This window comes from Pseudorca crassidens, chromosome 20, assembly GCF_039906515.1.
Source record: "Pseudorca crassidens isolate mPseCra1 chromosome 20, mPseCra1.hap1, whole genome shotgun sequence".
In the NCBI taxonomy this organism is placed as follows: domain Eukaryota; kingdom Metazoa; phylum Chordata; class Mammalia; order Artiodactyla; family Delphinidae; genus Pseudorca; species Pseudorca crassidens.
In genome coordinates this window covers 1,892,959-2,028,543 of record NC_090315.1, presented here as the reverse complement: position 1 = coordinate 2,028,543, position 135,585 = coordinate 1,892,959, and the positions used below count along the sequence as shown (strand labels likewise).

At 53.4% G+C, this 135,585-nt stretch overlaps 11 protein-coding genes, 1 long non-coding RNA gene and 2 other non-coding genes across 32 annotated transcripts; 7 read left to right on the top strand and 7 right to left on the bottom strand.

Moving 5' to 3' along the window:
• Positions 1–1,969: 1,969 nt before the first annotated feature.
• Positions 1,970–5,944, bottom strand: A1BG (alpha-1-B glycoprotein). The gene is given in 8 exon segments (XM_067720659.1): positions 1,970–2,179; positions 2,181–2,368; positions 3,155–3,451; positions 4,066–4,362; positions 4,640–4,912; positions 5,385–5,582; positions 5,585–5,662; positions 5,748–5,944. Coding segments are annotated over 8 exon segments (1,608 nt in total). The 5' UTR covers positions 5,815–5,944.
• A 5,779-nt stretch (positions 5,945–11,723) lies between these two features.
• LOC137215652 (zinc finger protein 837-like) lies at positions 11,724–13,581 on the bottom strand. The gene is given in 3 exon segments (XM_067721180.1): positions 11,724–12,676; positions 12,678–12,723; positions 12,725–13,581. Coding segments are annotated over 3 exon segments (969 nt in total). The 5' UTR covers positions 12,997–13,581; the 3' UTR covers positions 11,724–12,025.
• Positions 13,582–35,530: 21,949 nt separating this feature from the next.
• Positions 35,531–41,676, top strand: RPS5 (ribosomal protein S5). 2 transcript variants are annotated; one of them, XM_067721183.1, is made up of 6 exons: positions 35,531–35,690; positions 36,434–36,542; positions 40,108–40,317; positions 40,474–40,602; positions 41,373–41,471; positions 41,556–41,676. In XM_067721183.1, exons 2-6 carry the CDS (start codon positions 36,435–36,437, stop codon positions 41,622–41,624), a joined length of 615 nt encoding a protein of 204 aa, XP_067577284.1. In that variant the 5' UTR covers positions 35,531–35,690; position 36,434; the 3' UTR covers positions 41,625–41,676. The 2 variants fall into 2 exon arrangements, with proteins under 2 accessions (XP_067577284.1, XP_067577285.1); XM_067721184.1 differs by having other exon boundaries at positions 35,566–35,690; positions 36,421–36,542.
• An 8-nt stretch (positions 41,677–41,684) lies between these two features.
• Positions 41,685–46,270, top strand: RNF225 (ring finger protein 225). Of its 2 annotated transcripts, XM_067721178.1 has the most exons (2): positions 41,824–43,989; positions 45,059–46,270. In XM_067721178.1, the coding sequence occupies exons 1-2, from the start codon at positions 43,088–43,090 to the stop codon at positions 45,105–45,107; spliced, it is 951 nt and encodes a 316-aa protein (XP_067577279.1). In that variant the 5' UTR covers positions 41,824–43,087; the 3' UTR covers positions 45,108–46,270. The 2 variants fall into 2 exon arrangements, with proteins under 2 accessions (XP_067577278.1, XP_067577279.1); XM_067721177.1 differs by having other exon boundaries at positions 41,685–46,270.
• An 8,039-nt stretch (positions 46,271–54,309) lies between these two features.
• Positions 54,310–63,032, top strand: ZNF584 (zinc finger protein 584). Of its 3 annotated transcripts, XR_010939358.1 has the most exons (4): positions 54,310–54,673; positions 55,553–55,679; positions 60,649–62,646; positions 62,891–62,949. XR_010939358.1 is itself a non-coding variant. In XM_067721175.1 (3 exons), exons 1-3 carry the CDS (start codon positions 54,656–54,658, stop codon positions 61,650–61,652), a joined length of 1,149 nt encoding a protein of 382 aa, XP_067577276.1. In that variant the 5' UTR covers positions 54,310–54,655; the 3' UTR covers positions 61,653–63,032. The 3 variants fall into 3 exon arrangements, 2 of the variants coding, with proteins under 2 accessions (XP_067577276.1, XP_067577277.1); XM_067721175.1 differs by having other exon boundaries at positions 60,649–63,032; XM_067721176.1 differs by having other exon boundaries at positions 54,310–54,753; positions 60,649–63,032.
• A 1,789-nt stretch (positions 63,033–64,821) lies between these two features.
• ZNF132 (zinc finger protein 132) lies at positions 64,822–73,667 on the bottom strand. The gene is made up of 3 exons (XM_067721115.1): positions 73,419–73,667; positions 71,084–71,210; positions 64,822–67,727 (listed from the first exon to the last, which is right to left on the bottom strand). Exons 1-3 carry the CDS (start codon positions 73,515–73,517, stop codon positions 65,797–65,799), a joined length of 2,157 nt encoding a protein of 718 aa, XP_067577216.1. The 5' UTR covers positions 73,518–73,667; the 3' UTR covers positions 64,822–65,796.
• Positions 73,617–78,968, top strand: LOC137215666 (uncharacterized). Its single transcript, XR_010939368.1, has 2 exons — positions 73,617–74,573; positions 76,356–78,968. It is a non-coding gene; the product is annotated as an uncharacterized lncRNA (long non-coding RNA).
• A 4,539-nt stretch (positions 78,969–83,507) lies between these two features.
• LOC137215637 (zinc finger protein 304-like) lies at positions 83,508–89,418 on the bottom strand. The gene is given in 4 exon segments (XM_067721149.1): positions 83,508–84,157; positions 84,160–85,737; positions 86,928–87,054; positions 89,061–89,418. Coding segments are annotated over 4 exon segments (1,773 nt in total). The 5' UTR covers positions 89,091–89,418; the 3' UTR covers positions 83,508–84,119.
• Positions 89,419–91,828: 2,410 nt separating this feature from the next.
• TRNAV-CAC (transfer RNA valine (anticodon CAC)) lies at positions 91,829–91,901 on the bottom strand. The gene has a single exon. It is a non-coding gene; the product is annotated as a tRNA-Val (tRNA).
• Positions 91,902–94,874: 2,973 nt separating this feature from the next.
• Positions 94,875–100,847, top strand: ZNF324 (zinc finger protein 324). Of its 6 annotated transcripts, XM_067721119.1 has the most exons (5): positions 95,070–95,240; positions 96,852–96,978; positions 97,305–97,421; positions 97,509–97,838; positions 98,042–100,847. In XM_067721119.1, exons 1-5 carry the CDS (start codon positions 95,211–95,213, stop codon positions 99,439–99,441), a joined length of 2,004 nt encoding a protein of 667 aa, XP_067577220.1. In that variant the 5' UTR covers positions 95,070–95,210; the 3' UTR covers positions 99,442–100,847. The 6 variants fall into 6 exon arrangements, with proteins under 6 accessions (XP_067577221.1, XP_067577223.1, XP_067577220.1 ...); XM_067721121.1 differs by lacking the exon at positions 97,509–97,838; XM_067721117.1 differs by having other exon boundaries at positions 97,305–97,838.
• On the top strand, positions 95,834–95,964 carry LOC137215768 (small nucleolar RNA SNORA30/SNORA37 family). Its single transcript, XR_010939404.1, has one exon. It is a non-coding gene; the product is annotated as a small nucleolar RNA SNORA30/SNORA37 family (small nucleolar RNA).
• A 2,293-nt stretch (positions 100,848–103,140) lies between the features above and the next one.
• On the top strand, positions 103,141–111,544 carry ZNF446 (zinc finger protein 446). 5 transcript variants are annotated; one of them, XM_067721174.1, is made up of 8 exons: positions 103,141–103,197; positions 104,412–104,792; positions 104,866–105,067; positions 105,412–105,506; positions 106,628–106,712; positions 106,875–106,967; positions 108,041–108,147; positions 111,316–111,544. In XM_067721174.1, exons 1-8 carry the CDS (start codon positions 103,159–103,161, stop codon positions 111,403–111,405), a joined length of 1,092 nt encoding a protein of 363 aa, XP_067577275.1. In that variant the 5' UTR covers positions 103,141–103,158; the 3' UTR covers positions 111,406–111,544. The 5 variants fall into 5 exon arrangements, with proteins under 5 accessions (XP_067577275.1, XP_067577273.1, XP_067577272.1 ...); XM_067721172.1 differs by having other exon boundaries at positions 108,041–111,544; XM_067721171.1 differs by lacking the exon at positions 111,316–111,544 and having other exon boundaries at positions 106,878–106,967; positions 107,097–108,179.
• A 7,422-nt stretch (positions 111,545–118,966) lies between these two features.
• Positions 118,967–126,576, bottom strand: SLC27A5 (solute carrier family 27 member 5). 3 transcript variants are annotated; one of them, XM_067721148.1, is made up of 10 exons: positions 125,710–126,454; positions 125,110–125,319; positions 124,551–124,709; positions 122,553–122,677; positions 121,464–121,658; positions 121,290–121,380; positions 120,069–120,267; positions 119,702–119,799; positions 119,422–119,552; positions 118,967–119,338 (listed from the first exon to the last, which is right to left on the bottom strand). In XM_067721148.1, the coding sequence occupies exons 1-10, from the start codon at positions 126,395–126,397 to the stop codon at positions 119,162–119,164; spliced, it is 2,073 nt and encodes a 690-aa protein (XP_067577249.1). In that variant the 5' UTR covers positions 126,398–126,454; the 3' UTR covers positions 118,967–119,161. The 3 variants fall into 3 exon arrangements, with proteins under 3 accessions (XP_067577249.1, XP_067577245.1, XP_067577248.1); XM_067721144.1 differs by lacking the exon at positions 119,422–119,552 and having other exon boundaries at positions 125,710–126,576; XM_067721147.1 differs by lacking the exons at positions 124,551–124,709; positions 125,110–125,319 and having other exon boundaries at positions 125,710–126,456.
• A 1,203-nt stretch (positions 126,577–127,779) lies between these two features.
• ZBTB45 (zinc finger and BTB domain containing 45) lies at positions 127,780–132,670 on the bottom strand. Of its 4 annotated transcripts, none has more exons than XM_067721157.1 (3): positions 132,523–132,670; positions 129,184–130,468; positions 127,780–128,559 (listed from the first exon to the last, which is right to left on the bottom strand). In XM_067721157.1, the coding sequence occupies exons 2-3, from the start codon at positions 130,466–130,468 to the stop codon at positions 128,303–128,305; spliced, it is 1,542 nt and encodes a 513-aa protein (XP_067577258.1). In that variant the 5' UTR covers positions 132,523–132,670; the 3' UTR covers positions 127,780–128,302. The 4 variants fall into 4 exon arrangements, with proteins under 4 accessions (XP_067577258.1, XP_067577261.1, XP_067577259.1 ...); XM_067721160.1 differs by having other exon boundaries at positions 132,574–132,638; XM_067721158.1 differs by lacking the exon at positions 132,523–132,670 and adding an exon at positions 131,977–132,383.
• Between the last annotated feature and the right edge of the window lie 2,915 nt (positions 132,671–135,585).

Genomic DNA, 135,585 nt, shown 5'->3' with positions numbered 1-135,585 from the left:
AGGAACAAACAGAAAAGAAAAAGGTGGACCAAAACCCAAGCATATCCATTGTTACATGTAAATAGTCTAAACATACCAATTAAAAGGAATTTTTTAAAAAATAAAATAAAAAACCTACTTTAAATATAATGATATAGGTAAGCTTAAGGTAAAAGAGTGGGGGAAGGTATATAATGTGAAAACTCCATCAAAGAATGCTGCAGTGACTATGTTAATATCAAACCAAGTAGACTTCAGAACAAGGAAAATTACCAGGAATAAAGAGAGAAATTACATAGTAATAAAGGGCCAATTCACCAAGAACACAAAACAATTCCAAATATGTATGCATCTAACAACAAAGCCTTAAAATACAGGAAACAAAAACTGGTAGATCTGAAAGAAAATAACAGGCAAATTCACAATTATACTTGGAGACTTCAACACCCCTCTCTCTAGAATCAGCAGAACAAGAAGACAGAAAATCAATAAGGATACAAAAGAACTGAACAACATATCAACCAACTGGATGTAATGGATGAACTGCCAATAGTCGATCTTTTTTTTATCCACAAAGAAGTAATGTCCCATGATTTAAAGTAACACAAACCTATTTTTAAGCCTAACATTAGGCTGTTACTAATGCTTAACCCCAAAAGTCAATGACCTAAGTTTCCACCTGAAGAAAAGGAAAAAGAAGAAATTAATTCAGAAGTAAGTAGAAGGAAGGGACTAGTAATGATACAAGAAGAGATTCACAAAGTAGAAAAGAGACAATACAAAAATAAGCAAAGCCAAAATGTAGTAAGTTCTTTGAAAAGATTAATGCAGTTGATGAGCCCCTAGCTAAACTGACAGAGAGAGAGGGAGAAGGGACACCACATCAGTCATGAAAGAGGTGACAGCACTACAGACCCTGCAGGCACTAAAAGAATGCAGGAGTGTTACGAGCAACTCCATGCCAGTAAATCAGACCTCTCAGAAGAAATAGGCAAAAACCCAGTTTATCAAGTATTAGTTGATAATGCCAGCCTAATACACAACTGCTGTATGCCAGCATCTCGAGGGCCAAGCTCCAGGCAGGAGCTGGGCAATAGTCCAGGAGGGCGTCGGGTGGGGCAAAGGGGGCTCAGAATCGAGGGACAGTGGGGAAGGACAGGACTCCCACTCCTCCCACAGCTCCAAGTTCTGATGTGGGAGACCTGGCCTCTGGTTGGAGACACAGTCTGGCACCACCACATGGTGGCCACTCAGACTGGGAAGACAGAACTACACAATGCAGCCTCTGAACTGCCTCCCAGTTCAGTCAAGTTCTGTTTGGAGCCTCAAGCTGCCCACCCACACCTGCTGGCGACTGGGCAGAGGTGACTGGGGAGTAGCTTAACGGAAGAAGGCAGAAGAAGGCAGTCTTGAAAGTGGGGGCCCAGAAGCACCCCTACCCTCGGCACCCCTACCCTCAGGATCCAACGCGGAGCCCATCCACCTTCAAGACCCAGGATCCCAGCCCACTTCCCTCGGCTCTGGGACTCCAGCCCCCCTGCATCAGGGCTGCCATTGGCCAAAGACACATTTTTAAAGTCTGTCTTCACGTTTATTGTTTCCTGGCATGGTTGAGGAAGAGCCATCCCTGCCCTCTCCCCCCAGGGGAAGTCCAGCTTCCAGCTGCAGGAAGAGGGATCAGAGCCAGACTGGAGAAAGGACTTCCCAAGGATACCATCAGCAGCCTGGGTCTGCAGCCGAATCAGCTTCCTAGACAAATTTGACAGAAGAGAAATGCTAGGGAAAGGAGGCTCCCTGGTGAGTCAGAGCAGACCTCACTGAGACCCCCCAGGAAGGAAGTGGCTTGGTCAGCTGCCAGCTAAGACCCCCCCACCACACACACACACCTGGGCCTCCCTACAGGTGCTCCAGCTGGCCAGGCCACTCTCTGCTTTAGGGCCTTTGCCTATGTGGTTCCCTGCCTGCAATTCCCCCCCACGCACCCAGCAGACTAGGCCAGCGTTAGTGCTGGGAGGAGGTGCGGGAAAGGGCACCCCTGTAGGAGGGTAGAATCCGGGCAAAGGCCGGGAGCCTCGATGCGCCCACGGAACCGAGCTCCACCTGCCACCTGGAGCTCCACCGGGTCGCTGAGCTGGGACAGCAGGGAGTGGGCCCAGTTGGAGCGGTAGCCGCAGCTGTAGTTGCCGGCGTGTTGGGGCCCCCACGTAGGTCAGCACGAGGTCCGCGGAGGGGTCGGTGGTCCAGGCCACCGCCGAGGGCTCCTCTTCGCCGGACCGTAGCAGCAGGAAGGAGACGTCGGGCACGTGGCCCTCGCAGCGTAGGACAGCATCGCGGCCCGGAGTCACGGCCCCCGTCCACAGGGCCCGGAGCCGCGGCTTGGGCAGGGGTCCTGGGAGAGCAGCGGGTCGGTCAAGTGAAGCCCCTTGCCCCAGGCAGCAGCGGCCCAGCCCCGCTCCGTTGCCAGCCCCCTTCTCCAGCCAAGGTTGCTGGCCTCACACCGTGGTCACTGCGCTGTAACCGTAGTGTCTCCCTGTACACGTCCCCGCACCCCCCAGGCCCGGGCCTTCTCTGAGACTCCCTGGGGTCCCCAGCGAACGGCACTCAGGGCTTCAAGACAGGTGAGGAGAAGGAAGACAGGAGCCAGGGGAACGGGTTCCCGCAGAGGGCACAGCGCAGTCAGTGGTCTGGTGGTGGACCCTGTGCGGGGGGCTCTGCCTGACCTCCGACCCCAGGAGATCCGGATGAGGAAATCAGAGGAACACACAGACCCCAGGGCCGGCGGGGGCTCGGGGAGAATTACAGCTCAGCCCTCCGCCGTGGGCGCCTGGGAGCAGGCAGGGGTGGGGTCATAATCTGACCACAGCCGACAGGCCTGTCGCACAGGGAACCTAAGGCGTGAGCCAGTGCAAAGCCGTTAGCACTCTGAACCCTAAGTTCCGGGTCCTCTCTCCACGACCTCCACCAAAGCGCTACACGTAGCCCCGGTTGGAAACAGGCCAAAAGGCTGGGCGTCCCAGGGCCCTGGCGGCCGACCTCGCGCTCCCCTAAGGAGCCGCCGACTCTGCGGGCAGGACGGAGGCCCAGAGCGCTTCCCTTCGGCGTCCTGGGACAGGCGGGCACCCTCGTTTTGCGCACGGGCAGAAGGAGGCTCCGGACCAATGTGCCCGCCTCTCACCGTCCACGCGCAGCTCCACGGGCGCGCTGGGCGCGGAGTCCGCGAAGGGCGGCGCCGTGTCTGTGTAGACGCAGCTGTAGTTGGCCGAGTCGACCGCCGAGACGTCGCGCAGCTCAAAGTGGGCCTCCGTCCCCGCGGGGCTCAAGAGACCGTGCACCCGGCGCTGGCCCGCGCCCTCGCGCACCAGGAAGAAGCGCACGCCGGCGCGGGGGGCCCGGCACCGCAGCTGCACCAGCGTCCCCGGCTCGGGACTCAGAGTCGCGGGCTCGGCCGACAGCTCCGGCGCCGGGAGCGTCCCTGCGGGGAGGACGCGGCAAGGCTGACGCCCAACGCCGCATCTTTCCGCCGGAAAGAGTGCGCCCCGCTCCCTCTGCTCCTTCCCGGGAGGCCCGCCTGCACCGCCCTGCGTAAAACCGCACCATCCGCCCGACGTCCCGGCCCTCGTCCTCCTTGGACGCTCACGCACGCTCCTACACTGTTCCTAACTAATTTGTGTGCCCACAAAAATAGACGGGTGTGGGGTCGTGTTTTGTTGGAGGAGCATCCGCGCCCGCCTCCCCCGCCGGCGTCCACTCCTGGGGTTTACGCCCCTGGTCCTTGGCGGGTCCTGCAGCCCCAAACTGGCCACCCTCAACAGAGAGGCCTCGGCGCCCACCCGGACCCCGGAGGCTGGGGGCCCCCGTGCATGTAGCGCCTGCATGGCCAGACTTGCGCGTGGACCCAATTATTCTTCGCGGGGCCACGAGGCTGGGCTCATTTTTCTGTCCTCAGCTGGGGAAACTGAGGCCGGGCAGATGAGTCGGGATTGAGCCCTGGCAGTTACCGGGACCCTTCCCTGGGTCTCTCCTCCCGCTGCCCCGAGGGCAGAGCGCCCCGTCCTCCCTCCCCGCTGCCACATCCCCCAGGCTCACCATCGCTCAGCACCAGCTCGGCGGGCGCGCTGTCCAAGGACCAGAGCGCTAGCTCCTCTGGCAGCCGGTAGCGGCACGTGTAGACACCGCCGTCTCCTGGGGCCAGCGTGTTCAGCTGGAAGAAGACGCGGTCTGGGCTGGTACTGGCCATGGGTACCTGCAGCAAGTCCTCGCCCCGCCGCAGCTGGAAGTGCACCCCGCTCAGGGGCGCCACGCAGGTGAGAGTCGCGCTCGAGCCGGGGCGTAGGAGCCCGGCAAACCCGCCATTCAGAGTCAGCGTGGGTGGCGGCGGCGTGGCTGCAAGGCAGGGACAGTCACTGGGGCGGCCAGAGTCCCAACCATCCCCGCTGTGGGAGCGTTCCTTGGAGCCCAGCCTCCAGACCTCTTGCCCCGGGAACAGCCTTCCTTGTGGCAAATTCCCACGCCACTATCAAGGCAGGGCAACTGCGTGGCCACTGTTTCCCAGACCCAGTCCTGGACAGGGGTATTCAGGGCCGAGGGTCAGGGTAAAAGCTACTCTGTCTCCAGGAGCCTTCTCCCCCAGGAAGCCCTCTGGGATGGTCCACCCACTCACCCAGCTCCTCTATGGTCACAGTGGCACTGGGCTCCGAGGGGGCGCCTGATGCGTGGGTCCGGTAGCTGCAGCTGTAGATGCCAGCCCGGTGGACTGGGAAGGTGGCCTGCCTGTCCTTTGGGGCCTCAGCCACCTCCAGAAACTTGTCATCACCTTCCCGCCTCAGCAGGAAGGTCACACCGCGAAGTCCCCCGAGGCACAGCAGTCTCGTGTTCAGGCCCGGTGTGATCCAGGGCACGGGTTTGGTTGAGAGCAAGGGTGGGGGCAGGGGCTCTGCGGCGGGGGCGGGGGGTGGGGTGCAGGGGTCATGGGTGGTTCTGCCTGACTTGGAAGTACGGGGCCCCAGCCGGACCTGGACCTCCACACTCATGGAAATGTGAGGGAGCCAGGAGATGGAAGGCATTGGTGGGGGTGGAGGGGTGGAGGGGTGGCGGGACAGGCCGAGACAGGGACAGGGGACTACAAGAGGAAGACGCGTTCAGGGCCCAACTGTGGCCAGGCCTGCCCTAACCGCTTCCTGAGGATTCAGTCATTTATTCCTCACAGCCTTCTAGGGTTGGTACAAACATCACCCTCATTTTACCAATGGGGAAACTGAGGCTCAGAGATGTTACCTGACTTACCCAAGGCCACCAGCCAGTCGGGAAGGGGGCCGGAAGAGAACAGGGAGAGTGAGGAGTGGAGGAAGGGAGGCCTCTCCAGCAGCCTCTCTTCCTGCCTCGAGGCCCGTGAGCCCTCCACTCACCTGCTCCAGTCACCTCCACGAGGTTGCTCAGGCTGCTCCTCCCACTGTCCATGCTGTAGTGGCAGCGGTAGAGGCCCCGGGTGTCACCGGTCACTGCTCCCAGCGGGAATCTGTACTCGGTGGCGGGTGAATGCAGGTGCACCAGTCCCTGGGCCACTCCATCCTTGAAGAGCTGGAACTCCAGGGTCCACAGGGGCTCTGGCATGTCAGCGTCACGTTGGCCCAGGGTTCCGGCAGCGATTCGGCCTCTGCGCACAGGGTTGGCCTTGTGTCGATGTCTGTGTGGGGATGGGTGTCAGATCTGGGGGCCCAGGCAGGGGTTCACCCCACAGCGCCCACCATGCCCAGGCCCGGCCCACTCACATTGGGCCTCCTCGGTCACTGGGTTCAGGGCGAGACCTGCGGAGACGCACCACCTGTGAGGCCCCATGGCTGTTCATTCCCGCCCCTTATCTGGCCCCGGGGACCCCAGGCAGGACGCCTCACCCCAGAGCAGCAGGAGGGCCACCCGTGCAGACATGGTCAGCCTCACTGCAGCCACAGGAGTGTCTGCCGGGTGATAAGGCGCAGCCAGGGCGGCCGGGAGGGTGGGGTGGGGGGGAGGGCGTGGGGCACTGACCTCGCAGCTCATTCGTATTTCCAGGAAAGCAGGGCTCCAGGGGGTCGGGACAAAGGGCAGATGTGGCCTCAGGAGTCTCAGCTATAGCAACAATCAATAACTGCAGAATGAATAAACTAAATTAATAATAAAGAGTAAAGATAACAAAATAAATGATATAATAACAGCAAAGAATAACAAATGAAGAAAATTAATAATAAATAGTAAATGGAAAAATAATAAGAACATTTTTTAAATAAAAATAAAATTGTGAATTTCCTGCTGGTCCAGTGGTTAGGACTCCACTGCGGGGGGCAAGGGTTCGATCCCTGGTCAGGGAACTAAGACCCTACATGCCAGGCAGTGTGGCAAAAGAAAAAAAAAAGAGAGAGAGAGAAAAGAAATACATTAAAATAAAATAAATACTAAACCAAGTAATGTAATAAATAATAACAAATACATTTAAATAATAGTATGGAATCATAGTTAGCAAACAAAATTACCAATAAGTAATAAAATGATTAAAGTGAAAATAATTAATTAATGATGAGAGAAAGGATAAAACACTAAGTATTAAAAACAGATAATGCAATAAATGACAACGAATTAATAAAAGTAATAAAATAATGTTAGAAATAGATAGTATAATAAATAAGAAATACATTAAAGTAATAAACGAATATTTAAATTGATGGTTTGTTTATAAGTAAAATAATTGATAATAAAATAAAAATAAGTAATAAAATTATGAGGCACCTACTGTTGTGGTTCACAGCATTCTGCACATGGACTTGGGCAGTAGGTGGTGTTACTATCAGTTCCATGTTAGGCGTGAAGGAAATGAGGCAGGTGGGGGCCTGTCCTTCTGGCACATTCCCCTCTGCAAGGCCTCTCATCTCCTCCCCCCAACAGCTGAGCAGTACTGGGATCCCCACTCACCCTGGGGCAGGTGAAGGCAGTGGGCAGGGCCCAGGGCAACCCCAAGCCCCACGTGGGCCCACCCGACATGCAGTATTGGAGGTGTGCCGGCCAAGGTGGGATTCGCCTGTGTCTGGATTTTCTACGCTTTGCATCATGCAGGCCTCCTGCAGGCGCATCCTGGCTCTTGCCTGGAGCTGTGGTTCCTTCTCCCTCGCTGGTTAATTCCGCAATGTGTGACCCACCATGGATTTGGAGACACATTTGCACCCAGGCCATTCAGTTCAGACCTGTGCTTCCACCCTGGTCCTGTCCCTGTGCTCAGGTTGTGGACAGTTTTCTGAGCTGCCTTTGTCATTTATTGCATTATCCATTTTTAATCGGCAGGCGGACTCCCAACCACTGCGCCACCAGGGAAGCCCTTTACTTATTTTTTAATTTTTGGCTGTGTTGGGTCTTCATTGCTACGTGTGGGCCCTCTCTAGTTGCGGTGAGTGGGAGCTACTCTCTGTTGCAGTTCACGGGCTTCTCATTGCAGTGGCTTCGCTTGTTGAAGAGCACAGGCTCTTAAGTGCGTGGGCTTCCGTATTTGTGGCACCTGGGCTCAGTAGTTGTGGCTCACGGGCTTTAGAGCGCAGACTCAGTAGTTGTGGCTCAAGGGCTTCGTTGCTCCACGGCATGTGGGATCCTCTCAGACCAGGGCTCAAACCTGTGTCACCTGCATTGGCAGGCGGATTCCTAACCACTGCGCCACCAGGGAAGCCCTGTGTTACTTTAAATCATGGGAAATTACTTCTTTGTGGATTAAAAAATCGACTATTGGCAAGTTCATCCATTACATCCAGTTGGTTGATGATGTTGTTCAGTTCTTTTGTAACCTTACTAATTTTCTGTCTTCTTGTTTTGTTGATTCTAGAGAGAAGGGTGTTGACGTCTCCAAGTATTATTGTGAATTTGTCTATTATTTTCTTTCAGCTCTATCAGTTTTTGTTTCCTGTATTTTAAGGCTTTGTTGTTAGATGCATACATATTTGGAATTATGTCTTCTTGGTGAATTGGCCCTCTATCACTGTATAATTTCTCTCTTTATTCCCGATAATTTTCCTTGTTCTGAAGTCTACTTGGTTTGATATTAATATAGTCACTGCAGCATTCTTTGACGGAGTTTTCATATTATATACCTTTTCCCACTCTTTTATTTAAGCTTACCTATATTATATTTAAGGGCGGTTTCTTATTTTCTTTTTAAAATATTCATTCTGGCAAATTCTTTTACTTGGTATATTAGACCATTTACATGTAACAATGGATATGCTTGGGTTTTGGTCCACCTTTTTCTTTTCTGTTTGTTCTTTCTGTTGTCCGTCTGTTTCCCCTTTCCTACCTTCTTTTGGGTTATTTCTTTCTCGGGTTCCATTTCAGTTCATCTACTGAGCTTTTGATCATGTCTTTTTATGGTCTTTTTTTAGGGGGTTATCCAGGGATTACAGCATTCATAACTCTTCACAGTGTACTTAAGAGTTAATATTCTACCACTTAAAGTGGATGTAGAAACTTTAGCACTATATAAACCTCTTTGCCCTCTGCTCTTCAATTTTTTTTAACTTGTACTCTAATGGTTTTCTTTGAGATATTTATACAGTAAAATGTTCAAATGTCAAATATGTCACTGAATGAATTTTGATACCCTCCTCTCTTTATGCTGTAGTTGTCATTTATACCACATTAAAACCCTGTGGTATAAATGACATCTCATTGTCAAGGAAACTCTGCCAGACAATGTTATAAATTTTTCTTTCAACAATCATACATATATTAAAGATCGAACATACGCAATCTGTTACTCTTCCTTCATTCCCAAGGTTCAGATTTTCCTTCTGCTATCATTTCCCTTCTGACAAATGCTAAACTCCCTATTTAGCATTGCTTTTAGAACAAGTGTGCTTGCAACAAATTGTCTTAGTTTTGCTTCATTTGAGGATGTCTTTATTTTGTTTTTATTCTTTTTTTTGAAATATATTTTTTATTTACTTATTTGGTTGCACTGGGTCTTAGTTGCAGCACGCAGCCTCCTTAGTTGCAACACGTGGGCTCCTTAGTGGTGGCATGCCAACTCTTAGTTGCAGCATGCATGTGGGATCTAGTTCCCTGACCAGGGATCTAAACCGGTGCCCTGCATTGGGAGCGCAGAGTCTTAACCACTGCGCCACCAGGGTAGCCCCTATTTTGCTTTCTTTCTTGAAGTGTATTTTCATTGTATATTGAATTTGGACTGACAGTTCTTTTCTTCAGCACTTTTTTTCCCCCCCTTCGGTACGCGGACCTCTCACTGTTGTGGCCTCTCTCGTTGCGGAGCAACAGGCTCCGGACGCGCAGGCCCAGCGGCCATGGCTCACGGGCCCACCCGCTCCGCAGCATGTGGGATCCTCCCGGACCGGGGCACGAACCCGTGTCCCCTGCATCGGCAGGCGGACTCTCAACCACTGCGCCACCAGGGAAGCCCTCTTCAACACTTTAAAAATGTTGTTTCCCTGCCTTCTGGCCTTCATGATATCTGATAAGAAATCTATGGTCTTTTGTATCAATCTTTATGTGAGGCATAGTTTTTCTCAAGCTGCTTTCAAAAAATTTAAATTTTAGTTTTCAGCTTTGCTTATGATGTGTCTGGGCATGGACTTCTTTATGATTATGCTGTTTTGGGTTCACTGAGCCTCCTCATGCCCCCTACATCCACAAGGGTTCTCCCCAGCAGGAAGCTAGAGAGAGAGGGGTTTTGACTGGGCTCACAGCCCTCCTTGCCCATATGGACTGTCTGGTGCTTGATGAAGTTGGACCACCAGCAGAAGCTTTTCCACATGCTTCTCACTCAGTGTCGTAACCAGCCTTCAAGACAGCTGCTAATGACCCTCATCTCCTAGCTTCCACACCCTTGCTTGCATATTCTTCTCTGCATTGAATCAGGGATGGTCTGTGGCACGAATATTATATGGCATGAGTGACAGTGAGCGACCTGGACTCAACTCACTCGCTCTGGGGAAAGTCAACTGCTATGTCATTGGGACACTCAAGCAGACTTGCACAGCGGTCCGCATAGAGAGGGACCACCTGCCAACCACACTAGCAGCCAGCCATGTTTGACATAGTGGCTGCTCTGTTGTCAGGGGCCCTGGTGAGTGAGTGGGGGTGAGTGTTGCCCTTGCCAACCCACAATGTATGGTGGAAGTGGGGGGTTAGTTTTAGTGTTTTCAGTCGGTAGGGCATCAGCGTTGTCACTGCAGTGGAGCTGAGCCCACCTGGTCACATTCCTAGGCTCTCTCCAGAAAGACTCCCCTTGTGTTCAGGCTTGATGGAAACTGTTATTACACTTGCATATCAACCGGGTTTCTCTTTGGTTTTAATGTTTTTAGGTCTATCAAGACGACTGATGGGTGTGCATCATCCATGACACACTGACCACACTGGGAGTTTGCCTCCCTCATCAGCCCCCTCGTGTCCACCAAGGATTGAGTTCTCAACAACAGAACTCTTCAGAATAAATGTCCTGGTTGTCTGTAAAAGGTTGAGCTGTCCTTGGCGATACCACTTTAGCTGGGTTTCTCCTCAGGATGAATTGTGTGGATGGTAAAAAGAAAAAACCCAAGTTCCACTTTTGCCTGAGGTGCTCCACTAGCCGCAGGGGTGGGGAGACTTCCAGGTCTCCTGAATGGCCTCTTCCGCTTGCCCCACCGCACTGCTCTCTGGAATGAGCTCTCAGGTGTGCCATGTGGGTGGCAACTGCAGCCTTCCTCACATTCTTGCACTACCCAGGGTATCTGTCCAGCACGACTTTGCTGGTGTTTAGTAAGTATACAAGGAAGTGTAAACATGCCCCTAAAATGCTGAGAATAGAACGGCAGGGGCATGTGTTTTCATTTCTGCTGGACTTGCAAAGAGACCAGCTTTGCGAATTTTAGCCTCTACTCCAGGGTGGAATGTGACGTGGCCAGGATAGCTGCAACTTGGGAGAAACCTCTGGAAAGAGTACTGGGTGACTGGCTTGCCGCAGAGCAGGGGAACTCAGGCCCTCGGGAGGTGAGTCCTGAATTAAGCAAGACACAATAAAGGGCTGGATGGTGTCCTGCAAGCCAGGCCTGGGAATGGAGAGCCAACAGCTTCCTTACCCCAGGGGACCCACACATCCTCCTCTTCCCAGGCGACAGGATTTCGGGACAGGAGACAGAAAGTGAAGGGTGATTCACCAGGGCTTTGCTGCAGGGGCCACGCCACATTCAGGGAACCCCTTTGGAAGCATGGAGGCCCAGACGGTGAGGGACTCGGTGCTGAGCCCACCTCTGCCCTCCCTCCAGGAGGCTCTGGCTGGGCCCCCCGCCCGTGGCCTCTCCGGGCACCCTGATATGGTTGAGAGTCTTCCCTGCCCCCCACCCTCAGTTAAGGTGAGGATCAAAAGGGGTGATTAAGGGCAGAGTGCCCAGCACGGTGCCCGGCCTGTAATGAGTGTGTGCAAATGTTGGCTTCTGGAGTGGAGAGTCCTTGGAGTTTCACTTTGGAAAGAGTGTGGAGGATGGGGTGGGGAATAAATTAGAATCATATACAAACATAACCCTACATACAGCTAGGAAAGAAACATGCTGCTCCAGGTCTCGGCTGGACTCCACCTAAGTGGTGGCCTCGGGCAGGTGTAGCCACACCTTCAAGTCTCCCTCCTTGATTGCGCCCACGCCGCAGGGGCTTCTGGGAGACGTAGTCCATCCTGGCGTCCGGACAGGAGGGGACGAGCGCTCGGGGTGGGAAGGACCACCTGGCTTTGATGTAACGTGACATCCCCACCTGCCAATCACAGACCAGCCCAAAGTTGCCAGGGAATCCCGCCCCTCCCCCAACAGAGCCCTCTCCACAGCGACCACTGAACCGCCGGGCGGTGGGCAGGCAGAGTCCCAGCCCCAGAAGCCCCCGGCCAGCGGCCTCGGGTAGGTGCACGAGATGCGCAGGGGCCCACTCCCGAGGCCAGGGAGGTCAGAGGCGGAGGCCTCGCCAGATCTAAGAGAGGGGGGGGGGCCCAGCTACGCCAGAGGGTGTGCAGACACCCCCAAGGCGACCGAGGGCTACTGAAGTCCCCTAGGAAGCTTCAGGTGGGGGACGCCTGTGGACGCCGTGTGCGCGAGGCGAGGTTTAACGCGCCGCCCGCGGGCCGCTGCTGGTGCTCGTGGAGGTTGGATCGCTGGCTGAAGGCGCGGCCGCAGCGGCCGCACGCGTAGGGCTACTCGCCGGTGTGTGCGCGCGCTGGGCGCGGGAGGCTGCAGTTGCGCACGAAGGCCTGGCCGCAGTCCGCACAGATGCAGGGCTTCTCCCCCGAGTGCAGGCGCTCGTGCTGGTGCAGCTCGGAGCAGCCCCGGAAGGTCTTCCCGCACTTGGGACAGCCGTAGGTCTGCTCACCGGTGTGTGCAAGCCGGTGCTGCACCAGGCCGGAGCGGCCCTTGAAGGCCTTGTCGCACAGCCGGCACGCGTAGGGCCTGGCGCTGCTGTGCGTGCGCCAGTGCCGGCTCAGGTTCGAGCGCTGGTTGAAGGCTTGGCTGCACTCTGAGCAGGCGTAGGGCTTCTCGCCGGTGTGCACACGCCACCGGTGCTCCGCCAGGTGCGAGAGCAGGCCGAATGCCTTGGTACGCTCGGCGCACTCATGGGGCTTCTCCCCGCGCGGCGAGCACCTCGGCCGGAAGGCCCGCGGAGCCAGGGCCGTGGCGCAGTTGCGGTGCTCGGCCGAGTGCGTATTCTGGTGGCCCCTGGAGGCCGGAGCAGCGCATGAAGGCCTGGCCGCAGTCGGTGCACATAGGGCCGCTCACCCGTGTGGATGCCCTCAGGCTGCAGCAGTCTTGAGGTGCACGTGAAGGCCTTGCCGCACTCGACGCTGGCGTACAGCTGCTGAACCGGGCGGCCGGGCTCACGGGGGAGAGGACCCAAGGCCTGGTCGCACCTAGGACACATCCGAGGGCCCTCGTCCATCCGCTGCTGCTCGTTGGGGCTCAAGCGCTTTCCGCACCGGGCGCACGGAAGGGGCTCCTCTGCCGCCTGCATCAGCTCCTGCAGGGCCAGCGGGGACATCCGGGTACAAGCCTCGCTGTGCCGGCCCGCGGCAGGAAGCTCCACGAAGGGACTCGGCTGGAGAGAGGCCGGCGGCAGGGTCCTGGGACAGGGATGTGCACGCAGGCGGCAGTCCGAGTGGACCTTGAACAGCGCAGTGTGGGGGCAGCTCCAATGCAGCACCTGGACCCCACGGTGGTCACACGCAGGGGTCTTCTTCCCAGGGGGTGTCCTGGGATGCTGCACCAGGAAGGAGTTCTGGCTGGAGGCCCTGGCACCCGCTGGGCACGGACAGAGGCCCTGCCTGGCATGCGGCCCCTGGGGATGACCAGGTCAGGGTCTGGAGAGGAGGTGGGGCCACGTGACTCTTGCACCAGGCGTCCAGCTCCTGCACTGACAGTCCCTGCAGTGGGGCTCACACCCAGGGGAGTTGTCCTGCTGACCACGTTCCCTCCACGCAGGTCTACCCCGAGAGGGGTGTCCTTCGGCTGGGTCCTCCTCCAGGGGCCTCAGCTCTGTCTTGTGCCTCTCTGCCTGGCCCCTGTGGGCTCCCTGGGGATCTACCTTGGGGCTGCCTTCCTGCCGAGAGCTCTGGGCCCAAGGCTGCATCCCAAGGCCAGCCCACAACACGGTGTCCAGGCTGTGGGATCTGGAAGAGCAGAAGAGAATGAAGGTTTGCAGATCCCTAAGAATGCTGACCCCAGGATGGATGCCTACTGAGTGGCCCCCACTCGGCAATCCAGGGAAAGGGGCAGGAGGAATGACACCCGGCCATGAGAACACTGGAGCCTCCTGTCCCTACTCTCAGGACCCATGACACTCCAGAGACCTGCTTCCCTGCCTCTCTCTGCTCCCCGGCACCCTCCCTCCTCCTTGCCACTGCTGGAGTACTTTCACCCCTGGCTTGGGACCTCAGTGGCCCCTCCCTCAAGCCACAGGGACACCCCAGTTGCTCAGCTGCCCACTCCCCAGTTTCCCTCCTCCACTCTGACTACCAGGCCCCCGGAGCCATGCCCTGATGGCTCCCTGCCTCGGCCTGGCCCAGCTCTGTCCACCTGCCATTAGCTAGCTCTTCTGTAAGGTGTGAGATGTGACTCACCTGGCAGCAGGGCTGGAGGCCCAGTGTGCCCCTCTCCACTTCTACCAGGCAAGCTTGGTTCTCAGGACTGCCAGCCTCATCTACAAAATGGGTATGATAACTGTAAATATAAACAGCTGAGCAAGGGGGCCCTGCTCATTCCAGTGACAGCCAACACCAGAAAGGGGCTGATGTCTGCAATTACTATTTCCAAATTCATCTGTGGCCATTGTTGGTTTCCTACTGCTGCTGCTGCTGTAACAAATTACCACAAGTTTAGTGGCTTAAAGCCATGCAAATTTGTTATCTCAGTTCTGGAGGTCAGAACTCCTCAATCAAGGTTTCGGCAGCATTGCTTCCTTCTGGAGGCTCTAAGGCTCGGTTTGCTTGCCTTATCCAGCTTCTAGACACCACCTCCTTCCCTGTCTTGTGACCCTGTCTTCCATCTTCAAAGCCAGCAGTGAAACATCACTTTCTGTGTATGTCATCATATATCCTGCATATACACTCTGACCCTCCTGCCTTTTCTTGTACAAAGACACCTTGGGCCCACCACAAATCTCACATATCAAGATCCTTAATCACACTTCATAGTCCTTTTTGCCACATGAAGTAAATTCCCAAGTTCTGGGTACTAGGACGTGCATATCTTTTGGAGAAGCGGGGAGCATTATTCTGCCTACACAGTGGCCTTTTCTGAGCTTTTTATATGATTTACTGGGGAAAAACAGTAAATGCATCAAGATGCCATTTCGGTGAAACAAAACTATAAATACCTATCCTGGAATCTTGACAGATACTCAGAACCATCCCATCTGCGGAGGGGCTTGCTAGGTGGGGCGTGGCTGCAACATGCAGCTGCACCCCGCAAGGAGGGGCAGGACGGAGGAAAAGGCTCACCCGGTGGGGAGGAAGATGGAAAGAAGGGGAAGAAGAGGACATGCATGTCAATCAGGTTCCTGGCCAGTGACAGTCACTGATGACCAGAAAACTGACCTATTAAAGAGCCCATGGGTAAGGATGAGAATTTTCTCTAGGTTCTTGTTCCTTCCAGAACAAAGACAGATCTGTCCAGTGCAGCCTCTGCGTTATGAATGTGTGACCACAGTAAATCACCATCTCACTGAGCACCAGGGCTCAGGCTCGCCTCCTTTTGCTGTGTGGAAGGCAGATATTCCTCTATCAAACATTCCAGAACTCCGAGTTTATTTAGGGAAATTGCTTGTTCCAACCTTCTCCTTCAACCCACTGTTGCTTTCCCATCAGTTTTGCAAATTTATAACAAGCAGTTGCCCAGGAACTGAAAGCAATCAGGACGCATTTAAACAGGACGCTACACATTTTCAGCCAAGGACACATCAGAATGGCTGGATGTGGGTTCATTTCAGGATTCTGCTGCCAGCCATCACTGGTGGGTTGTTTTGCCTTGGATATCTCAACCACAACAGCAGAGATGCATCAATGGTCTGCGCTCTGGGGGGAAATGTTTTGAGTGGAAATTGGACACACTGAATTGGTTAAAGGTGAAAATGCAGAGGAAGGCACGTCCCGCAGATGGCGAGGGGCCATCTCACTGGCCGGTGCCACTGCTCTGCTCGTCAGGGGGCTGCTTGCTGGAGCCCGGGAAGCTGAAGGCCCAAGGTAGGGGTGTCTTGTCTGGTCCTGTGTTCAGCAAGTAACTGCTCTGGGGCATTCTCCAAAGAAACAAGGATGGACTTCCCTGGTGGTGCAGTGGTTAAGAATCTGCCTGCCAATGCAGGGGACACGGGTTCGATCCCTGGTCCAGGAAGATCCCACATGCCGTGGAGCAACAAAGGCTGTGTGCCACAACTACAGAGCCTGCCCTCTAGGGCCCGTGCACCACAACTACTGAGCCTGCACTGTAGGACCCGTGCACTACAACTACTGAGCCTGTGCTCTAGAGCCCGCGAGCCACAACTACTGAAGCCTGCGTGCTTGGAGCCCGCATTCCACAAGAAAGAGAAGCCACCACAATGAGAAGCCCGCACACCGCAATGAAGACTAGCCCCCACTAGCTGCAACTAGAGAAAGCCCATACACAGCAACAAAGACCCAAGGCAGCCAAAAAATAAAATAAAAAGTAAATTGAAAAAGAGGGCTTCCCTGGTGGTGCAGTGGTTGAGAGTCCACCTGCCAATGCAGGGGACATGGGTTCCTGCCCCGGTCCGGGAAGATCCCACATGCCACGGAGTGGCTAGGCCCATGAGCCATGGCCACTGAGCCTGTGCGTCTGGAGCCTGTGCTCCGCAACGGGAGAGGCCACAACAGTGAGAGGCCCGTGTACCGCAAAAAAAAAAGAATAAAAAAGAAACAAGGATGACAGGAAGGACATTCACAGAAAGATAGACAAAATGAAAAGGCAGAAGACTTTGTACCAGATGAAGGAACAAGATAAAACCCCAGAAAAACAAGTAAATAAATTGGAGATAGGCAACCTTCCAGAAAAAGAATTCAGAATAATGATAGTGAAGATGATCCAGAACCTCGGAAAAAGAATGGAGGCAAAGATCAAGAAGATGCAAGAAATGTTTAACAAAGACCTAGAAGAATTAAAGTACAAACACCTAGAAGAATTAAAGAACAAACAAACAGAGATGAACAATACAATAACTGAAATGAAAAATACACTAGAAGGAATCAATAGCAGAATAACTGAGGCAGAAGAACGGATAAGTGACCTGGAAGACAGAATGGTGGAATTCACTGTCATGGAACAGAATAAAGAAAAAGGAATGAAAAGAAATGAAGACAGCCTAAAAGACCTCTGGGACAACATTAAACGCAACAACATTCACATTATAGGGGTCCCAGAAGGAGAAGAGAGAGAGAAAGGACCCAAGAAAATATTTGAAGAGATTATAGTCGAAAAATTCCCTAACATGGGAAAGGAAATAGCCACCCAAGTCTAGGAAGCGCAGAGAGTCCCAGGCAGGATAAACCCAAGGAGAAACATACCGAGACACATAGTAGTCAAACTGACAAAAATTAAAGACAAAAAAATTATTGATAGCAACAAGGGAAAAACGACAAATAACATACAAGGGAACTCCCATAAGGTTAACAGCTGATTTCTCAGCAGAAACTCTACAAGTCAGAAGGGAGCTGCATGATATATTGAAACTGATGAAAGGGAGGAAATTACAACCAAGATTACTCTACCAGGCAAGGATCTCATTCAGATTCGACGGAGAAATCAAAAGCTTTACAGACAAGCAAAAGCTAAGTGAATTCAGCACCACCAAACCAGCTCTACAACAAATGCTAAAGGAACTTCTCTAAGTGGGAAACACATGAGAAGAAAAGGACCTACAAAAACAAACCCATAACAATTAAGAAAATGGTAATAGGAACACACATATCGATAATTACCTTAAACATGAATGGATTAAATGCTCCAACCAAAAGACACAGGATCGCTGAATGGATACAAAAACAAGACCCATATATATGCTGTCTATAAGAGACCCACTTCAGACCTAGGGATACATACAGAATGAAAGTGAGGGGATGGAAAAAGATATTCCATGCAAATGGAAATCAAAAGAAAGCTGGAGTAGCAATACTCATATCAGATAAAATAGACTTTAAAATAAAGAATGTTACAAGAGACAAGGAAGGACACTATATAATGATCAAGGGATCAATCCAAGAAGAAGATATAACAATTATAAATATATATGCACCCAACATAGGAGCACCTCAATACATAAGGCAACTGCTAACAGCTATAAAAGAGGAAATTGACAGTAACACAATAATAGTGGGCGATTTTAACACCCCACTTACACCAATGGACAGATCATCCAGACAGAAAATTAAAAAGGAAACACAAGCTTTAAATGACACAAGACCAGATAGATTTAATTGATATTTATAGAACACTCCATCCAAAAACATCAGATTACACTTTCTTCTCAAGTGCACACGGAACATTCTCCAGGATAGATCACATCTTGGGTCACAAATCAAGCCTCGTTAAATTTAAGAAAACTGAAATCATATCAAACATCTTTTCCAACCACAGCACTATGAGATTAGAAATCAATTACAGGGAAAAAAACGTAAAAAACACAAACACATGGAGGCTAAACTACGTTACTAAAAAACCAAGAGATCACTGAAGAAATCAAAGAGGAAATCAAAGAATACCTACAGACAAATTACAATGGAAACACAACGATCCAAAACCTATGGGATGCAGCAAAAGCATTTCTAAGAGGGAAGTTTATAGCAGCCTACCTCAAGAAACAAGAAAAATCTCAAATAAACAATCTAACCTTACACCTAAAGGAACTAGAGAGAGAAGAACAAGCAAAACCCAGAGTTAGTAGAAGGAAAGAAATCATAAAGATCAGAGCAAAAATAAATGAAATAGAAACAAAGAAAACAATAGCAAAGATCAATAAAACTAAAAGCTGGTACTTTGAGAAGATAAACAAAATTGATAAACCTTTTGCCAGACTCATCAAGAAAAAGAGGGAGAGCACTCAAATCAATAAAATTAGAAATGAAAACGGAGAACTTACAACGGACACCACAGAAATACAAAGCATCATAAGAGCTACTACAAGCAACTCTATGCCAGTAAAATGGACAACCTGGAAGAAGTGGACAAATTCTTTGACAGGTATAACCTTCCAAGACTGAACCAGGAAGAAATAGAAAATATGAACAGACCAATCACAAGTAATGAAATTGAAACTGTGATTAAAAATCTTCCAACAAACCAAAGTCCAGGACCAGATGGCTTCACAGGTGAATTCTATCAAACATTTAGAGAATAACTAACACCCATCCTTCTCAAACTCTCCCAAAAAGTTGCAGGGGAAGGAACACTCCCAAACTCGTTCTATGAGGCCACGATCACCCTGATACCAAAACCAGACAAAGATACTGCAAAGAAAGAAAATTACAGACCAATATCACTGATGAATATAGATGCAAAAATCCTCAACAAAATACTAGCAAACAGAATCCAACAACACATTAAAAGGGTCACACACCATGATCAAATGGGATTTATCCCAGGGATGCAAGGATTCTTCAATATACACAAATCAATCAATGTGATACACCATATTAACAAACTAAGGAATAAAAACCATATGAAAACCATATGATCATCTCAATAGATGCAGAAAAAGCTTTTGACAAAATTCAACACCCATTTATGATATAAAAAAAAAAGCTCTCCAGAAAGTGGGCATAGAGGGGACCTACCTCAACATAATAAAGGCCATATACGACAAACCCACAGCAAACATCATTCTCAATGGTGAAAACCTGAAAGCATTTCCTCTAAGATCAGGAAGGAGATAAGGATGTCCACTCTCACCACTATTACTCAACATAGTTTTGGAAGTCCTAGCCATAGCAATCAGAAAAGAAAAAGAAATAAAAGGAATACAAATTGGAAGAGAAGAAGTAAAACTGTCACTGTTTGCAGATGACATGATACTGTACATAGAGAATCCTAAAGATGCCACCAGAAAACTACTAGAGCTAATCAATGAATTTGGTAAAGCTGCAGCATACAAAATTAATGCACAGAAATCTCTTGCATTCCTATACACTAACAATGAAAGATCAGAAAGAGAAATTAAGGAAACAATCCCATTCACCATTTCAACAAAAAGAATAAAATACCTAGGAATAAACCTACCTAAGGAGGTAAAAGACCTGTACTCAGAAAACTATAAGACACTGATGAAAGAAATCAAAGATGACACTAACAGATGGAGAGATATACCATGTTCTTGGATTGGAAGAATCAATGTTGTGAAGATGACTATACTACCCAAAGCAATCTACAGATTTAATGCAATCCCTATCAAATTACCCGTGGCATTTTTTTTTACAGAACTAGAACAAAAAATCTTAAAATTTGTATGGAGACACACAGAAGACCCCGAATAGCCAAAGCACTCTTGAGGGAAAAAAATGGAGCTGGAGGAATCAGACTCCCTGAGTTCAGACTATGCTACAAAGCTTCAGTAATCAAGACAATATGCTACTGGCACAAAAACAGAAATATAGATCAATGGAACAGGATAGAAAGCCCAGAGATAAACCCACGCACTAATGATCAACTAATCTATGACAAAGGAGCCAAGGATATACAATGGAGAAAAGATAGTCTCTTCAATAAGTGGTGCTGGGAAAACTGGATAGGTACATGTAAAAGAATGAAATTAGAACACTCCCTAACACCATACACAAAAATAAACTCAAAATGGATTAAAGACCTAAATGTAAGACCGGACACTATAAAACTCTTAGACGAAAACATAGGAAGAACACTCTTTGACATAAATCACAGCAAGATCTTTTTTGATCCACCTCCTAGAGTAATGGAAATAAAAACAAAAATAAACAAATGGGATCTAATGAAACTTAAAAGCTTTTGCAGACCAAAGGAAACTACATACAAGACAAAAAGACAACCCTCAGAATGGGAGAAAATATTTGCAAATGAATCAATGGACAAAGGATTAATCTCCAAAAGATATAAACAGCTCATGCAGCTCAATATTAAAAAAACAAACAACCCAATCAAAAAAATGGGCAGAAGACTTAAATAGACATTTCTCCAAGGAAGACCTACAGATGGCCAAGAAGCACATGAAAAGCTGCTCAACATCACTAATTATTAGAGAAATGAAAATCAAAACTACAATGAGGTATCACCTCACACCAGTTAGAACGGGCATCGTCAGAAAATCTACAAACAACAAATGCTGGAGAGGGTATGGAGAAAAGGGAACCCTCTTGTACTGTTGGTGGGAATGTAAATTGATACAGCCACTATGGAGAATAGTATGGAGGTTCCTTAAAAAACTAAAAATAGAATTACCATATGAGCCAGCAATCCCACTACTGGACATATACCCAGAGAAAACCATAATTCAAAAAGACACATGCACCCCAATGTTCATTGCAGCACTATTTACAATAGCCAGGTCATGGAAGGAACCTAAGTGTCCATCAACAGACGAATGGATAAAGAAGATGTGGTATATATATACAATGGAATATTACTCAGCCATAAAAGGGAACAAAATTGGGTCATTTGTGGAGATGTGGATGGATCTAGAGACTGTCATACAGAGAGAAGTAAGTCAGAAAGAGAAAAACAAATATTGTGTATTAACGCATATATGTGGAACCTAGAAAAATGGTACAGTTGAACTGGTTTGCAGGGCAGAAACAGAGACACAGATGTAGAGAGCAAACGTATGGACACCAAGGGGGGAAAGTGGCAGGGGGGGTGGGGGGGATGAATTGGGAGATTGGGATTCACATACATACACTAATATGTATAAAATAGATAACTAATAAGAACCTGCTGTATAAAAAATAAATAAAATTAAATTTTAAAATTAAATAAATAAAAATTTTAAAAAAGACTCTGTGCTTCCACTGCAGGGGGTGCGGGTTTGATCCTTAGTTGGGCAACACAGAAAATACATAAACTAAAAAATATACCAAAAACCAACCTGAATTGTATACTTTAAAATGGTTCATTTATGTCATGTGAATTGTATCCCCCCCCAAAAAAATGGAATGTACTCATGCCACAAGGTGTTCCTGCCTTTGGCGTGCCAGTGTGTCTGCCGGAGGCCGCCTGGGCCAGACCACCCTGCCACATCCAGGATGTCATCTGAGCCCCGGCCACAGGGACAATACTGCATGGAAAGGAAGTGTGTGTGTGTGTGTGTGTGTGTGTGTGTGTGTGTGTGTGTGTGTTTAAACAATACTCTTGTAGCAAGAAAAACAAGGTCTTCAAAATTGTTAGGTAAAAATAAAACATCAACTTCTTGCCCATGGCCAAGCTAACTGCACACCAAGCAGTTTTCACATCAGAAGCTTAATGCCAGGTTGACAGCATTCTCCCACAGGGCACAGACTTTTCTTCAATTGGGTGTCTCTTAATCCACTCGTTTCGAGAAGAAAACACTTTGTGGGAAGCTGGACATACCTGCTGGGAATAATGGGTAGCATGCTGGGCACAGGGCGATGCATTATGGTGTCCCCAGCCCCAGGGCACTGCTGTCACCAATTCACAGATGGCAAGCTGTGATTCAGCGAGAGCGAGACTTGGGCAGGACATGGAGCACGTGCGCTCATGCCGAGCCTGTCTGACCCTGGAGCCCTGTCTCCGCACCCAGGGGGCCCACTGGCTCCTACCACCACCCACGGCTTTCAGCATCTGCTTCTCACAGGTGTGGGCTTCACCCCCTGGCAGGTGTCTGCCAGTCAGAGAGCTGTGCAGGGCAGGCTCATGCCGCCATCACCCCAGCTTTCCCTGTACCCCTGAGTCTCTGCCTCTGGGCGCTGCAGGTTTTGCGGATTTCCTTGGTCTGCCTCCGAGAAGCCAGGCTGACCCTGCAGGAAGACCAACTGCAGAGCTGCTGGCGCTGCCACCAGGACCCTCTACTAATGGGGATCAGTCCAGGGACACCACCAGGCTAGGATCTGAGGTCCCCCCACACAAGGGAGGGGGGGCTCCCCAGCCACGAGTGCTTATGTGGGGACCCTGCCACCCCTTCTCCTTGTACAACTATAACCGCAGGGTGAACTCCAGCCCCTCACACAGAGGAGGGGACGCCACATGAGTGCAGAGCAGCAGGAGGGCAGGCGCCCAGGTTTCTGTGCATAAGCTCAGGAGAGGGACCAGACTTCTACAATGTGTATCCTGGAAGCCCCAGAGCCGGGTTCCAGGTCCCTCTGACACAACACCAGGTCACCTGTGTGAAGGACACTGGGACCTGCCCCAAGGCTTCCAGTGAATGCTGCCCCCGTGGGGTCATGACTGCTGGCCTCACATCCCGTTTTGCACAACAGCTGGCAGCCAGAGCAGGGCCTCAGGCCACCCCGAGTATGACTTCCTGGACCCCCAGGGACCCAGAGGCCAAGGACCCACAGGATGAGAGAAGACGCCAGGGCAGCCTGGCCAACCCAGGACAACCAATCACCGTGGAATCAGTGGGCATGAGGTCACCTAGGACTGAGCAGGTTCCACTGAAGGAGGCTGTAGTGGATTGAATGGCACCGCCACCCCCAAAAGATATGTCCACACCCTAATCCCTGGAACCTGTGAATGTGACCTTATTTGGGGAAAGGGTATTTGCAGGTGTACTTAAGAATCTTGAGGACTTCCCTGGTGGTCCAGTGGTTAAGACTCTGTGCTTCCCTGTTTACAATAGCCAGGTCATGGAAGCAACCTAAATGCCCATCAACAGACGAATGGATAAAGAAGATGTGATATATATATACAATGGAATATTACTCAGCCATAAAAAGGAACAAAATTGGGTCATTTGTAGAGACGTGGATGGATCCAGAGACTGTCATACAGAGTGAAGTAAGTCAGAAAGAGAAAAACAAATATCGTATATTAACGCATATATGAGGTACCTAGAAAAATGGTACAGATGAACCAGTTTGCAGGGCAGAAATAGAGACACAGATGTAGAGAACAAACGTATGGACACCAAGGAGGGAAAGTGGCGGGGTGGTGGTGTTGACGGGATTCATTGGGAGATTGGGATTGACATATATACACTAATATGTATAAAATAGATAACTAATAAGAACCTGCTGTATAAAAAATAAATAAAATTAAATTTTAAAATTAAATAAATAAAAATTTTAAAAAAGACTCTGTGCTTCCACTGCAGGGGGTGCGGGTTTGATCCTTAGTTGGGCAAGTTCCACATGCCGCTGGGTGCGGCCAGAAAAAAAAAAAAAAAAAAAAGGATCTTGAGATGAGATCATCTTGAATTCCTGGGTGGTCCCTAAATCCAATGACAGAATCTTTATAAGAGGGAGGCAGACAGAGAAGACCAAGATTGGAGTGAGGCAGCCACAAGCCAAGGAACACCAGAAGCCACGACAGATGTACAGGATGATTTCTGCCTCAGAGCCTGCCGAGGGTATGGCCCTGCCAACACCTTGATTTCAGACTTCTGGCCTTTAGAACTGAGAGAATAAAGTTCTGTTGTTTTAAGATGCCCAGTAGGTTGTAACTTGTAGTAGCTACAGGAAACCAATTCAGAGACCGGCCCAGCACCCTGTACAGGATGGGTGGGTTGCACAGGGGGCTCTCCTGATCCCTGGTGATGCAGAGTCAGATGACTGCTCAGTGCCTAGACAGACGGTCAGGAAGACTGGGTGGTCCCAGGAAGCAGCAGCCCCCGTCTTACAGGAAGGGACCCTGAACTCACAGGAGGCAGGGGCTGAGGGCACCCATTAGCCATGTGCACAGGGCACCTCCAGAACTGTCCCCAGACACCCTGCTCCCATCGTGGCCCCTCTGCCCAACTGCTTCCCAGCACTGGACTCAGCAGAAGGAAGCTGCAGACCATGGCTGCGTCTCTCTGCCTCTCCTGCCCTGCTCCTAGCCTGCACCATCGAACTCCCTTACCTGTAGCTGGATGACTTTCCAGCCATGGACCCAGGATCTGTGACTGAGCTCGGCAAGGGCTGCCAGGAGCCTGTCCCTGGCCCTGAACTGCAGCTGCTTCAGGTGTTCTACCAGTAACCTCCCGTCTGCCCTGGGTAACCATGACCTCCACTCTGAGTGCTCGCCCAGCTTTTCTAACTGTCCCCGGGGCTGCTGGTGTATGGGAATAGGACACGAGGCAGCCACCTTTGGGCAGGGAGGTGGGGTGCTGAGAGGTTAATATGACCCAGGCTGAGTCCTGCAGAACCGCATGGCAACAGCCCATGGAAAGGAGGTTAGTGAGGTTGAACGTTCTCGGAACCTGGACGTGGCCCACTGAGGCTAATAAGAGGGTTTTCAGGGAAATCAAGAGAGGCAGCTTTGAGGTGAGGAGGGCACAGATTCCGTGCCGAGGCCAGGTCGGCTCCACCACCCTGAATCACAAGCCAAGCTCACCCCCACTGACAGCCCCAGAGGACGCAAATCCTAGCGCGCCTGTCCTATTCTACACCGTACACCCAATGGGAAGGCAGAGCGTGACACACAGTAGGGCGAAAGGAGTAACCCTCTGAGTGCGGGCTAAACTCCCTTCTATGCCTGTCCTCCCGGTGGTGCCTCCGCTCGTGGGCCTCAGCCTCCACGATCGGGATGCGGGACGCGGGAGCCACATCTACAGAAGACAGACCCGCCCGGACCTGAAGGACGGACTTGCGGCGGCCAGCCGGGGCCCGGAGCATGCGGACCGGAAGTGCTCATGTCAGGCCTCCGCCGGGGACCGCGCGTGCGGGGGTGGCGGCCGCGCCGAGCGCCCCGAGGCCCCGCCTTGCTGGCTGGGGTCGTGGGTACGCGCAGGATGCCACTTACTCGCTGAGGGCTGCCGGCACGGGTCGCCTGCTCTCCGTCCGCCCCAGGACTCCGGTTGTCGTGGTAACCGAGGCCAGCGAAGCGTGAGCCTGCGTCGTCGCCAAGGAGATGGCGTCCCGGACGGGGCAGTCCAGCCCACCCGGCCGGGGAAAACCCGGTGAGTGGCCAGGACGGTGGTTGATAGCCCTTGCCCCAAGTCAGACTTCTGGGAGATCTGGACAGGGAAAGGCGTGGGAGGGTCGCGGGTGGGAAACACCTGGGCGGCTCTGAAACGTCCCGGTGAGCGGGTCGCTCGCCAGAGCTGAAATCAGAATCTCTGCGAGTGGGGCTCGAGCATCTGGGTTTGAAAGCTTCAGGGCAGATTCCGAGGCCCCCGGGGCCCCAAAGGTGACGCTGAGCCTGCTTGCTCTCCTGGGAGGGAAGCGCTGGTTAGACCCCGCCCCCCCCGCCCCCTATGTCAATCCGCATCTTTTGCCCACCTATCCCGTGGCCCCTGCACCACAACCATACAGACACATCTGATGTTAGCCGATGCGGCCCCCGTACGGCACTCAGCAGCCGGCTGTGACGGCCCCAACGGTCTGCTCCCACTGTGTGTCCCTTTCTCCATCCTATGGGTGTTTGCACATCAAACGCCCTGGCTCGGTGAGGTCTGTCTTCCTGCCCAGGGGCAGTGGTAGGGCTTGGTTGAAGCTGTCGGTGGGGCTTACCACGCTCAATGAGGTTGGAGCGGTGGCTGAAGGGCACTCGGAGGGCCGCTCGCCTGCATGCCTACCCTGATGGAACACGGAGGCTTGGCCAGGTTGCTGCAGAGGAAAAAGTGTGGGTGCGCGGGTGTGCCGGCGTGTGGGCAGCTTCCACCTCTGGCAGAAGGCCCTTGTGCACTCCCTGGGGCTTCTCACTGCTGGCTCTCCCAGGGCTCAAGGGGCTTACAAAATTGGGACCTCTCATGTCTGTGGGTGCACTGCTGGGAGAGCGTGGAGCTCTTGTGAAAGGACCTCGCAATCTGGGTGCACAGAAAGGGCCACTCCCTCTCGAGTGAATTATCTGGCGCTGCCACAGGCCCGCCTACCAAAGGCCTTATTGCTGTCAGGCAGGCCTGGAGGTTGGAACTCCGACTGAAGGCGGGCACCAGTGAGCAGGGCTCGTCTGGACGGGGGCCGCCTGCAGCGTCTGCTTTTACAGAAGCTTGTTGCCTAAGATGCTCTCCCCCTCCCCCAGCCCCCTGCCCCCTAGGGCTTATGCTGGGAGCAGCACGAGAAAAGCACCTCAGTACACTCACGGGGTGCGGGGGGGTTAGGAGCAAGACCCCTGGTCACACAGGACGCTGGAGAGGAAGTGGGGTTCCCACACGAGGCTCCTTGAAATGTCAGGTCCTGGACTGGGGCTCATAGCAAGGCCACAGCCCTGCGAGCCTGCGCCCTGGGGTAGCTGTCCTGCTGCCCACCACCCCTCCATGCAGGCTCCCCTCCTGAGAGGGGGGCCTCTCCGCACTGTCCTCTGCCGGGGTCCTAGGCTCCACCTCAGCCGCTCCTGACATCCCAGGGCAGCTCACTGGGAATCAGCCTGCTCAGTGTACTGGCCCGAAGAGCCGAGAAATGGAGAGGCTGGAAGTTTCCAAGAGGGGAAAAGGTGCCAGGAGCCATGAAAGCAAACCCCCATGGCTGAGGCATCCTGGAGCTTGGCCAAATTTCCTCAAGAGTCTTGAAAGCTGTAAAAAGGGGAGAACATAAAGAAAGGCGTTTCAGCAGGAGCTTAAGCAGCCAGCTCAGTGGCTGAGGTGGTCAGGGGTAACTCTGTGCGTCTCCAGGCTTGCTTCTGCCCCGCCCCTCCACTGTCCTCTCTCACCTGTCTGACCACTGGCCCCCGGCTGACCTCTGCTTCCCTCGGACCCATCCCCTTCACCAGCTGCCCTGCATGTACTTCCGGACTCACCCAGTGCTGGCCATCTGGTGGCTGCGCCAGCCCCACGATGGAAAGTGCTGCCGACCAGGGATTAGAGTGCAATGTATATGTGTGCTCCATGGAATAACAGACTCCGAAGAGGTCCACATCCCAATCCCCAGAGCCTGCGGACGTGCCACCTCGTATGGCAAAAGGGACTTTGTGGATGTGATGAGAGCCCAGGAGATAGGGAGAGTGTCCTGGATCATCCAGGTGGGCCCTAAATGTGGTCACGATGCTCCTTATAAGAGGGAGAGCCAGAGTCAGGGGAGGAGGAGGTGTGATGACAGAAACAGAGGTGAGAGTGGTGCAGCCACAGAAATGAGGAATTTGAGCCGCCTCTGGAAGCTGGAAAAGGCAAGGAGCCTTCAGGAGGAACGCGGCCCTGCCCACACCTTGATTTTAGCCCCTACGACTCACTTTGGACTTCTGACCTCCAGAACTTTAAGATAATAAACATGTGTTAAGTTTGTAGTAACTTGCTGCTGTAGCAGCAAGCAGGAAACCTGCATGAGGCACTGGGAGGCACTGGGAGGCACTGGGAGGTCTCTGACATTTCCACTCTGGCCCCTCTCTCTCTCGTCAGAGCAAAGGCAGGCCTCAAGCCCGGGGCCTCTGCTTTCAGCATTATCAAGCACAGTTTAACCGAAGGAGTCTGTCCAGGAATTTACACTTCGAGTTCCCTTCTTTTTCTGGCTGTTTCTATGTTTTGGTGGATGCCGTCAGGTTTCCTTCTAAGCAAAAACAAGCGAGTTGATGTAAGTCAGCAGTTCTCCACCAGGGAGAGTTTTGCCCCCCAGGAGGACCCTTGGCAATGTCTGAAGACAATTTTGGTTGTCACAACTGGGGTTGAGGGTGCTGTGACATCCACTGGGCGGAGGCCAGAGACTCTGTAACGCTCAGCACAGCCCACCCCCAACCCCAGGACAACATGTCAGTAGTGCTGAGGTGAAGAAACCCTGGTGTAAAGAAAACCGTGAAGCACAAGAGGCACGTGCAGGAGGAAAGGGTCGCTTGGACAAAGTGGAACTGGGCTTGGAGCTAAGTGAAAAAAGCCACACATGAAAGGGCATGTATTCCATGATTCCACTTTTATACGATGTCTAGAATAGGAAGATCCATACGGAAAGTAAGCTAGTGGCTGCCAGGGGCTGGAGGGTGGGGGGAATGGGAGTGACTGCTAATGGATATGGGGTTTCTTTTTGGGGTCATGAAAATGTTCTGGAATTACAAAAGTGGTGATGGTTGCATGACTTTGTGAAGATACTAAAAACACTCAATTGTACACTTTGAAATAGTTTTATGGTACATGACTAATATCTCAAAAAAAATTACAGTAAGTAGAGTAGTCAGTGAAGGCCTCATGGAGAAGGTGGGATTCAAAACAATACCTGGGGGGACTTCCCTGGCGGTCCAGCGGTTAAGACTCCGTGCTTCCACTGCAGGGGGCATGGGTTCAATCCCTGGCCGGGGAACTAAGATCCCACATGCCATGTGGTGTGGCCAAAATATAAAAATAAATAAGTAAAAGACATGTGAAAGTCATTAAAAAAATTTTTTTTTAAAAAAAGAAAAAAAAAGCAAGACCTGGGGGCAGGGGCAGAGTGAGCCATGAGGCTCCCTGGGGAAGAGCATGTTCAGTGAGGGAACAGCAAGTGCAAAGGCCCTGAGGAGGCCCGTGTGACTGGAACAGAGCTGAGAGGGAAAAGAGAGTGGAGGGTGACAGGGGCCATATCCTCTGGGCCTAGCAGGCCACTGTGCGGATTGTTTTTTCCCGTGAGTGACACAGGGAGGATTTTGAGCAGGGGAGGGATGAAATCTGACTTGGGTTTTCAGAGGCTCCCTCTGGTTGCCATGTGAGAATGGATGTTTTCCTCTTTGGGGCCTAGCCCAAACCTCTAACTTTCTGCAGGGTTGAGGAGTGTCTGAGGCCCCATGGCTACGCCTGACTCCCAGACACAAGGAGCCTCACATGTCCCAACCCATGTCAGAGCCCCATTCCCCCGCTTCCCTGGAAACCCAGGAGATGGCCTTGCCCCTGGCGCCACCCAACCTGAATCAGGGGGCCACTCACTTGGCAGGGTCTGCTATCTGTCTGCCCCATGTCTTCATACTAATAACCTGGTGGTGGAGCCTCTGGTCTTTCCCTCACCATTCAGCCTCCTTGCAGACACCTGAGGGACCTAAGACTCCACACTGAAGTTGCTAAGTGGAAACAGGATGCAAAAGCGACCTCACAGGGAAAGTATTTCTGGCATTCAACTCACGGTGGCTGCCTCTGGGTGGATCTGGGACTGTGAGCCATCTCTATATACCTCTGTGATCATACCTTTCCTGTATTTTGTCCAGTAAGTAGGTATTATGTAATCGGAAGGCATCACGTTTTTGCTGTTACAACATTTCAGCGGCCCACTTGTCCTGACACCTGGGCTGAGTTATCTACTGTTGAGTAACAAACCATCCCAATATATGCATCCCCCACTTTTCAAAAGTTTGCTTTATGCCCCTTTGCTGTTATGAAAGACCTACATTAGTACCTATTTTATCTTAGTGAAAGAAATTTTCACTTTTAAGAAAAAAGTGAAAAAGCGAAAACAGCGTTCAGCATTTGTTTTGCAGTGAGCTGAGTGATAGAGGAAGCACACACCCCAATCGGGGCGAGGCATCGCCGAAGGAGCTCCTTCCCCAGAACTACTCTCACCACCTCAGCATCAAGCTGCCATAGTTTCGAACTGTGTCTGTGAGCATCTGTGCTTTATTTCTATTTATTTTGCGCATCTATTAGCAAGATGTGTCCTAAGGTAATTGACTCTTCGCTGTACACCATTTTGACTTAGGAAAGGTTTCATAGAAGCGCTCCACTTTCGGCCAGCAGGGAAAACCTGTGCTTTATTAGGCTGTGTGTGGAGATGGAGATTCCGGCAAAACTCCACTCTAACCAGATCCTCAGGGGATGTAGCTCCAAAAGCTGGAGCATCGGGAGCCTGTAGCACAGCAGAGTTTCATAAATGTCTGCTGAATGGATAACCCATTTCTATTTACTTTTTGGCCGTGCAGCGAGGCTTGCAGGATCTTGGTTCCCTGGCCAGGGATCGAACCCAGGCCCTCAGCAGTGAACGCACGCAGTCCTAACCACTAGACCGCCAGAGAAGTCCCTGGATCATCCATTTTATTACTAAGCTAAAAGCGGCCACAATTCTGAGTGCCCGCTAGGCACCACCTGGCCCTGTGCTAGGAGTGTTATACACACTGATTCTTTAGTCCTCATGTCAAGTCTAGAAAGGCGGTGGCAGTACCCCACCCATTTTACAGATGGGGAAATAGGGGCTCAGACAGAGGAAGCCAGGCCTGGGCCAAATTCTTAGCCTTCAGATTTCCAGGAATCTCCAAACTTTAGCGCCCAGTGCAGGGCGTTAAATGCAGCTCTGGGGCCACCTGGAAAGACTGGCGCTCACACACCTCTCCATGAGATGGTTGCATGTGTCATCCCCACTTTACAGATGGGGAAACTGAGGCCCAGATAGGCAAGCCGCGCATCCCGGGCAGAACCCATGCAGCCGGACTCGCAGCCACCGTCCACGATACAGTCCCGGGCTCGACCTGCACCAACGCTTCACCTCAGCCCCGCGAGCCGCGGGAGCATCGTGCCCGCCTCCACCCTCGAAGGGCGGAAGGGAGGGCCCTGGGAGCGGTATCCAGGCGCTCCCACCCTCACGGAAAATGGGTGGCTCCTCGGGAGCCCTAGCCGGCCCTCTACTCGGACCTGAGCCTCCGACAGAGCAGGAGGCTCGGGCCGGTCGCCCCTCTAGGCCGCGGACTCCCGCACAAGCCCGAGTTAGACCCCGAACCGCCTCAGCTCCGGAACCAACTAGCCGACCCCGCCGGGGCCCCGCCCGGACCGGAAGTGCAGGAGTCCTGGCGTTCGTCCTTCGGGGTGCCCTGAGCTGTCGGCTCTTGGCGCCCGGAAGACTGCCATCTCCGTGGTTCTCCGGACCGGCGCGGCGTCAGGAGTGACCAGAGGAGGCCGGGACGGAGAGGCTTGAGAAAATGAGGTTCTGCCCGGGGTCCGCCCCAGGCTCTGCCGGGTAGTTCAGCGGCGGAGAACCTGGCGGGAGGGGAACCGGCGATCTTGTCCAGGCTTGACTGGGCCTTGGGGTTACCATGGCGACCCCCCCATTTCCCCCGCCTCCGCAGGGGGCGGTGGGAACTCCAGCTTCCGGGTGAAGCTGGAGCCTTCCTGCGATTCGCCATCGCCTTGGAGACGCATTACGTCATCCAGCAGGCAATCACTTGGATTCTGGTGATTGGTCGTTCCCAGGGAAGGGCGGGGCTTCCCGTCTAGGTCCAAGCTGTCAGTCGGTTCCAAGTGCAGGACTGAGGTAGGCCGGAGCGTCCCCCCAAAGGTTTAGGCCGTGTCCTTAGACCCCCTCAAGATCCCCATGGCCGGGTCCTCCCGCTCCGTGACCAGTAACTTCTTAAGTTCCCGCCTCTACTTCCGCCCAATCCGGATGCCTGGTTCTCCCCCCAATTCCTGCCTCTGAGTCCCCCCCAAATCCAGGTCTCTGTTTCTCCTGCAGGTAAGGCCTTGGATTCCCCTTCAAGTCCAGGTCCCCGTTTCTCTCCCAGTTTGTGCCTCGCACCTCCAAATCGCAGCCACCATAATCTGTATCTGTGAGACATCTGAATTCATATATCTGGTCTCCAAGATTTGAGATCCTGTACCCACTAATTCTGGATATTTGGATGTTCAAAATGTGTTTCTGGATTTATCCTTAACCCAAGCCTCTGAGACCCCTATTAATACCCTGTCCTAAGGTTTCCAAATCCAGCCCAGTTCCTCCTCCCCACTATTCTTTACCCCAAGTGCTGCAAGTGAGAAGACAGGTCCGGATTTGATCCAGCGTTGGCACCCCCGTCCTGCACATTCTGCCCTGTTGCCTCACTCCTGACCCCAATTCCAAAGAGCCACCGTGAACACGTGGTCCTAATTTACAGCTAAGCAAATTGAGAATGGGGAAGGGGCTTAGGCTGGCCCACCTAGCAGGTGAACTGGCCCAGGCACCTCCCTTGCTTTGAGGTCTAGACCTTCCGCTCCTGTAGCACGCACCCAGACCAAGCCAACCACCCCTGTGAGCCCAGGTTTAGACTCATGGTCAGTGGCCAAGGCAGTGAGAGGCCCAGGATAGTGGGAAAGATCAACTTGTTCTCTTCCAAGCAGCTGTGGGGGTGGGGGGGGAGACACAGTCCTGCAGGAGTTAGAGGAACAATAAATATGCTTGCTTGTTCACATTCACTTGTTACTTTGTTTGAGCAGGTTTGGAACCAAAGAGACCATCTTTCCTCAGTAATTACATGGTTACTGGCTCAGCAGTCTTTTCTTTAAAAAGGGAGAAGCCGGGCTTCCCTGGTGGCGCAGTGGTTGAGAGTCCGCCTGCCGATGCAGGGGACACGGGTTCGTGCCCCGGTCCGGAAAGATACCACATGCCGCGGAGCGGCTGGGCCCGTGAGCCATGGCCGCTGAGCCTGCGCGTCCAGAGCCTGTGCTCTGCAACGGGAGAGGCCACAACAGTGAGAGGCCCACGTACCGCAAATAAATTAATTAATTAAATAAATTAAATAAAAAGGGAGAAGCCTAAGGCGCAGGGAGAGCCCCTCTCTGGATCATGCTAGATCCAGTGGAAAGGCCCAGAGTTGACTGAACTCATTTGTTTACTGGGCACTTTGTATGTTCAGAGATCGGCGGCACTGGGGGAGACATGATGCAGAGATGGTGGAGAGGCCAGCGGAGGAGGGAGAGGTCAGGCTCCGGGGCCAACCACCTTACAATCCCAGCTCTGCCCCATTTTGCTATGTGACCCTGGGCAAGTTACTGCACCTCTCTGGGCCTCCCTGACTGCCTAATCAAGTTGTTCTGAAGATTAGGTCTGAAATGGTCTGATTCCCAGACTCCTAATGCCTACGTGGCATTAGGAAGGGGTTTCCCCAGACTGTGGCCAGGAAGAGGGGCAGACTCAGGTAAGGAGGTGTTCTGAACAGGAGACAGCAGGACTCTGGGTCTGGAATTGGTGTCTGGTGGAGAAGCGAGGCCTAGCCGCTTGGTGTCTGCCTGAAGCCCAGAGAGGGAGCAGCAAGACTAGGGAGAACTGCCCCATCCATCTTTCCATCCATCGTTTTTTCAGCAGTTACTTGTGAGCAGATACTGTGTGCCAGACTCAGTACTTCCAGCTGGGGACACAGTGGAGAAGAAACCAAACAGCCTCTACCCTCATGGAGCAGTTAGAAAATCAGGGCAGAGGAGATGGCCAGAGCTGGTCAGCCCAGAGTGAACATGATGCACCAGGAATGCAAAGGGGCTTCTGCAGAGACTTTCCCCCTCCAGCCTGAAGAACACAGCACCAACATCCCTAGACTTATGGGATCAGACTCCAGATTTTGTGCCTGTGTCCTGGGGACCTGAGGAGGCTGGACTGTCTTAGGCCTGGCAAGTAGTGTGTGATCATCAGCTATGCAAGGTGACCCCCTACCCCGCACCACATAGGGCTTTACTGCAGGACCTCTCTCCTGCCCTCCCATGCATGGTGGGTCATTCCTGTCAGGTCTATAAAGATGCCCATTATCGAGTGACCACTGACAGTCAGGCCACAGGCTCCAAACTCACCTTGTCTGATTTAGTTCTCACTTCCACACTGACAGGGGAAACTGAGGTTCAGAGGGGGTGGGCCCCTGTCCACTTTGGAGGAGAAAGAGGCAGGGTTGGGGGGCCCCCTGGATCCTGCTGAGTGTGAGGGTGCCTGGTACCTACTCCCAGCCTCCCTGTTTTCCCCCAGTCAGCACCTCCCCAGCTGTTTCCCCCAGGACCGGGGAGGGCCCCCCAATGATCAGAGAGGGTCTCTCCAGGACCAGGAAGGAACCTACTTAGCTCCTCCCCAACCCCAGTAAAAGGTCCGAGGCTGCTGCTCTGTACATACCAAGGCAGAGGCCAGGGATAAGGCCACAGGCTGCAGTGGCTGGGGGCCTTGGCCTCTCTGGGTGCGGCTCCCAGACTTCAATCCACCCGAGCCTGAGGTCTAACCCGCTGCCCAGACCAGCTTCAAGGCTTGTGTCCCCCTGAGCAGTGGCATGAGCTGTGACTGACGACGACAGTCCAAGGGGGCCCAGAGTTTCTGGTCTGAAACGCTCCTGGAATTGGGATAGGGATAGCCGCGACGTTTGCTGGGCTTCAGCAAACGTCGCGGCTGCTGAGCACCTGTAATGCGCATGCCCCGAAGGTGGGCAATTGGGGTTGGTGCGGACAAATGAAGGACCGCCTGGGTCACGTGGCTGGGGCCCTTCGGGTCTGAGAAGGGCAACTCCCATCCTTAGACGATGAGGTGGGCACCTGGAGGTGAGGAGCCTCAGGCGCCTTGGAGACCAAGCTCTGCCAGATGCCGCTCCCTGCCATCTGCAGCCAGCATGGGTGTGCAGCTACAGTGGTCGCTGCCTCTGCGAAGCCCGCCGAGGAGGCGTCCACAACCCAGTTCGGCTCCAGAGTCTAGGCGGGGGATGTGAAGTCTTGGCACGTGCTCTCCACGCAGACCGCCGGTGTCACTGGGTGCGGCTGCAGAGTGCGCAGGGCACGCACCACCGTGCCTGCCCTGCACTCGATCAGTGACCTCGGCAGCACAGGCCCCAGCTGGATCAAAAAGGGCGGGGGCTGTCCCTCAGGCTCCTCCTCCAGGGCACCTCCCCGACCACCTCCCGCACGCGGTAACGGGGCAGGAGAGGCGGGGGCCAAAGAGAGACAATAGTCGGTCGCGGGGGGACCCCGGCATGGGGTGAAGGGAAGGGTCCCCTTTCGGAGGCTCAGGCCCCAAGCAGCCCAGAGCGCGCGAGTGTGGGGGAGGGGGGCCCGCGAGTGGTGCCCGCCCACGCGCGCGGAGCCCGGACCACAGCGGACAGCAGTCGCGACGCCCTGGCCTCACTGAGTCGCCGGGGCAGCGACGAGCGCGGGCCAGACTTCTGCCCTCATCAAACATGGCGGCGTTGACCTCATACAGACCTCTGCGCCTGTGCAGGGGACTCCTACGAACTGGCAAGTGCTGGAAGTTGGACATCCGCCAGGCACAACCTTTGGGCCCGCTTCTGCAAGTACGCATGCGCCGGGGGTTTACGGTTTCCGTTTGGCCCAGAGGGCGCCTTTACATGCTCGCTCCGAATTGGTCCGTAAATACGCCTTGTTCTTCTGCGCACGCGCGGCCTTCGGTGACCCGGAAGTTCTCGCCTCCCTTAAAAGCGTCCGCCCGCGGAGTGCGGCCTTTTCTCGTCTGTGCCAGGGCGGCGCGTGGTCTATGCTAAGCGACCGAGACGCCTCAGGTGCTGCTTAAGGTGAGGCTGCCTCGGAGTCGGAGGTCTGAAGGCCGATTCAGGGTCTTCCGGGAGCCGTGGGTTGGACCCGAGACCGGGGGCTTCCCTCGAGCAGGGGACAAGGATGGAGGCGGGGGGAAGGTTACTCTCGCCCCTTTGCTGATGCCCCGCCGCCGCCGTAGCCTTGCCCCCAGCGGACTGGGGAATGTTGGCCTGGTCTCTGCAGTTGTACTTTATTTATTATAAGAAGTTCCCGTTATCTTTACATGCACGATGCACAGTTTGGTCTGGGCACGCTTTCTCCTAAGTAGCAGCCCCTAATCCCCCCGTCGGGGTCGGACACCAGACTCGACCTTTGCACTGGTAAAGCGCAGAATTCATACCATCGCTCCTTCTGTTTTACTGATGAGGAAGCTGAGTCCACAGCGGCTTGTAGACTCTCCTAGGGTCGCAGAGCTCTTGAAGAACACGGTTGGGGTTTGACTTCGAGCGGATGCAGCATCAGGGCATTTGGCATCCCCTGCCCGTGTCTGGGCCGCCTTGCAACCGTTGAGGGGGTGCCTGCCAGCTGTTAGCCTCAGGGTTCCTGGGTGAGAGACAGGTGTTTCTTGCTGACAGATGAGTGGATTTTTTAAGGTTCCACAAGGTGGACTCAGATGTTAACAGCCTTTCTCAGTTCCTGCTAACTTCCCAGTTCTCAGGTTGTGCGCTAACCTCAGAGTCTGTGGTGAGTGTGCCTGGGCTTTGACAGTTTCTGTCCCTAGGATGACGGAGTGGGAGACAGCGGCACCTGCAGTAGCAGAGACCCCCGACATCAAGCTCTTTGGGAAGTGGAGCACCGATGATGTGCAGATCAATGACATTTCCCTGCAGGTGAGGAGGGTGTAATGATTGTGCTTCCCAGCTGGGGGTGGGGTCGCTTGAAACTTGTAGCTGTCCCACTAAGTAGAGTTGAAGATGGGACAGGTAAAGAAGGGATCCCTGGGCTTCCCTGGTGGCGCAGTGGTTGAGAGTCCGCCTGCCGATGCAGGGGACACGGGTTCGTGCCCCGGTCCGGGAAGATCCCACATGCCGCGGAGCGGCTGGGCCTGTGAGCCGTGGCCGCTGAGCCTGCTCGTCTGGAGCCTGTGCTCCGCAACGGGAGAGGCCACAACAGTGAGAGGCCCACAAACAGCAAAAAAAAAAAAAAAAAAAAAAGAAGGGATCCCTGGATCACCACACCCATCGTGTCTGTTTTTCCTTGTATCCTGTTAGAGGTTGCTACAGTTTTTGTCAGGAGATGGTTCCTTCCTCAGAGGGAGTATCACATCCCACAAGTTGTTTAGTTAATTGTTTTGTAGTGAAATACACAATTTATTTATCTTTTTAGTTTCATATATTTTATTTTTTAAAGGTCATCTATAAGTTTTGAGTGTTCTTATTTTCCTCAAGTATTGAAGATGACAAGGACAATACTTCATTCAGGCTATAAAATTTTATTTAAATTATATGTTTTAGAATTAAATAAAAATAGACAATATTTTTCAAGTTCAGAAGTTGTGCCTTGGAGGGAAGAGTCAAATTATAAAGATTCAAATGCCTAAAAATCTAAATGCCTTACCGTCATCCCTCAGTATCTGAGGAGTGTTCTTTCCAAGAGCCCCCAAGTTTACCAAAATCTGCAGATGCTCAAGTCCCGTAAAGTGTAAGGGCCCAACGTTATCATTTTGTGTGGGGAAATCCAGTTGTCCCAGCAGCTTTTGTTTTTGTCTCTTGGAGTTTTCTGTATCGTACTTAAATTTAGGCAATAAAATGTAACTTCAATCTCATTTATACATTATATGTATATGTCCTAGCACCATTTTTTGTTTGTTTGTTTTTGCAAGAAAATGAACCCTTTTATTATGATTAAAGGGTCAGTACACCAAGATGACATAGCAATCCTATATGTGTATGCACCAAACAACAGAACTTTGAAATACATGAAGCAGAAACTTACAGAACTTGTAAGAGGAATAGACAGTTTCTCAATTATACTTCAGGACTTCATCATCCCTCTCCCTGCAACTGACAGAAATACTAGACAGAAAGTCAGCAAGGATGTAAAAAGTCTGAGTAATAACCCCAACCAAGAGGATTGTGAAAACATTTATAGAAACTTCACCCAGTGACAGCAAAATACACATTCATTTCAAGAAGCCTTACAGAACATTCAGCAAGATATACCACACCGTGGGTCATAAAACAAACTTGAACAAATTTAAACGATCAAACCAAACGCGAAACAAATAAGAAATCAGTAACAAAAAGATACCAGAAAATGCCCCAAACAGTAGGAAATGAAACAATATACTTCTAAATAATACAGGGGTGATAGAGGAAGTCTCTAAGGGAATCAAGGGGTATTTAGAACTGAATAAATTGTAATGAAAACTTGTGGGATAAAGCTGGAACAGTACTGAAGGAACTTTCTATAATAATGATTTGTTAGAAAAGAAAAAAAGTTTCAAATCAATAATCTCAGCACCCCTCAAAAAATAAAAAGAGCAAAATACAACTAAAGCAAAGTAGAATATAGGATATCATAAAGATCAGAACAGAAATCAGTGAAATTAAGAACAGAAAGGTAAAGGGGCTTCCCTGGCGGTACAGTGGTTAAGACTTTGTGTTCTCAATGCAGGGGGCATAGGTTCGATCCCTGGTTGGGGAACTAAGATCCCCCATGCGCAGCACCATTTGTTGAAGAGAGTATTTATCCCATTGAATGGTCTTGGCACCCTTGTTGAAAATCAGTTGAGCAAGGATGTAAGGGTTTGTTTCTGAACTCTGAACTCTATTTCATTGGTCTCTATGCCTATCCTTTTGCCAGTACCACACTGTCTTGTAATAGGGGTTTTTTTTTGTTTTTCTTGGCGGTACACGGGCCTCTCACTGTTGTGGCCTCTCCCATTGCAGAGCACAGGGTCCGGACGCGCAGGCCCAGTGGCCACGGCTCACGGGCCCAGCCACTCTGCGGCACGCGGGATCCTCCCGGACCAGGGCACGAACCCGCGTCCCCTGCATCGGCAGGCGGACTCTCAACCACTGCGCCACCAGGGAAGCCCTGTGATAGGTTTTGAAATTGGGAAATGGGAGTTCTCCCACTGTATGTTGCCCCCATACTGTTTTACACTTGGCCTCATTAGGACTTTTGTGGGGCCTTCATAAAAAGAAATTTGTTTTGTGACTGCATTGGTATAATGACGAATAAAATTCAGGTTTGATCATATTTTTCCCTTTCTTCTTTTAAAAGAAATTAAAACTTTTTGTTGCCTCTAAATATATCATGGTACCTAGGTACTGAGCCTAACAGAATTCAAACCTGTTTTTCACTCAATGTCTTGTAGAACTGTTTTCCTTCATGGGTTTGTTGGGGGAGAGGTCTGCAAACTTAAAAGGGCCAGTTAGTAAATGTTTTATAAAGTCTTTGTAGGTCACATGTGGTCTGTCACATGCGTGTTTGCTTCTTTGTTTTCTTTTTCTTGCTTTTTTTTGTACAACCCTTTAATAATGTAGAAACGATTTTTCACTTTCGCCTGGTCCTCTCCTAGGGGCTGGGAAAGCAGAAGTCAGCTGGTATCAGAGTTCTCACTCTGTTGAAAGCTGTGCTGGGCTCTACCATGGGCCCAACAGCTTGACCAAACACTTGCTGGGGCATTTGGTATTCGCAGTTTTTTTTCGGCACAGTGTGAGTCCCTGCATGGACACCTGTCTGTCTACTTGCCTGTTTGTGCAAGTGGTCCTCTCCCGGCTAGACACCAGACTGTTGTGCCTACATCAGAATCCTCTGTGTTCTTTTCCTGTTAATCCTTGTATTTGTAGAAACTCATTGTTTGTACATGTTCTCATGTGTGTGTGGTAGAATGACTTTGTGTAGGTTTCGTACTGGAAATAGCAAAAGTGGTCCTCACATAGACAGTTCTCTGACTCAACCCCCTCGAATGGTTTAGTGTTTCTAGACACTATCTTGGAATATGTATGTATATATAGGCAAGATTGTTGAATGATTGTTTTGAAACACTGGTTCTCTGGGTTAGTTCCCCCCACCCCTACCCCTTTAGGGGTACATTTTTGGGGGTCAGTAATAAGAAGTGCTACTGGCATACTACAGTGCACGGGACAGCCCCTCCAGAACAAAGAGTTATTTGACATAAAACGTCAGTGCAGAGTGAAGAACACTTTTAAAGCAAGACTGGTATCGTGGGTGGTTGTCTACTTAGTTTTCCATACCCTTCCTCCCATTAGAAAGGAAGTACTCTTTTTAGTGTCCTGGTAAAGTCACTTGCTTCGGTTTTACTTTTCTGTGGCAGGCAGGTGGGTGGGAGCTACCCTGAGTGGGTGTTCAGTCTCTCTGGTCCCCTGCCAAGATCCGTCCTGCTCCTGACCGTGGTCCCTTCACCCCCTCTTCCTGCTGCCCCAGGATTACATCGCAGTGAAGGAGAAGTATGCCAAGTACCTGCCCCACAGTGCAGGGCGCTACGCGGCCAAGCGCTTCCGCAAGGCGCAGTGCCCCATCGTGGAGCGCCTCACCAACTCCATGATGATGCATGGCCGCAACAATGGCAAGAAGCTCATGACTGTGCGCATCGTCAAGCATGCCTTTGAGATCATCCATCTGCTCACAGGCGAGGTAGGGCCCTGAGGCCAGGTGGGGCAGAGTGCCCTTAGTACACCCTAAAGCCAATGGCCGCCCCACGATATGCATGCCAGGGCGCTCCAGTTTTAGGCGTGAAGGGTCGGGGAGGGATGCTTGCCCGGTATCTGGCTCATGGCCCCCTTCTTTTAGAACCCCCTGCAGGTCCTGGTGAATGCCATCATCAACAGCGGCCCCCGGGAGGACTCGACCCGCATTGGGCGAGCTGGAACAGTGAGGCGGCAGGCCGTGGACGTGTCCCCGCTGCGCCGTGTGAATCAGGTGGGCTTGGGGCTTTGGGGCACACGTGGGTGGCCAGGAACAGCCACCAGGCTCTGGCAGAATCCTGCCTGGGGCAGCAGAGGCTGGCAAGTGGGAATGTTCATCTCTGTCTGCATGTTTACCTGAGTGTCAGGTAATGAAGGCTTCCTGGATTCCCACCCCACGCAGAGCACGTCCTAGCTCTGGGCCCTCTCCTGGGCAGCATTAGATTGAAGGGCCCGTTTCATTTGGGTATATGTTTTTACACTGTTTTTTTTTATTTTCTTGGACCATTTGAGAATCAGTTGCAGGTGTTTTGACCATTTCCCTTTTAACACTTCAGTGGGTGTCCCCCTAGAATAAAGATGTTCTGTCCCCACCCTCACCCCCAAGAAGTGTAACAGCAATCTAACATTTGACATTACATCACTGTTCCAGTTTATGGAGCTGTCTCCAAGCATACCCTTTCTAGCTGTTCGTTTTCAGTCAAGGGTTCCAGGCCAGGAACACATTGCATTTCCCTGTCATGGCTAGTTTTAAGTCACCTGTCATCAGGGACCCAGCTTCAGCCTTTGTGTCCGCACACTTTTTTGTGCCCCTCAGTCTGATCCCAGATCTAGCAGCATGGCACCTGGGCAGCGCTGTGGGCTCCCACTGTGTCTTGCCTCAGTTGGCCTGCGGATGGCAATGTGGTAGGCAGCATTTGTTGGGTCCCAGGGTACTGGAGAGCCGTGTCCCTGCGTGGTGTAGGGGCAACCCCTACTTAGCACAGGAACCCCTGTGCTCCCTAGGCCATCTGGCTGCTGTGCACAGGTGCTCGTGAGGCCGCCTTCCGGAACATCAAGACCATTGCCGAGTGCCTGGCAGACGAGCTCATCAACGCTGCCAAGGTGGGTGAGGACACCTGGGGGGGGGGGGCGCGAGTCTCAAGGGGAGGGTCCTCCGACATTGGAACTAACCATCCCTTCTTGCAGGGCTCCTCCAACTCCTACGCTATCAAGAAGAAGGATGAGCTGGAACGTGTGGCCAAGTCCAACCGCTGATTGCTTGGCCACAGCTGCAATAAACTTGTTTGCCCTTTGGGGTGGCCCCACCCACCTGTGCCACTGTCTGTGCTCAATGGGGAAGGGTATCTGGGAGCAGGGGGTGAGGGGCAGGATGACTGGTGTTTCTGAGGAGCTGCCCATGTTCCTGGCATGTCTTCTGGTCTGTTGGGACCTGGACCCACCAGGGAAGTGCTCGGCTCAGGAAGCACCACTGACTCAGAACCATGGCACCCTGGGCTGCAGGCCTGGCTGCCTGGACCATTCCAGCAGGTGTTGGAAAATGAGGGGTGGGGTTGTCCTGGCAGAGATGTCACTGGTCTGGGGAGGGGCTTGGTGGCTGCAGCCCACTGCCCTGAGAGGTGTGTTGCCAGGAAGCAGCCCCAGGGTGAGGAAGCCAAGGCCTGGGCTCTGGACCAAGACAGTTTCTAGCCCCTCGTCATTGGCTGGAGAGGGCTGGTCCGGTCCAGTCTACTGTGGGGTCAGCCTGCCCAGGACTCTAGAAGTCCCACTCTTCTTCCTGGACACGCTGCCCCTGCCCAGAGCCATTGATACCCCAGGTTGCACTCACCCCACCAGTGGCTCTAGGTGGAGGATTCATGAGGTGTTGAAGACTGGGAGTGGTGGTGGGGACCCCCCCTCCTGATGAGCCTGGACTGTCAACGTCCTGTCAGCCTGTGCCTCCTTCCTTGCACCCCCGACATCTGGCCGATGTCGGGCTTGGTGTTCCCTGTCCTGGTGGCCACCTCCGTAGGGGCGGGGAGGGCAGTGTGACAGGTGTGGTGGGAACCTGGCATCTGGAGGGAGTGGCCCCACCACAGGCACCCTCCCATGGGGAGGAGCATTAGTATCCAGCGGCAGGTAGGCCGAGGGTTGCGGGCAGAACAGGCAAGGAGGCGCCAGCCAGAGGGAGGAGGCACCAGCAGGTGGGAAGAGCCTGCTGGCCCGCTGGGGTCTGTCACTGGGGAGTCTGACTCCTGGGCTGCTGGCCACTTATCTTGAAGCTTCCATCCTCCTTCATCTGCTTTTCCCGTTCGTCTTCTGTGGTCTCCCAGGGTCTGTCTCTGCCCAGCTTTCCTGGGAGTCCCTGTCTCCTCTCCACGCCTGTCTGGGATCCTTCCTGGAGTCACCCAGGTCCACCTGGCTCTTGGCTGGGGCATCCCCCAAGTGTAGCTCAGAATCTGCGGTGCTCCCTTTGTCTGTCCCTGTCCCTAATCCTCTTCGGAACCCCTCTGGGTCTCACCTGCCTGTGTGCCTCCAGTCCAGATCTCTACCTGCACACTCCTCTGTCCCAACTCCCAGTCTCCTTGCCTACTGGGCTCTGCTTCCCCTTCTCTGGACGCCCCTGCCCCGTGTGGGGTGATCCTTCCAGAGCCCAGCCCCTGACCCTCCCCAGTTCCCCTCTGCCGTCTCCCCCCGGCCCCTTCGCTGCCTGACCGCCTGTCCCCGCAGGCCGGGTCCAGATGCCTTGCCCTCGGCCGCCCTGGATCCGCCGCCCCCGGGTCCCCCTGGGCTCGGAGCCTAGCATCCCGGGCTCGCCGTCCACACTCCGGCCCCCCAGCAGGGGAGAGGACGAAGACGAGGGTGATGAGGAGGAAGGGGACGGCAGCCAGGGACCCATCCTGCCGCCCGCGTCCCCAGTGGAATGCCTCATCTGCGTGTCGCCCTTCGACAGCGTATTCAAGCTGCCCAAGTGCCTGGACTGCAGCCACGTCTTCTGCCTCGAGTGCCTGGCTCGTCTGTCTCTGGCCACGGCGGGCGGCGGCGACGCGGTGGCCTGTCCCGTGTGCCGCGCGCCCACGCGGCTGGCCCCACGCCGCGGGCTCCCCGCGCTGCCCACGCAGTTCGACCTGCTGCCCGGCTCCGCACGCGCCCCGCCGCCGCTCCAGGGCTCCGTGCGCTTCGACCGCCGGCGCGGCCTGCTCTACGTGCGGCAGCCGCCGCCCGCGCCCGGACCGCGCAAGGCCCGCCCCCCGCCGCCGCCGCCGCCGCCGCTGCGCCTCGGCCGCCCGCTGTCGCGCCGCCTGACGCTGGCCAGCTCGGCCCGGGTCTTCCACGCGGCCGTCGCCCTGGCAGTGCTTGTGGCCGCGGGCCTCGTGGTCACGGGCCTCTACATCTTCTTCCTCATCCCGCGCGCCACCACTTCCAGCCCCGCTCGGCCCCAGCTCGTGGCGCTCGCCCCGAAGCCCGGCTTCTCCTGGTTCCTGCCTCGGCCCACGCCGGCGGCGCCCTGGATCCCCGGCTGGATGCCGCGCCCCGTGGGCCATGACCTGAACGCCGCCCCACCGGGGGCTGCAGAGGACGCGCTGGAGCCCGAGGGGGTTCCCGAAGAGATAGAGACGCCGGACGGGTCCTTGGACCGCAGGTGGGGGGCGGAGGCTTGGCCTGACTGGGCCCCGCGAGCACGCGGCGGGTGGAGGCGGTGGGGGGCGCAGTAAAAGCATCCGCGCCGCAGGCCCTGCCTCAGGCCTGGGGACCCCAGTGTCATCCTGATGCTCGCCATGATCCCCGTGGAGGCCTTAGAGGGCGCATGGCAAGCACCCATTTCTCTAGAGAGGCCTGGCATCATTAGCACGGAGCAGGGACCCTCTCAAGGAGCACCCCTGACACCAATCTCTGTGGGCATCCAGCTGTGGGACCCCCATGTCTGTAAACGTCCTGCTGGGAGGCACTCATAAACCAGCTGGGGGTACACTCGATCCTCAGCTCTTGTGGGAGTCCAGCTGCAGGGTCCCTCTGACCAACATCGTGCAGTGGCCCTGCTAGGGGTACCCCATCCCTGATCCTCGTAAGTGTCCTACTGAATACACCCCAATCATCAGAACTCCAGGAGAACGCTCATCCTTGGCTGGCACCAGAGCTTAAGTCTCTGATTTACTCATCCTTTGGGCTTTCTGCAGGTGCTGGGGGCCCCCATCTTTGGATGGCAGACTATTCCCTGGCCACACCTGTGAGTGGCCCACTGCAGGACCAACCACCCCACTCCACCCCAGGCTGTGGAGTTGCTGCCTGCAGGCTGAGCCTGGGTGGGATCCAGCCATCTCCATGTTGGTCCTGCATTTGCTGCCTTACAGATCTGGCTGGGGCTTGGGCTTGAAGGGGGAGGTGTGGCCTGGCCAGGACTGGGGAGAGACAGACAGGGCCTGAGCCTCAAAAACTGGCTTCCACTTGGGTCCTGAATATCAACTTGCAATGGGACCTCGATTTCCCCTATGGCTAGTGGCTTCTGAGATTCTCCTAATATGCTGAGGGGCAGCTGCGGTCACTGAGCCTCAAAGAGGCCAAGGTTGCCCTCTGGGTCAGACAGTGTCATGTGATTTGGGGTGAGGGATCGCTCCTGGACATCCCTGGCCCCTCTCCTTAGCCACTAGAGCCCTCATCACCCCCATCTCCACTCATTAAATACTCAGTGTCGGTTACTTCACCTCCTCCAGGGCTCCATCAGCATTTTGTGGCAAGCCTGCTGTACACCAGGGTGAATGAAGCCTCAGCCCTCCTTCAGCAGGGAGAGTGGTCCTCCTCTCAGAAGCCTTCCTGGGTTAGTCACAGTGGTGTAGATAGCAGCCACCTTCTGCACAAACTAAACATGGACTTTCTGTCTCCCCCCCAGGCCCTGGAGCCCCGAGTCTGCCTCACTTCACCCCAGGTTGGGATCCAATATGCCCCTCCTCATGCCTTCCCTCCTAACCCCCAGGCTGGGAGAGTTACGGTGAGGGAGTAGAACTGGCAGGGATGGGCCCAGCCAGGGGGGTCAGAAGGGGCCCTTGTCTGGTGGTGCACGGAAGAGAAAGATGATGCTTTCTGCCTGAGGGTGTTCAAGGAAGGCTGCCTGGAGGAAGAGGCCTCGGGGCTGTATCTTTTTTTTTTTTTTTTTTTTTTTTTTTGCGGTACGCGGGCCTCTCACTGTTGTGGCCTCTCCCATTGCGGAGCACAGGCTCTGGACGCGCAGGCTCAGCGGCCATGGCTGATGGGCCCAGCCGCTCCGCGGCGCGTGATATCTTCCCGGACCGGTGCAAGAACCCGTGTCCCCCGCATCGGCAGGCGGACTCTCAACCACTGCGCCACCAGGGAAGCCCGGGGCTGTATCTTTAAGGATGCTAAGGGGTAACGCCAGCTGGCATTGAGGCGGGGGGGGGGGCCCTAAGCGGGGAGCTGGTGGCTGAGGGCAGTGGGCAGAGCTGGCTCCTCCCTGTCCTAACGTGCTTCCTCCTCGGGACTGTGGGGAAGGGTTGCTTCTCCACCCTCCCAGCTGGGAGCCTGAGACCTCAGTCTCTCTTCCCGTAAAATGAAGCTGACTTCGATGTCTGCCCGCCCACTGCCCACGAACAAAGGGGCTGCCTGAAACCACCCCGGGGCTAGGATCAGAGGGGACTCCTCCCGACACTTGCCTGCCAGCCACTGTGGCCACCTGGAGCTGTGCTCTCCCGGCCCTCCCAATGCCCATTCCATCCCTGCCGGACGCACCCCCCCCCCAACGTATCTGCCCCAGGCTTGCTCCTCCTTCCACTGGTCCCAATGCCTGTGAACACCCAGAGAGTGGGGGTTAGCCTCAGTGCCTGGCATGGGTGCCCAGGGACGCCTTTACCGGCCAGACTTTGGTTCTCGCTTCTGTAAAACGGGAGACAATAAACTACTTGCAGGAAGAATTCGTTCATCCACAAGTATTTATTGAGCGCCTGCTGTGTACCAAGGGGGGACTCGGGGCACCTTGTGAACGAGGGACTTCGCATGGCAGATGGTGTCCAGAGGGCTGAGGAGAGGAGCCATCATCTTGGCGACACTGCCTCCCCCTCCACGCTCGTGGGGCCCTCAACTCCCCAAACCTTTTCCAGGCCCTCCGCCAGGTCTCCTGCGTTTGCCCCCGAGGGGCGCCGAGTGCTCCACTCTACCGGGATCCAGCCAGCCTTTCTCCTCACGAGGGTCGGGGAGGCCTCTGCCCACACCACACTCGTCTCCTGTCATTGGGGCCTCTTCTGTTCAGGCCGAGGGAATAAGGCCCACGGGGGGCCCTCGCTGGACCCTGAGAGCGGAAGTGTCCAGCTTACAGATGGGGAAACTGAGGCTGGGGGCGGGGCAGGGCGTGGATTCGAACAGGGACCAGAGAGCTTTCTGCAAAACACCTCCCCTCAACTCCACACCCTGACAGGGCAGCCTCGCTTTTCCTTCCTCCCCGGGCCCCGAAACCGCAGCTCTCCTCCGTCCTCCGAGTTTGCCATCCTCTGAGTCTTTCCCGCTCACAAACCTAAGCGGTGTTCGAGGCGGGGAAAGCTAGGAGGTTGTCAGCAACGCGGACCAATCGGAGGCCGCATTCTGGGATGGGGGCGTGACGTTAATTGCCATAGCAACCTGGCCCGCCTTCGCCCCGCCACTCTGTTAGGCTGCGCGCGCATCTTGCCCCTCCCGGAGCCTGGTGGGAGGAGCAGAGAAGGCGCGCCAGTGCTGACAGCCAATCGAAAGCTTGAGACTGTCGTTGCTATGGCGATTTTGCCCGCCTTCGGCCTGTCGAGCGCATCGTCCGTGTGTGTGTGCGTGTGCGTGTGTGTGTGTGTGTGTGTGTGTGTGTGTGTGTGTGGAATTGGGGGAGGCGTGTGTGTGTGTGGCATTGGGGGAGGCGTGTGTGTGTGTGTGGAACTGGGGGAGGCGTGTGTGTGGAACTGGGAGAGGCGTGTGTGTGTGTGTGTGTGTGTGTGTGTGTGTGTGTGTGTGTGTGTGTCCGACCAAACAGGAGCCCGAAGCTGAAGCGAGGGCCGACCTGGGAAGTGCTGGGATCCTCCGTCCCAAGGGGGAAACAGGCTGGAATGGGGAGCGTCTCCCCTAGGGGCACACACCTTGGCGGGGCAGAGCTGGGCCTGTCCTCCTGAGCTGCGACTTCCTCTGCCCTGTCAGTCTCTGCAGAGGCTTGGGCCAGAGGGGCCAGGAGAGACCTATGACCTGCGTCCCTCCTTCTGGGGCATGTATGTTTCCACTCTAATGGCCGTGGAAAACTCCACATTGGGTATGGGACTTCTCCCAGGAATCTTCCAGAAATCTACTCGTTTTTATTTTTAATAATAGCTTTCTTGAAATGTAATTCACACACCATACAATTTGCCCATTTAGAGTGTACAATTCATCGGGTTGTTAGTATGATCACACAGTTTATGCAGCCATCACCACTATCGAATTCCAGAACATTTACAAAAGAAGCCCCATACCCTTTTGAGTCATGTCCCATTTCTCCTTTTCCTCAACCCCTGGCAACCGTTAGTCTACTTTTTGTCTCTATGGATTTACCTATTCAGGACATTTCGTACCAATAGAATCATACAGTTTGTAGAAATCCACTCTTAAAAACAGCAGTGTGTGGATGTTCTTCCCAACTGGTGGGGCCAGCTCAGCCATGGGTGTGGACTCTGGAGCCAGAGAGATGTGGGTGTGAGTCCTACTCCTATTATGGCCTTGTTCTTAGCCCTTCTGAAACTCTCTCTCCACTTGGGGAGTGGTGGGGTGTACACTTGGCCTTGGGCTCTCCTGGCTTCACTCAGGCCGTGCTCCCTGCTCTCAGGTACTGGTGGACAGTGACAGGGCTGAGGCTCTCTGCTGGATCTTGAGGAGCCACAAGAGGCCAGACACAACAGGAGCAGATGGGCCGTGGGGGCTTGTCCTCTGGCCAGCCTTGTTTCAGGCCAAGCATTTGTCCCAGTGAGCCATGGACCTACTCAATATCTGTCGCATGCTGAAATTTCATCTCATAGTTCTTTCCTTATCTCAAGGGGCCCCTGTGATATTTGCCAGAGTCTGGGCTGGCTGCTGAGGTTGTAGCAGTGAACAAGAAGGTCACAGATGTTCTTATTTCTCTCTTCCTTAGAAGTCACGTTCCAGGGCAGAGCTGGACAGTCCACAGCCAGACAAACCATTCATAGTATTCTTTAGGTCAAAGCTAAGTGTTCTGTAGAAGACAAAGCAAAATGATGTCACAGAGACTGGCGGGGGCCCAACTTCGACGGGGGGCTCAGGGAGTAGGAGCACAGATGCCCAAACAAGGCAAGCAGAGGCCAGGGAACCGCCTGCAAGGCTGAGAAAATGGCAAGAGCAAAGGCCCTGATGCAGTGACAGGCTTACTGGCACCGTGAGAAGCAGAGGGCCATTGGAGGAGGGGTGGCCAAGACGGACAGGAGTGTGGGAGGGTTGATGTTGGTAAAGAGCACTTAGTGATACGTGGGTTCTTTTGTTTCTCTTTCTTTCTTAAGGTATTAATTTAGGAAGCCAGTCTGGGTACTTTATGAGCTTCATGTTCTCATACTTGAGGTATCCCCAAGATAAGGAGGCAGCTTATTCTTGAGAGATGCTGCCTGTTTTCCAGGGGGTTTAAAGCCTCATCGTGTTTTGTGCTAAGAAGTAGGCTACAGTTGGGACTTCCCAGGTGATCCAGTGGGTAAGACTCCGCGCTCCCAATGCAGGGGGTCCTGGTTCAATCCCTGGTCAGGGAACTAGATCCCACATACATGCCGCAACTAAGACCTGGAGCAGCCAAAATAATTTTTTTTAAAAAAAGTGGGGGCAGGAATAGAGACACAGACGTAGAGGACATGGTTGGGGGGGGGAAGGGAAGCTGGAACAAAGTGAGAGAGTGGCATGGACATATATACACTACCAAATGTAAAATGGAGAGCTAGTGGGAAGCGGCCATGTAGCACAGGGAGATCAGCTCGGTGCTTTGTGACCACCTAGAGGAGTGGGATAGGGAGGGTGGGAGGGAGATGCAAGAGGGAGGCGCTACGGGGATATATGTATATGTATAGCTGATTCACTTTGTTATAAAGCAAAAACTAACACCATTGTAAAGCAATTATACTACAATAAAGATATTAAAAAAAAAGAATTAGGCTACAGTCTTGAAGAAGACATTGATCTTTCTGCCTGTATTATTTTCTGTCTCAGCTTTTTCTATTGTCAAATATCGTTGCTGGGAGAATCCGGCACTGCACTGGGAGGGGACACCTGGAAGCTTGTGCCTGGTCTCTCCTAGAACCTGCCCTGTATGCCTCTTTCCTTTGCCAATTTTAATTTGTACCTTTTCATTGTAATAAACTGTAACTAAGAGTTTGACAGATTTTCTGAGTTCAATGTGTCCTTTTAGTCAGTCTTCAGAACCGACGGCTCTGAGGTAGCTCCTAGCCGTCTGGCAGGGCTTGGCACGGCCGCCTCCTGCCAGCTGCTGACTTGTGATGGGAGGGCGCCCTCGCGATCTTCGATCTTCACCTGCAGGCAGTGCTGGAGTCAGTCGCACTGCAACTGCTGAGTGTGGCCATCCCCATCCTCTCCTCCTCCAGCAAATTCCTTCCAGCCACCTTTGTTTTACACGCCGCTCCTCTGGTTAAATTCTTCAGCTCTATGACTTCTTAATCAGGGGTCAGCAAACTTTTTCTGTAAAGAGCCAGATAGTAAATATTTTCTCCTTTGCAGGATGTGAAGTTTCTGGTCACTGCTCAACCCTGCCACCATAGAGTCAAAGTATCATAAACAATATGTAAATGCACGGCATGGCTGTGTTCCAATAAACCTCTATTTATGGACGTGGAAATCTGAATTTCATGTAATTTTCATGTCATGAAATAGTATTCTTTTGATTTTTTTTTCAATCACTAAAAAAATGTAAGAACTGTTCTCATTTTGGGGACGAGACAAAAATAGAAAATGGCCTGTATTTGGCCCACAGGCTGTAGTCTGCTGAGCCCTGGCTTAAATTACTCACGACTCTCGACTTTGATTTCCAGGGATCCCTAGAAGCGAGTGTCCTTTCCTGACTGGTTGTGTGCATGTGGTCTGAGAAGCATCATTCACGTCTGCACCAGGCTGGAGTATGGCTCTTCTGATCCAGCCCACTCTGGGTGGTCCCCCCAACCCCCCATGGGATACAGACTTGGCTCATCAACACAGGTGGCCCCTCCCTTGCCAAGAGGCCAGTCCAGAGCTTGATGCTCCCAGCAGTTCTGGACTTCCCCCTTAAGCAGAGTGAAGGGCTCTGTAGTGGGAAGAATAATGGCCCCCAAAGATATCCATGTCCTTATCCCTAGAATGTGTGAATGTTAGTTACCTTATATGGCTGAAGAAACTGCAGATGTGATAGAGGATCTTAAAATGGGGAGATTATCCTGGATTCTTTGGGTAGGCCCTCAGTGTAATCACAGGTACCCTTCAAGAGGGAGACAGAGGAGACAGAGAAAGAGATGTGACGACGGAGGCAGAGATTGGAGTAATGTGGCCACGAGCCAAGGAAGGCTGGCAGCCACCAGGAGATGGAAGGGGCAAGGAACAGATTCTCCTCTGGACACTATGGAAGGCACGTGATCCTGCTGACACCTTGATTCTGGACTTCTAGCCCCCACAACTGTCAGACAATAAACGTCTGGATTTTTTGGTTTTGTTTGTTTATTTATTTATTGGCTGCGTTGGGTCTTCGTGGCTGCACACGGGCTTTCTGTAGTTGCGGCGAGCGGGGGCTAATCTTCATTGCAGTGTGCGGGTGGCCTTCAGTAGTTGTGGCACGCAGGCTCAGTAGTTGTGGCTCTCGGGCTCTAGAGCACAGGCTCAGTAGTTGTGGCACACGGGCTTAGCTGCTCCGTGGCATGTGAGATCTTCCCGGACCAGGGCTCGAACCTGTGTCCCCTGCATTGGCAGGCGGATTCTTAACAACTGAGCCACCAGGGAAGACCTGTCTGTTGTTTTAACTCACCCAGTTCCTGGTCCTTTGTTATGGCAGCCTAAGAAATGAATACGCCTATTGTTCCTTCCCCTTTCTGGACATTCCACCCTCTTGCCATTTCTTTTTTCTTTTTTTGGCCACGCCACACGGCTTGCAGGATCTTAGTTCCCCGACCAGGGATCGAACCCAGGCCCCCAGCATTGGAAGCGCAGCGTCATAACCACTGGACCAACAGGGAACTCCCAGGATTGCCATTTCTAGTCTGACTTCCTCCCCTGCCTGTTTCCCACCTATCTGTTCTCTGTCCTCTGCCTCTTATCTGCTCCTCTCTGCAGTGCTCCTTCACTCTTCACTGCTCCTTCTGCAGTGCTCTCCGAGTCGGCCTTCACTTAGTGTATCATGAGGTGTGCACGTATGCTTGAATAGTCCTTGAACACCAGCTACTCAGTTACAGCTGGATTTTCCTGGGCCTGAACACATCCTTCTACACAATGTTCACAGATGAAACCCATTTACAGAGGAGTGTGTTTGAGGGTCTTCCTCCAAGCAGACTCTCCATCTTCTGTACTTCATCCGTGTCTCCTTGCCCTTCATGAGGAATCTTCCACTCTGTGATCTTGCACAATAGCCCATTAACCTGACTCAAGCCTCCTCAATGGACATATTCTGGGTGTCAGACACACATGCGTGATGGGGCTGTCCTCTCCTATCAAAGTCAAGATGCACTTTTGCCAGCATTTCTTGGCTTTCCCGTTGTTGACTTGGAGTGCGGGATGAGGAGGCACCTTTCAAGCAGGGTGCTTCTGTAAGAGTGTCACAAGTCCTCAAGGGAGGTCCTTCCACCCAGAAGACCACCCCTGTGACATATGTAGTCCAGTCTTTTTTTTTAAATCTAAAATGTGTTTCTTAGGATGGTTTCCCATTCATCTTGATTCAGTGTGCTTTTAGTGCCTTTTTTTTTCAACATGTGGTTCAGTCTTAAAGACTCACACTTAGCTGAGCATTAAGAAATAATCCTTGGCGCTTCCCTGGTGGCACAGTGGTTGAGAGTCTGCCTGCCGATGCAGGGGACACGGGTTCATGCCCCGGTCCAGGAAGATCCCACATGCCGCGGAGCGGCTGGGCCCGTGAGCCATGGCCGCTGAGCCTGCGCGTCCGGAGCCTGTGCTCCGCAACGGGAGAGGCCGCGCCAGTGAGAGGCCTGCGTACCGCAAAAAAAAAAAAAAAAAAAAAAAAAAAATCATAGAGTTAAATGTGTACAACTGTACAACTTCTAGAAGATAACATGGGGAAAAAAATCTAGGTGACTTTGAGTTTGGCATTGAGATGACTTTTGGATACAACACAAAAAGCATGATCCATGAAGAAAAAAATTCAGTTGGACTTATCTAAAATTAAAAGTTCTGCTCTGTGAAAGATACCATGAAAGAGAATGAAAAGACAAGCCATAGACTAGGGGAAAATATTTGCAAAACATAAATCTGATAAAGGACTTTTATCCAAAATGTACCAAAAAAAACCCCCACAAATAAACAAAGCCTTTTAAAATTCAAGAATACGAAGTCAGTTTTAAAAGGATAATGCGGACTTCCTTGGCAGTCCAGTGGTTAAGACTCTGCACTTCCACTGCAGGGGGCATGGGTTCGATCCCTGGTAGGGGAACTAAGATCCCGTATGCCACGTGGCACGGCCAAAAAAAAAAAGCAAAAGATCTGAACAGACACCTCACCAAAGAAGATACACAGATGGCAGATGAAAATACTCTCAACATCATATGTCTTTAAGGAATTGCAAACTTAAACAGTATCACTACATACCTATTAGAATGGCTAAAATCCAAAATACTGACAACAGGAGGAACCAGAACTCTCACTCACTGCTGGTGAGAATGCAAAATGATATAACCACTTAGGAAGACAATTGGCAGTTTCATACAAACTTAAATACAGTCCTAGCATATGATCCATCAGTCACACTCCTAGGTATTTATATAAATGCGTTGAAAACATGTCCATACAGACACTAGAACAGGAATGTTTATAACAGGTTTATTCATAATTGCTTAGAGCTGGAATCAAACTGAGATCCCTTTCGATAGGTAAATGAATAAAGAAACTGGTACATTCATACAATGGAATATTATTTAGCAATAAAAAGAACTGAGCTATCTAGCCACAAAGAGGCATGGAGGAATCTTAAATGTGTATTCCTAAGTCAAAAAGTCAGTCTGAAAAAGGTACATACTGTATGATTCCAACTTTATGACTTTCTGGGAAAGGCCAGACTATAGAGACAGTAAAATAGTGATTGCCAGGGACTCAGGGGGAGAGAGGGGTAGATGGAGCAGAGGGGATTTTTCATGCAGCAAAACTATTCTGTATGATACTGTAATGATTGACATGTGTATAAAAGAAACCGTAAATTCATATTTCTTATTTTAAAAGCAACTGTATAAAACCAGTATAATTGTACTGTTTGGCCTATAACAAACAAATATATTTGCCAATAACAGCATAATGGAGGTGGGTGGGACAAAGCTGTATTGGGCTAAGGAGATTACTCCAGAGAGTGACTCGAATCTAATTAATGGGTGTATTTATTTTTCCAACCTCATCAAACTTTGCACTTGAAATGAGTGCATTTCAGTTGCACCTCTCCACGGCCGGGGTCACCTCGGCTCGGTCACCGCGGGTACAGGGCGTGGTGGGACCTCCCCGACTCTCGCACCTCGCCCGCTCCGCTGGCCGCGGGCCCGGGGAGCCTCCTGGACGCCATGCCCCGCTGCCGCAGCCCTTTCTCTCCGCCCCGGCGCGGGTCCAAAGGAACTAAAGCCGACACTGGAAGTCCCTGCCCCGCCCACGAGGCTCTCCCGGAAACGCCCCTCTCCTAGGCTGTCATTGGCTCCGTCGGTACGGACGCAGTCTGCGACGTCACTTATGGGAAACGTAGTTCGCGCCCTCCCCGAACGAGGTCGCGGGTAACGCGGGCGCAGACTTAACGGAGGCGCACGGGCGGGGCGGGGCGGGACTTCCGGCGTTTCCCTGTGGTACTCGTTTTACCGCCGCTGGTGGTCGGTGCGAGCACTTTTGAGGGCAGCGCTCGCACCGCAGAGACCACCCCGTCTGAGAGAAGCGCAGGGACCCTCGCCACGCCTTTGCTTGCTCCGTGACCCCCGGGCATGACTTGCTTTTCCTGAGACTCGCTGTCGTACCCTGAGAACGTCCCGAGGCTGCTCCCAGTCCTCGGGCACATTTTTCTCGGTCGGCCGGAGGCTCCAGCGCGCTGGACGGGGTGGCGGGTGCGGATCTCAGCTGCGTCCGCTGAAACTCTCCGCCCACAGGTTCCAATGGCAGAGGAGGCGCAGGTGAGTGGGAGGTGCGCCCCAGGCTCTCACCACCCGGATCCCCACCCAGCGGGTCCGGACTCTGAATGAGCCCGTGACAGGTGAGGAAGGCTATGACAGGTGAAGGAACAGTCTATGCAGAGATAGAGAAGAGGAGGGCTGGGGGTCTCGGAGCTCCGTGTGTGGATCCCGGCGGCTGAGGGTTGAAGGATAAGTAGGTCCTCTGTGCAGAGCTGGGGGTTGTCCTTGGCTGTGGGCCATGGGAGGTGTGGGGTGGACGAGGCAGGATGGGATTGAAGATGCTCTCTGTGGTAGCGCACTGGAGACACACACCACTGTGCACAGTGGAACGCGGGAGTTGCCAGTGGGGTGGACTGGCGAGGCTGTGGTGAGGGTGTGGAGTTGTACCATGCTGCGGTACAGTTATGTGTCTGCATGCAGGAGGACAGACTGGAGGGCCCTTGGATGATGTACTCAGGCCTAAGAGAGAGAGAGGAGAACATAGTCTTTTTTCCTTATGAAAGGTGACCTCTGGGACACGGAGAGAATTGGCTGGCAGGAAATAGGGTGGGGCCTGAGTGCTTGGTGGGGTACATAGATGGCATCTCTCTGGTCACCAGCCTGTTGTTGTGGGCTGGATGCAGAATTTAGTAGCAGCATGAAGGGAGAGGCACCAATGGTACTGGGGGCCTTGGGAGTCCTCTGAGATTGAGGTGTTAGGAGGAAGGAGGTATGAGGGTATGTGAGGGGTGCGGGCTCAAAGGGAAAGATGATGTCAGTGAGAGCTGTGGCAGGACCTTGAGACACAGCTCAAGGGCATGGATGTGTTTCTCTGTTCATATTTTGGTTGGCTTTCTGCCCACTATTGACCCTAAGGCTCAGTTGAATTCATCATTACAGGCCCCTGTGACCTTTGAGGATGTGGCTGTGTATTTCTCCCGAGAGGAGTGGGGGATCCTTAATTTGACCCAGAGGAGCCTGTACCGTGATGTTATGCTGGAGAACTTTGCACTCATTGGCTCACTGGGTAAGTCTCTCACACTTTCCCTCAGCAAACTGACCACCTCTGCCTTTAATCCATGGGAAGTTCTGTGTATCTTAAAGCCCACAGAGGCTGTGTGCTCGTCCCCTGCCTCTCTCTGAGCAGCCCTGTTGGCAGCCTCAACACCTGTTGCCCTACAGGCTCCTGGAGTAAGGCTTGGGGTTCAGATGTCTACAGTTTGCCTAACAAATCCTATCCAGCTCTTCCTCTTTCTGGCTTCGTGACTTTGCTGAAGCTGTGGGCCCTCTCTGTTCTGGTTTTGGCCTTCTTCCTCCAAAAGAAGTTTTATAGGGGCCTCTCTGGGCCAGGTGTGAGCCATGAATTTAAATCAGTAGATCAATTTGGGCAGGATTGCCGTTTTTTTTTTTTGGTTTGTTTTTTGTCCGTTGAGTGGCTTGTGGGATCTTAGTTACCCGACTAGGGGTTGAACCCGCGCCCTTGGCAGTGGAAGCGTGGAGTCCTAACCACTGGACCGCCAGGGAATTCCCAGGATTGCCACCTTAATGTATTTCAATCCATGAACATGGTTGTCTTTCTATTTATTTAGCTCTGTAATTTTTTAAAGTGTTTTCAGTTTACAAGGCTAAATTTATTTCTAAATATTCATTTTAATGCTCTTTTAAGTGGAATTACTTTCTTAATTTTATTTTAGATTGTACATTGCTAGTGTATAGAAATATAATTGATTTTTGTATACTGATCTTGTATCCTGAAACCTTGCTAAACTCATTTATTTGTTCTAATGGTTATTCTTTTCGGTGGATTCCTTGGTATTTTCTCTCTATATAATGTCATGTCATCTGTGAGTAGAGATATTTTTACTTCTTTCTTTGCTTAACTGACTTGGTTGGCTAGAACCTCAGTACTTTATTGAATATAAGTTGTAAGAGTAGACATCCTTGTCTTGTTCCAGATCTTACGGGAAAAGCGTTCAGTCTTTCACTAATAAGTATGATGTTAGCCATAGGTTTGTTGCATATGCCCTTTTCAGGTGAGGAAGTTCCCTTCTCTTGTTTGTTGAGGGCATTTATAGAGAAAAGTCGTTAGATTTTGTGCAGTGCTTTTCCATGTCTATTGAAATGACCATGTGATTTTTGTCCTTTATTCTGTTAACGTGGTATATTACAGTAATTGATTTTCTGTATTCATGAGTTATCAATGGTGTAGTTTTCTTTTCTGGTTATGTCTTTATTTGGATTGAGTATGAGGATAATTTTGGCTTCAGTGGATGAGTTGGGAAATGTTCCCTTCTCTTCTTTTTCTGGCACAGTTTGTGAAATATTGGTGTTAATTCTTTTCTTAAAAAAATATATTTATTTATTTATTTTGGGGTGCGTCGGGTCTTAGTTGTGGCACACGGGATCTTTTGTTGCGGCACGTGAGCTGCTTTCTAGTTGTGGCACATGGGCTCAGTAGTTGCTGCATGTGGGCTCTGTAGTTGTGGCACCTGGGCTTAGATGCCCTGCATGTGGCATCTTAGTTCCCCAACGAGGGATCCAACCCGAGTCCCCTGCATTGGAAGGTGGATTCTTAACCACTGGACCACCAGGAAGTCCCCTGGTGTTAATTCTTATTCCTGTGTTATTATTAATCTGTGAAGCCATCTCGGCCTAGGTTTTTTTTTTTCCTGTGAGGGAAGTTTTTTATTTTGTTTTTAAGTCTATTCAGCTGTTCTGTTTCTTCTTCAGTCAGTTTATCTCTGCTCTTTTTTATTGCCTTCCTTCTTCTAGTTTTGGATTGCTTTTTGTTGTTGTTGTTCCTTGAAGTATAAAGTTGGGATATTGAAGATTCTTCTTTAAATTTTTTAAATTTATTTTTAATTGAAGTGTAGTTGATTTACAATGTTTCAGGGGTACAACAAAGTGATTCAGTTACACATATAGAGATCTTTTTTCAATATGTGTGTTGTGACATAAGAAATATATACTTTGTCTTTGTTCCCAGTTCCTTGGCATGCAGCTTCTAAAACCTTTGGAATCTCTGGAGTGATAAGAGAGTCTTTTGTATGCTAATGGGTTGACGGTGGCTGGGAACCCCTAGATGGTTTCAGGATGGGGGATGGTCACCAGAAAGACCAAGGCATGATTGTAAGGTGGGGTGTTCAGCTACTCCCAACCTCTCCTCTCCACCTCGCTACCCTGACCTTTGGGGAAGGGAAAGGGGCTGGAGATTGGGCCAGTCATCAATGGCCAGTGATTTAATCAGTCATGCCTATGTGATAAAACATCCATAAAAACTCCTAAATGACTAGTTTGGAGAGTTTCTGGGTTAGTGGACACAGCGAGATGCTGGGAGAATGGTGCCATCAAGAGCATGGACACTTCTTACCCCCTATGTCCTCAATCCCCACCCCTGGCATACCTTGGCCTTTTCATCTCTTCCATTGGGCTGTTCCTTAGTTGTATCCTTTAAAATAAATTGGTAATAGTAAGCAAACTCTTTTCCCGAGTTCTCTGATCTGTTCTAACAAATTATTGAACCTGAGGAGGAATCAATAATTGTGAGAATCCCAGATTTATAGTCAGTTGGTCAGAAAGTACAGGAGCCCTGGGACTTTCCGTTGATGTCTGAAGTGGGGGCAGTCTTGTGGGACTGCATCCATAACCTGTGGAATCTGATGCTAATTCCAGGTAGTTGGTGTCAGAATTGGATTGAATCCTTGAACACCCAGTTGGTGTCAGAGAGCTGGAGAAATGGTGTGGGAAAGCCCCCATGCATGTGGTGTCAGAAGTGTTGTGAATAAGACAGCTCAGAGATGTTTTTGTAATTTTCCCTCTAAGCAATACTTTTCCTGATAACTTTTGGTATGTTGTGTTCTCTTTTTCTTTCATCTCAAAATGTTTTGTAACTTTCCTTGTGGTTATTTAGGAGTACTTCATTTAAATTCCATGAATTTCTGAGTTTCCCAGACTCACTGACATAGAGAATAGACTTGTGGTTGCCAAGGGAAAGTGGGGGGCAGGGGAGGGATGGATTGGGAGTTTGTGACTAGCAGATGCAAACTATTATATATAGAATGGATAAACAACAAGATCCTATTGTATAGCACAGGGAACTATATTCAATATCCTGTAATAAACCATAATGGGAACGAATTTTTAAAAATTTGTGAGTTTCCCAAATTTCTTTCTGTTGTTGATTTCTGTTTTTTGTTTTGTTTTGTTTTTTGTTTTTTTTGCGGTACGCGGGCCTCTCACTGTTGTGGCCTCTCCCATTGCGGAGCACAGGCCCCGGATGCGCAGGCTCAGCGGCCATGGCTCACGGGCCCAGCCGCTCCGTGGCATGTGGGATCTTGGCTCACGGGCCCAGCCGCTCTGCGGCATGTGGGATCTTCCCAGACCGGGGCACAAACCCATGTCCCCTGCATCAGCAGGCGGACTCTCAACCACTGTGCCACCAGGGAAGCCCTGATTTCTGTTTTAATTCCTTTGTAGTTAGAGAACATTCTTTGTATGATTTCAATTGTCTGAAGTCTACTGAGTCTTGTTTTATATCCTAGCAAATGGTCTATTCTGGAGAATGTTCCATGTGCATGTGAGAATGGAGGAGAATATGTATTCTGCTGTTGTTAGGTGGCATGTTCCATAGATATCTTGGAGGTCTAGTTGATTTTTATTGTTATTCATGTGTTATATCCTTGTTCATTTTCTGCCTAGTCGTTCTATCCATATATGAAAGTTAGAAATTGAAGTCTCTAAATATTATTGTTTGTCTGTTTCTTTCTTTAGTTATGTCAGTTTTGCTTCACAGGAGGGTCTTTTTTAAAAAATTGTGGTAAAGCAAATAAACCATGAGATCTACCTTCTTAACAAATTTTTAAATGTACAGAAGAGGTTCCAACAAGGATCTACTGTATAGCACAGGGAACTATATTCAGTATCTTGTAATAATCTATAATGGAAAAGAATATATATGTATATTTATATAACTGAATCACTTTGCTGAACACCGGAAACTAATACAACATTGTAAATCAACTGTATTTCAACTTAAAAAATAAATTTAAAAAAATGAACATTACAATTGCTTCTCTGACAATTTTTTTTTTAAATGTACAGAAGAGGTTCATGTTCTAATACTTGGTTTCCTACTTGGTTGCCATGGTGACATGAGCTTCCTGTGGTACGTGTAGGGATGGGTCAGCCTTGATTTGGGCTGGCATCTTATTACCTTTCTACCTCCTAGGCTTTGCACCTTTGAGGTCCCTATGAAGGGTGAGGTGGCCCAAATGAAGGATGAGGAAGAGCCCTGGGTGCCCAACATGGTGGATATGACTGTGGTCAGCAGAGCAGAGGCCAGGATGGGTCCTGGTCTTGGTGAATGGGGCTAGGGGGTGCCTTGGTTTCAGTAATGGGTATCTGAGTACACTGACATTTTGGTGCTGGGGCCAGTGACCACACCTTATTCCCACCTTTCCTCTCCCCTCTTGTGGACTCACTGTGTGGTCTTGCTATCTCTACCATGGCTCTGGACGACCCACCTCTCTGGCCTCTGTGTCTTGTCATTTCCTCTCCTCTGTGCCAGTGCAGAACTGTCAACTGTGACCTCCTGTATTTGTGATTTGAGGTGCGTACATATCCTTCAGTAATACTTGAGTACCAGCTACTGTGTCACAGTCATGTTTTCGTTGGAGTAGACACAGCCTCTTCACAGTGCTTGCTGTCTCCAGTAGCTAGGGCCCTGTCGATACCCTTTGCACAGGAGTGACTTAGAGGCCCTGAATCCCTTCCCTGCACTGTTCCCATCTTTGTGTCCTGGTCCCTGTTGAGGTCTCCCCTATTCTGGGCTCTGGCAGAGCCCTCCTCCACTGGGCCAGCCCTTTCTCATCCAGACCTTTCCTTACAACCTCCTGGCAATTCTGTGGACTCCTTTCTGGGTGTGTCCGACATGCACTGGTGATGAAGGTGCCTCTTCCGTCTAAGCCAGCTCTCAGTGACTGACTCTTCTGTCTCAGGTTTTCTGTGTAGACTGCAGGATGAGGAAGCCCCTCCCGAGCAGGTGAAGAGCCACAGAGTCCGCCTGTCAGAGAACCCCTTTCTGTGCAGGGTGTCTGGGAAGGACATCCCTGCCGCCTTAGGCTTCCTCCAGCCCCAGGCCACCCACAGAGAGGGGACACCACGCAGAAGCACCGAGCGCAAGGCCTTCCCACCCAGCTCCACTTGCCAGCAACGGCAGGGAGCCCACGCCACACAGAAGCCCTTCAAGTGCAGCAACTGCGGGCAAGCATTCCTGAAGGCCTTCGCGCTCCTCGACCATCTGATCACTCACGCCAAAGAGAGACCCTTCAGGTGCCCAGCAGGTGGAAATGCCCCCATGGAGAGCTCAACCCTGGTTCATCACCGAAAAACTCACACTGGAGAAACATCCCATGTGTGTAGTGAGTGTGGGAAGGCCTTCAGTTACCCATCTAAACTGAGGAAGCACCAGAAGGTTCATACTGGCATAAAACCTTTCAAGTGTGGTGAGTGCGGGAAAACCTTCAACCGCAAAGATGCACTTGTTCTGCACCAGAGAATTCACACTGGAGAGAGGCCTTACCAGTGCAGCGAGTGTGGGAAGTCCTTCAGCGTTCTGTCTACCCTCATTCGGCACCGGAAAGTTCACATTGGAGAAAGGCCCTATGAGTGCAGGGAATGTGGGAAATTCTTCAAATACAACCATAGCTTCATTCTTCACCAAAGAGTTCACACTGGAGAGAGGCCCTATGAGTGCAGTGAATGTGGGAAAACTTATGTGACCCGCTCTGGGCTGTATCAGCACTGGAAAGTCCACACTGGAGAACGTCCCTACGAGTGCAGCCTGTGTGGGAAAACCTTCACTACCAGGTCCTACCGAAATCGGCACCAGCAGTTCCACACTGAAGAGAGGGCTTATGAATGTACAGAATGTGGGAAAGCCTTTAAACATAGTTCTACCCTCCTTCAGCACAAGAAAGTCCACACTGGAGAAAGGCCATAGGAGGACGGGGATGTGGGAAAACCTTTAGACATGGCTGGCACCTTGTTCAACATGAAAGGTCTCACTCCAGAAAGGAGATTGAGGAGAGTAGCCATTTGAAAGCTAAACATGTCACACCCCAGCACCCACACTGGGCTGGTGCCAGGTACATGGGAAGCGTTCAGGAGCTGTGTTGCACTCTCACCTGCCCAGGCTGTTGGCAGTGTTGAGTCACTGCCAGTTTCTGTGACAGAAGCCATCCCACTTCTACCACCTGGCAGGTCCCCGTGGTGTGCATCAGTCACTGTGTGTGCTCAGGGAAGCTGACCTCTGTGTTCCCCACTTGATAAAGGAGAGAATCATGAGTGGTGGAGCCCATAATGGGTCTTATTCTCTCCCCCTCCAACTGGTTTAGGTGTGGACATGACCTAGTTCTGGCCAAGAGTAGCTGAGCAGTGTCTGCTGGGGCCTTCCAGGGAAGGTTAACCATTTTCATGGACACTGTTGACACTACATTGGGTCCCTGTCGTGCATTTATCCAACCCTGGAACTGGCTCACACTGCTCTGGAATGTCTGGTAATCTTTAGGCCTTTTTGTTTAAACCACCCTTAATCTTTGGGATCTGTGTGGAAGGATTGAGAACAAAATTGGGCTCATGGATAGAGGGAACGGTTTCTGTGGGGGTCCCTGACTTTTGTCTGCCTCAGTGGGGCCAGCAGGATGGCAGAGGACAGCTCCAGTCAAGGTTGGCGTAACTTGCACTGGTGCCTGAGACCTCCAGGGAAAGATTGAAGGGCTTTGTGGATAAATCTTCAGCCTGGATGTCAGGTTTACTTGAGGATCCAGAGCTCACCTGAAGAATGGGGTGGTTGGTATAAGATCCCCGGGTGACTAGGGACAAGCACCTGGGTTCCTTGTTCCCAGGGAATGTTCTGCAATCTCCAGCATTGGTCAGAAGAAGTTGTTTCCAGAATCAGCTCAGAAGACATGCCCCCTGAAATCGAGAATGTGGAGGTAAGTTCTAGACTGGCCGTAAGTGCTACAGGGGCCTGTTGGAAAGAGTAAGTGGACACAGAAGCACTGAGTGAGGTCATGTGGAGTGGGGAATCTGGTAAACGAGAGGGTTTGAGCTGGTTCTAAAGAGGCACCCACAAATGTTCCAGGAACCATGGTTTCACAGGGTGTGGCATGCAGAATTTCTCAGGAATTGCAAACCTGTTCCCTGTGTCTAAGGTCACTGTCAGCAAATAATCTACAGGTTTCCTGGATTCTCAGAGCCTTTCCGGGCATGTTCACCTCATGGCCATCACCCTGGGACTGAAAGAAGATCCTGTAGTCCTAGGATGTGGCTTTTGTGACCCAGCTAGTGTTCCTGATGTCTCTGCACACCATGGCTTTGGCTGTTTTTGCTGCCGCTCTCCCAGGGCTCCAGGGAAAGAAGTGGTTGAATCAACATATGGATCCAGATCTATGTTTAAAATTTTGGAAACTGTTCTTTCAAAAGGTAAATAAAATGTCAGTTCAGCGAAACTTGTTATGTGGTTGTAGCTGTGTCCCTGGTCTAGAAATCATGCTTCTCTAGAAATCATGCTTCATGTCAAGAAGGAAACGCTAGCTGGGAGGTATGTTTGGGGAGAGAGCCACCAACCCTGGACTTGAGGGGCTTTGGGCCATGGTGCTTAGCCAGTACTGTGGGTTGGGGTTGGAAACCACTGCTTCCTTCAGCTTCAGTGATTACTCTCACCCACCCCCTGATGGCAGGAGGGGTGGTGGCCACGTGGGGTAGGACCCTACAGAGTTCTCGGCCAGTCTGCTCAATGTCTCTCCAACACCGTAAGGCATACGCCCACCACCAGGCCTGCTCAGGCCCTTCTCCCTGTGTGTAATAATTGTCTGCCCCTGGCATGGCAGTCTGTGTGGAAGCAGAGTTAGAGTCCAGCTGAGCCGAGTAGGGCTCAGATGACAAACAAGTGGGGGTAGGGTAGACTAAACCAAACTCCTCACCCCAGCCAAAAGGGCCGGCATGACCTGTTTCCTGACCTCTTGGCCTTCTTCTCCTCTTCATGGGCCACTGGGTCTCCTCATTGTTCATTCCTGCCTGGGGCCTCTGCACTGTGGCCCTCTGGCTGGAATACCCTTCCCCTGGAGTCACCTCCTCAGCTCTCCCCAACCAATCTGCAGTAGCAGCCATCACTTTTGTCACCTCTGCTTCATTTCCTTCATAGCTCCAGCCACCCTACAATGACGCTGCTTTAGTCTGTTTGCACGTTAAATCTCTGTACTGCACATCAGATGGAGATGAAATGTATCTACCACAGAGCTCAGGCAAGAGCTTGGCACACAGTAGGACTCCAGGGAATGTTTGGCTGCTCTGAAGGACTGTGCTGGGCCCAGACCACAGCCCTGTCATCAGAGCTGACTCAGGAGGGAGAAGGTAGGAGAGCACAGGGAAATAGTAGTACATCCCCCTTCCTGCACTCCCTGAGTGCTTACACACCTACCCCAGGCTGGGTAAACTGCTGCTGTGCTCTGGAGACTGAACTCACCCAGCAGAGACAAAACCCATAGGGGCCCTCCTGCATGAAACAGACATTCTAGTAGGTGATGTAGACCGAATGTTGTGTCCCCCCAAAATACATAGGTTAAAACCTAACCCTCCATGTTTGGTATTTGGAGGTGGGGGCCTTTGGGAGATGATTAGGTCATGGGGGAGGAACCCTCATGAATGGGATTAGCGCCCTCATAAAAGAGACCCTCTGAGAACTCCCTCTCTCCTTCCACTGTGTGAAGACACAGAAGACAGCTATTATCCAGTATCCTCACCAGACACCAAATCTGCTGGCACCATGATCTTGGATTTTCCAGCCTCCAGAACTGTGAGAAATTTCTATTATTTATTAGCCACCCAGTTTATGGTATTTTTGTTCTGTCAGTTGGAATGGACTAAGACACAGGGGGACAGACATCCCTTAAGAAACCACACAACTGGCAACTGTGAGCAGGGTTGTGGAGGGGCCCCGAGTGTGTCAATGACGCCCCTCCTGACGTTCTGCATTTCTGTCTCCTGGGGGCTCAGGTGACCTCTGCAATTGGCTTTTACCTTTTAGTGAAGGGAAGAAGTTATTATGGCTTGTATTTGTCATGGTTGCTTCTTTTGTTGTAACTTTTAAAAAATTGAGCATTTAATGATTCTTTTTTACACTCCATAGGGCTTATTCTTATTTCACTAGTATACATGGAGACACACACACAAATATTTCTCCCCTGGTACTGTTTTAGGTACATTCCACATGTTGTGATAGCCTCTGTTTTCATTTTCATTCAAAATACTTTCTAATTTTTCTTTTGATTTCATCTTTGACCATGGATTATTTACAAGTGTGCTATTTAGTTTCCAAGTGAGGGTTTTCCACACATCATACTATCCTTGACTTCTTATTGAATTCTCTCATAGTCAGGGTCCATACTTCGTATTATTTCAATTCTTTTCCATTTATCAAGCCTTGTTTTGTGGCCCAGAAGATTCTCCATTTTGGTAAATGTTCTATGTGCCTGTGAAAAGAATGTGTATTCTGCCTTTATTGGACAGAATGTTCTATAAATGTCAATTAGGTCAAGTTGGTTGGCAGTGTTGTTCGTCTTCTCTGTCCTTACCGATTATCTGGGATGGATGTGGACATCTCCAACTATAATTGTGGATTTGTCTATTTCTCCTTGCAGTTCTATCAGTTTTTGCTTCATGTACCTTGAAGCACTGTTAGGTATATTAACATTTAGGACTGTCATGTGTCTTGATTAACCTCTCAACCGGCATGGGGTCAGTTCATTCCTTAACCCTCTCAGAGGCAATGGGAATGAAGCCATTCCAGTGAGCCTAGGACAATCCCAACACCCTCCAGGAAAGGAGAAGGGAGGCAAAGGGAGGTGTTCTCTCCATGTATATGTAGGTGACTGCTGCAAATATTTGGATCCAGGCAGCTAGAAAGAGGTTTATGCTCCAGAGGCAAGACAGTGCTGCCTGAGCTGCTCAAAAAGGGCAGAGTAGCTTCTGAAGGCTCTTCCACATTAGTGACACATTAGGTAATTTCTCTGTGGGTATTCTGCTGCATGAAGTTGGATGTAGCTGAAGATTTTCTCACGAAGATCATTTCTACAAGGCTCCACTCAGGTATGAATCCTCTTATGCTGAGCAAGGTTGCAGAGGCGGCTGAAGATTTTCCCACAGTGGCCACACTCATAAGTCCTTTCTCTGGTGTGAACTATCTGGTGTCGAACAAGTGTTGATCTTTCACTAAAGGCTTTCCCACATTGGCTGCATTCATAGGGCCTTTCTTGTGTGTGAACTCTCTGGTGACGAACCAGGTGAGAGTTATTGCTGAAGGCTCTCCCACATTCACTGCACTCATAAGGCCTTTCCCCAGTGTGAACTCTCCAGTGATAAATGAGGCTGGACTTGCGGCTAAAGAACTTCCCACATTCAGTGCACTCATAAGGCCTTTCTCCAGTGTGAACTTTCTGATGTTTAATAAGAATGGAGTTTTGGCTAAAGAATTTTCCACATTCACTACACTCATAAGGCCTTTCTCTTGTGTGAACTCTCCAGTGCTCAATGAGACTGGAACTGTGAGCAAAGGCTTTCCCACATTCGTTGCACTCGTAAGGCCTTTCTCCAGTGTGAATTCTCCAGTGCTGAATCAGGCTGGAGTTGCGACTGAAGGCTTTTCTACATTCACTGCACTCATAAGGCCTTTGACCAGTATGTACTTTCTGGTGCTGAATGAGGGTGGAGCTATTGCTGAAGGCTTTCCCACATTCACTGCATCCAAAAGGCCGTTCTCCGGTGTGAACTTTCTGATGTCGAAGGAGGTGAGAGCTTTGGTTGAAGTCTCTTCCACATTCAGTGCATTCAAAAGGCCGTTCTCCAGTGTGGACCTTCTGATGCTGAGCAAGGTTGGAGTTATTGTTAAAAGCTCTCCCACACTCACTGCACTCATAAGGCCTTTCTCCAGTGTGAACCCTCCAGTGCTGAATGAGAGCAGAGCTGCGGCTGAAGGCTTTGCTACACTGATTGCACTCATAAGGTCTTACTTGGGTGTGGACTTTCTGGTGCCGAAGGAAATTGGAGCTTTGGCTGAAGGCTCTGCCACATTTGCTGCACTCAAAAGGTCTTTCTCCAGTGTGAACTTTCTCATGCCGAGTGAGGTGTGACCTGTTATTGAAGGCTTTCCCACATTCACTGCATTCATAAGGCCTTTCTCCTGTATGGATTCTCTGGTGATGAACAAGTGTGAGTTTGTGGCTGAAAGTTTTCCCACAGTCACTGCACTCATAGTATTTTACTCCAGTATGGAATTTCTGGTGCTTCCTCAGCTTAGACGGATGACTAAAGGCCTTGCCACACTCCTTACATACGTGAGATGTTTCTCCAGTGTGAAACTTTTGGTCATTAACAAGAGTTAATTTCTCCTCTAAGGAATTTTCAACTCTTAGGCATCTAAATGGTATCTCTTCAGAGTGAGTTCTCAGGTGGTTGAGGAGGACAGAACTCTTCTGGAAGGCTTTTCCACAGTCACTGCACTTGAAGGGCTTCTGTGAGGCATGGACTTCTGGGAGCTGCCCAAGACTGGAAGGGTGTGGTAAGGCCTCCCTGCACTTTGTGCTGCTGTGTGGCTTCCCACTGCCATCTGTGTTTGGGTGCTGGAGGAGGTCATGGCTGTCCGAGACATCCTTACCACCTAACCCACATGTAAAGGGCTTCTCTGATAGACAGACTATTGAGCTCTGCACAAACAAGTCCCTGTCCTTGTCCCATTTGAAGGGCTTTTCTCCACTGCACTCCTTCTGATGCTGGTGAAAGTTTGCACCAAACCAAAACTCTCTGCCACATGCTACACACGTGTAGGGAGTCTCCTCAGCATGTGTTCCTTGATGTACATCCAGGTGCAAAATGTCTTTCAAGAATGGGTCACACATGTCACAACTGTCAGCCTTCTGGGTGGAAGGATGTGCACTGAAAATCCTGACCTGTGACACCACATCTACAGAAGCATCCTGCTTGGAACATACCTCCTCATCTTCCGCTCCATGCCAACAACCTGAAAGCCAAGAAATTTCTGGTTAACTGAGTGTTCCACTTAGTGGAAAGGGTGATTTCATTAGAAATGTGTGACTGACACATACAGAAATGGGCCCAAGGGTTTGTTGATAGGCCAAGGGGGCCAGAGTAAGAGTGAAAGGCTCACTGTGCAGGACAGGGCCCAGCAAGCCACAGAGTAAAGGGGCCTTACCAGAGGCATGGACACAGAGGCAAAGAACTTGAAAATACATTTCTCAAAGAAAGATAAATATACACAAATGGCCAGTAAGTACATGAAAAAATGCTCAACAGCATTAGTCATTAGAGAAATGCAAACTCAAACCACAATGAGATACCACCCCACCAGGATAGCTATAAGAAAAAAGATAGTAACAAGTTGTTTATGAGGAAGTAGAGAACTCAGAACACTCATACACTGCAATGGGAATGTAAAATGGTGCTGCTAGTTTGGGAAACAGTTTGTGAATTCCACTGCTATGTATCTACCCAAGAGCAATGAAACATATCTACACAAAAACTTGTACATGAACGTTCATAACAGCCATAATTTTTGTAACAGTCGAAAAGTGGAAACAAGCCAAATGCCCATCAACTGATGAATGGATAAAAAAACGGGTATATTGATACAATGGAATATTATTCAGCCATAAAAATGAACAACATATAACTGATATGTGCTGCAACATGGATGAACCTCAAAAACATTATGCTAAGTGAAAGCCAGTCACAGAAAAATGTATATTGTATGATTCCATTTGTATAAAATACCTAGAATGAGCAAATCTACATAGTCAGAAAGTAGATTAGTGGTTGCCTAAGACTCAGGAGGAAGGGATGAGGGGGGATGTAGAGTGACTGCTAAAGGCTACAGAGTTTTTCTTTAGGTAATGAAAATGTTCTAAAATTAGAGTATGGTGATATTTATTACCTCTAATTTTTAAAAATTTTAATTGAAGTATGTTGTGTTAATTTATGCTGTACAGCATAGTGATTCAATTACACATATATGTACAATTTTTTTTCATATTCTTTTGCATTATGGTTTATCACAGGATATTGAATACAGTTCCTTGTTCTATACAGTAGGACCTTGTTTATCCATCCAGTATGTACTAGGGTGCATCTGCTAATCCCAAACTCCCAATCCATCCCTCCTCCAACTCCCACCCTTGGCAACCACAAGTCTGTTCTCTGTATCTGTGAGTCTGTTTCTGCTTCATAGATATGTTCATGTGTCGTATTTTAGATTCCACATGTAAGATCTCACGTGGTACTTGTCTTTCTCCTTATGACTTACTCCATTTAGTATGATAATCTCTGGTCTATCCACGTTGCTGCTAATGGCATTATTTCATTCTTTTCTAAGGCTGAGTAATATTCCATTGTATATATACACCACATCTTCTTTATCATCTGTTGAGGGACATTTAGACAAATGGAGACATTTGTCTCCATGCCTTGGCTATTGTAAATAGTGCTGCTGTGAACATTGGGGTGCATGTATCTTTTCAAGTTTTCTCTGGATATGTGCTCAGGAATGGGATTGTTGAATCATATGGCAACTCTATTTTTAGTGTTTTAAGGAACCTCCATACTGTTTTCCATAGTGGCCGCACCAATTTACATTCCCCCCAACAGCGTAGGAGGGTTCCCTTTTCTCTACACCCTCTCCAGCATCTGTTATTTGTAGACTTTTTAATGATGGCCATCCTGCTCAGTGTGAGGTGGTACCACATTGTAGTTTTCATTTGCACGTCTCTAATAATTAGTAATGATGAGCATCTTTTAATGTGCCTATTGCCCATCTGTATGTCTTCTTTGGAGAAATGTCTATTTAGGTCTTCTGCCCATTTTTATTTTTCTTTTTCTTTCTTTCTTTATTTTATTTTTGGCTGTGCTGGGTCCTTGCCACTGCACATGGCCTTCTCTCTGGCCACAGCAAGGGGGGGGGCCACTCCTCGCTGTGGTTTGCAGGCCTCTCGTTGCAGTGGCCTCTCCAGCTGCAGAGCATGGGCTCCAGGCGTGCGGGCCCTAGCATTTGTGGCACACAGGCCCAGCAGGTGTCTGCCCATTTTTCAATTGGATTTTTTGTTGTTGTTACTGAATTGTATGGGCTGTTTGTATACTTTGTAAATTAAACCCTTGTCAGTTGTATCATTTGCAAATATTTTCTCCCAGTCCGTAGGTTGTCTTTTTGTTTTGTTTATGGTTTCGTTTGCTGTGCAGAAACTTGTAAGTTTGATTAGGTCCCATTTCTTTATTTTTGTTTTTATTTCTATTGCCTTGGGAGACTGACTTAAGAAAACTGGTATGATTTATGTCAGAGAACATACTGCCTATGTTCTTTTCTAGGAGTTTTATGGACTATGGTGATATTTATACAGTGAGAACATATGAAAAACCACTAAACTGTACACATTAAAAAAGTGAACGTTGGGGCTTCCCCGGTGGCACAGTGGTTGGGAGTCCACCTGCCAATGGGGGGGACACAGGTTCATGCCCCGGTCTGGGAGGGTCCCACATGCCGCAGAGCGGCTGGACCCGTGAGCCATGGCCGCTGAGCCTGCGCGTCTGGAGCCTGTGCTCCACAACGGGAGAGGCCACAGCGGTGAGGGGCCCGCGTACCGCAAAAAAAAAAAAAAAAAAAAAGTTGAACGTGGGACTTCTCTGGTGGTCCAGTGGTAACGAATCCACCTTCCAATGCAGGTGAGACGGGTTTGATCCCTGGTCAGGGAACTAAGATCCCACATGCTGCGTTGCAACTAAGCCTGTGTGCCACAACTACTGAGCCTGTGAGCCTTAACAAGGCAGCGCGTGTCCCACAAACTACAGAGCCCATGTGCTCTGGAGCCTGCGTGCCACAACTAGAGAGAAGCCTGTGTGTACTGCAACAAAGAGCCTGCATGCTGCATCAAAGATCCCACTCGCCTCAACTAAAATCCGACACAGCCGAAAAAAAAGGTGAATGTTATATGTATCAGTAAAGCCATTTAAAAAAAAATGTCTCTGGGAGAAGGGGCAGAACCTAGGCATGGCCCCACACTAGGTCACCCTGCCAGGAACTGGTCAAGCTCAGTGGGATCCTTTAGGCAGACCAGAATGCCTGATCCCCAACCTCTTCTCCCACAAGGCCTCTGTGGGACCTAACAGCTATTAGGATTGCTCATCAGGCTGCTCAGGGAGAAACAGGGCGAGTGCATACAGCTCAGTCCCAGCACTCACAGCACCTACAACAGGAAACCTGGGAAGGAAGCAGTGTCCATGGTCCAGCTTTGGGATGAACAGAGCTTTCTGTGGGGAGAAGGCAGAAGGCAGATGCTGGCCACCAGGCTGGGCAGGGCATAAGGGCCTTACCAAGTGAGGTCATGAGCTCCAAGTTCTCCAGCATCACACTGTGGTACAGCTGCCTTTGGGCTGCATCAAGGAGCCCCCACTCCTCCTTGGAAAAGTGCACGGCCACATCCTCAAAGGTCACCAGACTCTGCAATGATGAGACAGCTAAGCCAGGGGGCCAATAGGTGGGGTGAATAACAAACAAATAGTCAAATGGGCACATCCAGGCCCTTGACCTGTGACTCAGAGTTCTGCCACATCTACCACTGTCATCTCCTCTTCTCATGACCCCCTCAGTCCATCCTCCCCTCACCTACCTGCAGCTCACCCCCCTCTCCAGGCCCTCACCTCAGAGAAGACAACAGGTGCTGGCACCACTGGTGTCCTTCTCTCCTCGTACTCCCACTGGCCACTGTATCCAGACCAAACCAAACAAGAGGAACAAATGGAAGGTGGATAGATGGATGCTGTTTTAGCTCTAGGTTGGCACACAGCCCACTTCCCCCATTGGACAATTTCCCTTGTGTCCTCCAGGTCACACCTCCCAAATATAAGAAAATTTGGGCTCTGTTTTCTTCCTTAAGCCTCTAGTACCAGGGCTCATTCCCTTACCTTGTACACAGAGGACCATACCTTCCTCATATCTCCACTCCCCACAGCCCGCAATACCATCGCCCCTCTCCCTGGCCACACCACAAGCATCTCCCTAGTGTACCCATATACCACTATGTACATAGCTTGCCGACAAAGGCAAGCAAAATCCAATACTAACCTTGGACTGCCCTTGATTGCCAAAACTTCCCACTGACAGAGACAGCCCTCACCCCTCTATTTAATGCCTCCCTTCTTTGCTCTGCTGCTTCAACCTTGCCCCCCAGAACCATGAGTAAGATCTCAAACACCCTTATTCTCTTCCAGCTCTAACCTTGTGCATGCTGTCCCTTCATCAGTCATAGCTGTCCTTGCCCTTCCTAATACACGAATCCCAGACCCGCTGGCCCCCACTCTTGGCTTAGGAACTCTTAGCTTGGGCTGACCCTTTATGTCCCTGCTACTCCAATAGCCTGACAAAAACCCCTGGACCCAAGGATGATAGCCACAAAAACCTGGTGAGCTGTAGAGAGGTAAAACAATGTAACCTCGGGCCCGTCTGTTATCCTACCTCAGTTACTTCCATGCTTCATTTTTCATCCCAAGTCTACACTCTACTCAGAGGCTTGGTCATCATCCTGTACCCAGCTCACAGCTGCACACAGTATCTAAGCACAAGCCTCCACCCCTTAGATGTCTCCAGCCTGGACCCAGCAGAAAGCACACTTGGCACCTCAATTTGGCAGTCTCTGGGACATTGTTTTTTAATATTTATTTATTATTTATTTAGGCTGTGCTGGGTCTTAGTTGCGGCATGCGGGATCTTTAGTCGTGGCATTTGGACTCTTAGTTGTGGCATGCGGAATTCTTAGTTGCGGCATGCGGACTTCTTAGTTGCGGCATGAGGACTCTTAGTTGCGGCACACATGTGGGATCTAGTTTCCCGACCAGGGATCAAACCTGGGCCCCCTGCATTGGGAGCACAGAGTCTTACCCACTGGACTACAAGGGAAGTCCCTCTGGGCCATTTCAAATACAAAAAGGCCAAAACCCAACTCTTTATCTTCCCTCTGAAATCTACTCCTCGCACCAACTTCCACATCCGGAAAACCTATCAGGGTCAACCATGATACCTCATTGCCACACATCGGGAAATCTAGTCCGTCCTACTTAAAAAGCACATCCAGGAGCCAACCACTTCTCCTACCTCACAGGCACCTCTCTGCTCCAGCCACAAAGAGCACACACCTGGACTACTGCAGTCTCCTCCTCAATGGTCTTCCTGCCTGCAACAGCACCCCACCTGCCAGTCTCTTCTCCACCCAGCATCCAGAGGGAGCTTGTTAAGATCTGAGTCAGAACACCTCCCTCCTCTGCTCTACACTTGCCGTGACTCGCATCACACTGCAAACAGAGGCCCAGCACCTCACTCTGCTATTCCAGGCCTGCTTCCAGTTCCCCTGCTTGTTATTTCCACCTGACGAAATGGAGACCTGTGGTTTCCCTGAACACTTCCACCTTATACTCACCTCCAAGCAACTGGCACATGCTGATCCCTGTGCTAGGGGCACCTTTCCAGACCTTATCCCACGTGATCCGCTCCATTTAACCTCTGGCCTAGGCTCCGGATGCTAGGGGAAAGTGACTCTCAGGGCCCCAGACTCATGTGCAGGTGAAGAATTCGGGACACGACCATTCTCTAACGGGCTCCAGGCACAGGAGGGGGGCATCCCAGCGGGTGAGGACTTGTGCACCCGCCACTCACCTGCGCCGGGTCCATCTGCGACGCTGCAGGCCCGGTCACAACCTGTGGGCTGGGCGGGGCCCTGCCAGGCGGCGACGGGGAAGAGCCCAGCGGGCTCATCCGAACCCCTACACCCACTGGGTGGAGTGACCGCAGGCTGACGGTCGCACTCAAGGCCTTTGTCTTCCCCAGTATGATATAGGAGCTGTCTCCCGGGAATGTGGGACGAAGGCGGGGCGCGGAGACTCTCTGCGTCCGTTCCACTTCCGGGAAAACCGAGGCTCAGGAAGGAAGGGCCGTCAGCCGAGGGTAAAAGTGACTGCCATGGTGCGATGACGGTTCCAGCACGAGCCCCCCGGCCCCCTTCGCCGCACGTCCCAGCAACTGTTTGCGCACAGCCCAACCCGCCGCAAAACGAAGACTGCAATGGCCGTGCCGGAAGTCCCGCCCCACCCCCTGAGGCCCACGCGAAAACGCCCAAATCCTGACCCTTCACTGGTTCAAGGCTCGCGGCTGACTATGACGCTTTTCCCGGAGCCAATCGCGGTGCCGCCTAGTCGTTGCCTAGGTGATCAGGAAGGACGCACGTTGCGTCACGTCTCACGAGACACGAACTACATTACCCAGAAACACCCTCGCCGTGCGACAGCACAAAGTGTTGACCAATGAGAGCCCAGGATAGGGACCAATGATCACCTAAGGGAGGGGGCGTTTCCGAAATGGCCGCGCTGGCGGGGGCGGGACTTCCGGGGTCGGACCATTGCTTCTTTGTCCCGCCTTTATATCGGCACTTCGTGGAGGGACGTAGCTGCTGGGCTGTGGACAGCATCCAGGAGGCTCCCCGGTCCCGCGGAAACGGGAGTAGGGTAGGTACGAGAGCCTTGGTGGTCCACTCGCTGTGCCTTGTACGCCCCATGACCGCAGCGAACGTCCCGCCTCCCCGAGCTCGTGTGTCCTCGGCTGTCGGGGGACCGCCTGGCGCCGGGGTGCCCTGCGGATACCTCCGTCAAGGCCCGTCTGTGTCCGTGGCCGCCCCGGAGTCGTCGCCCTGTGCGTTGTGTCCAGTTTACGGAGAAGAAGACCCAGGCTCGAAAACCAGCCATTCCGAGGTCTTGACCCATTATGTAGCTGGACTGCGGGCGTGATAAGCGAGCCGATCGACTAGGCACGGATGAGGTAGAGTCTCCTGGCCTCCACCTGGCTGGACTCCGAACCCCAGTGCCCCAAGTCCCTGACTCAGCCTCAGGCCTGGGTGTTCAGGACAGTGGAACGTTCACAGGTCGGGGGGTCTCCCTTTCAGAATCCAGTATGATAAAATGTGGAGGGTGCAGGCGGAGGAATGTGCATGTGCGAAGACTTGGAGGTGAGACTGACCCGAGCATTCAGGAAAGTTTTCCAGTCTCCGTTGCGGGTAACCGAGAGCGTGAGGATAGGAGTCCTAACTCTGTTGACGGGCTGAGGATGCTGGGAGCCACAGAAATTTTTCATTAGAAGATGTATGGCTATGATCTGAGTTAGGATTTTGAAACTATCCCAGTGGATCCCGCGTAAACACACTGAGCAGCCTTGTGGGAGAGGGGTTGTGGTGGGGCTGAAAGCAGGCAGCTTCATCAGGTTGCTGCTGCAGGTATATGTTGGGTGGCCTGCTCAGAATAGAAGCAGGAGAGGTGGGAGAGATACTCAGATTCTGGATGCGTCTTTCAAAGTGGAGTCGATGGGACCTCCAGTTACACGTGGAGAGTGAACGTAGTGGAGAGTAAAGGACCACCGTAAGTGTTCAGATAAAGAATGAGATGGAGATCAGAGGTTGGCAGGAGGAGTACATTTGGGGGAAGATTAGCAGTTGGATTTTGTACGGGTAGAGACTGAGTTGTCTGGAGGCCTCTAGGTGGAGGTGATACATGTGCCCGTGACAGATAGGGGATTTTGATTTGGCCTCCTGATGTCCAGACTGCAGTGCACTGGTGGCCTGGACCAGGGAAGATGCTGAGAATGGGATTTTGGAAGGAAACTCTTAGGTTGTTACAGATAGGCCTTGAGGTGAGTGTGGGGTGTCCAGACTAAGGACCAATAGCTGAGTAGATGAGGTGGGTGCAGAAAAAGAGAAGCATTGTCCAAACACCAATGGACATGGGGAGAGTGCATACCCAGGAGGACAGCCCATGCTCTCAGATACGAAAGGGTGGGCAGGTGTGTCAGGGGACAGGGTTTGGGAGACATAAGGGGAAGTGTGTGGCAGGACAGAGACTGGCGTGTCAGGTCCAGTGCCCGATGCTTAGAACACATTCATGTGCCCCTTGCCTGCTGTTGCAGGACCCAGTGACCTTTGAGGACAAGGTCGTGTGCCTTTCTTTCGGAAGAAGTGGGTCTCCTTAGTGAGGCCCAGTGGGGCTTCTGCTGTGATATGGTGCTGTCTTCACCAGGTCAGGCTGCCAGTTTCCCCGTGAGAGGTGCTGCTGGCCCTAGTGCTGTCCAATGTTCTGCTACCTCTCCTCCCAGACTACAGTATAAACAACCCCCAACACCTTTTGCCTTGGGACCTTGACAACTGTGGTCCAAGGTCAAAAATATCACAACAGGAGTAGCCGGTTATTTTCTTGTTATATTATATATATATATTTCTTGGTTATTTTCTGGTTTGATGAACCAGTTAGGGTCTGTGACTTTTCGGTCCCTCTATCACACCTCCTCCAGTGGAAGTTTCCTTCCAGCTGCCCCTTGTCAGTGCCTTTACTGGCTTTATGGGCACTAACATGGTCATTGATTCAGGGGCCACTGAGCTTTTCTAGTGAGGCCTTCCCGGGGTGTTCATTTTGTGAGGTTCAGTTCTCCCAGATGCATAAGTAATCCTCATCCACCTTGGTCTGTCATGGAGTGAATCACCCCTGACCTGGGGCTGGCTGACCTCGCACAAACGCCTTGATCTCCCTTAAGAATTACTGTCTCCACCCACCCCAGTGCGGTCACCCAACTTGAACATCGAAAGGGGACCTAGCTGGTGGATCGGGTGGCTCGAATCAGTTCATGACCAGAGAGACCCATGGAAGACCAGTCCTGGTGAGTGCAAGACAGGTGTGGAAGGGCCTGTGGCAGTGGGCTGATCTCTTACCTGGTACCTGACCTGTGTCTTCTGTTGCCCTGGCATCAATGTGAGTACCCATGCCTCTTTTCTATCTTTCTGACACCCCATCCTAATTTACCCTGACTTCCTGTCCCCTGGCTAAACCCTCTTGGTCCTTTGCCTCTCAGCCTCTCTCTTTCTCCCCTCTTATGGCCAGGTCCTCCATCATTGGCCTCCTCTTCACATATCCTTAAATAGTTCTTGAAAACCTGTTCTTCCATGAGCCTGACTTGTCCCTCTGAGGAAGGTGGGCACAGTGTCAGGGGTCCCAGGCCTGGACTCCCCTCACTGCACAGCACCTGTCTGTCACCAGACACTGAGGCCCTGCCAGCTCCACATTCTGCAGAATCCACAGAGAACTGACACTGAAAGAGACACCTGATCAATGCACAGCAAATGGAGAGGTGTTCGAGGAGAGGTGTTCCCTTTTCTACCACCAAAAAAAACTTAAGAATGGGGAAAAAAATCCCAAGTGCATTTTGAAGGCCTTCACCTTTGTCTCCATCCTGAGAAAGCAGGAGTACGTTCACACCTTTGAATGTTACATGAGAAAGCCTCCAGCCAGTCCTCTATTTCCATTGAGCACCAAAATATTTGCCCCATAGAAAGCCCTTATGAGGGCAGGGAGTGTGGCCCAAAATTTTGAGCAAAATTTTGCACTTCCCCCTGTACCAAATCATTCACACTGATAAAGGACTCACAAATGTGGAGAACGGGCATCTCCATTCAGAGCTCCACTCTTGTTAGCACTAGAAAATTCACACCAGGCAACAGTTGTGCAAATGCAGTAACTACGTGAAAACTTCCAGGAAAATATGAAACCTGTTTCATGCAGTCCCCATCAGAGAAAGGCATGAGTACAGCTAGTGTTGGAAAGCCTCCTCTCAGAGTTAATCCTGTTTTGCAGCAGCAAGTTACCACGTTGTGAGTGAGGTAAGTAGGAGGGCAAAAAGCTGCAGCTCCTGCCTGTTCCGCGTAGAACGCTTCACACTGGAGAAGGATCCTGTGTGTACAACTGACCTGGGAGAGGTGTCAGCCACACTTCCTTCTTCCCAATGCCAGAAACCTCACTCTGGAGAGAAGCCTTCTGAGGGCAGGGAATACAGTAAAGTCTTCAGCTCTCCACCCCCCTTTTTTAACATTTTATTTTAAAAATAAGCCTCTTTTTTTTAACCTTATCAATGTAAGAGAATTAACACTCAAGAAGGAGCCTACATGAGTAGCCTTCAGGCAGAAGCTGGACCTTGTATAGAAGGACCGCCACCAGAGGAGACACTCCAGGACTGCCCTGCGCATGGGGAAGCCTGAAGGGGCAGTGTTGTACTTGTTGGGGGACTTTGGGAGAGTTGTCGCACCACTGGCTCTTAGGGAAGAAGCCCTTCTGTGTTTGATGGTCACCTCACAATTGCTCAGCATAAAGCAGCCTCTGTTCCCTGTTTGCAGTGCCCTGGAGAGTGATGGCCCTGCACCCATTGGCATGACGTCATGCTGCTCTCCCATGACTGAGTAGGGCATGGACTTCACTCCTGCTCTGAGCAAGGGGCCTGATGGGATGGCTTCTGGGGGCCTTCTGGGTAAGGTTCCCATTATTCATGGACATTGTGAAGTCTGCATTTGATATCAGTGATGCCTTCATAGAGCTGCTTCAAGTACTCATAACATGATGGTTTTGTGCATTCCTGTCATTCAGCCCTGCTACTGTTTGACAGTGACTACATCACTAATTTACCTTTGATATTGGAGTCCTATTTAGTGGATGGAGTGAATTGAGAACATTGAATTGAGAGGTGCTCCCAAATTAGCCATTGGGCTGAAAAAAGGCACAGCAGCAAGGCATGGAGCATGTGTCCAGCTGTGACTCAGTTTGCATTTCTTCCCCATGTCCCTGTGAAATGAAAGGATGGAAGCCTCTGTTCTGAAGCTTCTGACCTGGAGTTCTCCTGCGGAAGACAGTGTTTGGTCTGGAAGAAGCAAGATGATGGTCTCTCTTCCAGGGAATACCTCCCTCCAACAATACACCCAGTATAAGTATACAATTTAATGATTTTTAATTAATGTAAAGAGTTCTGCAGCCATTATCTTACCCCATTCCCATTGCCCCAAAAAGCTCCTTATATCATGTATCAGTATTTTATTCCATTTTATTGCTGAATGATATTCTCTTGTGCAGATATACCAAAATGTGTCCATCACCAATTGATGGACTTTTAAATTTTTTTCAGTTCTTGGCAATTAGAAATAATGCTTCTAGGAATATTTGCTTACAAATCTTTGTGTAGACATATGTTTTCGTTTCTGTTGGGTAAATGCCTAGGAGTGGAATTGCTGAGTCATATGATACTTTTATGTTTAACTCTTTAGAAACTCCAAAGCCATTTTCCAAAGTGACTGTGCCATTAACTGTACAGTACAGTGGCATTAAATAAATTCACACAGTTGTGCAACTGTCACTCCTACACATCTTCAGAAATTTTTCATTATCCTAAACTGAAACTCTACCCATTAAGCAGTCATCTTACTGGTGTTTTAATCTACATTTTTTGTGTGTGAGTAATGATGTTGGGCATCTTTTCATGTACTTATTAACCATCTCTTTATCTTTTGTGATGATAATTGGGTTGTCTTCTTATCATTGAATCGTAAAGTTCTTAATAGATTTTATATTCAGAATCCGTATATATATACACAAGCACTTTCTCTCAGTCTGTGGCTCATCTTTTAATTTTCTTTTCTTTTTATTTATTTATTTACTTGGTTGCACCACGTCTTAGTTGCAGAAGGTGGGCTCCTTAGTCGCGGCTCATGAGCTCCTCAGTTACAGCACGGGGGCTCCTTAGTTGCGGCATGCGAACTCATAGTTGTGGCATGCATGTGGGATCTAGTTCCCAGACCAGGGATCGAACCCGAGCCCCCTGCATTGGGAGCGCAGAGTCTTTAACCACTGTGCCACCAGGGAAGTCCCTTAGTTTTCTTAATGGTGTGTCTTGAAGAGCAAAATTTTACATTTGAAGTATAATTTATTAGTTTTTCCTTTTATGTATTGTCATAATGTCATACCTAAAAAATTCTTTGCCTAACCAAAAGTCAAAAATTTTCTCTGTTTTCTTCTGTAAACTTTATAGTTTTACCTCATATATTTATGGTCTTTTTCGTGGTAATGTTTACATATGGTGTGAGATAAGGATCTAAATTCATCTTTTTGCATGTGAATATCTAATTTTCCCAGAACCACTTGCTGAAAAGGCATCTTTCCACATTGTACCTTTGTTGGAAATCAATTAAGGGCATTTTGGTACTCTCAAATCTATTCTATTGATCTGTATGTTTGGCCTTATGCCAGTACCACATTGTCTTGATTACCTTAGCTTTATAGAAACTTTTTTTTTTTAATTGGCCTTGCTTTGGCTTGTGAGATCTTAGTTCCCTGACCAGGGATCGAATCTGTGACCCCTGCAGTGGAAGTGGGGAGTCCTAACCACTGAACTACCAGGGAATTCCCAGCTTTATAGAAACTTTTGAAATTAGGTAAGGTAAATCCAACTTTGATCCTTGTCAAAATTCTTTTGTCTGTTGTCTTTTGCGTATCTATGAGTTTAGGATGAGCATGTTAGTTTCTACCAAAAAAGTCAGCTGTGGTTTTGATAAGGATTGCATGGGATCTATGCATCAATTTGGGAGTATTGTCATTTTAACACATTGAGTCTTTTTTTTGTTTTGTTTTTTGGCTGCGTTGGGTCTTAGTTGCCCCATGTGGGCTTTTTTTCCCTCTAGTTGCGGTGAGTGGGGGCTATTCTTCGTTGTGGTGCACGGGCTTCTCATTGCAGTGGCTTCTCTTGTTGTGGATCATGGGCTTCAGTACTTGTGGTGTGTGGGCTGAGTAGTTGTGGCTCACGGGCTTAGTTGCTCTGCGGCATGTGAGATCTTCCTGGACCAGGGCTCAAACCCGTGTGCCCTGCATTGGCAGGCAGATTCTTAACCACTGTACCACCAGCGAAGTCCCACACATTGAGTCTTCTAATCCATGAACATGGAATGTCTCTCAGCAGTTTCTCTTAGCACTGTTTTATAGTTTTCAGAGTACAAGTATTGCACTTCTTTTGTTAAATTTATTACCATTTTAATCTTTTTTAAGGTACTGTGAATGGAGTTGTTTCATGAATTTCATTTTCAGATTGTTGCTAATATATTTTGGGTTTTATCCTGCCCCTTGCTAAACTTATTTACTATAGAGGTTTTCTTTTTAAAATGGATTCCTTGGGATTTTTTTACATACAGGATCACGTCATCTGCAAATAAAGACACTTTTACTTCTTCCTTTCCAGTGTGTATCCTACTTTGCATATCTGCTCTCCTGGGAAAGGCTGAAAGATTCTATGTTCCAAATCTTTTGATTTGGCTGCTAAGAGCTCACCCAGGGAAGGGAGAGGGCACTCTGAAAACATACCAGTGATCCAGGAGGCGAGGCTGCTGCTTTCTTGTTCTAGACGATATTTCACATCACACCTCCAGCCGCAATGACAGGAAGCTCTTCTCCTGGGCTAGAAGTCATGTCCTCCGGACACCAGACCCTGAAAGGCAGGGTCACCTTCTTGTATTCCTGTAAGAGCCAGGTGGGTATATTAAGTGGTAAAGGAACACTGGGTATGAGGAAATAGAGAGTGGGGGAGACTGGCAGCCTGGAGTGACTCTGCCCTTTCTGTCAAGCAGTCATGAGTCTTTTTTTTTTTTTGCGGTACGCGGGCCTCTCACTGTTGTGGCCTCTCCAGTTGCGGAGCACAGGCTCCGGACGCGCAGGCTCAGCAGCCATGGCTCACGGGCCCAGCCGCTCTGCGGCACGTGGGATCTTCCTGGACCGGGGCACGAACCCATGTCCCCCGCATCGGCAGGTGGACTCCCAACCACTGCGCCACCAGGGAAGCCCATGAGTCTGCTTTGATGACTGAGTCCATGTGGGGTGAGAGTATGCAGACTTTCTGAGGATCTGCACACCTGCACCTCTGCCAAAGCCATCAATTCAATATAGGGGAATCGGGACTTCCCGAGAAAGCCCGTGCACAGCAACAAAGACACAACACAGCCAATAAATAAATAAATAAATAATCTATTACATAGAGGGGGAACTGAGACTTTGTAATATGTCCAGTGGCACACAGCTAATTATCAGCTGTGATGTGTAGCTCAGATTTTGTGTCCTTTACCGGCTCAGTATCTCTAGAACGCCTATGGGGGTGCCATGAGCTTTAAATAAATAACACATTTTACAGGGAAGCCACGTGCTTATTTGCCATCCAGATATCTTCTTTAGTGAAGTGAGTGTTCAAGTCACTTTTGCCCATTTTTAAAAATTAGGCTGTGGGAGGTCCCTGGTGGTCTAGTGGTTAGGGTTTGTCGCTTTCACTGCCAACTGAATGTAACTCTGATCCCAAGCCTCCCAAGTTGGTGGAAGACAATCATTACACTCAGAAGGGATGGTCTGAGTTCAGGGATTCCCTGACACCTTGGGATGCTGGGGAGAGCTCAGGCACATCTGCCACGTGCTCGGCTGACCACAAGCCTGCCAGGAATGCCATCCCTCATATGGTCAGTTTCAGGGAACTGGCAGAGGATTGGGGGTGGGGGGTACAGAGAGTCATCCTGAGTGGAGTAGTAGCAGTGCCACTGTCCCTGCTACGTGCTGTGCAGTAAACACTGGGCCAAAAGCCTTCGTGTCTGGGGACCCCCAGGGACTCTTGGGCTCCCTGAAGCCTGGTTTGCTTATTTTCTAAGAGTCACAAGTGTTGGTCCAGGAACACATATGGAACCCATATATATAGTTTGCATTTGTACCTATAAACTTTGAAGTTTGGGGGAAATAGTTTTCAACCTTTATAAAACCTAAAGGCTCCACATAAAAACATGGATCTCTCACTCCTCTTGGAAAACCAGAAAATGGGGCAACCATATGTTGATTCCACCGTCTCTGACCCCTGTACCTGGGGACAGCTGTGCCTCAGTGGCAGCAGAAAACAGGAGATGATAAGGCCAATGGCCACCACACTCGCCTGGAATACTGACTGGGCCACTAAAATCCTGGACTGCAGGACCTCCCTTCTCAGTCCCAGGGTTCCTGCCTTTGCAGTGTTGGCCTTGAAGTGAGCAGCTCTGGGAGGCTGTAGGAATCCAAACCACCTCAAGATTATTGTCTGGCAGTGAGCACCTCACCCCTGGTTACACCCCTCAAGTGGCATTGCACTTGTTCTGGAGGACAAGGCAAGAGCATGCAGGACTTCCCTGTACAGCTGAGTCTCTCTTGTGGCCAAGGTCACTGTCAGCAAGTTTGGCAAACACTACAAATCAGGTTTTCTCAGGTGTGTTATTTTTTCCCCGAGAGCTATTGTTTGCTAATTTCTGTGGTATAAATTCCACCATGGCTATTTCAAGCTGCCCACTTGATGTTGAACACACTCAGCTCTTGTGAGTGGGTATGATGTGCATGGCCCAGGCACAGCATCGGCCACATCTCCGTTTGTCACAGTCTTCCTGAGCTCAAACCCAGTGTGTCCACACCCACTTATGCTTCTACCTGGCCCCTGTAGATCTTAAATCCAGAGATACCTACCTACAGATTCTGGACATCAGGGGCCTTACTGGACCCATGGGCAGGTCCCAGGAGACATCCTCCCCTCAACACTTTTGAGGGATGTGGGACATTCCCAGGAATGCTGTGCAGGAATTGCTGGAGATTCCCACACCAGTACTTAAACCCCAAAGCTCTGGGCCCAACAAATAGTCCTGGCACCCAGGATATAAGATTTGGCCCAGAGACCTTCAGTCTGTCCCAGGAGGCCTTGGGCTACAAGGCAAATTAGATTAAACTAGACTGCACGCTATTCCTTGCCATCCTACTATCAAAGTCTGGGCCCCCACAAAAGCCCTTCCCTCTCTTGGCACCATTAGAGCCCAATTCTGTTCTCCATCTCTCCCCATACACAATGGACGGAGTCTCAGGATTAAAGATGGCTTCAGCAATAAGGTCTTTATTATCACACTCTGCAGGCAGGCAGTTCCAAGGCTGGGTGATATGGAGGCTGGACCAGTTCACTGCAGGCATCATCTGTAGACTCAACAATGCCCATGAAGAAGGAAACTTCCTCTGGACATCGTCAGACTCCAGATCCTCCTGGAGAGAACTACGTCAGGGCAACACCTGAGCCACTGGGGACAGGGGAGAGGTGGAAAATGAGGCCACCCCAATGGGCTCCCAAAGTTTATGCCTCCCTCCAGGGAATGAGAACACAAGCCTGCATTCCCTGAGTATGTTGAGATGACAGGCACATGGTGTGGGGATCTGCCAAGTGGTAGAGGTGAGAGGGCACCTGGCAGTGACATAATCTGGCAAAGCACCTGGACAGGTTAGAAAGTGCTGCATAGCTCCTGCAAGCTTCCCACTTACCACTGGCACTACAGCCAATCTCCCAGTAGGGGTGTGGGATGCGCAAGTTTCAAATTTTGGCTGATGGCTTCCTCACAAAGGTTCCTTTCATAGGAGTTTCTCAAGAGTGAGTCCTTTTATGGAACAAGGAGAAGGTCCCCACTAGTGCTTATCTACTCTTGCCACATTCCTAAGGCCTTTCTTTGGTGTGACCTTTCTGGGCTGAGGGAGGCTGGAGCTCTGGCTGAAGGTGATCCTATGTCCACTGCACTCAGACGGCTCTTTTTCAGTATGACCCTTCTGGTGCTTAGAGAGGTTTGAGCTGTAGCGGAAAGCTTTTCCGCATTTGTTACACGCATAAGGCTTTTCTCCAGTGTGAACTCTCTGGTGCTGACTGAGAATGGAGCTTTCGCTGAAGGCCTTCCCACACTGGCTGCACTTATAAGGCCGTTTTCCGGTGTGAACTTTCTGGTGCTTAACAAGGTTAGAGCTGTAGCTGAAGGCTTTCCCGCATTCAGTGCACTCATAAGGCCTTTCTCTGGTGTGAACTTTCTGATGCTGAATGAGGGCAGAGCTTTGACTGAAGGCTTTCCCACATTCGGAGCACTTGTAAGGCTTTTCTCCAGTGTGAATTCGCTGGTGTGGAATGAGGTTGGAGGGGCAACTGAAGGCTTTCCCACATTGGTTGCACTTATAAGGTCTTTCTCCAGTATGACTCCTTTGATGCAGAATAAGTTTGGAGGTTTGCTGGAAGGCTTTTCCACATTCACTGCACTCAAAAGGCCTTTCTGTGTTGTGAACTTTCTGATGCCAGACAAGATGGGAGGTGTTAACGAAGGCTTTACCGCATTCGCTGCACTCATAAGGCCTTTCTCCGGTATGTATTTTCTGGTGCTCGACAAAGTTGGAGATACAGCTAAAGACTCGCCGACACTGTCTGCACTCATAAGGCCTCTCTGTGTTGTGAACTTTCTGGTGCCGAACAACGTGGAAGCTACGAGTGAAGGCTTTCCCACACTGGTCACACTCATAAGGCCTTTCTCCAGTGTGAACTCTCTGGTGCTGAGTGAGTGAGTGTTTGCGGGTGAAGACTTTACCACATTCACTGCAACTGAGATGCGCTTTTCCAGTGTGAACTTTCTGATGCGTCCTCAGGCTAAACAGGTGGCTGAACACCTTCCCACATTCCTTACACACATGGGATGTTTCTCCAGTGTGAGTTTTTCGGTGATTAAACAGAGTTGAGCTCTCCATGGGGGCATTTCCACCTGCTGGGCACCTGAAGGGTCTCTCTTTGGCGTGAGTGATCAGGTGGTTGAGGAGTGCAAAGGCCTTCAGGAAGGCTTGTCCGCAGTCGCTGCATTTGAAGGGCTTCTGTGAGGCGTGGCCTCCCTGCTGTTGCTGCCAAATGGAGCTGGGTGGGAAGGCCTCCTTACACTCGGTGCTTCTGTGTGATGTCCCCTCTCCGTAGGTGGCCTGGGGCTGGAGGCCATGGCTGTCCAGGACAGCCTTAGCACACTCCCTGCATGTGAAGGGTTTCTCTTCACTGTGCTCCTTCTGGTGCTTGTGAGAGTTCGCACTGAGCCAGAAACCTCTCCCACATGTCTCACACGTGTACAGTTTCTGCCTGGGTTGTATTCCCTGGTGCTCAGCCAGGTGTAATATGTCTTTTAACACTGGGTCATGCACATCACAGGTGTTGGCCTTCTGGATGGATGGATCTGCCTTGGGGGTCCTGGACTGAAGCACTGCTACATAAACACTCTGCTCATAAGATGCCTCCTCAGCCTCTGCTCCACACCCATAATCTGAAAGCAGAGAAATGCCAGTGAAATGTATGTAGGCTTTGTTGGGAGAGGGCAGCCCCTTCACAGATGTGTGTCTGACACATTCAGGAATGAGTCTGTAGATCAAGTTGGGGTGAGGTAGAGCCAGTGGTGCAGGACTGGGCCCAGGAAGGCCACAGAAAGCGAGGGCCCATCACCTGTGAGAACATGGGTGAGGTTCAGGCTGGGAGGAGAAGCAGAGATTCCAACTCATTCCTCAGCTTTCATCAGGAGAGGAGAGAGCTCTGCCAGGAAAAGAGGACACAGAGCCATGTGCACGAGCTCAGGAAAATGCAAGGAACCTGGTGCTCTGAGTCTACATGAAGATACACACACATGTCATGACACATGGACTGTAGGCTAACCTGGGACAGCCCTGCAAAAGGAGGAAGGGCGGGGAATGGGGGAGAAATGGAGATCAGAGCAGTGAGGCTGTCCGTCATCAGGGCCTAGGTACAAAAGACAAATGGCAAATAGGTGGTCTGTCCTCAATGAAGAAGGAAGGTGGGGGTCGGGTGGGGCTACTGGCTCCAGCAACAAGCTCCAGTGCACACAGGGGAAGTACCCAGTATAATGTGAGCCCATTACAATGTCGCCTCTGCCCCCAGCTCCCATTCACCAGAGCCAGGCCCCTTCCCAGCCTCTCTTGCTGTGGCTGCAGACATGGGCACCCAGGGCCCTTTGCCCTGTTCCTGTGGTTGGGCAACCACACAGGACGTGGAATATGCAAGTCCTGGCAGAAAGAGCGGATGAGGGGGTGGCCTAGCTCAGGGCAACCTATCCGGTGACAGACCAAAGGGAGTTCGTGTCATCTTTGCAACTGGGAAGAAAACCCAGTGTTACAAAATCAGCTCCTGAGGAGCGGCTCCCAGGAACAGCCCAGTCGTCTCCACAAGCAGTGACCACGTCGGTGTCTGCAGTCCACAGCACAGCCAGGCACAGAGGTGCCACCGATCCGGAACAATTTAGGCAGCCGGATTGAGACTCCGAAGCCTGAGCCCTTCCCCAGAAGGCTTCGGAATCAGGTGTTGGGGCTCCTCAGAGAAAGGAGCAGGCAAACACGAGGCAGGTGGTCCAGGGGAGGAAGCAGTGCCCATGCTCAGCTGCGGGAAGACAGAGCTGCTTCTGGGAGAAAAGGAAAGGCAGAGCCTAGGAGGCTGGGAGGGCCTTACCCAGTGAGGCCACAAGTGCCAAGTTCTCCAGCATCACATCACAGTACAGGTGCCTCTGAGTCTCATCAAGGAGCCCCCACTCCTCCTGAGAGAAGTACACGGCAATGTCCTCAAAGGTCCCCCAGCCCTGCCATGATGAAGACAATTAAGTCAGCTAGACCAAAGGACGGTAGAAAAACGAACAAAAAACAGTGCACAGATGAGCCCATACAGACCTAGATCTTTCGCCCTGCATCATACCACCTCTGTGGTGGGCAGTCTCTGACCCCTAAACCATCCTCCCCAAACACTCCAGGTCACCCACTTCCCCCAGATGCAACGTCATGGGTGCCGCTGTCTCCTCATGTCCCATCGGTCACTGTCCTTCAAAGAGCAGGCAGGTGGACAGATAGATGCCATCTAAACCCTTAGCCTGGCATGTAGGGCCCCACTTCCTCCTGCTAGGTAATTCCCCTGGGTCCCCAGATCCTGCCACCCAGAAACACCAAACCGGAGGCCCCCTTTCTCCCACAGGGCCCCCAGTACCAGATTCCAGTCCACTGACTCATCTCTGCATGCACACGTCAGGCTTTGTATTGCACATCTCCAGACCCCACACAACGGGCATCTCCCAGCCATCCCACATGTCACTGGGCAAATGGTGTCCAGAGCCTGGCTACTTGGTGAGGTCAACCAGTACCCCTTCCTGACCCAGACTTCAAAGAATTCCAACTGCCAGGGGTGGCACCCAGAGTTTCCTTCATTGTTTCTGCAACTGGGCCTATTCCTACCTTTGACTCTCAGCCACCAAGGCCAGACATGGATCTCTGGCATGTCCTGGCCTCTGACTTTCTGCATGCTGTCACCTCCCCTGCCACTGTATTCTTCTCTCCTAATGTATACTCAAAGTCCAGGCCCACCACCTCCCACCCCAGGCCTGCGACACTCCCAGTTGCCTGCCTGCCACTGAGCTAAACTGCTATCCTAACTGAAACTCACAGGCCCCACAGAGGGCGCCAAGAAAGGCTGGTGAGCCATAGAGAGGTGAATAGCCACCAGCCCCGGTCCTGCTGTCATCTACCTCCACCTACAATATGCCTCAGCCTCCACCCCAGCGACCGGGGGCCCCTTCTGGACCCTCCTCTCCCACACACCCCTTCCTTTGTGGGTGCTCCTCCCTTCACCTGAATTTGTGACACCCACCACCCCTGTCCAGGTACCCGAAGAGCCACCCAGTCCTCAGCTGCCCCCATGGGGCATCCATCACCATGCCCTAAAGACGCTCCCTCCTAAATCTGCACCTGAGTTCCACCTCACTTCACAGGCTGGGTACTGCCAACTGGATGTCTCCAAGTGGAATCCCTCAGCATAACTCAGACCTGCATTCAGAAGTCTCTGGGACATCTCAGTTTCCACATGCAAAATCCACCTCCTGATCTTCCCTGAAACCACTCCACCCACCAACTTCCCCATCTCAGACGAAGCACTTCCACCTTCTAATCGCTGAGGCCAAAAACCCACGGGGACATCCCCACCTCCTTGTGCTCTCTCTCTCTCTCTCTCCCCCCCCCCCTCCACCTAAAATCAGGCTGGCTTAACTTAAAAGACAGATCCAAGCTCCAACCACTTCTCCCAACTCCAGTCACCGCTCTGGCCAAGCCACTGCTATATTAAGGTAGCATCCTTGTGTGCCTCCTTTTCTCTTCCCTCACTCTCACTCTCCTGTCTGTTTTCCACTCTGCAGCCCGAGGAAGCCTGTGAACACCTGAGTCAGATCACCTCCCTCTTCTGCTCCAAACCTTCCGTGGCTCCCGCCACCCTCAGGTGACAGACCAAGCTCTTGTCCACCAGGCAACAGGGAGACCTTCAGTTCCCTGAACACTCCCAACTGAGCTTCACCGCCAAGCATGTGCACATCCTGGTCCCTGTGCCTGAAACTGCTTTGCACGCCTTGTCCCGCTGGATTCCAGAATGAGAACGTTTCCACAAAAAACCTGGCCAGGACTCGGCACCTTGGGCTTTCAGTGACCCCAGGGTCCCAGTAGCGAAGATGGAGGGGCAGAGTCCGGGAGCAACCCCTCCCCTCTGTCGGGGGTCCCGGGCCACATGGGTAGGGGTCCGAGTGAGTGGGGGCTGCGGGGACCCTCCACTCACCCGCAGCGGGCCCCTCAGCGCCACCGCCATCAGACCCAGGCGGGCTCTGCCGCTCCCTACACCCCCAGCCCCAGGCCGGGGGCCTCCCACCGCCCGTTGCACGCGGGACCTCTGTCCCCACGGTGTAAACGCCGCCTCCAGGGACCGTGGGGACGCAGGACACCACGTTACAGGACACTGCGGCTCGTACGGAGCCTGGAGACCGGTCCCATCCTCCTCACTGTCCACCTCGGCCGGGTCCCGAGGAGGCGCCTGGAAAACGGCCACGACCCAACACTCGGGTCCCCAAGGGCAGTGGAAAACGACCTGTCAACAGCAGAAGGAATGCCAACAATGGCGACGCAGGAAGTTCCGCCCCCGCCGACCGAGCAGCAGGAAACAGCCCTTGTTCTGGGCTGTGATTGGTCCAGAACCTGCCGCCCCCGATGCCTTGTGGTCAATGTAGTTTCAGTCCTGCATTTCCACCCCACCCCCCGGCGCGGCGCCCACACATTCTCCATTCTCCATGGCAACGCCAAGCTACCTCTACAGGGGCGCTGGGAAATGGAGAGCTGAGAAAAAAGACGGGCAGGAGCGTGTCTTTGCTTCCTTTTAAAGGGGCCGCTCCCAGGTTTCCTCCCGCAGAGATTGTTGTCCAGCAAGTGACCCGTGTCCTGGGCCTCGGACAACCAGCCGTGAGGAGGCCCCTGGGGAATCACTTGTTGCCTTTGAGGGTGTCAAGTGAAAATACTATCTTCCTCATGGAGACTTTGTTTAGTAACCTTAAATGTCTCTCTAATTCAGTGGTCCCCAAACGGTGGTCCCTGAATCAGCATCACTGGGGAACTGGCTAGAAATGCAAATTCTTGTCCCCGCCCCCCACAGGGATGAGCCTGACAAGCCCTTCTGGAGATTCTGATGCTCTAAATTCAAAGAATCAGGTCTAATTCAAAGTCCTGTGACAAAAATTGGAAAATACCACAACTTTCCTCATGAGAGGTGACATGAAAAGTGCTTAGCTGGGCTTCCCTGGTGGCGCAGTGGTTGAGAGTCCGCCTGCCGATGCAGGGGACACGGGTTCGTGCCCCGGTCTGGGAAGATCCCACATGCCGCGGAGCGGCTGGGCCCGTGAGCCATGGCCGCTGAGCCTACGCTTCCGGAGCCTGTGCTCCGCAACGGGAGAGGCCACAACAGTGAGAGGCCCACGTACGGCAAAAAAAAAAAAAAAAAAAAAAGTGCTTAGCACAGGGCCAGGCACGTGGTGCTACATATATGAGAGAGCTAGTATTGTTATTGTCCTTATCGTCACCAGCAGCATCATCCCAAGGCACTTACATACACTGCCAGGGAGAGCAAGTAAGAGATGCCTGTCTACAGAATGCTTGTTGAGCTTGTTGACACTGTCGCTGGAAGTAATCAATGAACAATCTCTACTAGGGATAGAAGACAGTTTTATTTGAGCCAAACTGAGGACTATAGCCCAGAAGACAGCCTCTCAGATAACTCTGAACTGCTCCACTGAATCATGGCACATTTTTATATCTTGTCAGAACAAAGAACATCAGACAGGTCAAGGATGCATTCCTTCAAGGTTTTAAAAAAAAAACAAAAACAGGTCAGCATGCACACAGTCAATATGGCCTTGAGAAGAAGCTAGTCTTATCATTGAAGGAATACCAGCATTGGCATCCCAGGAAGGGAGGCATTTAAACTTTATTTTATTTATTTTATTATTTATTTTTTTTTTTGCGGTACGTGGGCCTCCCACTGTTGTGGCCTCTCCCGTTGCGGAGCACAGGCTCCGGAAGCGCAGGCTCAGCGGCCATGGCTCACAGGCCCAGCCGCTCCGCGGCATGTGGGATCTTCCCGGACCGGGGCACGAACCCATGTCCCCTGCATCAGCAGGGGGACTCTTAACCACTGCGCCACCAGGGAAGCCCTAAACTTTATTTTTAACATGGACATTCTTTACCTCTGGTCAATGCACCCTTTTCTTTAATGATTACAGCAGATGTACCATGTGTTTTTGATAGGCCACAAACAGGCTGTTTTAGCATAAAAAAGTCAAATCATGTATAAGCCAGAATGACTTCCCCATCCCTCAATATGTGAATATGAAATGCACTCATTCTTTTTTTTTTTTTTTTTTTTGCCAGTTCTTATTATTTTTACTCATTCTCGACTTAACAAGTAGCCAGGTAGGCAATGTTTAATGTTTTTTTTTTTTTTTTAAGTATGCTCATGGTAGGCAGACTAATGCTTTCCCCTCCCCTCAAGATGTCCAGGACCTAATCTCTGGAGTATGTAAATATGTTATGTTACAGGGCGAGGGGGAGTTAAAATGATAGATGGAATTATGGTTGATCATCAGCTGACCTTGAAATGTGGAGATCATTCTGGATTATCTGAGGTTGGGAGGGTGAGATGAAAAAACAATGTAATCACAAGGGTCCTTAAAAGTGGAAGAGGGAGGCGGTAGAGATGGAGAGAGATTGAGTCAGGGTGATGCAATGTGAGAAAGAAGTTGCCGTTGCTGGCTTTGAAGACAGAAAGACCCACAAACCAAGGAATGCTGGCAGACTATGGAGTCTGGAAAGGCAAGGGAACCCATTCTTCCCCAGAGTCCCCAGAAGCAACACAGTCCTGCTGATGCCTTGATTTTTGTTTTAATATTTAAATATTTATTTGGCTGCACCGGGTCTTAGTTGCAGCACACAGTATTTTCGTTGCTACATGCGGGATCTTTAGTTGTGGTGTGTGAACTCTTAGTTGTGGCATGTGGGATTTAGTTCCCTGACCAGGGGTTGAACCCGGGCCCCCTGCATTGTGAGCGCAGGGTCTTAGCCACTGGACCACCAGGGAAGTCCCGGTTCCTTGATTTTAGAGTAGCTGACACAAGTGTCAGACTTATGACATCCAGAAATTTTTAATAATTTGTGTTATGTTTCTCTGCTTTCAAGGGCTCATGTGATTATACTGGACTCACCCAGACAATCCTGGATATTCTTCCCATCTCAAGATCCTTAACTTAGTCCATAAAGCGGGCCATGTCAGGTAACATATTAACAGGTTCTGAGGATTAGGATGTGGGCATCTTTGGAGGACCATGATTCTGCCTACCACATTGAACTCACATGGCTATTAGCTATTTTAAAACAGGTGCTGGGACTTGCCTGGGGGTCCAGTGGTTAAGACTCTGCGCTTCCACTGCAGGGCACACGGGTTTGATCCCTGGTCAGGGAAGTAAGATCCTGCATGCTGTACAGCGCAGCCAAAACAATAAAATAAAACAGGTGCCAAAATTATAAAAGCAGAAGTTTCCACAAAGAAATCTGAAGCTCTAGCTCCTCCAGGAAACACACACAATTCAGGTTTCCTGAATGCCCGCCTGCAGGCTTGCCTCCAAGCCTTTGCACATGCTGGTCCCTCTGAAACAGGAGGGAAGGGGGCAGGGCACAACCTTTAAAAAAATGACACACATAGGACATGACAAAAACTGCTTAGAACCAACTAGGTCCAAGATGGCAGAAGATTCAACTTCCAGTGGGCCTTGAGACTCATCTTGTGCTCGCTGTAATACATTAGCTAAATGACACACCCACCAGCGCCATGACAGTTCTGAGGCCAACCATAAAATGTCAAAAAGTGGGTGGCAGCCCAATTCCTGGAAATCTCCACCCCTTCCCCCGAAATACTTGGAATAATCCTCCCACTCATTAGTCTATGAAATTACCCGGCCCATAAAAACTAACCACCCCATATTTCGGGGCCTCTCACCTTCTGAGATGGCCCACACTCTGTGGAGTGTGTTTCTCCCAAGGCTGTTCTCGCCTTTTGAGACAGACCGCATTCTATCTATGGAATATGTACATGTCTAAATAAATCCATTTCTTACCTATCACTTTGTATCTCGCTGAATTCTTTCTGCGATGAGACATAAAGAACCTGAGCTTCATTAAGTCCTGAGACCAGGTGTGTCATCTCAGTTAAAATACGGTGGGTTGGGGCTTCCCTGGTGGCGCAGTGGTTAAGAATCTGCCTGCCAATGCAGGGAACACGAGTTCGAGCCCTGGTCCGGAGAGATCCCACATGCCGAGGAGCAACTAAGCCCGTGAGCCACAACTACTGAGCCTCCGCTCTAGAGCCCGTGAGCCACAGCTACTGAGCCCACGCGCCTAGAGCCCATGCTCCCCAACAAAAGAAGTCACCGCAATGAGAAGCCCACGCACCACAACGAAGAGTAGCCCCACTCACCGCAGCTAGAGAAAGCCCGCGCCCATCAACAGAGACCCAACACAGCCAAAAATAAATAAGTACAAGAAATAAATTAAAAAAAAAAATACTGGGGGTTGGGACTTCCCTGGCGGTCCACTGGTTAAGATTCCACGCTTTCACTACAGGGGGTGTGGCTTTGATCCCATGTTGGGGAACTAGGATCCCCATGCCGGGCGGCACAGCCGAAAAAAGAGACCGTGGGTTCAAGTCCCAATCTGGGTTTAGGCTGGCTTCTAGTCTCGGCACGTGGGTTCAAGGTGAACCTCACGTGGGATTTGAACATTCTTTTTTTTTTTTTTTAATATTTTTAATTATTTATTTATTTGTCTGTGCCGGCCCTTAGTCATTGCTGCATGCAGGATCTTCGTTGTGGCATGCGGGATCTTTAGTTACGGCATGTGGGCTCTTAGCTGCAGCATGTGGGACCTAGTTCCCTGACCAGGGATGAACCCAGGCCCCCTGAATCGGGAGGATGGAGTCTTAACCACTAGACCACCAGGGAGGGACTCAAACATTCTTTGTTTACTGGAATGGCAAGAAACATTCCCTAACCACAAATACATTAGATTTTCTTCATTTATTTCAAAGTGAGCAAAATTTACACACAAATACTCCAAAATTGATGTTATCTCTTGCATTACAAGGACTTACAAAGAGTAGTGATACTGCAGACAGAGCTGATATAGATGTTATAACAATCACTTATAACTTACCTAGGGAGGTAAGCAGGGAGGGAGACAGAGTGAATGAACTCGACACAGATTGGTTCCATATTAACTTACAATAGCCCTATGCGGTGGGTACCATTACTGTCCCATTTTGTGTATGAGGACTAAGAACCCTGAAAAAAAGACCCTCAGAGTGAAACAACAAAGAGAAAACCTTTTACTCTCTGTCAGCAGTAGTCAGTCTGCATTGAGACTACCCTTCCGTTTGATTTTATGTGTCGTACCCATGTAGGTTGCCCCCTCCCCCCAAAATAAAGGAACAGGGAATCAACACCGTGACGTGCGGGGCAAGGTAAGATCTAGACGACCTAGGGACAAGTGAGTCGGGGAAAGTACTTTTTGCGCGGCCCAGTTGAGCCAAGAAAACAGATGGTGGAGGAAGTCTCAGAATGATTTCAGACGCTAGAAAAACTTAGGTTAGGGCCTTGCGACTCGGCGTGGGGGCTGTTCCCAACCATAACAGGACGCTGACCCGCGGGGGTCACACCCAGCCCTGGTGCGAGGCCCCAGGAGGCGGGGATGGGATGGGACCCCGGTCGCGCTCCGTCCCCGGTGCTGCGCTGGGCGAGGGTGGGAAGTGGGGGAGGCCCTCCCGGGCCCTCAGCAGTTCACCGTTCACCCGCAGCGCTGACGACCCCGCCAGCACCCCACCCCACGCTCAGCCCGGAAGCCTGGCGCTGCTGCAGACTCCACTTCCCAGCGGCCCCGGCGGCGGCGCTTGGCCGTTGCCGTGGAGACCAGGCGCGCTCCGCCTACCGCGCCGGCAGCCAGAAGGCTCTGCGCGTGCGTCCGCAGCGCGCCACGGGCCAATGAGGGCTCGCGAGATTGGACTTCCGGCGTCCGGGACTGTCACTTGGCTGCCGGCGTCGGGCCACGCCGGTGACGGCCGGAGAGCGCCGGGTCGGGGCCGGTTTTGCGGAAGGGTCTGGAGACCCGAGGTGCGGGCAGCGAGGACGTGCGGGCAGCGAGGACGTGCGGGCGGAGATCCGAGGCACGGACAGCCGAGCCCGGGGGCCCACGGCCAGTCCCCGGCCTCAGTTTCCCGGGGTGCGGCGTGTGCGCCCCCCAAGCCACGTGCTCCGGCCTCCACGCCGTCCCGACGCGGCGCCCTTGACGGATTGGGAGAGAGGCCCGGAGCCTGAGCGCCCGCACCTTTCTGCAGGTTCCGATGGCGGCGGCGCAGACAGACCCGGCGCAGGTGAGTAGCGGGAACCCCAGGCCCCCACTCACCCGGATGCCTCCTTCATGGACCCGAGCCCCGATCGAGGGAGGCACTTTACCTGGACGTCTTGTCTTCCCCTCGCGCTTCGTCCTAGGCCGTGCTGTCCCGGCCGGTTGGTAGTGCACGCGTGGGATCCCCACTTCTGGCAGCTAAGGGGGTGAGGTGTAGAAGGAAGTTCCAAGGGGAGGGTCCCCCGTTTGCAAAAGCTGGGAGGGAAGCCTGAGTGTAGGCGCTTCCGGAACTGAGCTGCTCGGCGGGGAGAAGATATGTATGTCTGAAAGAGCAGGCCGAGGAGTTAAGACTATCCCGAGGGCACCGGGAGACTGGACATGCTTTAAGTTAACGATTTTTTAGGGTATTCCACCTATTGTTGAGTGGAGAACAGAAGCAGAGGGGCGTGGCGGTGTGCAGGGAGGAGGCTACTGTCACAGTCCGGGCAGTGCAGGTGTGAAAAGCCGTTGGATTCTGGATAGATCTGCTGATGCATCAAGTGCGGGGTGTGCGGGAGTGTCCTGCGTGAAGGGCCAGTCTAAGGTTTTCCAACGGAGCACCCAAAAGAATGGAGCTGCCTAGCACTTTCACAGGTCCTCCCCCAGGCAGTGGGGCCAGGATTTGGTAGCTGGTGCTGAAATTGAAAACCCTTGATTGTATCCTTGCCCTGGGACTGTGCCAGTGGCAACTGTCACTCAATGGGACAGAGAAAAAAAGAACGGAACTGCTGTAGACAAAATTAGGAATTTGAAGGGCAAGTAGATTTCAGGGGGAAATTGGGAAGAGTCTGTGCTGTCTCAGAGTGGAGGTGTCACATGGACCTGGAATTGTAGATGTCCAAGGACAGAGTCCTGATGTTCTGAGTGAGGTGGAGCCTAGGAATCAAACTTAGGAAGAGGACATCTCACAGACTCAGCCAGGGATAGGCATGGGCAGTTAGGGCTCTAGGGAGATGAGGAATGGCTGGCAGTCCCTGGGGCTCTCAGGGGAAGTCTGGCAGGTGGCTGAGGGAAGGGAAGGTGGCAGCCACCTGAGGAGGAAATAGAGGGGGCCTGGCTATGGAGGGAGGAGGGAAATGGCTTCTTGTGTGCCCACCAGATCCTTGGCGCCACCCCTGTGGCAGCTGGAGGGGATCAGCCAGTCCTTCAGGTTCAAAGAGCAGCCTTGAAATGTCAGGCAAGTTCAGCAGGAGAGGGCATCCCTACAGGGATGGGCATGTCCTGCGGGCTCTGCAGCTGGGACTTGTACAGTTACTTATGCAAGAGCAATGAGAGCACCTTTGGGGAGGCTCAGCTTGTGCAAAGGCTGGAGAATGAGTGGACGCCAGGGGCTGACCTTGGTGTGGCAGAAGGCCAGGGGCTTCCTCTGGCTGCCTTGTGTAGAGTGGCCAGGTCGGGTTAAAGAGGCATCTACGGCCTAGATGGGGAAGGGGGAGGGGAGGGGTCCAGACAGGTGAGGGAAGTCCCATCTGCAGAGCCTTGCGGGAGGAGGGTGAGCATCTGAGGGACACGAGCGGAGGTAGCCTTTGGGGCACGGAGCTGGGTCTTGGTTCACACAGCTATAGCTTAGATCATGTCCATCTTCCAACTCTCTTAGGGCCTAATGGCCTTTGAAGACGTGGCTGTGTACTTCTCCCGGGAGGAGTGGGGGCTCCTGGATGCAGCCCAGAGGGCTCTGTACCGCCGTGTGATGCTGGAGAACTTCACCCTCCTGGCCTCGCTGGGTAAGCCCTGGGTCCTCCATGGGGAGCTCATGTGTTGCCAGGCTAGGCTGCCAGCACTAACCTCTTACCGCCCGGCGGCCTGTGAGCAGCCACATGTCCTCTGGCTGAGTGTCCCTGTTAGCTGTGGTGCCTCTGTGCTCAGTCCCCTTCGGGTGCTGCCGACACGGTTCTCCTCACAGGAACCATCGAGCTGCTCTGAGATCCCTGCCCTGTGATGTGACCTCGGGTATCCTTGGTTGCACAGATGATGCCGTCCGTGGCCCACGAAGCCCTGACTCCTGCCATCTGCCTGGGGTGACCCCTCACTTGCTTGTCTTCTCTCACAGGACTCTCTGTCTCCCGACCCCACGTGGTCATCCAGCTTGAGTGTGGCAAGGAGCCCTGGGTTCTCAATGGGACAGATGTGACCCTGGCCAGGAATGCCCAGAGGAGGCCGAGCCCTGGTGAGTGGGGGCTCAGGGGTGTGAGCTTGGGGCCAACCTATGGCCAAGCTTCTGTCCACCTTCCCTCCTGGATGCTCTCCTCTCCAGCTTCCCACCCGACCGACTCCTTTCACCATCAGCCTCTTCTGGAGGCTCCGGCTTTGGCTGCCCTTGAAGGGGAGCTCCAAGGGCCACCCCCAGGCCGTGGTGAGACCTGCTCAGAATCCCACCCTCAGCCAGTCTGTGTGGCCTCAGACCCTGCCCGTCTTCCCTCACCACCTCATCTGTGGGGCCGTTTGTTCACGTGTTCATCGTTGAGCACTTGCAGTGGCCAGTCCCGTTCGCGGCACTGGGGACACAGCCTTGCCCGGCCCGCTCCTGGTCCTGCCTTTGTGGGGTTGACCCTGCTAGGGGAGAGGCAGTCAGCAAGCAGAGTTGGTGAGTAAAATCTGTTCCCTCAGGTAGCCATCAGTGTAAGGGGCAAAGCCACCTGGGGAGCGCCCTGGGGACGGGCTCCGTGCAGGAAGGGAGTCTGGCCCCAGCTCCTCTCCCCAACCTCCACGGCCGGTCCCGCGGGCCCCCTTGCCTACCCACGCGGCCTGTCTGGGTGACCCAGGCGTCCACCGTTTCTGGTCCTTCAGCTTCCCCTCATCTGGCAGAGGACAGAGATGTTTCTGGAGAAGCAGCATTGCCAGGGCCCTTCCAGGACGGCCCCCCTCTGGCACCGACTAGGGTTCTCCCCAGCGCTGGTGCCTCTGAGTGTGGGAAAAGCCTGGAGGGTCGGCGCGGCGTGTCCCCCTCTCGGGAGAGGAAACCCACAGGGGTGTCTGTGATCTACTGGGAAAGCGGTGAGGCCAGCGTCAGCCTGAGGCTGACCTCTTCTCTGCGGGCCCCACCCGGGGAGAAGGCCCTCGCAGACCACCCTGCACCAGGCAAGCAGCCGAGGGCATCGGAGCGGCAGAAGCTGTACGCATGCGAGGCCCCGGGGAGAGCCTTCCCGGGCGCCCCAGAGGCTCAGGGGGACCGAGGAATGGGTGAGGCTTGGCGCGAGCCTCAGAGACTGCTCGCTGTCTCAGAGCCCCCGACCTGGGCCGAACTGGGCGAGGCCCTGCACGCTGGCCCCGGCCTCCTCTCTGGGGAGAAGCCCTTCGAGTGCAGGGCGTGCAGCAAGGTGTTCGTGAAGAGCTCGGACCTGCTGAAGCACCTGCGCACCCACACCGGGGAGCGGCCGTACGAGTGCGCGCAGTGCGGCAAGGCCTTCAGCCAGACGTCGCACCTGACGCAGCACCAGCGCATCCACAGCGGAGAGACGCCCTACACGTGCCCGGCCTGCGGCCAGGCCTTCCGGCACAGCTCCTCGCTGGTGCGGCACCAGCGCATCCACACGGCCGAGAAGGCCTTCCGCTGTGCCGAGTGCGGCAAGGCCTTCAGCCACCGCTCCAACCTCAGCCAGCACCGCAAGATCCACGCCGGGGGCCGGCCCTACGCGTGCACGCGCTGTGGCCGCAGCTTCTGCCGCAACTCGCACCTGATCCAGCACGAGCGCACGCACACGGGCGAGAAGCCCTTCGCCTGCGCGCTCTGCGGGGCCGCCTTCAGCCAGGGCTCGTCGCTCTTCAAGCACCGGCGCGTGCACACCGGCGAGAAGCCCTTCGCCTGCGCGCAGTGCGGCCGCGCCTTCAGCCACAGCTCCAACCTCAGGCAGCACCGGCTGCTGCACACGGGAGAGCGGCCTTTCCGTTGCTCGGACTGCGGCAAGGCCTTCGCCAAGGGCGCCGTGCTGCTCAGCCACCGACGCATCCACACGGGCGAGAAGCCCTTCGTGTGCGCACAGTGCGGCCGCGCCTTCCGCGAGCGTCCGGCCCTCTTCCACCACCAGAGGCTCCACACCGGTGAGAAGCCAGCGCGGCGGCCCCGGGCCAGCCCGCTCCCCCAGGCCAGGCCTCCTTCGGGGGCATCGTGTGAAGGCACACTGGGGAGGGAAGCCGGGCCCACTGCTGCCTCAGGCCCAGCCACGGTTCCGAAGACGGCTGAGCCTTGAGGTCGCAGCCCCGACCTTCCCCGGCCTGTCGTGAGTCCCTTCCGTGGGTACGGGGCCCCGCCCTCTGCAGAGCCACGCTGTGGAGAAGCTCTGCGCGTGCACTGCCATCCCCCCTGCACGCGGTGACAAGATTTGCCTCTTGTCAGCCACAGCTCACTCCTCCAGGCCCAAGCGGTCACGCTGAACAAAGGCCAGGGGGAGGCCAGCATGGTGCTGCCAGTTCGCCCATATTTTGACTGTGCGCGCGAACGGGAAGCGCTGGGGCAGGGTGGAGGTGGTCCTGAGAACTTTCTGAGGTTTACACCCAACCTGCAGGGTCTGTGTGGAACCTCTCCACCCCTACCCCCAGCGTATTCCCCCAGCCCTCAGTTCATCCAGGGCTTCCTGGGAACAGGCCCAGAAGACAGGAAGTCATGGGGGAGGCAGGTACTGGCTTCGGACAAGTGGCTGGGCTCTGAGCCTCAGCTCCCTCCTCTAGGGAAGAGAAAAGATTCAGCCCTGCAGAGGGTATTTGCAGCACCCTGACAGGCAGCATCTTGATAAGGGCCAATACGTGCCAACCGCCAGCCCCCGTTCTGAGCGCTGCACAGTTTCTCCTGACAGCTCTGTGAGGTGGCTGCTGTGGCTAGTATCCCCACTTCTCAGATGAGGAGACTGAGGCACAGAGAGGGGACGTGAGTTGCACAACAGCAGGGCCACAGGCCCAGCATCCAGAGAGCTCCCCACTTTACCCCCACACTTAGCCTGCCAGCCCTGAGGGCTGGGTGAAGGCTGTGTGGCTTGCTGCTCACGGCGGACCCTCAGGAGGTGGAGGAGGGTGGGGGCGGGAAGTCTCCGGGTGAAGGACGGAGATTGAGAGTGATGGTTCCCCAGCTGTGCTGGTGCATTCAGAGTGTGGTCCAAGCCTCAGCTTTGGCCGTGTCCTGTTGTTGTCAAAGTCAGCGATACAGGAGCCTTTCCATCCCCACTGCCTTGACTGGAGGTGACTGTAACAACAGGTGCAGAGGAGACAAGATGGGGCTGCTCGATTCCCTGGGGTCCAGTGGCCACGTGCCTGCCATTACCTAAGGCTGTGTGTGGCGCCCTCCCAAGATCCCCTCCCCCGTGTGACATAACCCACAGGGTGGGGACACTGAGGCAGACAAGTTAGGTGGGGGCCTGGTTGGCTTCTTGTGGCCTTCAACAGACAAGCCCCATCTCCACCGTGGGCCTCACCCGCAGGAAGTTAACGGTGTTTTTACTGGGGGTAAAAAAAGACTAGAACTTACAGCTTGGAATGGATGGACATTGTAAATTCTTGCATGGCACTGTGTAGGTCCACAGCCTCAGCCTCCAGGTCATGGTGCAGAAGGTTTTAACAATACAGAGTCCAGAGAGGCTCTCTAATAAAGGTTTCTTTTTAAAAACGTGAGTGGTAGCAGCCTGAAACCGGTTTCATCCCAGCACGATGCAAACGTGTCATCACACAGCTGCAGGGACTTGACTTCAACCCTGGTCCCTTTGAGAGGCCTCAGGGTAGAGGTGCAGCCTGTCTGCGGCCCACCGAAGGTCTGTGTCCCCTTGGCAGCCAAGAGACGTGGACAGGGTGGGGCTGCCCCAAGCAGCAGCTCTGTTGGGACATGAGCCTTTGTGGATCCAGGCCTTGGAATCTGAGGCAGGGGGCACACGTGGAGACCCGAAAGGTTGACCCCAACCCAGGGGGTGCTCCCGTTCAATCACCTCAAAGACCTCGCAGGTATCTGCCATTGCCAAAGAACAGAGACGTGACACCCCCAACCGTCCACCTGCCAGCAGGTTCCGCCCCTGAAACCTCCCAAGTTCCTGCAAGGAAAGGAGACAAGGGGTAGGGAGAAGAGTCACACAGGGCCAGGCTCCCCAAAACTCCTCAAGCGCAGGTCCTCTGAGCATTGTCCACCCCTCTTGGGGCCCATCCTCTCTCTTGAGCTGGTCCGTGCCCTGGCCTCGCCCTATTTCATCTTCCCCCAGGCTGGCCCCCACGAGGGATTCTTGAGCAGCTCACTTCAGGGTCAGTGTGGATGGCTGTGAGATGCAGACAAACCCCACAGAGCTTACAGAAGGCTACTGTAGGGAGCCCATGGGATTCAGGAGCAAAGGAGTGTTGAACACCAAGTGGATGCCCAGAGAGTCACTTGCAACCTTTTTCGCACCTTGGACAGAAGCTGGGTCCTGGTGCTCTATCCTGTCTCCCCACCAGCCTCCTCCCTGCTTCACTGAGCCTTTCCTGCCTGTGTGCTTGGCCCCTACTATCCCTCCTTTCCTCCACCCTCCTCGAGTCCACCCTCCCAGGACCAGGGGTGGTCAGAGGCTCCAGCCCTGTTCCTGTGGGAACAGCAACCATGAGCACCCACCTTCCCCCATGTCTTGGCCCTAAGTTGTCCTCCCCCAAACCTTTTTGATCATGTTGGGCCACGTCCTGCCAGCCTGACCCTTCCACTCAACCGTGAACGGGTCATGACTATAAAAGGTATCCGTGGGCTTTCTGGGTCAAGACGATGGACTGAACACATGCATCTCACTTGGTCCAGAAGCCCACTGAAACCACAGAGAGCCCTTAAAGCAAACCCTTAAGAATTCCCTGGCGGTCCAGTGGTTAGGACTCTGCGCTTCCACTGCAGGGGGCTCGGGTTCGATCCCTGGTTGGGGAGCTAGGATTCCGCAAGCGGCACGGCCAATAAATTAACTATAACACAAACCTACAAATATGAGGATGGTAAAAGAGGAGGCAGCGGCATTCTGAAGCTAGAAGTAGTTGGGGGTGGGAGAGCTGTCACTGATTTGGGGAAAGCCAAATGCTGAGTTGGCGCTGGCGGAAGGGGAAGGAGATTCCATCAGGCTTACGCTGCAGAATTCCAGAAGGCTTGAAAACCAGCAGCCCCCTGGAAGGGGAGACCCAAAACAAAGATGACTGAGTGGGAGCTCCTGGAGAAGCTGTTAGAGCTCCAGCTCTTCCCACAGGGTAGATGGTGGAAGAGTCCTTTCTGGGGAATCCGAACAGTCCCAGAGAAAAAATCAAATCCCTGGTAGCCAGGGATTCCTAGGTATTAGAAGAAACTCAAACAGGCAGGCAGATGCACCTTAGGATCGAAATAATAAGTCATTGTTCACCCATTTGATGTGTGGAAGCAAAACACCCTGACCCACAGTCAGATTTTAAAAACAATAACATCGTCTACTGATATATACTAGTTCTGGTCCCCAAAGTAAATAAAAGGCTGAACACGTCCCATAATTCTGGACGAAAACCTCCAGCCCTCACTTTGCAGTACTGATCTAGCTGAAGGCATGTCTGAGACTCTGAGGGTATAAATCATGGAACAGTTTCTTCATCAGGAGATGGGTGCCTGCTGTCCCCCCCCCCGCCCCTGCAGGGCGCTCAGCAGTGGTCGAATGAAGGACCCCAGCACCATCCTCGCTGGAGAAATTCCCGGGGATGGCGGAGAAAGCCCGTGGGTTAGGCCAGCCTTCCTGGTAGGTCCCTGCTTCCTCCTAGGACCTCGGGCCGTTGTCTTGGAAACAGCTGGAGCAGGTTGGTTATGCTCCAGGGGTTACCAAGGCGTCCGCCGGGCGACCAGAAAGAAGCCTCAGGTAGGGCTCTGGGGGAGGAGCCTAGGCGTAGCGCCAACCCTGATTGACCGAAAGGTCACGCTCCTCCCCATCCGTCACCTCCTGCCAATAGGCGCCGGGCCTGTTGTGCACATGCGCAGGATTCGAAGGTACCATACGTCTCCGCCGTTGGTGAGTCCTAGGGTGCGATACAAAGGAAGAGCGGCTTCCGGGGAGGGGAGGGAGTCCCCCAAACCCTGCGACTCTGCAGATTCCTCTCGGAGGCATGGGGCGCCTCTCAGTCGTGAGAGGCCTCCTAAAATGATCATCTACTGGCGGAGGCCGCGCCTGTCCCTGTTTTGCTGAGGCTCATGGGAAATGTAGTCCGAAGGGAGGGGGTGGTGCTGCCTTCGGAGCAGACGTGTGATTGGCCAGGGCGGCGTCGCCAGGGCAACGCGCGAGGGGCTGACCGCTGGGTCCGGGGAGAGGCGCGCGGGACCGCGTGGGCCCACTTACCCGAAGTGGCTTCGGGTGGCCGAGGTGAGCACCGGCCGGCTGGGTGGACGTGGCCTTTCCACTACCTCCCGACGTGCCCCACCTCCGAGCCTTCTCCCGGGCCCCTCCTCCCTTCCGCAGCCCCGTTCCTCTCCTTCGGGAAGACCTGCCCCCCTTTCCTCTGTGGAAGGCGGACTCCAGGAGTCAGACCTAGTCCAGCCTATCGGAGAGGACCCCCCACTCCCAAAGTGGGCGTGTTTCACTCCAGACCCTCTGCAGGGCCGGGACACAGTTGCCCGTCCACCGCTCCACACAACTCGTGATTACGTTTTGCTTTGCTTCTGTATTTCACACGCACGGTCCATACCGTGTGAGTCATGCACAGCTCTCCGCGGTCAGCGAGCACGGTGTCTCGGGGTCCACATCAGCCCTTGCCTCGAGCCGTGGCGCAAGCCAGCCCCTCAGGGTGCCCCACTTGGGTCAGCGTGTCCCAGAGATGGTGGGGATAGGCAGCCTGGCCCCAGTTCTCACCCTGGATCACGGCCCCACCGCCTCCCTGGCTACCCCCTTTCTCCGCCGCGGGGGCACCTGCCGGGGCTCCTCAGCCTGACCCTGGAAGCCTGTGCTAACTCCTCTTGCCTGCGCTCCAGCATCATCTCCCGACAGACAGTTCCCTGCAGTTTCCTGGAAGCTCCACTGGCAACTTGCCTCCAAGTGTCAGTTCCTTCTGCTCTCAGTTCCAGCTCCTGTGACCCCTCCCTCCATGAAGCTTTCCCCAGTTCAGCCGCAAGCATCCCCACACCACGGTCCTCTCTGTCACAGCCTCAGCCCCCTGGGCTGGGCCTCTCTGCACAGTGCCTTACCCTGGCTGTGGCCTTGTGGCTAGCACCCTGACCCCTCCTTTCCTGCAGGTCCCCTTTGGTGGCTCCAAGAAGACTCCCGGCACAACAATGCCATCCCCACTGGGCCCCCCGAGTCTGCCCTCTGTGGACCCCGAGGCCACCCAGGAGGATCCTGAGGCAGCACGCCAGCGCTTCCGGGGCTTCTGCTACCAGGAGGTGGCCGGTCCCCGCGAGGCCTTGGCCCAGCTCCGGGAGCTCTGCCGCCAGTGGCTGCGGCCCGAGGTGCACTCCAAGGAGCAGATGCTGGAGCTGCTGGTGCTGGAGCAGTTCCTGGGCGCGCTGCCCCCTGAGATCCAGGCCTGGGTGCGGGGACAGCAACCAGGCAGCCCTGAGGAGGCCACTGTCCTGGTCGAGGGCCTGCAGCATGACCCTGGGCAGCTTCTGGGCTGGGTGAGTGTGGTGGTGTTGGCTTCTTGGAGGGACAGAGAGACTAGCGCCCCGATGACTTGCCTCTCCCTCTCAGATTACAGCACATGTCCTGAAGCAAGCGGTGCTCCCAGCCGCACAGAACACAGAGGAGTCTGTGGGGAGCTCCCACCCTTCAGGGACAGTGGAGCCCCGAAAGGCAGCCTCTTGGGAGGGGTCCAAGGATGCCCAGTTGGAGGAGAATGCCCAGCTCAGCTGCAGCGTGAAGGAGGAGCCTGATGGCTACGGGCAGGAGACAGGTGAGAGCGGGGGTGCGCGAGGGCTGGGGCCTCCTTGAGAGAGTGCGAACGTCCCCAGCTAGGGCGGGGAACCCAGATGAGGTTGTGCTGGAGCTGGGGGCTCCTGGAGGGAGTGCGGGTGTCCCCCCCTGGGAGCGGGACCCGCAGGGACTGCAGACTGCAGAGTGGGGTCCCCGGGAGGCCGGAGGGAAGGGCTGGCTGGCTGCCTGCTTGCTATGTGCCTGGTACACACAGAGGACTCCTCCCTGCTGCCGAGGAGGGCCCAGGCTGCGACGCCAGCGCCAGCTCCTCGCCTGCTCTGGCTCACGTGGGAGCCCCTGACCCCTGTCTGCCTTGCTTCCTAGCACCGTCCAGCCCCCCACATCCAGCCCGGTCCCATGAGGGGCCCGCTGAACAACAGGAACCGACCTCCGTGCCCTTTCAGCCACCCAGGATTCAGGTGAGCAGCCCCTGGTGACAGGTGCAGGCCCACAGTGGGAGGAGAGTGTCCTGCCAGTTGTCCAGGCTCCTTGGCCAGCACTTCTTGTGCTCTTTGCTCCCCCAAAGTGGAGTTGGTATCAGGGTACCCCCTGCAGGTCCTGGGGGGCAGGGGGACAGACCAGTGCTTGGAAAGGATTTTGGCCTCAGGTAACTGGGATTCTGGTTTAGAGTGATTGGAACTGGCAGGGGTTGGCTTCCCACTTACAGAGAAGCCAGTTAGGGTGTTGACAGCTCCCAGCAGTTCTGAGCTGGCACCTGGGGAGGGGACAGGATGACCAGGAAAGCCTGAGTGCCACCCAGCAGTCTGGCCTTCCCTGCACACCTGAGATCAGAGTGGAGACAATCTTCCCAGGAAATGCCCGCAGCTCCCCCTCTGCCCGGGCTTTTCTCCAAGGCCAACCAGCCCTCAGCTGCGACCAGCTGGGCATGGAAGCCCCTGCCACCCAGCGGGCTTGGTTCCTGAGTGTGGGCAGCAGGGGTCTTGTCCTCTCCCAGCGACACTTCCTAATCCACTCCACACTGAGAAGTCGCCCAGGACCCAGCCGCAGCCTGAAGGCCATGGTTGCTTCCACCCCCGGCACCCAGGAGCCAGCCCAGCCATGTCCTGAGTGGGAGGCTGTGCCTGGCCTCCCTGCAGCCCGGTCCCCACAGCCAGGGATGCTGAGGCCCGTGACACTTCCCCACGGAGGATCTCCATTACTCTTGAAACCAGAGGCCTGGGAGACGTGCTTGGGGTCCCTGCATTCCCCTGGCCTTTTGCTTTCGGTACAGCACACACTGTTCAAGGCCCATCCTTGATGGGTCCTCAGCTTCCACCTGTGCGTCCAGAACATGGGGTGGGGCAGCTGAGGGGGACTGGTGCATCCCCCAGGTGAGCCAGAAGGCAGCTCCCTTCCCGGCCCTGCATCCCCAGCGCTCACATGTTCCCATCTCAGCTTCCTCTTTAGCCCCACCCCCAGGCAGGTGAGGGTGGTTTACCTGCCGCTCCCCAGGTGATTAACAAGGCTGGGCCCATGGGATGGGCCGGGTGGGGTGCGGGGTAGACGGGCCTTCTGTGGGTGATGGGCCGCGTCACTGCAGGAGGAGTGGGGGCTCCTGGACCGGTCACAGAAGGAGGTGTACTGGGACGCGATGCTGCAGAAGTACGGCACGGTGGTCTCCCTGGGTGAGGACCCCTCTCCTCCGGGTCCTTGCGCGCACCTTGCCTCCCGGCGCTTCCCAATCCGCACCCTGGCCACCCGCCGGGGCCCCCACCCCTGTCCCTCATTTGTGCGAACACCTCACGCCCCCGTGCCAGGGCTGGCGCCTGACGGGCCCCCGACCCCAGCAGGGTTGCCGTGTCCCCTGCCGGAGGCGCGCACTGAGCCGGAGCCGGAGGCGCTGAGCACCGGATCCGAGGGAGCGAGAAGCCTCCTCCCGGGTGAGTGGCCTCCCGCTCCCCGGTGGCGACGGGGGCGGGGGGGCGGGGAGCCCAGGCCGCCCCGCGCCTGGGGGGCTGCGGGCGGAGTCACCAGGCGACCTGGTTCTGCCACCTCTGGCCCCCCACCAGGAGGAGAGAGCGAGAGCTCCCGAGAGGGCCGGCCCGGCTGCCCGGAGGCCCCGCCAACCGCGCGGAGCAAGCCCTACACGTGCGCGCAGTGCGGCCGCACCTTCGACTGGAAGTCGGTGTTCGTCATCCACCGCCGCGCGCACGCGGGCGGCCCGGGCGCCGAGAAGCAGCCGGTGGGGCCGCCCCGGCGCGCGCTCCCGGGCCCGCGCAGCTACGCCTGCGAGGAGTGCGGCCGCAGCTTCAGCTGGAAGTCGCAGCTGGTCATCCACCGCAAGGGCCACGCCGGCCAGCGGCGCCACTTCTGCGGTGACTGCGGCCACAGCTTCGACTGGAAGTCCCAGCTGGTCATCCACCGCAAGAGCCACCGGCCCGAGGCCCCGTGAGCGCAGGAGGGGCGCCTCGCCGGGGCCCCGGGCCCAGCCCGCCCCTGCTACTCCACTCCGCCGCAGCCTGGAGAGCTGGAGGCCGCCCAGGCCAGAAGTCAGAGTCCCAGGAGGGTCCCCCACCCCCGATCAGTCTCCCCCCAAAGCCGCGGCTCCCTCCTCTCCTGTCTCGCCCACCCCGCCTTTCAGAGAGAGAGGCCTGGGCTCCAGTGCACCGACCCACCGGACCCGCGGCGGCCAGGTGGCTTCCAAACCCCTTCCTGTGACATGGTGCAGGCCGGTGCAGGAAGCCCAGGAGAGCACAGCCTACTTCTGTTTGCAGGCAGGTGGAAGGCTAAAGTCTGGCCACTGTGCGTTTTAGATTTTTAACAAATTCCAGTTTTCTCCTGGAGAAGCTTCTGCGTAAGAATCCTCATCTCTGGTCTCTGCTGGTCGGATCAGCAGCCCCTGCCCTTCCTGCCCGGCAGTTGGAGCTTCAGAGCTGCCTGCCCACGAGCAGGTCGGTGTCCGGCTTACCTGTTCCTCGGCCACACACATCACTCCCTGGCCTTGTCCTTCCAGCTGTCGAGTCCCAGCCTGAACGGACATTAAGGGAACTTCTTTCCAAGTCTGGATGGACAAGCATGGCGTCTGAGAACAGATGTGACTTAGGCCACGCAGGCTGGCAGGTGAGTGAGTCACAGAGCAGGAGGGCGGAGGATCAGCCGCCTGCTGCCCACGGCAGTCCGTCTGGGGGCATTCAGGACTTTGGCCAGTGTACTGTACTGCTTTCCTACTGTTGCTCTAACGAGCTCGGTGGCTTGAAACAACACAAAACGTACTCTCTTAGGACTCTGAACTGGGTCTCACTGGGCCCAATCAAGGTGTCAGCACGGCTGGTTCCTCCTGAAGGCTCTAAGGGGGGAATCCACTTTAAGGCTTTTTCTAGCTTGTAGAGGCTGCCACGTTCCTCGGTGGTGGCGCCTTCCTCCATCTTAAAAGCCAGCAGTGGATGGTTAAGTCTCATGCTGCCTCCCCCTTGTAAAGACCCTCAGGGTTACATCTACGGCTCCCCTGGTAACCCGTGATGATCTCCCCATCTCGGGGTCACATCTCATCCATGCCCCACCTACACACCTGATCTCATCTGCAAAATCCCTTCTGCATGTGAGACAACATTCACAGGTTCCAGGGATTAGGACATGGGTGTCTTTGGGGACTGTTATTCCACACCCTTCTCTGTCACCTTTCTGCTCTGAAAACAAGGGACATTTTTGTGGGACGTGGTTTCAGGGAGACAGGTGCACCCACAGAAGGAGCCCTCTGCAGCCTCAGGCTCATGCAGGGGTGGCAGGTGGGTGTTGAGTGTGGCTGTGACCATGGTTACTAGCAGAGGTGGGGTGGACACCTGGGCTGCGTGGGGAGGACCTTGCTGCAGCCTGAAACTGGGAGGGAGAGGCCTCCATCTGGAGGACCCGTCTCCTCCATGCCCAGTCTTCTGAGGACCTTTGACCTGTCGACCACACTCAGGCCTGGGGAAGCAGAGCCAGGCTGGAGATGGAACCGGGCACTGGTGATCTTGTTACCGAGTCCCAGCTTGTACTGCTGGCCGCACCAGAGGCCAATAAATTGAGAGCCGAGTTGTTGAGGCAAGGAATAGTGACTTTATTCAGAAAGCCAGCGGACTCGGGACTTCCCTGGCGGCGCAGTGGTAAGAATCCGCCTGCCAACCTAGGGGACACGGGTTCGATCCCTGGTCTTGGAAGATCCCACATGCCGCAGAGCAACTAAGCCCATGCGCCACAACTACTGAGCCTGCGCTCTAGAGCCCGAGAGCCACAACTACTGAGCCCGCATACCTAGAGCCTGTGCTCCACAACAAGAGAAGCCACCGCAATGAGAAGCCCGCCGCAACTGGAGAGAAAGCCCGCGTGCGGCAACGAAGACCCAACGCAGCCAAAAATTCATTGAAAAAGAAAGTGCTGGGCTTCCCTGGTGACGCAGTGGTTGAGAGTCCGCCTGCCGATGCAGGGGACACGGGTTCGTGCCCCGGTCTGGGAAGATCCCACATGCCACGGAGCAGCTGGGCCCGTCAGCCATGGCCGCTGAGCCTGTGCGTCCGGAGCCTGTGCTCCGCAACGGGAGAGGCCACAACAGTGAGAGGCCCGCGTACCGCAAAAAAAAAAAAAAAAAGAAAGTGCTTTTAAAAAAAATAGAAAGCCAGCAGACCAAGAAAGTGGTGCACTCGTGCCCCAAAGAACCATGTTGCATGAGTTAAAATTCAGGTTTCTTTCAGAGGGAGTAAAGTGAAACATTTCCTGGCTCAGATCAGCTCCGGGAGGGGATGTGTTCTGTCATTCACAGGGGGGCCTGGTCAGGAGGTTTCCTGGGAGCTGAACAAAGGTATTTTAGCTTAACGTCCATTATACCTGGGAGGCAGGGCTCCCAGGAATGGGCCATTGTGTATATTGAAGCTTATAGGCAACATCCCTCCGGTTACTAACTTGTAACAGAATACAAAGGTGCTTCCCTGTTACAATCTGGTTGGCAAGCAGGAAGCTTCATCCATGCCGGGGACACGGCGGAAGAGGACAGAGCAGGGCCCGAGCACTCAGGCCAGGCCGAGGGCCCAACGTCAGGACCGCCAGGTGCTGAGGGAGAGCGGTGGGCTACCTTCTAATGCAATTTTCCATATTTAAAAGTAGTTTATATTCACGTAGAGAAATCTGAAATATACAAGAGGGCAAAGGAGATCGCAAAAACGATTCCTAATGCTGCTGTCTTATTCTCAGTGTTCATCCGCGGGGCTTTGTGCCACACAGCTTGTGAAGCTACTGTACGTTGTGAATCGTGCTCTTACCACGCAGCTCCCTGTGTTATTAAAAATGCCGGGGTGGAAATCCCGTTTTCTGGCCGGCAGTGTTGTTCCCACCAAGCCCAGATAGTTCCTTGTTTCCCGCCCCCCTTAGCACCCAGTGCTGTGGTGGCCGCACCTGAGCAGACACCCCAGATGCAACCTAGCTGTTTCCTCAGAACAGACACACTCCCAAAGCGGGAGTTTCCGGGAGCATGGGATTTCTGTTCTTGTTTTTTCCTTTTTCTTTTTGTCTTAAAACATTATTTTATAGTTCTGGAGGTCAGGGGTCAGGCACAGTTTCACTAAGCTAAGCTCCAGGTGCGGCAGGGTTGAGTGCCTTCTGTCTCTGGGAGAACCCATCCCATGTGCTCGACTTTTCCACCCTAGAGATGGCCTGCGAGCCGGGCTCACGGCCCTTCCCCACCTTCTGAGCCAGCGGTGGCCAGTCGGCTCTCTCCCACAGGGCGTCACCCTGCCACTGTCCTCTGCCTCCCCTTCCACCTCTGAGGGTCCTCGTGGTGACGTTGGGCCCACCCGGATCATCCAGAACGACTTTTTTTTTTTTTTTGGCTGCATTGGGTCTTCGTTGCTGCGCGTGGGCTTCCTCTAGTTGCGGTGAGCGGGGCCTGCTCTTCGTTGCGGTGCGTGGGCTTCTCACTGCGGTGGCTTCTCTCGTTGCGGAGCACGGGCTCTAGGCACACGGGCTTCAGTAGTTGCGGCACGCGGGCTCAGTAGTTGTGGTGCACGGGCTTAGTTGCTCCACGGCATATGGGATCTTCCCAGACCAGGGATCGAACCCGTATTCCCCTGCATTGGCAGGCAGATTCTCAACCACTGCGCCACCAGGGAAGCCCTGGACCATGGGATTTTTAAATTCTCATGGATACGTCAGTGTCTTCCGGAAACGTGGGGCCCGCCTGTCTGCCTTCCCTCCAGAAGGGCTCCCTGGCAGCTAGAACGCCCTGGTCTCCCGTTCTCTACCGTCTTCTCCATCCTGCAGGCAGAACCCAAGTGCACTGTTTCTCCATGGGTGCCAGGCGGGCTGCACCCTCCTCCCCACAGCCGCTCACGTGGGTTTCCTCTCCCGTGAATGCACGGTGTGGGCCACACCGTTGGTCACATCTTCATGCATCTGATCTGACTTTGGAATTTTCACGTAGTCAGATCCATCACCGTCCTCATCTTCCGTCGCTTTTTTGTTGTTGTTGTTAAATATTTCTTTCTTTGGCTGTGCCGGGTCTTTTTTTTTTTTTTTTTTCATTTATTTATTTATTTGGTTGCCCCAGGTCTTAGTTGCGTCAGGTGGGCTCCTTAGTTGCGGCATGTGAACTCTTAGTTGCAGCATGCATGTGGGATCTAGTTCTCTGACCAGGGATCGAACCTGGGCCCCCTGCACTGGGAGCGCAGTCTTAACCACTGTGCCACCAGGGAAGTCCCTTTCCTCGCTTTTCTTAGACCGCTTGCCCCAGCCAGCTCAGCAGCATGGTCAGCCTGCAGGGCAGCTTCCAGAATCTACCTCTTCACGTTAGAAACCGGGCCAGGCCACCCCTCCCATGGCACCCCCTTACCCCTGCCATCCCCTGGGCTGTCTCTGGGCTGAGGCTGCAGGAGGTGTCTTCCTGCCCAGTTCCAGCTGCTCGCCCCCCGCCCCCAGTCTCCTGTGATCCTCACGACCACCCCAAGCGCCTCTCCTCCTCACCTGGGTCTCCCTCCAGCCCCTTCTCCTTCCTCTGCCGCTGCTCCTGAGGTCAGCCTACTTGAGGTGACCCAGTGATTGGCAGAGCCAAAATCTGATGCGGGTCCGTCTGACTGTGGAAGCATCTGCGGATGTGGGGAAAGGCTAAAAGCAGAGCCCGATTCTAGGTGCCTCCCTAACTCCTGAAACCAGGAGCGCCCCAAGGGCAGGTAGCAAGTCCCCCTCCCTCCCTCCGCTACTCCTGCAGTAACAGCCCCAAGTCACACAGCCCTCCCCATCAAATGGCTGATCCTGCCAAGCCTGCAGAATTATTCCAGAAAGCCAGTCACACATCCTGCAGCAGGGACCAGGGGCCACCCAAGAGCACGTGACCCTGTGTGGTGTGAGGTGCTCTCCTCCGCAGGCTGTGAGCTCATCTACACGTGTTGTGCATGCAGCCACTCCCCATAGCCCTAGGGCTGGTTGAACAGAAGATGATTAAAACAGTGGGCCCCCACGCACTTATGGTCAATAATCTATGACAAAGGAAGCAAGGATATACAATGGAGAAAAGACAGCCTCTTCAGTAAGTGGTGCTGGGAAAACTGGACAGCTACATGTAAAAGAATGAAATTAGAAGACTCCATAACACCATACACAAAAATAAACTCAAAATGGATTAGAGACCTAAATGTAAGACCGGACACTATAAAACTCTTAGAGGAAAACATAGGAAGAACACTCTTTGACATAAATCACAGCAAGATCTTTTTTGATCCACCTCCTAGAGAAATGGAAATAAAAACAAAAATAAACAAATGGGACCTAATGAAACTTCAAAGCTTTTGCACAGCAAAGGAAACTACACACAAGACAAAAAGACAACCCTCAGAATGGGAGAAAATATTTACAAATGAATCCACGGACAAAAGATTAATCTCCAAAATATATAAACAGCCCATGCAGCTCAATATTAAAAAACAAACAACCCAATCAAAAAAATGGGCAGAAGCCTTAAATAGACATTTCTCCAAAGAAGCCATACAGATGGCCAAGAAGCACATGAAAAGCTGCTCAACATCACTAATTATAAGAGAAATGCAAATCAAAACTACAATGAGGTATCACCTCACACCAGTTAGAATGGCCATCATCAGAAAATCTACAAACAACAAATGCTGGAGAGGATATGGAGAAAAGGGAACCCTCTTGCACTGTTGGTGGGAATGTAAATTGATACAGCCACTATGGAGAACAGTATGGAGGTTCCTTAAAAAACTAAAAATAGAACTACCATATGAGCCAGCAATCCCACTACTGGGCATTTACCCTGAGAAAACCGTAATTCAAAAAGACACATGCACCCCAATGTTCATTGCAGCACTATCTACAATAGCCAGGTCATGGAAGCAACCTAAATGCCCATCAACAGATGAATGGATAAAGAAGATGTGGTACATATATACAATGGAATATTACTCAGCCATAAAAAGGAACAAAATTGGGTCATTTGCAGAGACGTGGATGGATCTAGAGACTGTCATACAGAGTGAAGTAAGTAAGAAAGAGAAAAACAAATATCATATATTAATGCATGTATGTGGAACCTAGAAAAATGGTACAGATGAACTGGTTTGCAGGGCAGAAATAGAGACACAGATATAGAAAAAAAAAGTATGGACACCAAGCGGGGAAAGTGGCGGGGGTGGTGGTTGTGGGATGAACTGGGCGATTGGGATTGACATGTATACACTAATATGTATAAAATAGGTAACTAATAAGAACCTGCTGTCTAAAAAAAATAATAAAATTCAAAAAAAATTTTTAAAAAGGAAAAAGAAAACCAGTGGGCCCCCTCGGGTGCCCACTGCCCACTGTGGGAGCCATGGTACTAGATTAAGACGCTCCAGAGTTGGGTGGAGCACCACACCCCAGAGCTGCTGAGCAAGGCTGAAGCAGGGCGAGGAGAGCAGGGCTTTGAAGGGAGGCCACAGGCTCACCATCAAGACAGGTAATAGCTTCATATTCTACAAAATAAAAATGAATGCAAACATCATAAAATGTTACATTTCAGTGTAGAGATTTTTCACAGCTTTATGGAGATATTCACACACCATGCAATTCACCCCTTGAAGGTATACAATTCAGTGGTTTTTAGTCTATCCACAGAGCTGTGCTTCCATCACCACACATTTAAACATTTTCTCACATTATCCAAAAAACGCACACCTGTTAGCAGTCATCCCCAACTCCTCCTCCCCGGCCCCTGACGATCACCAGTCTCCTTTCTGTCTCTGCGGATCTATCAGGGCTGCTTCTTTTTGCTGCCGAATAATATCCCATTGCATGCATGTAGCACATTGTGTTTATCCATTCCTAAGTTGTTTGGACAGTTTGGGTTGTTTGCACGTTTTGGTACTGTGAATAATGCTGCTATGAACATTCATGTGCGAGGGTTTGTGTGGACATATGTTTTTATCTGTCTTGGGTATAAGATTATGTTAGGAGACTTCCCTGGTGGTGCAGTGGTTAAGAATCTGCCTGCCAACGCAGGGGATACAGGTTCGAGCCCTGGTCCGGGAATATCCCACATGCCACAGAGCAACTAAGCCCGTGCGCCACTAGTACTGAGCCTGCGCTCTAGAGCCCGCGAGCCACAACTACTGAAGCCCGTGCGCCTAGAGCCCATGCTCCGCAACGAGAGACGCCACCGCAGTGAGAAGCCCGTGCACCGCAACGAAGAGTAGCCCCCGCTCGCCGCAGCTAGAGAAAGCCCACGCAGCAACGAAGACCCATCGCAGCCAAAAATAAATAAATTTATAGGGGAAAAAAAAGAGTATGTTAGCACTGGAATTACTGATCATACAGTAACTCTACATTTAACCTTGAGATGACTGTTTTCTAAAGCAGCTGCACTGTTCTGCATTCTCACTAGCAGCGTACAAGGCTTCCAGTTTCTCCACACCTTCCCCAACACTTGTTATTGTCTTTTTTTTTTTTTTTTTTTTTTTTGCAGTACGCGGGCCTCTCACTGTTGTGGCCTCTCCCATTGCGGAGCACAGGCTCCGGACGCGCAGGCGCAGCGGCCATGGCTCACGGGCCCAGCCGCTCCGCAGCATGTGGGATCTTCCCAGACCGGGGCACGAACCCGTGTCCCCTGCATCGGCAGGCGGACTCTCAACCCCTGCGCCACCAGGGAAGCCCGTTATTGTCTTTTTTTATAACCACGCTAAAGGGTGTGAAGTGTGATAAAGAGGTGTTATAGGATCTACCTTTTTAATCGTAATCAAACACATTTAGAAATAAGACCAAAAAAGCAAACTATTGACAATTCTTCCGAAAAGACCTCTGGATCAGAGAAGAAATCGCTGTTTCATAGTAAATTGACTCTTGTCCACTGAATTTGCCAGGCCAAGAAGGGACTCCCAAATCAGACTGTGTCTTGCTGTACGATCTATTTGCTGACATCCAAAAGGGAAAGAGTCTTTCGCGGGGGCTATCGAACTTGCTTTTCTTCTGTTGCAAAATGTATATTAGGGCCCTGAGGCCCAAGTCAGCGTGAGGGAGACATGGTTCGGGGTAAAGGCCTGAAGTCACAAAACAACGGCAGAGTGAAGCTAGATGCGGCTCACAGACTCTGCTCACAGGGTAGGCTTACAGGGATCTTGTTTTCAGGGTGAAGCGAGGACAGCCTGGCCCAGCGGAGAGGACCGCTTGTGCCGGCTCTCCCGGCCGTGCCCGCTCGTCACCCCAGAAGTTTACACAGGCAGGGACAGTACACAAACTTAAAAGACCAATCCAGAAGAGTAGAGCAAATAAATCCCAAATAGAGCTCTCTGCACAGAACAATAAATAAAATAGATGACGCCACTGAACCTGAGCAAAGAAATGAGACAGGCCACTGAAGCATGTAAGTCTAGTCATGAAAAAAGAGTGAAATGTACCCACCAAATAGACTTGTATCAGAGATATAAGGAAATATACATTTATGTATATTATGAGCAACCCCATGGCAACACAGTTAAAAATCCATTAGTAATGGATTTTCTACAACGGAAGCCCAGGGATACAGAAATCTATCCAGTTATTTTACGGAACTGGCTTAATCTTATGTGACTACATAAAAGTCTAATTTCTGTACAGCAAAGAGATACAGAAACAAGATTAAGAGAGTCTGCTCCAAATCTGTACCACCCAGTACAGATAAAAGGCTAATATCCTGAAAAGACAAATTTAAAGGACTCCTTTAAATTGTTAAGAACAAGGCAAACCTCCAAAGGAAATTCAGCAAAACACACAAATGGAGAAGTCGCGAGGAGGAACAGCCAATGTCCCTGTCACTTGAAGACACGGGATTTAAAGTGGCTCCAAGCTGTGACTCTACCTGACAAGGCAGCAGAAAACAACAACAGGCGCAAACCTCCTTGCTGGCGTTAACATGAGCAGCCTTTGGGAGAGAAAGCTGGGGCCACCAGCCACATTTTTTTTTTTTTAATTTTAAGCTGCATCGGGTCTTGGTTGCTGCACGTGGCCTTTCTCTAGTTGCGGTGAGCGGGGGCTACTCTTCGTTGCGGTGCGTGGGCTTCTCATTACGGTGGCTTCTCTTGTTGCAGAGCACGGGCTCTAGGCGCACGGGCTTCAGTAGTTGTGGCTCGCGGGCTTCAGTAGTTGTGGTTTGCGGGCTCTAGAGCACAGGCTCAGTAGCTGTGGCTCATGGGCTTAGTTGCTCCACGGCATGTGGGATCTTCCCGGACCAGGACTCGAACCCGTGTCCCCTGCATTGGCAGGAGGATTCTTAACCACTGAGCCACCAGGGAAGCCCCAACAATTATGTTTTAATCCTTGCAAAGGTAATAGCAAAAACTGTGAATGTCCGAAGCTGACTGGGGCTTGCAGGGGCAGGAATTTGTTTAAAGTGCTGGTGAACCTGTAAGCCTTCAGATCCATAGTGAGATCTTTTTATAACATCCATGCGATGACGGAGGGACTTGACGCCTGCCCTGATGGTGCTGGCTAAATAACTCATGGCTGAAGCACCCCCTCAGCCGGGGCTTCCTTGACGGTAAAGTGGGAATAACGCTACACCCACCCTGTGAGATGGGATGAGGGTGACACAGACTGTTGACTGAGACGTACCCGCATTAGCCCGGCTACAAGGGCAATCTTGAGGGTTCTTAGGTACAGTTTGATCCTGTTGTTGCTGACAATGATCCCTCCCAGTGACGCTGCTGATGAAGAAACAGGCCCGCAGTGAGAGCCGAGCCAGGATGCCCATGTCAGGGCCGACAGGTAGCCCTTGTGGGGAACTTTCCCTGCACTTCTATCTTGTTTAATCCCCATAAACATCTGTTGAGGTGGACACGATCACCAGTCCCATTTTACAATGAAGAAAGACCGTGCTCGGGAGGTAAGGGGTTCTAGGCATTGCCCCAGGCCATCCAGGCTGTAAGCGGCCCGCTCTCAATCCACACTGAAACCTCCGGGATCCACAGACCCAGGTTCGCGTCCAGCACACGTCCCCCCGCGCCACTCTCCAGGCATCCCAGCACATGTTCTTCTGTTGACTGGGTGGGTCTCTTTGGCTCACATCCCAGACGCTAGCCTCTTCTGTCAAGAGGAAATGCAGTGACACGGCCTCACCAGTCAGGGCCCCTTGACCTGGGTGCAGGAACGCAGTGTTCCTCATTGGGGGTGATGGCCACAACTTCACCCCACTCGCAGCATGGTATATGCAAGAGAAGCGGACGTATCGGCTCATGCTGGCACAGGCGGTGGGCAGCTTTTCCTTCTCCAGGGAAGCCTGGAGAACCTGTAGAGCAGTGCCCAGCAGATCTTAAGGGACAGTGACCAGTCATGGCAGGAGCACTTGGTCGCAGTGGGGTGGCCAGTGGCAGCCTCTACTGCTTCATCCATACACTCCAAGCTCTCTTCCAAGCTGGTTTCTGGTCCCGGAGGGTACAAGGGCCTTAAGGGCAGGACACTGCGCCTCAACCTGGACCAGCCCAGTCTCTGCTGCTATGTGCCAGCTATCAAACGATACTGGACCTACTGTGTGCTCCAGGAGGAAGTAGGCCTGGGCCAAAGCAGGGGTGGCCAGCCGGGGCCTCTGCTGCTATGTTCACACAGCCCCAGCTCCCTTCCTAGCCAGGGTCTCTCATGGAGGGAACAGGCATGTGAACAAACCTGATGACCTCGTGTGTGCAGGGAGGCGGGCTGGACCACAGTGGGCCCAGATTGAGTCCAGCTGTGTGCACCGGTGCCAAGAAGGGGCTGTGGTTCTGTGGGGGACAGACGGGGCTCCCTTGGCCCCAAGGGCAGAGAAACAGTCAATGACAACAGGAATTGCCACATCCCGGAAGATAACCACAGGGGTGGCCCGCAGGGCCTGGTCTGCTTGCTCAGGCCGCACACAGCGCCCGGCCGCCGCCACTGACCAGAAGATCCTCATAGCAAACCCACCTTAAAGTGCCCAGGGGCCCGTGGGACCATGATACTGCCTCGGGGACGTCACCCAGCAACAACTGCTCCTGCTAACATCCCCCTGCCCACCGCTCCCACAATGGACCCTAAGACACTGTGTACTCTGTTCTCCAGAAGCCTCTGCCTCTGCTTCCCCCAGAGGGACTTGCCACAGGGCCTTTGCACATGCACTCTGCCAGACACACTCCTCCCCCAGTCACACCCTTCTTGCCTCAGTCCAACGCCCTCTGGCCTTTGTCAGACTGCCCATCATGGCACTTCTCCCCACATCCTCCAGACCACGCCCACATCCACTGGCCTAGCCAAGCCTCAGCTGCATCAGAGGTCACAAATGACCCACAGATAGAATTGTCTCTCCACCTGGGGTGGCTGTGGGGCTGTGGGCTCCTCCCACACCCCTGGCCTTGACCACTCCTCAAGTGGGAGGGGGGGACCCTGAGGTAAGTGAGGGCACCGGCCCCTGCACTCCTTGCTTGTTTCCCCATCCACACAGACATCTGTGTACACATCCAAGTTTATTCTCGCTCTGCTGCGGGGCCAGGGTCATCGCACACTGTGCAGCTGGGGATAAGGAGAGGCTGGGATTCCTGACGACGCCGTGCAGGTCTGGGGTGTGGGTGACAATACAAGAGGGGGTGGTGATCAGCGTTGGGCCTAGTGCCTTCGGACGTCCTGTGGGCTGACCCGATGGTTAGAGTCTCCAGGCTCCCTCACATACTGCCCGGTATATGTCTGGAGTCAGGGGCCGGAAGGCTCGGGCCTGGTTGTCCAGCAGGTACAGGGGGTCAGCAACAATGCCCACGTTGAAGCCCTCGCGCACCAACCGCGACTTCACCAGTTTGAACGTGCTTGTGATCTCCAAGGCGTCCTGCAAGGGCAGGGACTGTAACCCCGACTGTGACTGTCCCGCCGAGACCTCCCACCCACCTACTCCAGCCACGGTGAGCTCACCTGAATACGAATGAAATGAGGGGCAGCGTAGGCGGGGAGCCAAGTGCGCACGTGCTGGTACAGCCTCTGCCCATCAAACGCCTGGCCGGGGGCCAGCTGCACGGCAGCCATGCCCACCTTGCCCTCACATCCTGTGGAGCACATGCATCCTCGGCGGACCCACCTCACAGTGCCCGCGACTGGCTCTCTCCCCTGGGTCCCAGCAGCCCCCCACCTGTAACAAAGCTCCGGCACCACCCACAAAGCAGTTGGGGGTTAGAATGAGGTGAACCCTCCGCACCTGGCACAGGCACACCGTAGACGTTCACCTCCTGCAGGAAGTCCACGAGTGACAGCACGCCCTCCACTTCCCGCGTGGACACGTTCTCACCCTTCCACCTGCGGGGTTGGAGGGGGTGCTGGGACCAGGGCCCAGGAAAGGAGGCCCCGCCCCTGACCAAGCCCCGCCTCCTGGCGACTAGGCCCCATCCCCTCTGGAATTCAGAAGTCCCGCCCCTGGAAAGAAGAGGCCCCGCCTCCTTCCACAAGCCCTGCCCCCTCCGGCATCTACAAGTCTCGCCCCTGGAAAGGAGAGGCTCCGCCTCCTGCCCACGAAGCTCCGCCCCCTCCAGAATCCAGAAGCCCCGCCCTGAGAAACCCCGCGGGACCGGAAGGTGTCCCCGAGGCGGTCGCGGAAGTAGAGGAAGCCTTCGTCGTCCAGGGCCAGCACGTCCCCGGTGTTGTAGTAAAGGTCGTTCGGGCGCCGCACGTTCTTCACCAACTTCCTTTCTGTGTGCTCCCGGGGCCCACGGTAGCCCAGGAAAGGTTGGTGACGCAGCACCTGGGTCAGCAGGAGCCCTGCCTCCCCTGGGGGGGTAGGAGTGGGAGTCCAGCATTAGCCGTGGACGAGGACATCAGGAGCCCACCAGGCCGCGGCCGGGACTCTGCCAGAGAAGAGACAGAGAGAGACCCAGAAACAGATCCAGAGACAGAAAATAAGAGGCAGAAGGAGAGGGAAGGTGGCGTCAGGGAGTCCATTAGAAATAGGGGGACCACCGCCGCGGAAAGGAGCCCGGAGGAGTCTCTGCAGGGAGTGTCGGGAAGGGAGAAGCTAGGGGGACGGATGAGTCTTCAGATGCTGCGAAGTCGACCTTGCGGAAGGACAGTTAAGGCTCGTACTGTGTGGCCCCACAGGGGCAGAAATAGAATCAGAGGGTGGAAATTGCAGGGAGGCAGCTGGGGTCAGTATAAAGAAGATCCTTCCAATCACCAGTTATCTGTCAGTGTGATGGGCTGTTCCAGGGGGTAGTCAGCAACTTTGCACGTGTGCACATAGGGGCTGGGTTCATTCACTCAACAAACTGACCGCTGGCCGTGGGCCAGACAATATGCTGGGGGTAGATATTAAATAATTGTATGTATAGCACAACACCTGCCACATAGTAAATGTTATCTAAGTGTTTAAAAAAAAAAAGAAAAGAAAAGAAATAGGGAAAGGCTAACAAGGATGGACGAGGGAGAGAGGCAAATGGTGGTGGGAAGAGAGAGATTCCGCCAGGACCTTGCAACGCCCCCTGAGAGAAGATCCTAGGAGAAGGTTCAGGACAAGAGACTGATGCCTGGGAGGATGTGACTTCCACAGAAAGCTCAAGAGAACAACTCAAATGGACAAGAGGTTGAGGCAGAAGAGCTGGGCAGAGCTGACAAGCTGAGAGGGAGAGGGCCCCGGACCGCTGTCAGACAGGCCTGGGACTCAGGGTCCAGGTGAGGACTGCAGACACCACCACTGGACATCAACCTCAAGGCTTTGGGTGGCTTGTTCCAGCCACGGAGGAGACCTAGGGTCTCCACCCTCCCCACACCCAGGGAAGGTCCCCCAGGCCCCATACCTGGCCTCGCAGGGATGCAGAGGCCCCAGTTGTCCCTCACAGGCTCCTCTGTCTCCATGTTGTACTGTACAAGCTCGAAGGGGGACAGCATCTGAGTGGAGGGTGGGGAGGTGTCAGCAGAGGTCCTGTGGGCTCAGCCTCAATCAGGGCCACTGTCACGCCCAACACACTCACTCGAAGGAAGCAGCTTGTCTTGCCCTGGGCCCCACAGCGCCCTGGATAGTTGACAAAGCCACCGTTGCCTTCCGTGGAACCGTAGACTTCCCAGATCCGAATGGGGCCAAAGCGCTGCTGGAAGGTCTCCCACACTTCTGCCCGGAGTCCACTGCCAATCGCCAGGCGGACTTTATGTGTTCGGTCCTCTGGCCGCTGCAGGGACATCCCAAGAAGGGTGAGGAGGTGCCCTCGGGTGTGCCCAGGAACCCTTACCCGGGAGGGCTATCTTGGGTCCTGACCTGAGCAGCTACCTGGGAGGTGATGGGGGGTCTTTACCTAGGTGATCTACCTGAGTTCTTACTTGAGCAGTTACCTGGAGAGTTACTTGCAGGGGTTACCTGCAGAGGTTACCTGGGAACCTTACCTGGAGAGATATCTAGGGGCGATGGGAGGCCTCATCTGGGGTCTTACCTAGGGGAAGCATCTGGGGTCTTACATAGGGGTAGTTACCTGAAGATTTTACCTGGGGGGGTGGGGTTAACTGGAGGCCTTACCAGGAGGGGTTACTTGGGGGCCTTTACCTGAAGGTAACCTGGGGAGTGACTTGAAGCTTTATCTTGGGGAGTTATCTGGGAGCCTTACTTGGGGGTAGTTACCAGGAACCTTTCCCTGAGGGGTGACCTAGAGACTATATTTGGAAGGATACCTGGAGATCTTGCTTAGAGACAGTTACCCAGGGTCCATACATCATCGATACACAGCTTGAGGCCAGCTCGCATCTAGTGAGTTTATCCTGAGCCACGCCCTGTTCTAGGCACTTTACGTGTTTAATTCTCACAATACCCCCTTGAGGTATTATTCCTGATTTCCCAAAGAGGACACTGAGGCTGAGAGACGTGAAGTCACCTGCCCGAGATAGCACCGCTGTTCATCAGAGCAGCCATGATTGGAAACCTTGTGTGGGACTCACTGTCCGTGCCTCTTGTCTGGGGTGTTTTATTGATACCTGAGGGACCTTGCTTGAGTCCTGGACTGAATCTACCTGAGATCTTTAGCTGGGGTGATTTCTGGGGTGTTCACCTTGGAGCCCTAATCTTAGCACCTCACCTGGGGAGCGTTGCACAGGTACCGCAGGACCTCGCCCACATACTGGATCACAGTCACGCCGTGCTGCCGACAGTCGTCCCAGAAGCAGGAGGCAGAGAACTTGGGAGCCAGGACACAGGTCACTCCTTGGAGGGAGGAGAGGAAAGGGTTTCAGATCATGCTTCCAAACCACTGTGAGAAGCTGCTTTGATCACCTGGCTGTGGCCCCTGAAACCCAAGATGACATCAGGCTCATCTCTGTGTTGCTGGCCCAGCCAGAACTATTCCCATGAGAAGAGCACAGCCGAGCCTGAGTTTGAATCCCGTCTCCAGTATGTGTGGAAAGCTCGGTGCCTGGTACAAAGTGAGCACTGCCGAATAAGGGCTGTGAGTAGGAATCACTCTTGATTGTGATAACTGTCTTAGGAATGTCTAGCTCGGCAAATGGATAGATGGATGAATGGGTAGGTGGATGGAAAGGTGGGTGGAAGGGTGGATGGGTGATGGGTGGGTGGGTTGGTGGATGGATATATGGATGTTCTGAAGGATGGACACATGGATTAATACATCTTAGGGGCCACTACATGCACTCCAGGAAATTGCTCCCTCCTTTTCTGATCCCCTCCTCTGCAGCTGGCTCTGTGGATGGTACTCTCCTTACCTCAACCCTAATCCTCAACAAAACCCCGAAAGCTAAATATCATCCCTGCACCCAAAGGGACGATGGCTCGCGTGCTTGGTGAGGTAGCAAGCATGTGTCTTCTTCGAGGCTGTATCTTGACAGAGGTGAAATAGAATGCCCTCTCTGTGAAAATGGATGCTGGGTCCTTGAAACCGATAGCTTTGTTAGCAACCCCTAGTGAAATGCCTGGATTCTGGAAAGGTCTTCAAGAGCTGCTAAAGCCAGGGGGCAGGTTGATAAGGATTTTTCCAATGAAAGCTTCCCAATTCTTCTTAGCCTAAGGTAGGATCCCAGTTTTGAGCAGCCTCCAACGTGACAAATTAGGAGGCACTTTGCACCCCACCAAGGTTCTTGACAAGAATAATTGGACTGAATCTGAAAACATCTCTAGAGGGAACATCTAGTCTACCAGGAAGTGTGGGAGGGAGAGGAGCAGAGACCAAGCAAGCAAGTACAATGAGAACAGTTTAACTGCAAAAAGGCAGTAAGACAATTGGGGAAATTTTTAACATGAAGTGCACATCAGATAATATCAAAGAGTTACTGTTAATTTTTTCAGGAGTGATGATCACTCTGGTTACAGTTTTTTAAGGCCTTACCTGTTAGAGATACATACTGCAATATTTACCAACAAAAAGATAGTGTCTAGGATTTGCTCCAAAATAATCCAGAAAGAAGGAAGGGAGTACATATGAAATAAAATTGGCAACATGTTAACAATTGTTGAGGCTGGGTGAGGATATGGGAAGCATCATCAAACTGACTGCTCTGCTTTAGTGTATGTTTGAAATTGTCCATGATTTTAAATATTTTTAAATAAAATATGAGTAAAAAGACAAGTGGGAATAAGGGGGAGGCGATAAACGAAACACAGAAGAGCAGAATGCTGATGGTGGCTGAAGCTGGGTGGTGAGTACTTGACGATACATGTAGAGAATTTTAGAAATTTTTATATTTCAAAATTTTCCATGTTAAAATTTCAGGGAAAAAACAACAACAACAAAAAAAACAGACCAGCGCAGTCTGTTGACAGAATTCATGGTCAGGTGTCTAGGGAGACGACAACCGGATGGAATGTTTGGTGAGTGTTCCCTCACTGGCTCCGCCTGTGACGATGATAGATATGAGTGACCAACACTCACATCAGCTCTTTCACCTCCCGACTACAGCACAGCCATTAAGGACTGTCTGGGTGTCCAGCCCTCTGTCCAGGTAGCCCTGGGGCTCACTGTCCCTTGTCGAAGGTAAGAACCTGGGGTGCTGGGTAACCTATGGGGCCTTGACATCAAGTCTGGCAGTCCTGTGGATTGGGGGGTGGTCCTCAGCGAAGGGCTTACCAAGCTCCAGGCAGCTAAGGACCCCAAGGACCAGCCCCATCGTGTGGTACAGAGGCAAGACCGTGTAGACCACGTCATCAGCTCTGACCCCACACAGGGTCAGCATCCCACTTATCTGCAGCACCCGCTCGTACGTGAGGATGGCTGGCTTCGGGAGCCCTGGGGGAAGAAGCAATGGGAAGAGTGGGGTGGTGCACAGACAGCACTAGAGGGACCCGCACACAGGAGTGGGTCTCCAGGATCAGGTCTGCACAGTCAGGGGTCTGAGGCTCTCGAAAGGTGGTCAAGTATGGGACCTGTGGGCGGGTTTAGGGAGGACACGTTGGACTGGAGTTCAGAGGCTGAATTCCAAAGTTCAGGGTTTCAGTGGCTCTTTACTGGGCAGAGGCAGGATTCTGGCACTGACCATTCAAATAACACTGGGGGTCAGATTTCGGCCAGGTGTCAAAATCAAAGGGCAGGGTGGGTTTCAGAGGTCAAGTTTGAGGCACAGGTCAGGCTTGGAGTCATGTCAGCAGAAGGGTTCAGAGGTTGGGCTAGGACTGCTGGGCGCCCTCACCGGTGGTCCCCGAGGTGTAGATGAACAGGGCTGGGCTTCTCAGCTTGATCTCAGCTCGAAGGTCAGCGGGCACGGGGTCTGAGGGTGCCGCATCAAGGGCAGCCCCCAGAGCCCTCACCCCCGGCGTGGGGGAGGAGTGGCTGAGGTAGAAGCAGCGGATGTTCTCTGCCTGCAGCTTGGGAAGGACCTCCTCCAGGTTCTCGCGGAGGCCTGTGGGAATGGGTCAGAGGAGGAATTTAGAGGAGGCCCACCTTTGAGGTGGGGGGGGACCCGAGATGTGGGAGAGGAGCCCACTGCCAGCCATGGAGGAAGCAGCCAGCAGAGAAGAGCATCTGCCTTATCTGTAAAGAACCCCGTAATTGTATTGGGGGGCAAAAAAAGTTGAAATAGCCATGTTGAAGAAAACACAAAGCAAAGCCCTGGTGCCCTCAGAATTACTTCCCAGCAACTAAGTTTTGGCCCTAATTGCCTGGGGGTGGGTGAGGGGCGCGGACCTCTTGCCCAGCCCCCACCAGGACCCTCTGAACAGCAATCCTCCACGTCTGTCTCCTGCCCCTGTCCCCACCACATCCGACCTCCGCTGGTCTCTGAGGTCCTCACCTGGGTCCACCACCAGCACCCGAGCCCCAGAGCTCAGCACCGAGTGCACCAGGGGCGCCCCCCGGCCGTGTGGATTAATCCAGGCCACCGGACAGCCCAGCTTGGCCAGCCCGAGCCACAGGCCCAGGGCAGGAATGGTCTGCGAGGGCAGCACGAGGAGGGCGGTGGGCTCCTGAGCGCGGGGTCCCGTGGCGTCGCCCAGCTCGGCCTTCATGACCCATGCCGCCCGGCAGGCCCTGGCGTCCAGCTCCCCGAAGGTGACCGAGCGGCTCCCCGGCCCCGTCCACACCAAGATCGCTCTCCCTGGCTGCGCTCGCACCCGCCGCTCGAAGGAATCTACGAAGGTGTCAGGTGGCTGCCGGCTCAAGCGCGCCCGGATGTTCAGGCCCAGGCGAAGAAACTTGAAGATGTAGGCCAGGTCTGCAGGCAGCCAGCGCAGCCCTGGGGGCGGGTGCGTGGGCAGCAGAGCCAGCGTGAGGGTCGCGGCCGCCAGGCTCAGCCAGTGGGGCATCCAGGGCCCGAGCCAGGGCCACGCCAGCACAGCCAGGACCAGCAGCCCACAGCAGGCAGAGTCTCCCAGGAGCCAGCGCAGAGCCAGGGCCACTGCTGCAGGCCACGAGGACTGCCCCAGGCCTCGCAGCAGCAACAGCAGCAACAGCAAGAAGGCCAGTCGTCCCCAGATGCCCATTGTACCTGCTCCTGCCTCAGGGACACGTCCAGGAATGCCCACCTCTTGCCCGGGCTGATAACCCGTCAGCCCCACCCCCTGGCGGTGACCCAGAGGCTGCTGGCCATGGCGGTGGTTCCAGGACTCTGCCTCCAGCCCTTCTTAACCCCACTGTTTGTTTCACTCTGCCTGGTCTTCCGCGTGCCTCTGTCCCCCACGCTGTGCCCCAGGCACTTGGGAAATAGGCAGAAATCCCTCTCTCAGGAAACTGAACTTCCAGCCATGCCAAATGCAAATTCAGCAGGATAGCAGGGCAGCTCTGGTTGTAAGCACTGCCTTCCCATCTGCAAACCTCACCAGGAAGTTCTCCTGTGGCAACTACTTAATCTGAATCTTCCGGGAGATGGGGCCTGGCTGGAATGAGCCCCCAGCCTCCTGCCAGGTACACAGCAGGTGCTCAGTAAGCCCTTGAACACCTGCAGTGCCCGAATTCAAACCCAGCTCTGACCCCCAACCCATGTGGTCCACTCTGACTCTCTGCCTTACCCTTGTCATCAGTGGGGACCATGCTCAGGGTTCAGGAGGCTGAACTCTGCCTGGAATGTGGGTCTGGCAGTCTATGCACGGTTGGACCAGGAAAGCTTTAGCCCCCCTCCTCCGGGAGGCAGTCACAGTGGGTAGCGCAGAGAAGCGTTGCCATTGGCCTAGGATCACAGCAAGCTGGGCTACTGGAGCACCCTACAGGCCACACCCCCCTCACCGGCTCCAGATACTTTGGACCGGGGTGCCCAGGCCACGTGCCGACAGTGTGATGGGGCACGCGGACACTAGCCTCGAACTGACACTGGTTGGCCATCTTCCGCAGCCCAGTGGGCAGCCCAAGGGTCCCGGCTGCCGCTTTCTGCCCTGCCCCCACCCCAGCCCTGCCTGGCACTTCCGGCCTTGCCGGCCAGGATAGCTATCCTGGGGCTCGGACCCCCTAGTGGCAGCCTGGCCCCAAAGGCCCCCTGGACCCCCAAAAGTGCGGTGCTCAACCGGAGGAGAAGTCTGAAGGCTAGCGATTCTGTCTGGAAGATATGGGGGGAGGGGCCTCGAAATCTTTATCTTGGGCGGCAGCAGCTGGGATTGTGGCTGCGAATTTCCCACACGTGGCCTCCCTCTCCGAGACCCGCCTGTACCCCTCCCCACAGGACCGAGGGCTCTGGGAGAGTCAAGCGCCAGTCATACGTGCACCCCACTCCCACCCAGAGAACAGAGACACGAGATGGCAAAGCGGATCATCCGCTCGCAGCCCAAAGGAGCCCAGGGAGCAGCAGGGATGCTGCCAGGGACAGGGGCACTGAGGCCCAACACCCACAGTCGGTCTGTGAGGAAGAGGAACACACGGGTCCGGGAGCACATGCTTCCAGCTTTCGGCCCCACGGCCCACAGTCCTTTATTACAGAGCAGGGGTCCCAAGACCAGGCCTCAGTCCATGATGGGCCCACCTGAGACGCCCCAGGCGCCAGATGAGGGAGGATTAGCTCGGGTCGGGGAGCTGGGGACATTTCCCGGCTTGACACAGGGGCAGGGGAGCAGACCCCACCCCACTCATGGGAGGGGAGAGGCGTGAACCAGAGTCGGAGCCATGAATCCTGGGCCCTGCACCATGGTTGAGCCCTAGTTCAGGTTGGAGATGATCCAGTTCTCAGAGGTGGTCGGGTCCCTGACCATCCCCAGCCAGCCCCCACCCGGAGGGCCGAGTATGTAGGAGGAGAGGAATAAGGCGGGCTGGGCTGGAGAGAAGGGTGGAAGCAGGAGAAGGGCCTGATCTCAGGAGAAAGCGTGGGCTGGTGGCGGGAACGTGGTCAAGTGGCCGCGGCAGGCGTGACAGCGGGTGGGGCTTGACCGATCCCTCGGTGGGCGTGGCCAGGCCCCATGCCCGGATCAGGGCGCAGGGTGCGCGGCCAGGTGGCGCTCCAGCAGCGCGCGGTGCGAGAAGACCTTGCCGCAGGCGGGGCACGGCGCGCGCTCCGGCCGGTGGGTGCGCATGTGCACGTTGAGCGAGCTCTTCTGCGTGAAGCGCTTGGCGCAGACGGCGCACTGGAAGGCGCGCACGCCCGTGTGCGTGACCATGTGCTTGAGCAGGTAGTCGCGCAGCGAGAAGGATCGCCAGCACACGGCGCACTGGTGGGGCTTCTCGCCTGCGGGCGACAGGGCGGGCAGCAAACTCAGGTCAGGTGGGGAAGGGCCCCGGGGCGCCTTTGCCGGCAGGGACTCCCCTCCCCAACCGGACCAGCCATCCATCCGGAATCCCCCCGCCCGGCAGCGACGCCCCTCTCCCCGACCCTTAGGGTCATACCGGGATGTCACTGCCTGTCTGTGACCCACAACTCCAACAGGTAGCCTCCCAGCGGGGAACCCCGCAGGTCTGGGACATCGTTGCCCACCGAGGCTGACCACTCAGGTCTACCCCCACCTCCAGGGACCTTCCCGCCCCCAAACCGCACCGTGCCTGGCACAGGGCCGCGGGCTACCCCTCCCCCATCCCTGCCACGCTCACAGAGCGTTCTGGACTGTCTGGTCGCTGGCCACCATTCTGGGGACAGTCTAGCAAGGCCCAGCACCCTTACACTGGGAAAGACCCCGGCATACCTACCCCCTCCCTTCTGGCTGCTATCATGTTACAGGGGTGACAGAGTAGGCTGCCCCCCTCCCCCTGAATCAGACAGGGGGAGACAGGCTGTGTTTGACCCCTAGGGTCATCAAGTATTAACAAAAAGCCTATCTCCAACGATCAAGGGGCTCAGAGACCCAGCCCGGCTCACCCGAGTGGATGAACATGTGCTTGGTGTAGTTCTTCCGGGAGCTGAACGTCTTGTGGCAGTGACTGCACTCATAGGCGGGCGGCTCAGCACCCGGGGCGCGCGCAGGGGTGGTCGACGGGGCTGCGCTGGGAGCGGCCGGTGGGGCCGGGGCCTCCCCTAGAGGCGCGCTGGGAGCTGCGTCCGGCTGGAGCGCTGGGTAGAAGGCGGGTGGGGGCGCAGGGGCCGGCGCCGAGGGCGCGGGAGGGGGTTGCGCTGGCGGCCCGGGAGCGCCCAGATGAAAGGGGAAAAGCGCGACGGGCGGCCCGGGGGTCTTCACGCCAGGTGGGCGGGGTCCGGATAGGACACAGTCGGGCGGGGCAGGGGTCTCGGCGGGACAGCCTTCAGGGGCGGTTTGATCTCCGTCTTGCCAAGCGGAGACGTAGCTGTCGGGGAACACGTCCTCGGCAGCCGAAGTCCCCCGGAGGAAGTCCCGCCCGGCGCCGCCGTAATCGGAGAGGCCGGCGGGCGCAGGCGGCTCCTCGCGCGCGCCGTCCGCGGCCGCAGGTAGGAAGCCGGCGGCGCAGTCGGGGAAAGAAGGGGGCGCCTGGCCCTCACCCGGGCCGCCGCCTTCGCCATCCTCGCCGTCGGTCTCCTCATCGGTCTCGTCGTCGTCGTCGTCCGCGCCGTCGTCTGGCGCAGCGGTCAGGGCAGGGTCGGCATCCGATCCCTCCGCCTTGGCAGGCGCGGGGGGCGCGGGCAGCTGCAGGCGCGCGGGCTGGCGCTGCTTGCGTGTGTGCGCGGCACCGGGGTGGCCCGGGGGGCGCGCGGCCAGCAAGTGGCGCAGGCGGTGGCGCAGCTGCGCGGGCGCGAGCGGCGGGGGCACGGGCGTGGGCAGGGGCGCGGGCGCGGGGGGGGCCGGGGCAGGGGCGCGGGCGCGGGCTATGATTTGCGTGCATTCGTCTATGACCGTCTGGATGCGCAGCACCGACGCGGCCGTGAGCACCTGCAGCGCTTCACCCTGCGCCACCACGAGCGAGCCGCTGTAGAGGAACTCGACGAGCTGGCGCACCGTCTGCGCGGGCACCACAGGCGGCACGCGGATCTCAGAGTGGCCGAGCAGCAATTTGTCCTGGAAGAAGGGCGAGCCGGCGGCCAACACGCAGCGGTGTGCACGCAGTGAAGCCTCGCGGATGCGCACAGTCACGTCACAGAAGTGCCCACCCAGCCGCTGCCCGTTGAGGGTCTCAAGCAGGGATCGGGAGAAGTTCTGCAGGTGAATGTGGTGCACCGCCTCCGCTGCCGCCATCTGCACCGGACCAGCGGGTGTGGGCAAGAGGAAGTCAGCCAGGGACCCACCTCTGCCCCAGCGTTCCCATCCCTTCAGCGGGACAGGGCCCAAGGGTGAACCACACCCCCAGGCTTCAGGAACCCCAACCTTCTCCAATGCCCCTGGCCCCTCGAAGTCCTGGTTCCCAACACAGCAGGACTCCCTGCCCCCACCCCAGGACTTCTGCAGCCCCCTCTACCTCTGAAGCCCCCAGCACACCGCTGTGAGAGGGCTGGGGATACCAAAGGTTTGCTGCCCTCCGGTCTTGCTTACTGCCAGCGTGGGGAGCTCCAGGGCTCGCTTCCCCTATTTTGCCCCACCCACCCTTCCCGGAACTCTGGTATCCATAGCCTTCCCCACATCCTCCTCTGACAGGACACCCTGTGGAGGAGAGGGCGGGGACCCCTATCTAGAACAGGCTTCCACGTCTCACCCACTCCCCACCCTGCTGGCTGCGACTCCCACCATGAGTGGCTTCTTTTTGATCTCCCTTGATACAGCCCCCAACCTTGGAACATCCAAGGCCCTGTGCAGACCGAGGTCTGCTGCCTCAGAACCTGGCTACTTTAACTAGTGTATATGGAAGTCTTCGCAGGGGTGTGGCTGGCATGAACTGCCTCCGGGGCTAAGCGATTCGGGGTGTGCATAGTCACACAGAGTTGAGACTAGATTGGGCATTAGCCTAGCAGGTGCCCTGCGGGAGGAAAATACATGGTCTCTGGCCCGCTCCAGCACAGCGAGCGGGAGACGCCTCCTGCAGCCTCATGCTTCCTGGAATCTTGATTGGGCCTGTGGGGCGCAGGGTGTGGGTAAGGCATAGAGAGGGGGCTTGTGGACTGTGCAGGGGTGTGTGATTGCTTGGGTGCAGGTGGAGCGGCAGAGGCCTCAGGATCAGCATGGCTGAGCAATATGGACACTTCTTGTTAAACTGTGGCCTCGAAATCCCAGCACTGCCCAGCCTCAGGCACTGGAAAGGGAAAGGGGTACCACCCCCCTGGGAACAATGGGAATCTGAGAAGCTCAGCTACTTCACCAACAAACAGGCAACATGCTTGCTTGGCCTCAGTTTCCCCTCTATCTTAGATACCTGGCTCACCCCACACCCAGGCCACACACACCTCCAGTCTAGGGGAGAAGCATCAGTCAGGACAAAAGACACACCCTGAGACCCACCCACTCTGCACCAGCCTGGCTCAGGTGAGGCCTCTCTTAACTCCTCGGGGTCTACTTCGGTCTCAGACTCACCCCCTCGGGCGCCTTAAGCCCAAACAGCCTTTCCTTTGCTGGGGCCATTCACGATCCATATCTGACCCCTCAGACCACTCTGCACACCTCCACTGCCCCAGTAACCTCCTCGCGTCCCCCCACCTCCCGGTCTATTCCCGACGCGACAGCCAGAGGGAGCCTGTTCAGACCTAACAGTTCGGGACCCTCCTTAGCTCAGAGCTCTCCAGTCAATTCCTCAAACAGGCCAACTCCGCACGTACCGTTACCTCTGCCACAAGCACCCTTCACCGTCTTTTTTCACCCAGCACCTAAAGGATTTCAAATCCGTGCCCGGGCAACGGGGGCAGAAACCTGCGCCTCAATCCGTAGGGACTGAACCCTTCCTCTTCCGATCCACCCCCGCCGTGCTCCCCAGCAGGCTCCAACTATAGTGCAGGTGCAGCAGAGCCTCTGGGCGCCTCGGAACAAAGGCCCACCTTGAGACGCCGCACCCAGGCGTCCTCGCCACCACGCTTTTGCCCCCGCCATGCACTTTGCTCCGAGCACCCTCTCCCGTTCTCTGCGCCATTGCCCGCGCCTCACCCTGAGTCCAGCACCCCCTTCTCTGATCTGCCCCGGCTGCGCCCGCCCCAGCCCTAGCCGAGTAGGTTTCCCGCCTCCGCGCTCTTGCCCGCGAAGTGCCCCCGTCCTGCAGCGCCCCCTCACGTCTGCGGCGCGCGCTCCAAGCCTAGCGCGGGCGCCCCTCCCCTGGCACGCCCCGGCCTCCCCGCCGGCCCTGCGGCAGGGGGATGCCCGCCTGACCCCACCTCCGGCTCCTCCTCAGGCACCAGGCCGGGCGGTGGCCGCCTCCAGCTCACCACTTTCAAGGCCGCACTTCCGGGCCGCAACGCCGGCGGAACCAAAGTCCGCCGCTGCAGCGGCGCGGCGAACTACTAGGTCAGAGCAAGTTTCCGGTGTCTCCATGGAGACTAGTCGCCGCTGCAAGGTCGCACTTCCGACCAAAGTCACAGGGGCTGGGACAACCAGGCAGTGTCGCCCTAGAGACGGGGCGGGGGCGGAACCTGTGCTGTCAATCTGTGGACCGCACCCACTCGCCTGTGCTGCGGGGCGGAAGAAGGTGAGAGGGAAAGAGGGTGGGAGGGCGGTCGGCTCCGAAGACCCCGGCGGGTCCCGGCAGGTTTAAACCCCACTGCACCCCAGCCTTCCACCCATATGGATGGAGCAGCAGTAGGGCTCGCCCCTGGTGCGGGACTCCAGCCCGAGTGGGGCCTGGGGGCTGCAAGTGGGATGTGGGAGCGGACGCCAACTCGGGCCGGCCCTGAGCCTGGATCCCAGGTAGAAGATGGAGGCAGCCAGACTCGATGCCCCTACACCAGGCCCACCTGCCCCAGGGCGAGTAGTGTTCACTTAGTGCCCGCTGCATGCCACACTCTGGGCCGAAGCTGAGAAAAGAAGGGGAGTGGGGTGTGTGTGTGTGTGTGTGTGTGTGTGTGTGAGCTGGGTCCTACGTCTGCCAGGAGGGTGGTGAACAGCCAGACTTCAAAGCCCAGAAGACACTTTAGGGGACAGAATCTGTGGGAAGAGCTGTCTGGGCAGAGGAACAGCCGTGATCCTCAAGGGCCTTGAGGTGGGGCTGGTTGTCCAGGACATCCGTGAACCAGGCCCACTAGATGGTGAGGCTGCAGTGGTGGGCTGGCTGGGCCTTGTTCCCTACTCATGGGGGCTGAAGGAAGGCGGGGAGTCGGGGGGGAGCGGTGCCTAGACCTCAGTGGACCCCATGCTTTCTGCAGCAGGTGTGGATTCCAGAGTGGAGGGGCTGACTTCTCTGCTGCCAGTATGAGGACAAGGTCAGCATGCCAGCCTCCTGCCTCAGGCAGCTGCTGAGCGAGCAGCTGTGTTGTAGACGTGTTCTAGATGTGTTGTAGACGTGTTCCAGGCAGGGAAGGGAGGGGATGTGCCAGGTGGGAAGCATTCCATGGCCCATGCCCCGAGGAACATTAAATCCCAGTCCCGTGGCCTCATTGTCCTCATTGTCGCTGTTCAGAATCTAAGTCCTTCACGATGGCCTGCCCGGCTCACTGGGTCTTCTTCCATCGAACCTCCTCTACCCAGTTCCTATCACTGTTCATTCCTCTCTGGCTTCACAGGCCCCTTGCTGTGCCCACCTCGACCTGTGAGGCTAGGGGTTCATCTGTGCCCTTCACCTTGACAGACAACTATTGCCACTACGACCCAAACGGGAGGACAGTGGACCTAGTGGGGCAGCACACATAAGAGGTCCCGAAGGCAGCAGTGGCGGCTCAGACCTCAGCAGGGGAGGCCAGGTGCGGGCAGAGTCAGGGTAGGAAGGAGAGGACACGGGCGGCTTCAGAAACGTTCTCAGCAGATGAGGGTGCGATGGAGGACCTGGCCCTGAAGGAGTGTGAGAGACAAGAGGAAACACCCAAGCCCCGACCCCCCTCAGGCTGCAAAGGAGATGGGAGCAGTGGCCTCCAGCGATACAAGCCTTCAGAAAATGTCTTTTTTTTTTTTTTTTTGCGGTACGCGGGCCTCTCACTGTCGCGGCCTCTCCCGTCGCGGAGCACAGGCTCTGGATGCGCAGGCTCAGCGGCCACAGCTCACGGGTCCAGCCGCTCTGTGGCACGCGGGACCCTCCCAGACCGGGGCACGAAACCGCACCCCCTGCATCAGCAGGCGGACTCCCAACCACTGCACCACCAGGGAGGCCCAGAAAATGTCTATTTTGCTTTTCTCTCCAAAGACCTTGGCCTGTGATTGTGGGAGCATCTCGAAGAATAAATAGTGTGGCTGAGGACGCAGGTTTAAGATGCCAGGGGTGGGCCCATGTGGCCTGCCAATATGGCAAGCTCCCGACCAGGTCTGAGAGTCTTGGAGGCGGTGGGGATGAGAAGGCCACACTGAAGGGAAGAAGCCGAGAGCTCAGGGCAATCACAGACACATGAAAGGAGCAGAGGAAATTGAGCTCCCACATGACTGGGCCTCCTGAGCGGGGAGGCAGGCCCCCACCCCCAGCCACCCAACACACACACACACAGAGTTTTCGTTTTATTTATTTGCTTATTTTTTGGCCGCACTGCACAGCTTGAGGGATCCCAGTTCCCCGACCTGGGATCAAACACGTGCCCCACCCCCCGCAACTGAGAGCATGGAATCCTCACCACAGGACGGCCAGGGAAGCCCCTACAGTTTATATCAGCAGTCAGGAGGCTCAGCCCCTCCTCCCAGCTCAACCAGGGTCCCCAGCCTCTCTCCAACCTCCTGCCGTGCCAGCCACTGTCCACGGAGGAAGCCCAGTGTTCAGGTCTCCAAGCCCAGCCCTATCCTAGTGGGTCTGGACTGTGCCAGGTGTGGGATGCAGGGCCCAAGACTCAGGCACACACCTCAGTCTGCCAGGAGCTTCCCTCGGCCAGCCCGCGGTTAGACACCAAGGGCGTCCCCAGGAAACAGGGTGGAGACCGAGGGAGGTCCCTGGCAAGGCAGGTACCAGCAGTGGAGGGTTTAGCCCTCCAGACGTGCTGAGAGGAAATGGAGAGCCCTTTGGGCTGGGGGAGGGGCAGTGGCAGGATCCCTAATACACCAGAAAGGCCCTAGAAGGAAAGAAACATCCAGATAGACATCAAGGACTGTCACTGAGGGGGTAGAGGTGGCGGGGGGAATAATTGCTACTTCAATTTGTTTTTATATTTGAAAGACAACGAACCTCCTACTAGCCCTGTGGCCTGAGGAAACTGTGGGGAGGAGGAGACCTAAACTGAAATAACAATCTTAACTGCACAACTACTGATGTTGCTTCTCCAGGGTCCCTGCACCTAGGTCAAGTACCGGGCCCTTGGATTAATTTTCAAAAG

Bases quoted from the DNA above. Each gene is read 5' to 3' on its own strand.
- RPS5 (XM_067721183.1), top strand. From the start codon at position 36,435: ATGACGGAGTGGGAGACAGCGGCACCTGCAGTAGCAGAGACCCCCGAC. The intron at 36,543-40,107 runs GTGAGGAGGGTG...CTGCTGCCCCAG, and splicing joins TCAATGACATTTCCCTGCAG to GATTACATCGCAGTGAAGGA. The intron at 40,603-41,372 runs GTGGGCTTGGGG...TGTGCTCCCTAG, and splicing joins CGCTGCGCCGTGTGAATCAG to GCCATCTGGCTGCTGTGCAC.
- RNF225 (XM_067721177.1), top strand. From the start codon at position 43,088: ATGCCTTGCCCTCGGCCGCCCTGGATCCGCCGCCCCCGGGTCCCCCTG.
- ZNF584 (XM_067721175.1), top strand. The intron at 55,680-60,648 runs GTAAGTCTCTCA...CTTCTGTCTCAG, and splicing joins TGCACTCATTGGCTCACTGG to GTTTTCTGTGTAGACTGCAG.
- ZNF132 (XM_067721115.1), bottom strand. From the start codon at position 73,517: ATGAGCCCGCTGGGCTCTTCCCCGTCGCCGCCTGGCAGGGCCCCGCCC. The intron at 71,211-73,418 runs GTGAGTGGCGGG...TCATCATTGCAG, and splicing joins CGCAGATGGACCCGGCGCAG to AGTCTGGTGACCTTTGAGGA. The intron at 67,728-71,083 runs GTAAGGCCCTTA...CTTGGCTTTCAG, and splicing joins GGAGCTCATGACCTCACTTG to GTTGTTGGCATGGAGCGGAA.
- ZNF324 (XM_067721117.1), top strand. From the start codon at position 95,211: ATGGCGGCGGCGCAGACAGACCCGGCGCAG. The intron at 95,241-96,851 runs GTGAGTAGCGGG...CAACTCTCTTAG, and splicing joins CGCAGACAGACCCGGCGCAG to GGCCTAATGGCCTTTGAAGA. The intron at 96,979-97,304 runs GTAAGCCCTGGG...CTTCTCTCACAG, and splicing joins CACCCTCCTGGCCTCGCTGG to GACTCTCTGTCTCCCGACCC.
- ZNF446 (XM_067721170.1), top strand. From the start codon at position 103,159: ATGCGCAGGATTCGAAGGTACCATACGTCTCCGCCGTTG. The intron at 104,793-104,865 runs GTGAGTGTGGTG...TCTCCCTCTCAG, and splicing joins CTGGGCAGCTTCTGGGCTGG to ATTACAGCACATGTCCTGAA. The intron at 106,713-106,874 runs GTGAGGACCCCT...CCCCGACCCCAG, and splicing joins CGGCACGGTGGTCTCCCTGG to CAGGGTTGCCGTGTCCCCTG.
- SLC27A5 (XM_067721148.1), bottom strand. From the start codon at position 126,397: ATGGGCATCTGGGGACGACTGGCCTTCTTGCTGTTGCTGCTGTTGCTG. The intron at 125,320-125,709 runs GTGAGGACCTCA...CCATTCCCACAG, and splicing joins GGTGCTGGTGGTGGACCCAG to GCCTCCGCGAGAACCTGGAG. The intron at 120,268-121,289 runs GTATGGGGCCTG...CTACCCCCCCAG, and splicing joins CTGCATCCCTGCGAGGCCAG to GGGAGGCAGGGCTCCTGCTG.
- ZBTB45 (XM_067721157.1), bottom strand. From the start codon at position 130,468: ATGGCGGCAGCGGAGGCGGTGCACCACATTCACCTGCAGAACTTCTCC. The intron at 128,560-129,183 runs GTGAGCCGGGCT...TGTCGCCCGCAG, and splicing joins GCACATGTTCATCCACTCGG to GCGAGAAGCCCCACCAGTGC.